General features: G+C 57.0%; 7 protein-coding genes across 10 annotated transcripts; 5 read left to right on the forward strand and 2 right to left on the reverse strand.

The window, feature by feature from the left end:
* Positions 1-16,506: 16,506 nt before the first annotated feature.
* Positions 16,507-18,941, reverse strand: LY6H (lymphocyte antigen 6 family member H). The gene is made up of 4 exons (XM_005888627.3): positions 18,792-18,941; positions 18,186-18,313; positions 17,341-17,460; positions 16,507-17,044 (listed from the first exon to the last, which is right to left on the reverse strand). Exons 2-4 carry the CDS (start codon positions 18,250-18,252, stop codon positions 16,809-16,811), a joined length of 423 nt encoding a protein of 140 aa, XP_005888689.1. The 5' UTR covers positions 18,253-18,313; positions 18,792-18,941; the 3' UTR covers positions 16,507-16,808.
* Positions 18,942-29,136: 10,195 nt separating this feature from the next.
* Positions 29,137-31,760, forward strand: GPIHBP1 (glycosylphosphatidylinositol anchored high density lipoprotein binding protein 1). Of its 3 annotated transcripts, none has more exons than XM_070382847.1 (5): positions 29,137-29,274; positions 29,807-29,917; positions 30,458-30,574; positions 31,192-31,302; positions 31,406-31,760. In XM_070382847.1, the coding sequence occupies exons 2-5, from the start codon at positions 29,866-29,868 to the stop codon at positions 31,639-31,641; spliced, it is 516 nt and encodes a 171-aa protein (XP_070238948.1). In that variant the 5' UTR covers positions 29,137-29,274; positions 29,807-29,865; the 3' UTR covers positions 31,642-31,760. The 3 variants fall into 3 exon arrangements, with proteins under 3 accessions (XP_070238948.1, XP_014337303.1, XP_070238949.1); XM_014481817.2 differs by having other exon boundaries at positions 29,259-29,395; XM_070382848.1 differs by lacking the exon at positions 29,137-29,274 and adding an exon at positions 29,378-29,491.
* A 6,117-nt stretch (positions 31,761-37,877) lies between these two features.
* ZFP41 (ZFP41 zinc finger protein) lies at positions 37,878-42,344 on the forward strand. The gene is given in 3 exon segments (XM_014481807.2): positions 37,878-38,010; positions 41,715-42,063; positions 42,065-42,344. Coding segments are annotated over 3 exon segments (762 nt in total).
* A 616-nt stretch (positions 42,345-42,960) lies between these two features.
* Positions 42,961-55,786, forward strand: GLI4 (GLI family zinc finger 4). 2 transcript variants are annotated; one of them, XM_070382528.1, is made up of 5 exons: positions 42,961-43,095; positions 44,481-44,587; positions 50,886-51,054; positions 53,778-53,888; positions 54,619-55,786. In XM_070382528.1, the coding sequence occupies exons 2-5, from the start codon at positions 44,489-44,491 to the stop codon at positions 55,539-55,541; spliced, it is 1,302 nt and encodes a 433-aa protein (XP_070238629.1). In that variant the 5' UTR covers positions 42,961-43,095; positions 44,481-44,488; the 3' UTR covers positions 55,542-55,786. The 2 variants fall into 2 exon arrangements, with proteins under 2 accessions (XP_070238629.1, XP_070238631.1); XM_070382530.1 differs by lacking the exons at positions 42,961-43,095; positions 44,481-44,587 and adding an exon at positions 49,476-49,555.
* A 3,442-nt stretch (positions 55,787-59,228) lies between these two features.
* Positions 59,229-70,155, forward strand: ZNF696 (zinc finger protein 696). The gene is given in 8 exon segments (XM_070382800.1): positions 59,229-59,271; positions 59,477-60,032; positions 60,182-60,308; positions 63,796-63,847; positions 64,028-64,557; positions 65,883-65,982; positions 68,525-68,774; positions 68,776-70,155. Coding segments are annotated over 8 exon segments (2,481 nt in total). The 3' UTR covers positions 69,599-70,155.
* A 5,802-nt stretch (positions 70,156-75,957) lies between these two features.
* Positions 75,958-90,037, reverse strand: TOP1MT (DNA topoisomerase I mitochondrial). The gene is given in 20 exon segments (XM_070382801.1): positions 75,958-76,057; positions 76,440-76,589; positions 77,971-78,065; positions 78,488-78,605; positions 79,081-79,205; positions 79,424-79,455; positions 79,458-79,490; positions 80,939-80,943; positions 81,177-81,350; positions 81,552-81,686; positions 81,947-82,102; positions 82,888-82,980; positions 82,982-83,073; positions 83,527-83,575; positions 83,577-83,636; positions 84,422-84,532; positions 87,598-87,723; positions 88,931-89,332; positions 89,532-89,717; positions 89,913-90,037. Coding segments are annotated over 20 exon segments (2,367 nt in total).
* Positions 90,038-110,407: 20,370 nt separating this feature from the next.
* RHPN1 (rhophilin Rho GTPase binding protein 1) lies at positions 110,408-119,492 on the forward strand. The gene is made up of 15 exons (XM_070382540.1): positions 110,408-110,482; positions 113,329-113,444; positions 114,462-114,590; positions 114,986-115,061; positions 115,607-115,684; positions 115,968-116,092; positions 116,184-116,350; positions 116,537-116,730; positions 117,063-117,219; positions 117,300-117,404; positions 117,632-117,826; positions 118,127-118,203; positions 118,410-118,556; positions 118,640-118,805; positions 119,136-119,492. Exons 1-15 carry the CDS (start codon positions 110,423-110,425, stop codon positions 119,303-119,305), a joined length of 1,962 nt encoding a protein of 653 aa, XP_070238641.1. The 5' UTR covers positions 110,408-110,422; the 3' UTR covers positions 119,306-119,492.
* The last annotated feature ends 18,647 nt before the right edge of the window (positions 119,493-138,139 follow it).

Below are 138,139 nucleotides of genomic sequence, written 5' to 3' on the forward strand. Positions count from 1 at the left end.
CCCCTGTTGAGATAACCTGGGTGATTTCTGTCTCCCCACTGGCACCGGCCCAGCCACTAAACAGACGACTCATTGGGGTGTTTGAATTTAGGGGGAAAATCACTTTCCTCATCCAGGAATCATGTGATTTCTGGTTACAAAGCAGCCGGGGGAAAAATCTGAATGTGAAACTGGCCCTGAGCAGAACCAAACCTCAGGACTCTCAGGGGACACAGCCCGGCAGTGTTCTCAACAGACCACACCGCGCTCAGGCGATATTAGAGCGGCTGCGTCTAAGGCGGAAGAGGCCTTTGCTGAAACCATAACTGGGACTGGGACTCCACGGCTGCCTGAAGCGCTGGTTTGGAGCCCCTGGGAGAGCCCTCCAGCTAGATTCCTCCCCCCGGCAGAACCCTCGAGCTGGACCCCCCAGAGAGAGCCCTCCAGCTGAACCCTGGGGACCCTGACATCATCCCTCACTACTTTGCCAGCAGCCACAGCTCAGTTGCTCAGTCACCCCACAGTTCCGTGCGCCAGGGGTCTCCTGCATCAGAGGTTGGGTAGATTGGACTGGGTGCTCTGCTCAATCCTCAGGGACTGAAATCAAGATGTGGGCCAAGCTGGTCTATTCTCTGATGCCCAGGGGCCTCATCAGGTTGGGGACAGAACTCTTTATCTTGGGGCTTAGGCCCACCTTCCCTTGTTGGGCCACTTGAGACCCATTCCTTTTGGGTGCATCTGTCTCCCTGACACCCCTTCTGCAGGGCTCATGAGGTTCAATGGACTCCTGCACACCTGTGCACCTTGGGGTGAGCGCCATGTCTGCAAATCCCTTCAGGGCATGGAGCCCAGTGCTTGCTTGGGTCACTGGGACAGGAATCCAACTCAGACTCCTGCTGACTTATGCACTCTGCCTCACAGCATCACATGGACCATCTGAGTGTGAAGGAAGCAGCGTGCCTTGGTCCCTTGATTCCTAGACCAGCTGGAGCTGTTCAGCGCACCATCCATGACTGCAGCTGCCATCTGCTTTCCCCCCGATGACCTGCGGAGATAGCACCAGCAATGCTGGGGGCCAGCACTGAGCAGCCTGGCCCGGTTCTTTTTGGCCGGGCCTGCTGAGCCCCTGCCTGTTGTGGGGGGGCAGTGGCTGCCCCCCTGCAGTGTCAGAGCTTGGTTTCTCCCCTGGACATGCCCAGTGTGGATGGGAGGGCACTCGAAGCCTGGGCAAGCCCCCCATCCCCACTCTCCCCGACACCTCAGGTGCACTGGGAGATCCACTGCAGCCTCCCACATGGCCAGGCTGCATGGGAGTCTGCAAAAAGTGCCCTGGGAGTCCACCCTCAGGGACACGCCACATGGACTCCCACACTCAGTGACGGAAACATGTGCACTAGCCTGGATGGGACTGGCCCCTCCCTGCCGCAAGTTCAGGGCTGTTAGGATTGGTCTTGGGTTACTGAGTCAGGCAGAAGTAATGTTCCTGGAAGCTCAGCATCATGAAGAAAAGGACCTGCTGTCCATAGTAGGGACACCAGAGGGCAAGCCCTTGCAGGAGACTGGCCTCTGGCTGGAAACTGGCTTGGGAGGCCAGTAAGGGCCAGGGAACGAGCTAGTCAAGAGGTCACGCTGCCAACAAACAAGAGGTCATGCTGCCAACAACCGGGGGGTAGGGGGCACCTCCCCCCACCCAGGAGGGCTCTATGCATTCCCATCGCTGTATCACTGTGGCACCTGGTGCCTTTAGACGGCAATGGCGAGCAGCAGTGGAGATGCAGACATGGAGAACAGGCTTATGGACAAGGGTCGGGGGGAGGAAGGAGAGGAGGGGATGAATGGAGAGAGTAGCATGGAAGCATAGACACTACCATCTGCAAGACAGACAGCCAGTGCGGATTTGCTGTGTGACTCAGGGAACTCGAACTGGGGGTCCTTAACAACTTAGAGGGGTGGGAAAGGGTGAGAGGTGGGAGGGAGGGTCAAAGACAAAGGGGACATGGACACCTATGGCTAATTCATGTTGATGTATGGCAAAAATCAAACTAATATTTTAAAACAATTATCTTTCAATTAACAATAAATAAAAAAATTTTAAAGGTCAGTGGCCAGGCAGGGTTGGGTAGGGGTATTTACTGGACATCACTGGTCAGTGTGGGCTCTGTTATTCTCTGATGACCTGAGAAGAATATATAAAGGAAAGCCTACTCTACCACTGCTGAACCAGCTGGGCTGAACATTCCTGCCTGCCGTGGGGAATCAAGTGAAGGGCCCAGGCTAGAAGGACCCTGTGCACACACAGCATCAGTGTGGAGCTGGGACCCTGTGCACACACACACCAATAGTGTGGAGCTGGGACCCTGTGCACACAGCATGGGTGTGGACCTGGGACCCTGTGCACACACAGCATCATGAAGAGCTGGGACACTGTCCACACACACACCATTAGTGCAGAGCTGGGACCCTGTGCACACACAGAGCATCAGTGTGGAGCTGGGACCCTGTGCGCACACACAGCATTAGTGTGGAGCTGAGACTCTATACACACACACAGCATCAGTGCAGAGCTGGGACCCTGTGCACACACACACAGCATCAATGTGGAACTGGGACCCTGTGCACAAACAGAGCATCAGTGCAGAGCGGGACCCTATGCACACACTGAGTATCAGGGAGGAGCTGGGACCCTGTGCACACACACAGCATCAGTGCAGAGCTGGGACCCTGTACACACACACAGCATCAGTGTAGAGCTGGGACCCTGTGCACACACAGCATCAGTGTGAAGCATGGACTCTGTGCACACACAGCATCAGTGCAGAGCTGGAACCCTGTGCACACATACAGCATCAATGCAGAGCTGGAATCCTGTGCACACACATCATCAGAGCATAGCTGAGACCCCGTACACACACAGTATCAGTGCAGAGCTGTGACCCTGTGCACACAGAGCATCAGTGCTGAGCTAGGGCTCTTCTCCACTAAACACGCTGTTTCTGTCTGGACATTTTGATCATCTTTGGGCTACTTTTAGGGCTTCCCGGATTGCTCTGTATTAAAGAATCCTCCTGCAATGCAGGAGACACAGGAGACAGGTTCGGTCCCTGGGTCAAGAAGATCCCCGGTGGAGGAAATGGCAACCCGCCCCAGTATTCTTGCCTGGAAAAAATCCCATGGACAGAGGAGCCTGGCGGCTATAGTCCATGGAGTCTCAGAGTTTGCAACTAATAAGAAAACCAAGCAGTCGGAAAGAAACTATCATTCAGCTGCTCAAAGTCCCAACCCAGGGGAGGCTCCAAGGACTAACAGAACCCTCCGCCCCAGTTCTTAAACCCAACATTTGAAGCAAATATTTCAAGGGACCCTCCTAGGCTCCAAGCATGGTGATGCCCATTAATCACAGAGGTCCTGTTCTATGGAGTCAGTGAGAACACAGAGTTGGCAAGTACACAGCCACTGTTTCCAGGGAAACACAGGGCCACCTTTCCACCAGCCCATCAACACATGAATATCTACAAAATACATACCTGATTAGCGGTTAATTTTCAAAATAGATACAGAACTCATACAGCTGAAAGACAAAAAACAAGTAATCCAGTTTTAAAATGGACAGAGGACAGATGGCTAACAGATCTGTGAAAAGACGCTCAGCATCACTAACCGTCAGGGAAATGCAAATCAAAACCACAATGAGATATCGCCTCTCACCTGTCAGAATCAGTTCAGTTACTCAGTCATGTCTGACTCTTTGCGACCCCATGGACTGCAGCACGCCAGGCCTCCCTGTCCATCACCAACTCCTGGAGTTTACTCAAACTCATTTCCATTGAGTTGGTGATGCCATCCAACCATCTCATCCTCTGTTGTCCCCTTCTCCTCCTGCCTTCAATCTTTCCCAGCATCAGGGTCTTTTCAAATGAGTCAGTTCTTCACATCAGGTGGCCAAAGTATTGGAGTTTCAGCTTCAACATCAGTCCTTCCAATGAACACTCAGGACTGATCTCCTTTAGAATGGACTGGTTGGATCTCCTTGCAGTCCAAGGGACTCTCAAGAGTCTTCTCCAACACCACAGTTAAAGAGCATCAGTTCTTCGGCACTCAGCTTTCTTTATAGTCCAACTGTCACATCCATACGTAACTACTGGAAAAACCCTAGCCTTAACTCTTCGGACCTTTGTTGGCAAAGTAACGTCTCTGCTTTTTAACATGCTCTCTAGGTTGGCCATGATGTTCCTTCCAAGGAGTAAGTGTCTTTTAATTTCATGACTGCAGTCACCATCTGCAGTGATTTTGGAGCCCAAGAAAATAAAGTCTGTCACTGTTTCCCCATCTATGTGCCTTGAAGTGATGGGACAAGATGCCATGATCTTAGTTTCCTGAATGTTGAGCTTTAAGTCAACTTTTTCACTCTCCTCTTTCACTTTCATCAAGAGGCTCTTTAGTTCTTCTTCACTTTCTGCCATAAGGGTGGTGTCATCTGTATATCTGAGGTTATTGATATTTCTCCCTGCAATCTTGATTCCAGCTTGTGCTTCATCCAGCCCAGTGTTTCTCATGATGTACTTTGCATATAAATTAAATAAGCAAAATAGCTATTGTCAAAAAGAGCAAATAACAAGTGTTGACTGAGATGCAGAGAAAATGGAACCCCTGTGCATTCTTGGTGGGAAATAACTTGGTGCAGCCACTGGGGAAAACAGTATGGAGTTTCCTCAAAAAATTAAAAATAGAACTACCGTATGATACAGAAATTTCAAAGGAAACAAATATCTCTATATCAAAGAGATATCTGCACCCCACGTCCATAGCAGCGAGATTTACAATAGCCAAGTCATGGAAGCAACCTAGCATCTGTCAACAGACAAATAAATAGAAAAGATATGACAACATGGATGGACGCTGAGGGCTTCGTGCAAAGGGAAATGTCAGGCAGAGAAAGACAAATACTGTATGATCCCACTCACATGTGGAGCCGAAAGCACCGAACTCATAGATACAGGGAACAGACTGGTGGCTGCCAGAGGCAAGTCATGGAAGGTGGAGGAATGGATGAAGGTAGCCCAAAGGTAGAAGCTTCCGGTTATAAGATAAGGAATTCCTGGGTTACGACACGCAGCACAATGTCTGGAGTTAACATTGCATCGTGTATTTGAAAGTTGCCAAGAAAGTACAGCTTAACATTTCTCAACATTAGGAAAAAATAATTTGTAACTATGTGAGGTGATGGATATTAACTAAACTTACCATGGTCACCAGTTCACAATGTATAGACATATCAAATCATTGTGTTATACACCATAAATTCAATGCTATCTGTCTGTCATATCTCAGTGAAACTGGGAAAAAAACATAGCCTTGATTTATGTGTGTTCCTGTTTAAAGACACCATATTTAATATATAATGTTGATTCATGAGCCCTGAACTCATGGTCATCAGCACTGGGGCTCACACCTGAACAGCACACGTGTTCTCTGTGCGGCACACCCTTGCTTCTTATGCTCAGGACACTAGACGGCGCTTCAGTTCCATGCCTGGGGGCCGCTTTAAACGGCATGATCACCAACAAAAAGCACAAAAATCCCAAAGCAACCTGCCACCAGACAGACCAGGAAACAAGGAAGCAGAGCCTCCTCTTTTCAGATGCAGTCAGAGACAGGCGTGTTGGTGACTCAAGTCTTCTACTGCTCTCCGTACATCTTCAAACATCTGAGGAAGCATGGCGGCTGTTGATTGAGCTACAAACAGATGTTAGCTAGTAGGCAAATTCACAAATACAGGATCTGAGTAAGAGGATCAACTGTAAGTAAATCTCAATGGGCACGAACGGTGGTCTCTTGGTACCCAGAGAGCTTTTCATGAACACCAAGCACCAGGCACCAAAGGAGCTAAGAGGATTGCTGTTTGGAATAACCAAAATCTAACAAAAGGTTAGATTCATTGGAAGGACTGATGCTGAAGCTCAAACTCCAATTCTTTGGCCACCTGATGCGAAGAACTGACTCACTGGAAAAGACCCTGATGCTGGGAAAGATTGAAGGCAGGAGAAGAAGGGGATGACAGAGGATGAGACGGTTGGATGGCATCACCAGTTTGAACTCGATGGGCACGAGTTTGAGCAAGCTCCAGGAATTGGTGATGGACAGGGAGGCCTGGTATGCTGCAGTCCATGGGGTCACAAAGAGTTGGACATGACTGAACGACTGAACAGAACAAAAGGTTAGGAAGAAGTACCAAAATTAAAATCCTAATTTCTGATCATTTAATTTGCGGCCCTTCTTTCTGGTCTAGTCATAAGCCCGCGGTCTCATCAGCTGTCCCCAGCTGAGACTTATCCTGAATCAAGACATCCACCCATCGTTTTCATGTCCAGCTCCAAAGCACTTCTCCCTTCCTCCCCCAAGTCACCCCTGCCACCCCTGACCCCTGGTCAGCACCTGCTCTCATGGGCTCCCTGGGGCTCCCTCCACCGTGTTTGCCCCTCCACTGCACCCTTCCCTCCAGAGTCTGAGTGGGTTGGTCCAGGAGGGAGGCAGTGGGCTCTGTGTGAAGGCTGCTCTGTTGCATCACAGAAACATAAGGCAGCATAAAGCTCACTTAGCAGTTTCAACACCAGGGTGTCTCAAGGACACATTCCCTTCAGCCACCAAGTGCTTCAAGCCACAGAAACCTGAACTGTCTGCAGACCCCCGGAGCCCACGGCTGCTCCCAACAGCCACCTGCCACCCTGATGCCGGTCCTCCCGGTCCCCACAGGCAGGTGCACAGCCCCCGGGTTAGCAGGAGCAGCTTGATCCTAGGTGAGAAGCTGAGGGCTGCCTGGGAGTGCAAGGGACACAGCACAGAACGGGTGCACTGGGTCCCCAAAGGAACCTCAGAGTGCGCCCTCATTTGGAAACTAGGTCTTTGCAGGGGCAATTAGGATAAGAATGGAGGTGAGAACACGCTGGCTGATAGAGAGAAGATGTGCATGCTAAGTCACTTCATTCATGTCCGACTCTTTTCAACCCCATGGACTATATAGCCCGACAGGCTCCTCTGTCTGTGGGATTCTCCAGGCAAGAAAACTGGAGTGGATTGCCATGCCCTCCTCCAGGGGATCTTCCAACCCAAAGATCGAACCCATGTCTCCTGTGCCTCCTGCACTGCAGGCAGATTCTTTACCCACTGAGCCACCTGGGAAGCCCAGATAGATGATAGGTGATTGATAGATAATAGATAGATAAGTGACAGATAGATGATGATGATGGTAAATAGATAGAAAATAATGATGATAAAGATGGCTAGATATTTGATAGATGATATAAAGTGTTATTGTCTATAAAACAATGTTTTCTATCACATCTGAATAAAATAATGGTACAAAGGAATGTATGTGCGAGCATCAGCTTTCTGTGATATAGTGCCAACATGCATCCATGTTGGTTTGTGACACTCACTCATTCATAGCAGCTGCTGTATCATATCCCTTCCTGTGACCTGTGACCCCATCACACCTCGTCCACCCACTCTCCTGTGGGTGGGCATTTGGGCTGCTCCAGGATTTCTGCTCCTGTGAATGGTATGACCATACACATCCTCCTGGTACACACACTGACACTTCACTGCGTGATGTGCCAGAAGGAAATGGCTTGGCTATGGTAGGCAGAATATTCAGCTCCAAGAATACAACAGGCTGCGTTCCGCAGTGGCCATTCCAGAGTGTCTCCAACCTGCGAGGTATGAGAGGCCCAGGTGGTGTACGTGGGCTTCCTTGGGGCATTGTCAGACTGAGAGTCTGTTAATCCGAGGCTAGGACTCTGCATCTGAGACTCAAATCTGCCTGGCAACGGTGGAAGCAGGACCTCTGCCTGTATGCAGGTGCCTTGACACCCATGCATGTCTTTGAAGGTCTCAGGACTCTCCTTGGCCTAGTAAACCTCCACAAAGTAGAAACGGAACACTCGACTTGAGCAGGAGGGCTCTGCCAAAAGACTCCAGGGATTTGAGGCATGGTAACCATGGCGACTACTGCAGGGAACACTGGGGGACATTCACCAAACAGCCACTTGATTTCTGATTAGCTAATCTCAGTCTCCTTCCCAGCTGTGCTCCCTCAGATGGACCAGCCCTCCCCCTGGGGCCTCCCTGGATCAAGACCCCATGTCACCTCAGGAAGGCAATGTCTTTCTGTCCATCTTGAAGTCTGTCTGTCTTGTTGCCTAGCTGGGCCACATGCTGCCCAGGGCCCTGTGCTCTGTGGGGAGGGAGCAGCGAGCCCTGGGCTTTCCTCTCAGCCCAGGGAGATCCAGGCAGTGGGTTGGTGGGCATGCTGACCCTGGGCTGCAGCCCAAGGAGGACTCGCTCCACCAGGTACAGCTGCTCCCCAGCGTGTTCAAGAAGCCCTCTTCTCATCATGTGTGATTCTTAACATATCTGACTACTACTCTTCATCCCTCACTCACTCATTTTTATTTTACTCATTCATTCAGCAAAATCGTGCGTGCTTGCCTGCTAAGTTGCTTCAGTCGTGCCCAACTCTTTGCAACCCTATGGACTGTAGCCCACCATGCTCCTCTGTCCATGGCTGGCTTTCAAAGTCAGTCCCAGCTGGTGGTGAGGAAGATCCAGACCCGCTCTAGGGCCCTCATCGCCCCCCTCCTCCCTTGGTCAGTTCATTGTGGCAGATCCTCTGCATGTCTTAGGGACAAATGCATAAACCAACAGAGAGAATGGATGAGTGAAGGGCTCTCGGAATGTATGAACTCTGCCATTGACTGCAGAGTTCGGCTGGTGGGAGTTGGGCTGGCTCCATCCTTCAGGCAGGAGAGACGACCACACTTGTCAGTGACAAAGGTCCAGGAAGGCCAGCCCTGGTGCTGGTTCCCCAGAGACGCTTGCTGGTGACATATCAAGGCATTGAGACAGGAGCGCACGGAGGGACAGCCTCCGCCTGCGTGAGCTGAGGCGCAGGGCAAGCTAGGGGCTAGGCTCAGTTCACCACAGGGGGTTAGGCGCAGTGCTCCATGGGAAGGAGCAGAAGCCCCTCCCGACTGGGGGCTAGGCGCAGTGCTCCATGGGAAGGAGCAGAGACCCCTCCCCACTGGAAAGACCGGCGGGCTCCTCCTCAGGGCAACAGAGAGGTGTGAAAAGGCAGGGAGAAAAGGGCCCTGGTTTTGCATAAAGACACCCTGGGGACTTCCCTGGTGGCCCAATGGTCGAGGATCTGCACTTTCAATGCAGGGGACATGGAATCAATCCCTGGTGGAGGAACTAAGATCCCACATGTCTCGGGGCAGCTGAGCCCTCACAGGCCAAGTACGGAGCCTGCGCTCTAGCGCCCACGTGCCCATGCACCACAGCAAGCCCACACGCCTGAACGAAGACCCAACACAGCCCAAAAAAGGCACCTTGGGTGGACCCAGAGGAGCACAGGGCAGACAATTCTCGCCTGTGTCACTGACTGAATATATTAGCTATGGAGGAGACCCTCACCTAATTCTCAGGACTTCGGGCCCAGTGCCCCATGCTGCCCCTCCGGGAAGGGTAAGAAAGCCCCTGGCACCCTCCGCAGGGGCAGGGCCCAGACTGTCTCACCTGTCTTACTCCCAGCTCTATCCCCGAGGCCTACAGCGTAGCACCTGGGTCCAAAAAAGTAGTGTAATGAATAAAAAAGCACATGAAACCTCAACTCGCCCTCCAAGCTCCTCTGGTGGGCACCCACAGCTTATCATGGGGTGAGGGTGGTGCAGATTCCTGGGGCACTTGACATCAGGATTTCTGGGCACAGGGCCTGAGCTTCTGTGTTGGAACCCTCACCTGAAGGAATCCTGCTGGAGTTTGAAAACTGGTGCACGGAGCACCAGGGGAGGCTTCTCGCATCCACCTTGCTTCCTTACCTGCCTGGGTGGTGGGGCTGGAGGCGAGGGGGCAGGCACTACTGTCCTCCCACCAGGAGAAGCAGGAAGAGCTGGGGGCTCTGCCCAGCTCAGCTCTATTCACCGATGCTTGCCAACACCTGATGCATGCAGAGCTGCATCGCCAGCTGTCCCGTGGGGCCCCGGGAGGGAGGAGGAGACAGGGGCACCCAGGTGGAGGTGTTGGAGGGCTTGGGGAGAAACAAGATCCCAACGGGATCAGAGGCTCCTCAGGGGGCTGGGAGCATAGGCGGGAAGGTGTACCAGGAAGTACACTGCCTAAGAGCCTGAAGTCTGGAAGGGGCTTCGACGGAAGAGAGGAGGGATCAGGCAAGCCTTGAGCCCTGAGGGAACTGAGGGGGCCGTTCACTGTCCCACACCCCCACACTTCCACCACCAGCATTCTGCCAGCAGGGACAGGAGGGCCGGAAGCCTGACTTCTAGGCTCAGCCCCTCCTCCACTTACAACTCTCCAGCGAGCTGAGTGTGTCCGCACCTCACAGACACAGAAGCCGGCTCAGAAGGGAAACAGAACTTGGCCAAAATCACACAGCAAGAAGGTGTCAGAAGAGACACCTGGGTCCAGGCATTTCCTGCAGATTCAGTGACATCAGCATCTTACCTCTTCCAGGTCTGCTTCCTAGGTGTCAAGTGGGCATAGGAAGACCTATACTTGGGCCGCTATCAAGTGCACGTGGGGAGGAGATGGACAGATGCTCTGAGGGACAGACCCAGCGGGCAGGGAGTGGGAGGGTGGCTCAGAGCACCAGCCACCCTGCAGCTCCCCTGGGCCAGCGCCAAAGACACCCCCCAGCCCCATCGAGAGGGCACTGGGAAAATGGACCCCCAGGAGCAGACTGCTCCGGAGCACGGGTGGTGGGAAATTGCCCGTCTGTTCCACGAGGCTGCCAAAATCCTGAGCTCACCTCCAACAAAGGTATCCCAAGGCAAAGTAGTCACCAGTCTCAATCATGACTCTGGTTCAACCATCACACAACACAACTGCTGGTGATTTGAAGCCAGCAGAGGTTTAAAAGGACACTATGCCATGACCACTGGGGTTTGTTTGTGCCACAAGGACCATCAGGACATGGAACGAGAGAACCCACTGTATTAACTACCAATTAAATGAGGGAACGCAAGGTGATAACAACAGATGGTGAAGGGTATTTCTTTTCAACTCATCAGACATTCCTAATAAAGAAATCTATTGAAATATGAGTAAATAAAGGTCTAAACTGAATAAAGACAGATTATCAAATCCAAAAGCAAACATCAACTCAGGGTGCAACAGGGAAGATCTTCCATTAACACAGAGGCCCTGGATCACTGCCACTATTCAACTATGCTTTGCAGTCCCCAGCTAATGCAATAGAAACCAAAATTAGATAAGCAAGGAAAATATTGGGAAAACACAGCCAAATAGTCTTCATTTGTAGATTATCTGATTGCATGTATGTATCATGCCTTGGAAGTTTAAGAGATTCTGATAATAGAATTTAGGGAGATATGCATTGGAAAGTAAGTCTCTTTCACTTCCCCTGGTTGCCTGACACCCTCTGCACCAACTTGATAGTCCCTGTGTTGTGAACCCCACTTGTCTGTGGTCCAGAAGCCTCATTCTGCAGCCCCCAGCCCCTCAGGAGTCGCTGCATGACCTCGGTTCTTTTGGGGGATGCCTCCAGACAACACCCACAGACAGCTCCACCGGGGCGAGGGGCAATTCCCAGCCCGCCCACTCTGCTGCCGAGAGAGGTTCCCCGCATCCCCCCAGCAGAGTCCCTGCTGAGGCCCTTCCAACCCAGGGGGACTCTGGCCGATACACTAGAGGGTGTGAGCACAGGCCAGCCTCAGGAGAATGAGGGGCAAACTTGAATCTGTAACAATTACTCTCTCAAGACCCGTCTTACCAGGTGGTGGAAACCTACCTGTCTTGGCCCACCTTTCCCTGGGCTGTGCCCAGCGGGGATGGCAGACATGTTGGCTGCAGTGCCCCTCAGCTCGACCCGGCCTCACACAGCCACCAAGGCTCGCACCTCTAGTCTGTGGGCCTCGCCTCTAGCACTCGCCCAGCTGGCAGGCGGGAGCTTGCGTGTGGCCACCTGCTGCCCCCTCACCCGCCCATCTTGCTCCAAGGCCCCGCTCTCAGGAGCTTCTCTCTGTGACCCAGACCACCCTCCACTCCTTCCAAGCCCTTCCACTCAGGGGCACCACTGCCTCACCTTCGAGAGTTTCCCCCAGCGCCGAGCCTGGAAGTGTTTTGAGGGGCTTCTCCCTAAACTCGCTCGGTTTTGACATCTCTCTCTGAGAGGCCCGTGGCGCGGTGGGTGGAGGATTTGGGAAACATGGAGGCCAGCCTTCTGAGGGCTCCTGCGGATCCCTCAACCCCTTCCCTCGTCATCCTGCTGGAGTGGGGGACTAGTGGGGGCTGAGTACTTCTGGAATAAACACCACAAATAAAATGGAAAACATCACCTCACTACATGAAAAATTACCTTAAAGGAAAATGGAGGGGATCAAATCCCACTTCCAACACCCCCAAAACTACAGATTACTCAGCAGTAAATATATCAAGGAAAATACAAGAGCCACATGAAGAAAACGATGCACTTGTATGGAAGGACTGAATACACGGTGAGATACATGGAGTTTCTCAGCGGCAGGACTTCCAACAGTGAAGAATGCTCCCTTCCCCAGCTTCAACCAAAATGAGCGAAAGTCCAGTCAAAACCCCCAGGAGGGTGTGGGACTAGACTCATCTGTAAGAACAAACTGTAAGAAGTGGCAAGAGTCTTTTAAAAGAAGAGAAGGCAGGCTCTTGCCTCACCAATTGTTGAAACTGGGCTGCAGTCAAGCAGCTTGATGGGACCCAAAGCGGGAGGAGGCCCCCAGGTGGGGAGGGGGTCCCCTGCCATTTGGGTGCAGTCCCGAAAAACACACACACATGTAGAAATGCACTCTGTTATCCACGCGGTGCTTAAGTCACCAGGGAAAGACGGCTTATTCAAAAAATGGCATTGAGCAAAATGACATGTGTTTGGGGGAAGTCCCTGCCTCCTGCCACACTCTAAACTCCAGAACTAGATATCCGAATGTGGACGCCACATCTGTAACAATATTACAAGAAAACACGGAGATTATTTTCCTCAGGAAAGGGTAGAAGATGTGTTCATAAAACCCGAAACCCAGAAACCATAAAACAGCAATTAGATCCGGCCACACGAAACTCGAGATACATACGTACAATGAAGACATCAAAAACAAAGATGCAAGGAAATATTTGCAAAACACACACCATGGCAAAGACTGTTTCCTTGACACACACACGAGTCTGACAAGTCACAGGAAAAGACAAAGTCTCAATAGTAGGAGGGGTTATTGCACAATCACAGAAGAAACACAGGGGTTGACAAACGCTTAGGACATCCAGCCTCACTCGTAACTTCTTTTCAATATTTACTTACTTGGCTGAACCCAGTCTTAGCTGTGGCAGGTGGAATCTTTTTAGTTGTGGCATGCCAGCTCTTAATGTGGGATCTAACTCCCTGACCAAGGGTCAAAACCAGGCAGTGGCAGCGTGGAGTCTTAGCCACTGGGCCACCAGGGAAGTCCCACTAATGCCTTCTTAAGTGGTGCTCAGAGTAAGGTTCATAAAAGTCCTAAAGTTGAATAACACCTCTGTGAGGGATGCGGATGGAGTTGGTGTGACTATGACTTAACATGGCCCTTTCTGAGGCACGTATTTCATTGTTAGGTCGTTGTCCTCTCCAGCTCAGCTGTCCTCGTCTCGGAATCAATGTGACAGAAATAATCGCCTGACCCCGTAAGGATACGGGGACTAGCACAGTCATGGCAGTGCGTGCATGCTCAGTCACTTCAGTCGTGTCTAACTCTTTGCAACCCTTTGGACAGTAGCCCACCAGGCTCCTCTGTCCTTGGGATTCTCCAGGCAAGAATCCTGGAGTGGGTTGCCACGCCCTCCTCCAGGGGATCTTCCCAACCCAGGTATCAAACCAGCATCTCCTGCACTGAAAGTGGATTCTTTACCCACTGAGCCACCAGAGAACCCTGGTCACTGCAGTACTACTGGTGAAAACCACTGAGGGGACGGACCCCTGTGCCCTCCACAAGGGGAGGCCGAATGGGTCCTGGCTCGTTGGTCTAGGGGATACTCAGCCGCTGACACTGAAAGAGAAAGGTCCATCTAGACCTCCTGACCCAGGAAGGTGTCCTTGATGAACTGTCCAGAAGAGGAGTCCGTGGCACCCTGGCGAGAGACTCAATTCCTAGATAGGTTGATAAGAAGGCCAGGGTCCCCGAGAAGGAGAAGGGGATCTGGAGCCCTCGAGGAGAAAAGGGTCTGGGGCTCTCAAGGAGGAAGGGAGAACTTTTTTTTTGCTTTGTTTAGTCATATAACAAAGTATCTTGCTCAAGGACATGTTTCTCCTTAACAAGAACCTTCTGACTAACCTTGCAATCTTAAGACTTATATTGTGGGAGTGGGTCTGGTAAGACCTTTCTATTGTTAGTTCTAATCTTGTTAATTTAAGATGTTTGTTGTGGGAGTGGATCTGGTGAAAGTATATAGTGTGTTAGTCACTCAGTTGTGTGACCCCATGGACTGTAGCCTGCGAGGCTCCTTGGTCCATGGAATTCTCCAGGCAAGAGTACTGGAGTGGGTTGCTATTTCCTTCTCCAAAAGTATATGAGGCCTTGATAAGACTAGTGAGTTTGGGCACTCTCCGTCCCCCTTCTGATGTCTATGTCAGAAGCTTTGTCTGTCCCTTTTTAAACTTTAATAAAACTCTGCTACACAAAAGCTCTTGAGTGATCAAGCCTGGTCTCTGGTCCTGAAGCTAAATCTTCTACTTCGGAAATCACAAATTCGACATCATTCACCATAAGCTATCACTGGCTGATCAACACGTGTGTGCGCGTGCCCCAGGGCCAAGCTGGCACACTGGCTGCAGGCTTCGATCCTTCCGAGATCCTTCCCCACAAAGGTGGGGGCTACTGAGAAGCCCTCAGAGGTCGGGGCACAAGCTCAGGTTCGGTTGCGTGGAAACAGGAGCTGAGATGTCGAGGCCAGGTTGTCTGGGCCGCAGTGCCCTCCTTCTAAGCCCCCTGTCTACTCGGAATTGCGCATCTTCAATAAAAGACTTGGGAGAACTTTACGCCTTTTTGTGTTTTAAACACTTGCCTCAAATAACAAATCCAGCAAAGACTAGGTAGAGGTTGGTTTGAACCCATGCCCCTGGGGTGGTCAGTCCACATCCTCCCAGCAACTCCAGGCGTCCCATTGCTCCAGATCGCCTGGCTCCAGCTCCCAGCCTCCCCCAAATCCCCAAGGTTCTCTGCCTGCTTCCCCTGAGCCAGCCACGTCTGCCAGGTCACCCGCCAGCAGCACCCAGTCCCGAGGGTCCCAAAAGCAGCAGACGCACTCAGTGGGTAGCACACTTTACTAAGGTTTGGGGGAGGGGTACATCGCAGAGCAGCAGAGCAAACTTAAAACGGAGTGGGAGACATCCTCCGACAAGCCCCTCGGCCCTCTCCACCAGCGGGAAGTTGACACCGACCAGTATCCACCGACCCTACTCGCCCCCCGTTCACTCCCCCGGGACCTCCAGACCCCTCTCCGTCATGCTTGCAGAGAAGCCCAGGGAGGAAGGCCAGGGCCAGCCCTGGGGAGAGACCATTCATTCATCACTATCATTTATTCCAGGTGGTGCAGGACCCAGGAGTGGTCACGGCTGGGTCAGCCACAGAAGGATGAGGAGGAACTGGCCAAGGACCAAACCCCAGAGAGCCTGGAGGGGCTGCGGAGCCTCACGTGGTGAGCCTGGGCCACAAGATAACTCACGTGGCCAAGGGGTGCAGAGGCTGGCTGGACTCAGGGGTGCAGGGACGAACAGAGGGCCCACTGCTAGAGCAAAAAAGGCCGGGGAAAGCCGCACTCTCGGGTCAACCTCCAGGGGCCCTCCCTGCCTCCTCCCACCCGAAGCACCCTGTCCCTCTGTGCCATCCCGCAGACCCGGTTCGGGGACTGGCCTTCCATACCCTACCTGCGATGGCACCCGACTCAGCGTGGGGATGTGAGTGTGCCTAGTTCTGTGGCAGACTCCTGGCACGTGAGCCTGAAACGGCCCGACGGCTCTTGGGGAGTGGACCACCCCCAGCGGGAAAGGGCACGTGGAGACCTGCACACGGGGCGGTGTCTGCATGTTCTCGTCTGCACACACACCTGGACCTGTGCGGTTTGCCTGAGCTGGGGCACACCGATTCAGGAGCTGCTGTGCCACCAATGTGTCAGCGTGGGTGCACGTGGGGAGCATGAGCGTGGTGTGGTGGGTAGTGTGCCCTCAGTGGGTATGGGTGTGGGTCTGGTGTGTCCATCTCCCTAGTGTGTGCATACACTGTTGCAAGGCCTCACCCTCAGGCCCACCCTGTGACCTTGCTCAGCCCAGCACTCACCGCCCCTCAGGCTGTTCCCAAACCTTTCCAGGCCTACAGTCCCCTGGCAACCCCCAGAGGACCCGCGCCACCCTCCCTGCGCCCGCTCACCTGCACTTTCTCTGCCAGGAACCCCTCCCTCCCCAAAATCCCCACCCAGGCTCAGACCCGGGTCTCCAGGCTCAGAAGTGATTTTATTTCTCCGCAGATATCCTCACAGCCAGGCTGTTGGGCTGGGCCCGGCTTCCCCTCAGGGACCCAGGGGCCCAGCCTCCTGCCGGATGCCTGATCCCTGGAGATGTCCTGTGGCTGCAACTTGGAGCTGGTGGGGAGACAGGGAGGTCTCACAGCTGGGGCGGGTGGGAGCCACAGGCTGCGGATCGGAGCCAAGGCTGCCCCCAGTGCCAGCCAGGCCAGGCTGGGGAGGGGGCAGCCACGGGCTCAGGTGTGGGGGGACAAGCTCGGAAGCCCTGCGGTGGGGAGGGGGCCTCAGGGTCCAGCCCAGAGGAGGGCGGGCCCCAGGCTGAGCAGGAGCCCCCCAGCCAGGGCCCAGGGGCTGCGCCCTGCCTGTGCCACCCCATTGCACAAATCCTTCTCACAGCAGTCCACGTCCACTTTCAAGATCCCAGAGTTAATGAAGCCCATCAGATAGTCTGAGAAAAAGTGCCGCTTCACAAAATCACAGGACGAGGCACACATCTTGTTCACGGAGTGATCCTTCCTGCCTGGGGATGAAGACAGGGAGCCTGGGATTGGAGCCCCACAAGCCTCTCGGCCTCGTGTCCAGGACCCAGCCCAGGGACCCTCCAGGTCAGCTCAGGACCCCAGAACAACACAACTGAGGCTTCAACCCACCCATGCTGTCCCCCAGCTCCGCGGAAAGAGTCAGAGAGAGTCAGGTACCTGCTGACTGTCACACAGCAGGGTAGGGTCATGCCCCCAGACACACGCCATTGTCTGAGGCCAGAGGGACTCCGATGACACCACCGACCCCCACCCCCGAGCCTGGAGCCTGACTTACTGCTGCTGGGATCTGTGATCCAGACAGTGGCACACACCGTGTCTGATGGATGGCACTGCTTCGGGGTGCAGTGGCTGGAGTTGGTGGTCAGCGTGCAGTCCTGGCACCACAGGCCGTGAGCTGGGCAGGGCACGGGGACGAGAATGACTACAGGAACTGGGGTTCGAGCCAGCCAGCCCCCTGCATCCTCCCCACCTGCCTCGTTGCAGGTCTTAGGAGAGCCGCGTGGCTGTAGGAGGCCAGGCACCCCCTGACCAGGAGTGACCAGGCCTAACTGGCACCTGGAGGACAGGCTGGGAAAAACCTGTTTGCCTTTGGGCAGGTTGGGGTGAGGGTGCTGCCGCTGGGACTCCGGAAGCCCCTCTGCACCCCCAGGTCCCACACATACGCACAGTGCACATGCACAGAGTCACACGCATCACACCTGTGGTGCCCTCCTGCACACCCCTCCCCATGGCTCACATCCCCCAGAATCCAGTTGGTTCCATCGAGGAAGATCAGACAGGACTTGACGGGGAGCCAGAGGGGCTCTAAGAAGAGCGCATAGGGGAACTCCGGCGCCAAGCCAAGGCATCCGTGGGGGCCAGCTGCAGGACCAAGGCCCAAGAGGTAGAGCACCCCTGCCCTGGGAGCCAGGAGAGACCCACGTGGCTGTAACCGGGGCAGCCCGAGCAGGGGGGTCACACTGCGAGGGCCGGGCTGGGGTCGCAGAGGTGTGGGAGGGGGTGTGGGCTTGATGGGCATCATAGGAGAATGGCCGCCCCACACTTGGTTCTCTCCGGAGCTGTTTCGCACAGACTCTCAGATGACCTGGACTCCCCCCCGCCAGCGGCCCCCAGACTTACCGGGGGACGAGCACAGCAGAGCGGCCAGCAGCACCAGGCCGAGGCCCTTCATGGCTGCAGGCAACATGCTCCAGGCGGGCCTCGGGAAGGCGCGGGGGCTGCGGGCGGGGGTCGTCTGGGACACCGGCCTGGCAGGGGGAAGCCTTGATCAGGAAGGAGACCAAGCCCCCGGCCCAGGTCGAAGGGCCCTCCCCTTTTCTGGCATCCTAAGGCAACCTCCCCCCAGGAATCCAGAGCCTGGGGTCGCCGGGGAGCTCCAAAGCCCCGCCCCCAGCCCATCAGCGAGAGCATCCACCATCGCTGCACCCCCTCCAGGGAGAAGAGGCCTGCCCTCTCGCTGGGGGACAGCCCGAAATGCCCCCTTCTGGCGCTCGCACCTGTGGGATGAGGGGTGGGGAGGTGGGGGTGGTCGGGAGGCGCGTCTTGTCCCTGGGGAGCCGTAGGTGTGTCCGGAGAGGAAAGGGCATGACGAGGTGCGAGTGGACAGTATCTGCCGGCGGGGCAGGGGCGCGCGCTACCCCCATCCCCACCTCTGGGCCGGGGCCCGGGGCCAGGAACCCGGCGCTGCCTCTTCCCCTGTCTCCTCACGCGAGCCTTGGCTCTCACCGCGGGTCTAGGCGTGGAGCGCGGGCCTCGGGTCGGGGCGCACTCACATCCCTGGGGTGCCGCGACTCCGGGCCTCCGGGCGGCGGGGGCGGCGCGGGGAGCAGTGCCCTTCGGTCTCCCTGCGGACGGGAACCCGGGTGCAGCCGTGTCTTTCGGGGAACGCAGCCGCAGACACGGACCCCGCGCGAGGGGCGGGGCAGAGCCGGGGCGGGGGCCGCGCGGGGGGCGGGGGCGGCTGGAGTCTCGCGGATGGGGGCGCCTGGGACTCAGGGCCCCTCAGGGTCACCGTCCCGGGCCGTACTGGGCCCCCTGGCCAGCAGGCACCCCGCTGCCCCGCCCGCGCGAGCGCGCGCGCGCGCCCTCCCCGCTCCCGATCTCTTCACCCGTGCGCTGCCCCCACCTCCCCCTCCCCCAACCCAGGCGCTGGCAGGTCCCTTCCCCCTCAGCCTGAGATCCCCTTGGAATTTCTCGGAAGAACGTTTACTGCGAAAAGAAGCGAAAGGCACAAAGACTCAGAGAGGGAGGGAGGGAGGGCGAGTGCCGCAGGTACTAGCCCAGGCCCCTGTTCGCGGCCCTTGGGCCCTCCCTTCACCGACCCCATCACGATCCCGATCCCGATGGTTCAAGGTTATTCTCCGCGCCGTCCCCCTCCCCCACCGCCTCCACGACGACCTCACGAGCAGCCGCAGACCCAGGGACTGCTGCCTCCAACCACACCCACACTCAGAGGGCAAGTCCCAAACCCTGGTCTTGGCATTCAAGGCCCTCTGCCGCCTGCTCTGGTCAGTTTCTCAGCTTTGTCTCTTGCCTTCTGCTCCCATCACGCCTGTCGCGCTGTGCTTTGCACCTGCTGTCCCTCGTGCTTGAGACCAGTCTCTGCCGGGCACTGCCGTCCGCTGGGCGAGGAGCAAGTGCTAAAGTCGTTCCTTCAGTCCCGCCCTCATCTGTCAGACAAATGTTTATGCAGACAGCCTGGGACCACACTCAGATGTGTGACTGCAGGCACATCGCCTGCCCCCTGAGCCTCAGGTCCTTGTCTATAAAATGTAACCATGAAAGCGTGTGAGGGCTGCACCAAACCCACAGGGAGAGAGATCACTGGGCACCCAGCCCAGGGCAAGTGCTAGCGAGAGGGCAGGCAAGCAGGGGACACCTGGGCAGACTGACAGGGGCTACTGAGTACACTGGATAAGAAGTAAAGAGAGAGGCCTGGGGTGTGGACAAAGCCTCTCTGGCGGAGCCCGTGATCCCGCAGGAGGAGGGTTTGCAAGCTCCAAGATAGAGAGAGCAGGAGTGTTTGGGGGAGGGCTGGGGGGATGGCTCAGGCCACAATATGGAAAAGGGTTAGATTTTGTCCCAAAACCTATGCAGCTGGGCAAAGGCTTGAGTCCAGGACATCCTTGTGAGAATTAACCCATGCATTTCAGATTTAACACAAGGCCTTACCCAAGGGGTTGGGTGCAGGGCAGATATCCTGGGTGCCCTCCCACAAGTCCGGCCTCTACACCTTTGGGTCAGTTGGATACTGACTCTGTCCGGGTATGCGGTGACTGTGGGATGGCACTTGGTGGCAGTCCCTGCTGATCACAGCCAACCTGCTCCTGGCTTGGGAATCTCTGCCAAAGTTCTGTCAGAGACTTGGTAGATCCCTGCCAGACCTAAGGCAAGGCCACCCACCCCCAGCACCTGGGACTGGTAGTGTGGGGGGAAGGCTCTAAGAGCCCCCAGGGACCCTGGGGGATGCTTGCCCTGGTGTATCTCCTTCCTTTTTCTTTTTTCCTTGCCATCCTATTTAGCTTGTGGGATCTTAGCTTCCCAACCAGGAATCAAACCCAGGCCCTTGGCAGTCAGAGTGAGAGTCTTAACCACTGTACGTCCAGGGAGTCATTCCCTCCCCACTGAGCATGGCTGGACTCACTTCTAGCTAAGAGGGGGTGAGACCAGCGGGATGTCACTTCTGAAATCAGATTATTGAGACCGTAGCTTCTGATGTGGGCTCTGCCTCCCGTCATCTCTCAGATTACTCATCCTGCTGGCAGCCCTGTGCAGAGGCACCGAAGCCTGCCAACAATCACGCAAAGGACCATGGAAGTGGAACCCCCACAACCACTGGAGCACTGAGATGAGACCACAGCCCCAGCCAACAGCAGCTTCGTGAGAGAATGTGAGCCCGAGGTCCAGCACTTGAGTTCCTGCCCCTTGGACACTTCAAGAGCATGAATGGTGTTGTTTTAAGTGCCTACGTTTGGGGGTAGTTTGTTATGCAACAAAAGATAGCAGGTGAGTAGGTTCTGGATTGAGTATGATGGGGGCAGATGCCAGATACCCAAAGAGTAATGCCCAAGGAGTCTGGGCCCCCACCCCCACCCACCCAGGGAATGCAGATCCAGGCCTGTTTGTTCCTCCGAGAGCAAAGACCCTGCTCTCCCCATGCTGGGCTTGGTTGCCAGGGAGACAGATATTCCTAAGCCGGTTTCCAAGCTACTCTGCCTTCCTCCCAATACACATGGGATGGGGTCACCCTATCAGGATTTTTGCAAACAAGAATAAAAATCAGTCATGATGGGCAGAAGAAAGGGCAGAGTGTCCATGTGTGGCCCTGGCCCTTGCAGTCTGGACAGCCCCTGCATGGAGCTGTCCTTAACCTTCCTCCTCTGCACCTGACCTGGCCCAGATGCCTAGATGCTGGTGCTGGGACCTGGCCCTGGCTGGAGACACTCTGACAAGTACCCACAGCCTGTGGGGTGACCATGTGGCAGTTGCCCAAGTCTCATGCTCTACTGAGGGTCGGGATGATTGGTGGCCAGCTGCCCCCACAGCACAGCCGCCTCGGGTAGTCAGAACCATGGACAGCGTAAGAGGTGGGGGACGGGGGAGTTCAATGCCGGCTGCCTTGCCTCTAGAGTCTGGAAGCCAACAGAAGCAGAGCACTGGCCTCTGGGTCAGACCCTGGCAGGAGAGGCAAGGCTGGAGTCATGCTTGAGCTGTGCTGCAGGGCTTCCTGCCTTGTATTTTGGGCTGACACCATCAGAATCCCTCCCAGCTGTCCAAGGTTGTGGGTCTGACCGTGGCCCCACCACCCTGCCTCATGGAGAGGGCCTGTCAAGGGTAGACAGGGACATTTATTCACATACTGAAGACTTTAAGAAAGGCTGCTGAGCTCAAGGAGAAAGTCCTTGATCCTCAGGATCCCCAGAATAGTGGGGAACGGCCAAGAAGGTAAGTGCTGGGCTGAATGGTGGCCCCCCAAATGATTCCCAGAATCTGTGAAGTTGACCCTGATTGGCAAATGGGACTTTAAGGATGAGATCAAGTTAAGGCTCTCAAGATGAGGCCATCCTAGATTTGGCAGGCAGGGGCCAGATCCAGTGTCTGGTGTCCTTAAAAGGTAGAGACACAGAGAGAGGCCATGTAATGGAGGCTGAGACCTCAGGGACACAGCCACATCCAGGGATGCTCGGAGCCCCCAGAGACTGGAAGGGGCAGGAAGGGTCCTCCCCTGGAGCCTGTTGGTTGTTTTAAGCCACAAGTTAGAGATTTGTTGAAGCAGCAGCAGGAAAGAGTACAGAGTGCAAGAGGCGCTGGAGAGAAAGGTGCCCCTCACCCAGCCCCAGCCGGCCACCCACCTGGAGAAGCTGGAAGGGCCTCCTGTGCTCTGAGGCCCCGGGGACACCACAGGCCCCACCCCGCACCCAAGCCCCTCAGGCAGTGCGCAGGGCCCTGAACCACGGCTGCACAGCCTGCCTCAATGCCACCCCCTCCCCCAAGCTGAGGACCTGGGCAGTCCTGCCACCCCAGAGTCTCGACTTCCTCATCACACGTGGGGAGAGGCACACCCCTCCCCAGAGAAGTGAGAGAGCTGGCCCCTCCCTCTCACGTCCTAGACTCTGGGTCCCATGAGGACAACAGGGAGACGCCATCCAAGGTGGTCATTCCTTACCTGGGGTGATCACACTCACGTAGACTCTGGGCAGGCTTGGAGAAGAAGCAGAGCTGGGGCTTGGCCTAGGACCACCTGCCACACTCCATCCTGACACCATGGGCTCCCCCAGGCCCTCCTCCCCACTCCCCCAGAGGTCTAACCTCGCCCCTCTCCCACCACCTCCTTCCCCATCAAACTGCTGGCAAAAACCTTGTACCTAAAGTTCTGCCACACAGCTGCCGGGCGTGCAGGTGGGACGCCCCCGACGGGACATGGGCCCCACTGCCCCTGCTGTGTGCCAGAAGCAACCCCCGAAGACCCTCCCCCATGGCCCCGGGAGGGGCTCCTGCTCGGCCTGGGCCACTTCCAGGTTTCTCGCGGAGGCACGCCCCTGCCACCAAGTTTGACCCCTCATCCCAAGCTCATCAGCGTCTTCCCTTTCTTCCTGGAGCCTTAGGCCCAAGCTTGCGCGTCAGGCGGGGCGGCGCGGTCCTGTGCAGACGTGAGGTTTTGCACAGTGTCAAACCCCTCCCAGCGCCCCCACCCAATCCCCCCTCTAGCACACAGCCCCTGCCTCGCCCACGTAACCTCTCCCCAGTTCAGGACACAAAGAGCTTCTTCATTCCTTTCTGCAGCTACAGAGAATCCCTGCATAATTACTTTCAGAGTTAACAAGTCTGCGAGGAAAACGGCTCCCTGCTGCGATGGAATTAAATGTCCTGCAGAAGGTGCCCCTCATGGGTGCATTATCCCAAGGGGGCGCCAGCAGCAAGGCTTGCAGCCTCAGGCCGGGTGGGCGTGGCCTGGCGGGGCGGGGCAGTGGGCGGAATTGGAGGTGGGCGGGACCAGCAGCCTCCGCCCAGGTCTGGGTGCGCCCTGGGAGTGCCCGCGTGCAGAGAACCAGGGATCAGCAGAGGTGTTAGAGGTCTCAGCTTCTAGCACGTGGAGCTGTCCCCACGGCGCCCTCCGAGAGCTGCACAAGGAAGGAGATGAGAGAAAATGTGGGTGGAAAATTAAGGCAAAGGGGTGTTTTCAGGGGCTTTTTATTTTCTTAATGAGAGACGCCTGAGTGTGTTTACCTGCAGGAAGAGAGGAACCAGTCCAAAAATTAAACGTGGTATCACCGTACAATCCAGCAATCACGCTTCTGGGCACAGACCCCAAGGAATTGGGAGCATGGACTGAGAAAGATGTCAGCACACCCGTGGCCACTGCAGCATTATTCACAGTGCCTAAAACACGTTGGCACCCTAGGTGCCCTCGGAAGATAAAGGCTAATCATGATGCGGTGTATACATACACCAGAATATTATTCAGCCCTACAAGGCAGGGAAATTCTGACACATGCTACCACGTGGGTGAAACGTGAGGACATTAGGCAGGGGAGAGGGAAGGGGAGTGAGTGTTTAATGGAAGCAGAGTTTCGCTTTTGCAGAAGGAGGGTGGTGATAGCTATACAACGTGAATGTCCTTCATGGCACTGAGTTGTGCATTTAAAAATGGTTACATGGCAGTTTGTCTCAGTGTTTATTTTTATTTATTTATTCACTCATTTGACGGCATCAGGTCTTAGTTGTGGCAGGCTGGATCTCTGATCTTCATTGCGGCGTGCAGGATTGCCGGTTATGGGCATGCAGGATCTTTTTTTTTTTCCCCCGTTTTGGCACACAGGGTCTTAGTTGCAGCATGCAAACTCTCAGTTGCAGCATGTGACATCTAGTTTCCTGAACAAGCACCAAACCCAAGCCCCCTGCATGGGGAGCATGGAGTCAGTGGAAGTGGCTACCAGTGGATGTCCCAACATGGCAAATTTTACATTATGTGTATTTTACCAATTAAAAATATGAGGGATGATCCACCTCCCAGAGTAATGGAAATAAAAACAAAAATAAACAAATGGGACCTAATTAAACTTAAAAGCTTTTGCACAACGAAGGAAACTATAAGCAAGGTGAAAAGACAGCCTTCAGAATGGGAGAAAATAATAGCAAACGAAGCAACCGACAAAGAATTAATCTCAAAAATATATAAGCAGCTCATGCAGCTCAACCCCAGAAAAATAAACGACTCAATCAAAAAATGGGCCATAGAACTAAACAGACATTTCTCCAAAGAAGACATACAGATGGCTAACAAACCTATGAAAAGATGCTCAACATCACTCATTATCAGAGAAATGCAAATCAAAACCACAATGAGGTACCATCTCATGCCAGTCAGAATGGCTGCTATCAAAAAGTCTACAAATGCTGGAGAGGGTGAGGAGAAAAGGGAACCCTCTTACACTGTTGGTGGGAATGCAAACTAGTACAGCCACTATGGAGAACAGTGTGGAACTTCCTTAAAAAACTGGAAATAGAACTGCCATATGACCCAGCAATCCCACTGCTGGGCATAGACACCAAGGAAACAAGAATTGAAAGAGACATGTGTACCCCAGTGTTCATTGCAGCACTGTTTACAATAGCCAGGACATGGAAGCAACCTAGATGTCCATTGGCAGACGAATGGATAAGAAAGCTGTGGTACATATACACAATGGAATATTACTCAGCTATTAAAAAGAACTCTTTTGAATCAGTTCTAATGAGGTGGATGAAACTGGAGCCTATTATACAGAGTGAAGTAAGTCAGAAAGAAAAACACCAATACAGTATACTAACGCATATATATGGGATTTAGAAAGATGGTAACGATGACCCTATATGTGAGACAGCAAAAGAGACACAGATGTAAAGAACAGTCTTTTGGACTCTGTGGGAGAAGGCGAAGGTGGGATGATCTGAGAGAATAGCATTGAAACATGTATATTACTATCTGTGAAATAGATCACCAGTCCAGGTTCGATGCATGAGACAGGGTGCTCAGGGCCAGTGAACTGGGATGACCCTGAGAGATGGGATGGGGAGGGAGGTGGGAGGAGGGCTCAGGATGGGGAACACATATACACCCATGGCTGATTGACATCAACGTATGGCAGAAACCACTACGATATTGTAAAGTAATTAGCCTCCAGTTAAAATAAATAAATTAACTTACAAAAAAACATGAGGGAAAATAAAGGAAGAAACAAGAGACAGAAGAGAGGGGAGCTGGAAGCACAGGAGAGCAGAAGAATGCCTGGGGCGGGGAAGCTGGAGTGCCGGGGAGGCCACAGCAGAGGAAGGGGCATCCAGAGGGTGGGTGACACTGGGCAGAGGGTGGGCAGGGCGCCAGTCTGGATGTGGCAACCTCGTGGCCCTTGCCCTGAGAGGCCTGGCTTCTCATAGAAACGTGGGGCAGGGAATCTGAAGGTGCAGGGGCAGGGGGCTCCACCACAGGCAGCCCTGAAGCAGGTGCTGCACACTAGGGATCCCTGGTGGGGCTGGGGCGGGGCAATGGGAGGTGAGACTCTCCGGGCTCAGTGTGGATGGGCTGAATGTCCAAGGGTTAGAGAAAATTGACCTGGGGTGTGGACGTGTGGAGGCGGGAGGGGGCAGGATGAACAAATGGAGGGTGGGCGCCTGCAGTCAACAGGGGGCTCCTCCACCCCAGTGCGTCTCCTCACAGGGTCCTGAGGTATAGCAAGTGGGTCCCCTAAGACCGCCCGGAGCCTGCTCCCTCTGACCGGCCCACCCCTGCTCGCCTGTTTCTTGATAATGGATTTCAGGAGAGAGAGAGGCTTGGCCCCCATCAGAAACCCTGGGAGCTGCCTCATTGGCCAGTCACTGTGGGGCCATCGGAAGCAGAGAGAGAATCCATAAGAGACCTCTCGTGGCCCCTGCCTACCCAGGAGGAGGGTCTGGACTCTGATCTAGAAGGAAGGCAGTCTCTCTGCTCCCAGAGAGCGCAGGAAGGAGCCCAGAGCAGGGAGTGGGGCATGAGGGCCAGCGCATCTGCAGCCTAAAGGCCCCCCTCCCCCATGGCTGTGTGCTGCCAGCAGGGCAGATGCCTTTCCTGCCCCCAGGACCCCAGACCTCAGCCCCTCAGTTAGAAACACTGAACATCTTTTCCCTGGTCTGGGTCCGATTCACACTGGTGACCCCAGAGGCCTGGGGTAGGGGCTCATAGCCCAGGACAGGTCCACACAGCTCCCCAGAGAGAGCAGGGCCCATGCCCACCCCCTCTACCTGGGCAGGAGTGGTGTGGATGGCCAGTGTGCCCTGTCCATAACTGGCACCAAGGTCTGATTCACTCAGCCAGAGGGAGGCCAGGACTGGCTGGGAGGGGACCCAGACCAGCAGTGCCCACAGGGCCATTCTCGGGAGCCTGCCCGACTGAGCAGGGCAGAGCAGGCAAGGCCAGGCCCACATCAGGAATGGGTCTTTGGACTGGAAGCTGGGCCCCAGGCTGCCTGGGAAGAGCGCCTGTGCGTGTGGGCAAGGCTGAGGCAGAAAGCACTGACATCCAAGGGCAGAGGCTCTAAAGTGGGCCTCAGGCACCCACGGGGCCTCCAGCCCTCAGCCTTGGCCCTGGGAGTTTGAGGGAGGCATGACTCCACCCCAGGGGTCTTCAGGGAGGCCCTTGTCCCTGGAGCCTGGGGTCAGAGAGTGCCAGGAGGGGTCGATTTTGTGGCCAGAATGCTTGAAGACAGCTGGGTGGGGACGGAGCCAGCATATACTCACTCTGACCTGAGGACTAGGGGCCTCGACCACTCCTGTGGGGCCCCAGCCCTGGCCAGGCCTGGCCGTGACTGCGTCTGCGTAGGCAGGGTGAGCCCCCGTTGCCTCTCCTGGGATGGAAAGAGGGAGCAGGGCAGGGCTTGGGGGGCACCCTAGGATGGGGGTGGTGAGGAGAGGGCAGAGTTCAACCCTGGCAGTAATTCCTAGTCAGCAAAGTAGTGATGGTAACACTACACACCCCTAGAGTTGTTGACGACCAACAAAATGGTATTTAATTGTAACTGGTGAATTAAATGATGCTATTTATTATTTGCATCTGGGCCAAGGAGGAGCTGGGCCTGTCTGGGGGGTCAGGCGGTAGGTGGAGACCCCCTGCTCCCTAACACTGCTGGGAACCCCCATGGGGCCCTGCCTGGGAGCAGCTCTTGGGAGCCCAGGTCAGAGCACCTGCAGGAGGAAGGCAGTGTGCAGGGTCAGCACGCGGGGCGACCACGGACACAGGCCTGAGGAATGCAGAGGGCAGGTCCTGGGCCATGAGCACAGAGGATGACCCTAGCTGGAGAGAGATTTTGGTCTCCAGATGGGGCGGGCTGGGGACAGCTGACAATCAGAGACCAGAGGCCAGGCAGCTCCCCGCAGAAGCCGAGGCTGTTCAAGCAGCCCAGTGACCACGGGAGAGGACGTGCACTGGTTCAGAGGAGCGGGTGGGAGGATGATGCTTGGTGGCTGAGACTGCAGAGGAATGCCATCCCAGCCGGCCCTGGGGGCACTCTGCCGGGCACTGTCCTACATGCCAGCAGGCACTGGCTCTTGATGGCCATGACCGCTTTGAGAGCGCGGAAGCCCACAGAGTCAGAGGAAAGAGGCCTGGGCTCAGGCTCAGGTGGTTTCGCCCAAGAGCCAGCTCTCAATCTCTGCTCCAAGTGCTCCTGAGGATGTCCCACCCACAGGGAGATTCAGGCTGGGCAAGTTCAGGGAGAAGCCCCGGTGAACAACGGGGGTGGGCTCGCAGCCCTGACTCTAGGCCTCAGTCTAGCCTCCTGCCCTGCCCCACCTTTCGTTGGCCTCCAGGAAGGGTCTCCTCAGTGCCCACCCTGCAGCCCACAGAGGAGGAAGTGGGCAGCCCCCTCCCACAGTGCAGCACTGGCAGGAAAAGGCAGGCTCCCAGCGGTCCCGGAGGCCGGCTCCGGAGGGCAGGGGGCTAACACGAGGGATGGAGAGAGAAGGAGGTATTGGTGGCGCAAGACCTCTCTGAGAGTGTGACACGTGCAGATGGGACCGTGGGGTAGTTAGACATTAGCCGCAGGGAGGTGACAGGCGAAAAGACAAGAGGGAGTGGATCAAGCTAAGCCCCAACCATCTGAGGACCACCCCTCGACCTCACCCAGAATGGGCAAAACTATGATCTGGCAGTGGGCAGTTTACCCTGATAGAGAGACAGCACAGAGACACAAGAGAATGACCACGGCTGCCATGGCTGCCTGCGCCCAGACTAGACAGGCATACAACCTCTAGTAAACCCAGCTCATTATACCAACATTAATAAAGTCTACAGGTGGTTTCGTGCTCCACTGGGTGGACTGTTCTTAGCAAATCTAGGGCAAGGGCGTGTGCCATAATGAACTTGTTAGAGAACTCGCGACAGGCAAGCCAAGAGCCATCAGCCTGTCACTCACCCACGATCGCACCGCCTCCTCCCCCATCACTCCCTAACCCTAAGGCCTGCCTCCTCAGCCAACAACTCCGTATCAACACCCTGAAGCCAGTGCAGAAGCTCTTCCTCTGAGAGTGTTTATCAATCCTTTATCTTCCTGTACTTAAGCAGGAAGCAGTAGTTTGCAAATATGTGCTTGCTATCACAAGGACTCAGATGTCTGGTCCGGTCTCCCGTTGACCTCCTGGGTTGAAGCTCTCTGTCTGACACAGGGCATGCCACCCCGGGGCAGGATGGCCTCAGGACGTCAGCAGGGACTGCGTTCCAGGGAGAGGAGGCAGCGGGGCGGAGGCCCTGAGGCGCCCCGGAGGGCAGCGGCAGCCCACGCAGTGCTGCTGGGAGAGGGAGGCCTAGCAGGAGGACCACAGTTGGGTTTTACTCTGAAATGCTCTTAACAAGGCCCCTGGAGATGACGCAGCTGACTCCTGGTTGACGGTGCCGCTCAGCTGTCTGCAGCTGGAGGGTACACGAGGCCAGGCTCCCATGGCTGCAGCCCGGACCTGGTCTCAGGGTCGAGACAAGGGGTGGGCGCTGGCCAGCCTGCACTGCAGGGCTGAGGCTGCAAGGCCAGGGCAGAACCGCTCAGGTGGACAGGACGGCCCACCGGCCGCCACAGTGACTTCCCCTCCCCCGCCACTGGAGCCAGGGAGGGAAATGACGGTCCCTGGCCCGGTGCCTGGCCTGGGGGCCAGCGTGAGGCCCATTGTTTGAGGCTGGAGCTGGGGGGCCCGGGGCCTTGGGAAGCCCCCGGCAAGGCCCTTTGTTCCACTTCCCACAGATTCAGAGCCCCGGTGAGGCCCTGGTGAGCAGACGTGGCAGAGGTGGCAGCCCCGTAGGATGAAGGCACTGGCGGCTGTCCTGCTGGCTCTGCTGTGGTGCCGGCTGCAAGGTGCGTGGGACGAGGGGTGGCCCTGCAGCAAGAGGGACCCCCGTCCAGGCTGCAGACCCTCAGGGTCACCCAGCCCAGGGGCAAGATGTGGCTTGGGGAGGAGGACGGGTAGCACCTGCAGCCTGAGGCCAGAGGGAGGTGGGTGGGCTGTGCTGGGTCCCCACGGGTCCCCAAACCTCCAGCCCCGGCCCCAGCCAGAAGCCAGGGCGCGGGCGACCCTCCCCACACAACGCCACCCGGTCTCAGCCTCTCAGGCTTCGGGGTGCCCGCCATCTGGGGGCCGGAGTAGGGGGCTGTGAAGGGCCAGCGCCCAACCCCTAGTGTTGTTGGCAAGGATGCCACCAGGCCGCACGCCTGTCAGGAGGTGGGGCTGGGGCTCGGAGACCCAGGCAGCGACCTCACCACCTTGGGAGGGCCAGGGAGGTCAGAGGGACTGGGAAGGGGGTGCTGGACCGAGGGGAGGGGGCGCGGCACTGGGCCCCAAGCCTGTGTCCTCTGTGCCTGGGTAGTGGAGGTTTACAGGTGTCCCTGCGCGGCCAGGGAGAGGGCGGGCGCAGGAGGACGAGGATGACGACCCGGACGCTGGGCGCGAAGGCTACGACGATGAGGACGAGGAGGAAGAGGAGGCCGGCGTGCCTGCGGGCAGCAGGGGCTCAGGTACCTGCCCACCCCGCCCCAGCATGGGGGCGCTCGGCTCTGTTTCTCAGCACTCGCATGGGTGCCTCGAGGCTGACAGTGAGGAACCCACAGGCAGAGGCCTCCGCTGCGAGGTCCATGCCCTCAAGGTGGGGGAAGGGGGAGGAGGGGCCCTTGGCACTCAGCACACCCTCATTTCTCACCCTGGCAGTGACCCCCAACTGCCGTCCGGAGGAGGGGGCTAGAGAAGGAGCCAGTCCTGGGAGGGGCAGTGGTGCTGGGGCAGAGAGGTTAAATAGGAGTTCACCAAGCAGACAGGGGCACAGCAGAGCCCCAGGATGGAGAGACCGGCGACTCAAAGGCCCTGGGTGTGGAGTCCAGTTCAGAAGTACACAACTGTCCCGGTGAGGCAGGGCAGCGGGGGGCGAGGCGGGAGATAAGGGGGCCAGTCCTGATGTGGGGGCACAGAGGGCTCCAGCAGGGCAGGGTTTGAGGGGGTCAGCTGAGAGTGGGAGAGGCGGACCGGAATTGGGAAGAGACCTCCAAGGGGAAGAGGCTGGGAAGCGGCAGGCGTGGGTGAGCTGGGGGCGCTCTGGGGGCTGTGCCCCTTGCATAGCTGAGCCCACCCGGCCCCCCAGGGCCGCAGTGCTACACGTGCCAGTCCCTGCACAAGGGGGAGAGCTGCGAGCAGGTGCAGAGCTGCGTGCTCCCCGGGACATGCAAAGCCATCGTCTCCTCCTGGAACACTGGTGAGGGGCCACCCGGGGGTGGTGGGACGGCGTCACCCACGCCTGTGAGGGGCCCCATCCCTGCCGTGTCCCATCCCACCGGACCCGCTCTCTCCCCCCACAGAGTCAGGTCCCCAGACCACCTACTCGGGATGGTGTGCAGACACATGTCAAGCCATCAGCAGGACGGTGGACGGATCTCTGACGACCATATCCTGCTGCCAGTCCAGCCTGTGCAACACCCCACCCTGGCAAGACCCCCAGGGGAGGGGGGCAGGCGGCCCCCAGGGGAGCCCTGCGACTGTGGCCGCCACCGTCCTGCTCAGCCTCCTGGCCAGCCTTCAGGAGATGGGGCTCTGAGTGGGGCGCTCCCTCCTCGCGCCCAGCATGGCCTGCACCCTGGCTGGCCAGCACTCTGTCCGCTGTCTCCTGTCCCCTCCCCCAGACCATGGAGAATAAACTGGAAGCACCTGTGATGACCCCGCGGCACTGGTTCCTCAGCCACAGCAGCCCTTCCTCGGTTTCCCCTTCCAGCATCCTGGCCTCCTCTCCCTGCCTGTGCATGGAGGATGGCCAGCACGTGGGCCTTAAGTCCAGGCCTCAGAGGCTCACAGGGTGGGTCCACACAACTCCCCGCCCCCAGCAGAGAAAACACTCACTGCATGCCAGCGGGGAGCCCACCCCAATTTGCTCCCCAACTTCTTGCCAAAAAAAAAACCTACATCCATCCATGAGAGGGGAGGCCCTTGTAGGGAGGAGACTTGGGGAGGAAGATTTCCTTGGCCTACAGGAGGAAAGGCCCCCACCCAGGGCGGCTTGGGGTGAATGGAATTAATGAGGGGCTGGAAGACAAAGAGAAAAGAGAGGGAGGCAGGTGGTGTATGGCTCAGATGGGACTTTGCAGCCAAGCATTCAGCTTGGGGCGGGGACGGGGCAGGAGGAGGGGGCAGTCAGGGAGAAGCGAGGGGGCAGGGCAGGAGCCCCACGGCTTCCCCAGCCTTTGCTCCAGCTGGACGGGTGTCGCTGGCTACTGGGCGCTCGGCCTCCGTGACTGGTTCCGGGACGGAGCCAAGTCCCGGAGTGGGAAAGAGAGGGCTGGGCTTCAGTTTCCCCGTCAGAGTGGTATGGAACAAGGCACAGAGGGCCCTGGTGCCCACCAGCTGAACTCCCCCTGGGCTGGGAAGCCCAGCCCTCCATCTCGCCTGCCCCGTGTCCCTGCAGGCAGAGCAGCCTCCCACCGTATGTTTCCCCTTTCCTCACCAAGGGAAACCTCTTAGTAAGGAAACGCCACCATCCTGGCACACGACAGTCCACCCGACGGAGACGACACATCTGCCCAGGGTCACGCAGTTGGTGGTGGCAGGTCCGGGACCCAGCCCGGGGCTTCTGGTCAACAGTGGCCACCTTCCCGGGGGGCCATAGGCCGGTGGACAATGGAGCCAGGGCACCTGAGCCAGAGGTTGCAAGCAGCTGGATGGCGGCCAAGACCCAGCTGGATCCCCAGGCCGAGTCCAGTCTGAGGTGCCAGTGGACAGTCACAGCCAGGGCCTTGTCACAGGGCTCGGCGCTCAAGGCCAGTCCCTGGAAGGAGAAGCCAGAGGCCCCGGGAGGCTGTGTGGTCAGCCCCTCCTTCCCATCCGGCCCAGAAGCACCTCTGCGCCTTCCCAGGAGGCTGGCGGGGAACACATCCATCCGGATCAGAGGCCCTGCTCCCCATGGCTGCCAAAGCAAATGACCACAAACCACACACATGAGTTATCTTATGGTCCAGAGGTCAGGAGTGGCAGGGCTGTGTCCGCCTTGGAGGCCAGGACAGTCCATTTTGTGTGTCAGCACGCCTGGACTAAGGGATGCCCGTGCAGCTGGCAAAACGTTATTCCTGATGTTTCTGTGAGGGTGTTTCCAGAACACTTGACATGTGAATGGTGGGCCTGAGAAAGATCACTGCCCCAGGTGAGTGGGCATCACCCAGGCCATCCAAGGCCCAGACGGAACAAAAGGCAGGAAGGACCAGCTCCCTCTTCTGGAGCTGGGATGCCCATCCTCTGCTGCCTGCCAATGTTGGAACCCCTGCTTCTCGGGCCTTTAGGGCTCAGAGGGAACGACACCACCACGCCCCCACTCTCCTCCTTCCAGATAGTGGACTGGGGGCTTCTCGGCCTCCAAGACAGTGTGAACCAATTCCTCTGTGTGTGTCTGTGTCCTGACCTGCTCTGCTAATAAGGACACCAGTCAGCGTGGGTTAGGGCTACTCTCATGACCTCACGTACCTTAGTTCAGTTCAGTCACTCAGTCGTGTCTGACTCTTTGTGACCCCATGGGACCACAGCACACCAGGCCTCCCTGTCCATCACCAACTCCCGGAGTTCACTCAAACTCATGTCCATTGAGTCGGTGATGCCATCCAGCCATCCCATCCTCTGTCAGCCCCTTCTCCTGCTTTCAATCTTTCCCAGCATCAGGGTCTTTTCAAATGAGTCAGTTCTTCACATCAGGTGGCCAAAGTATTGGTGTTTCAGCTTCAGCATCAGTCCTTCCAATGAATATTCAGGACTGATTTCCTTTAGGATGGACTGGTTGGATCTCCTTGCAGTCCAAGGGACTCAAGAGTCTTCTCCAACACCACAGTTCAAAAGAATCAATTCTTCGGCACTCAGCTGTCTTTATAGTCCAACTCTCCCATCCATACATGACTACTGGAAAAACCATAGCTTTGACTAGACAGACCTTTGTTGGCAAAGTAATGTTTCTGCTTTTTTAATATGCTGTCTAGGTTGGTCATAACTTTTCTTCCAAGGAGCAAGTGTCTTTTAATTTCATGGCTGTAGTCACCATCTGCAGTGATTTTGGAGCCCCCCAAAATAAACTCTGTCACTGTTTCCATTGTTTCCCCATCTATTTGCCATGAAGAGATGGGATTGGATGCCATGATCTTAGTTTTCTGAATGTTGAGTACCTAAATCACCTTTAAAAACCCCCATCTCCAAACACAGGCCCATCCTGAGGTCCTGATGTTAGGACTTCAGCTCATGAATCTCGGGGCACAGTTCAGCCCATCATAAGGGGCTAAGACAGGGCTCTGTTGGGGGCACAGAGCGTGGTTAATATCCTGAATTGAATTTAAAGGAAGTGCTTGCCAGGGTGGTGGAGATGGCGAGGAGGGGCAGGGGCCTGGCTTGGCCCAGGGGGACCTGCAGGCAGACAGGAGCTGGGATGGCTGGAGCTTGGTTCAAAAAGCCAAGACTTGACTTCTGAGCATCAGGCCCCATGTGTGGCCTTCACGTGCATGGCTGGTGGCCAGGCAGGGTCGCCCGCTCCTGCTGGCTCCCTCAGTACTCTGCCCATCTGGTCCTAAGGTTGCCTCTGTTCCCCACAAGCCCCGTAGCAACAGCAGCCAAGCTCGAAGCACCAGGTCCTTCCCACACATCTTCTTCATAAATGCAAACAGGCCTCTGCCAGCCTGCAAACCCCATCCCCTGGGCCTTCTCCACCCCCTCTCCAGCTGCTGCACCAACCCCACTGGAAACCACCCCCTGGGTTCCCCTCAGGTCCTGTGTCCCCACCCAGCCCTGGAGTTGGCAGCAAGCTCAGGGAGAATGCTGTATTCCCTTCTTTGCTGGGCTCACCTGAGTTACCAGCTGGACAAGGGGCTCGGGGGTCCTGTCCCAGCAGGCAGATCCCCCCCTGGTCACCCCACCCCACACCGGTTCCATTCATTTGGTGTTTTTCTCCGGACTTCCTCAGCACAGGAAACAGGTGGCCATGGTCACGTTTCCTGTTCTTGTTCTCGACCACGAAAACTGGGTGAGGATGAAGCAGTGACTCCAAAGCAGGACATTCCTGAGGACAGAGATTCCCGGCCATCGGCCTTGGACAGACCGAGCGGCGCCCTCCAGGGACCGCCAGGGTTTGCAGAAGCTGATGGACTCAGGCACTGGTCAGAGGTGGGAGTTGAGCGAGGCTGCCGACTCTGTGGCACCCAGTCCCACCAGGAACTCTCCGGAACAGAGGGGAGTCAGAGCCTGGAAGGCATCTGGCCTGAGAGCAGGGGGGCGGGGACATGGGGATACGGAATGGCATTTCAGTATCAAGAATGCTGACCAGAGCAGAGCAAAACTGCCCTCACCTGTGGGACCAGGGCGGCTCTGGGTTCCCACAGGTGGAGAACTGGGGTGGGGGCTATACTGGAGTAACGTGGGAAAAGAAGCCCCTCGGGGTACCCCCTTACTCAGCTTCATAATCCTCTCAGAAAGAAAGCCAGGATACTTGGTGGAGGTGGAGGCAGGCGGGATCTCAGCCCCACAGAGCGGGTGTCCTGGAGAGGAGCAGTCCTGTGAAGTCCCAACCTCAGGACATCCTGGGCGAGAAACCCTTGAAGAAAGCGGCAGCTGCTGGGACACCCCCAGGGCCAGGCTGTGATCCACCAGCTGCAGACACAGCCCTCCTCCGCCCAGGGTGCACACATACCGAAGGACATGCGGGAATGCCTGGCTTCCCTTGCCAGGCCCTCTCCCCGTCCAGGCTCAGGTAATGCCCAAGGGATTTACCTCCTAGTAGGTCTGTAAGTGCATGAATATCAGGAAAGTTACATAATTGGAAAATGGATATAGTTACCACCCACCGCTTGCCATCAGCCGTAAGCCTGAGGGGGCGGATGTTAGCTTTCCTAAGTAAATTTGTGTGAAGCGTAGTAGAGGAAACACCCACAGTTCAGTAATCTGTGTCTCTAGGAAGAACCATCGTAAAAGTCGCCCAACTCCTCCGGTCCAGTGCATGCCCGCAACACTCTGGATTTACCTCCGAGCCACGATAGCTCCAATTTCCTGAACTGCAATTCCTTGGGCTATTCCCAAAGAAACTTGCTTTTGCTGGTAAAAGACCTGGCTACCACTATATTATTGAACATAATATAGTAGCAACAAAGACTGTAGCAACAAAGAGGGAGCAGAGTTGAATTTGGTCTTGAGTATGTTGAGACTGCAGTACTTGAAGCTCCTGCAAGGATAAAGTCTAAGGGACAGATGCACAACAGGAGCCAGAGCCAGAGACACGTAAGAGAAGGCAGCATCTAGGGGCATCAGGGCCAAGTGCCCATTCACTGAATTGCTATAATGAGAGCCCCACCACCTGCCAGGCTACTGGAAGAACACATCAGGAAACAGAGAAAGCAAAGCAGCCCACCCCCAGAAGACTTCATTTTCTGGTGTGGGAAGGGAAGATGAACATAATAAACACAACAGGAAATTCCATAGCCTGTTGGAAAGCTGAAAGTGCTATGGAAAAAAAAAAAAGTAGGGAAGGGTGGGTACCAAGAAGTGGAGGAAGAGGCAGAATGCTGTGGTATTACAAAATGTGATCACCAACGGTGCCAGTGGTGTCCGGGACGTGCTCCTAACCAGTGAACTACAGCAGAGGTGATGGGAGGTTAGGTACCACGAGACTTCACCCCAGCAGACTGGGGCCAGAGGCTTTCTGCTGGCCCTGAAGGAGCACAGAGAGGGCCACGTGGCAGGGAACTGTGGGTGATCTGCAAGACCAAAGGTCAGCCTCCCGACAGCCCAGAAGAAGCTGGCCCTCAGTCACACAGCCACCAAGAAAGGAAGCCTGCCAACAGCCACACGAGTGTGGAAGCAGATCCTCACCTCACGCTGAGAACCCTGACTGCGGCCTTCGGAGGCTGAGCAGAGGACCAGCTAAGCCTCGCCTGGACTCCTGTCCCACGGTGATATAACAAACGGTGGATAGAAAAAGTGCTATAACCGTGATAGAGGAAACCGTGGCACAACAAAGGAACCCTGATACAACAAACAGGTACTGTTTTGAGCTGCTAAGCTTGTGATAACCAGAAAACTAACACACCCAGGGTGGTCAGAGGTCAGGGGTCCCCTCTAGGAGGTGAGCTCTCCGCAGGCGGTAAGTGGGAATGAGCCAAGCAGACAGCTGGGGACAAGTGTTCCAGGCAGAGGGAGTGGCCAGTGCGGCTGAACGGAGGCCACAGCAGGCCTGCTGCTTCTGTGGAACTCAAACAGGTGGCGGGGGTGGGGGGCACGAGTGAGGGAGGGGGTGCAGAGGGGAGCGAGGAGGGCTGGGGTGAGTGATGGGGGCAGGAGCGTAAGGGAGGGAGTGCGCCGGTCAGTGGGGCGAGACTGGGTGGGCGGCCGAGGTAAGGGGGCGTGTGCTGCGACGCGAGTGAGTGGGAGGAGCTCGGGTCGGGGGCGGAGTCACCCGTGGCGCACCACCGAGAGGCTGGGGCCTCGCCGCCTAGAACGGCACCGGAAACGCCGGCCTGGGAGCAGGTTCTTCCTGCGGGTACCGAGTGTGGGCGAGGGGAGATAAACTGAAATGAGGGGAAACCAACTGCGGGGCCCGAGCCCTGCAGGGCGCACCACCGAGAGGCCCGCGACTTCACTTCCTAGAACGGCGCAGGAAGGGGCGGGGCCAGCGGCGGGCCTTTCCGGCCGGCGCAGAGGCGCGGCTGCTCGACTGAGAAGATTCCTGGTGCTCGTTGCTGGCACCTGGGGGTGCGGCTCGCCTTGGTGAGGACGCGTCCCTTCCGGCCCAGGGACCCTGCGAGGAGCGCACCCGCGCCCATCTCCATGCGGGAACTCACTGGGTCCCTCTGGCGTCGTGTGGACTCCCCACCCAGGGCATCGGCCACCGCGCTCTCGGCTCCCTGGTTCCGCGGGGACAAGGGCGAGGTGCGCAAGGACCAACTCCGTGCGAATCGAGGTGAAGGAGACCTCGGCCCTGCACCCGCGGCTGGCGAGGCTGTCAGGGCCCCTCTTCTCGGCTTCGACACCGCTGCGGGCCTTCTGACAGGCCCAGGGCCTGCACACTGCTTGGGTGCATGTTTGCCCTTGGATCTCAAAACCCACTAGTAATCCCATCTCTCACTGAGACCCTGGCTTCTGAGGGCGAATGAGGTTACCAGGGAGTCCTGCTGCAGCTAGATACCCAAAGTTTCATGTTACAGGCGGCCTGGCCCAGAGAGTGAAGGAGCTACACTGAAGTGACAGAGCACGTACCTTTAGGTCAGGGCTGTGGTCTGCTCTGGCAAGGTAGATTGCGTTTCCTGCGTGGCTATAGCAGTTACCAGGCCTACAGATCTGTGAAATGAGAAGACCAAAACAATGACCTCAGATCGGTTCCACTTCTAACAATTATTTTATTGCTTGGTGTGCACAGGGCTTAGAGAAGTGAATATGTCCAGTCTCTGCCATTAAGCACCTGTTTGAGTTAGGCTGACATAATGATGATGTAGAATGTTTTGGGAGCAGCAGAATGTGCAGTCTCCAGCCAAGTAACTAGGGATTCCAGAATGAAAAAGAAGGATCCTTGCCCTCAGCTCATCAGGAGACTGCACGTCAGTGACAAGCCACGGATGGAGTGACAAGAACAGTCCTTGGAGCCCAGCCAGCAGATGTCAGGCTCAGTGGGTCCAAGGACCACTCCTCTCCATCGAGTGGGTCAGCATAGAGCCAAGATGAGTTTACATCTGCCCTGGAGAGCCATGGGCTAGAGGGTTGATGGCACTTTCCTACTGGTCTTGGTTTTCATCTGTTTCCTACTGAAACTAGACCTCAGCTCAAACTGCAGCCTGGCTGACTGGGGCTCTGATCCTCTGCCTTAGATCTACCTGCCTCCCCAGCAGAGATGCCCCCATATTTGTATGCTTCCCTCAGCCTAGATGACCTTCTGCCATCCTCAGTTCTGGCTCCCACCTAATGCTAAGAACACCCTCCTCCCAGAAGCAACTCCAAGAGAGCCTTCAGAGAGTGACACTGGCCTGAATCTGAGTCTAGTGTATGTAAACATTTTCATTTAGAAGAAACCAGACTCTCAAACTCTTGTCAAGATGGGAAAACTGTCCATTCATTTTATGTGTTGCCTCTGTGCACGGGAGAGTGGATGAAGACTTAGTATCTGCTTTGATTTAAAGGAAATGCAAAGGATTTATCCCTCAAGACATACTTCACTTGAAATGTTACCATCTAGAGCACCACATTTTGGGGTGAGACAGCTTGGCAGAATGTGGACCTCCCAGGAGATCAGGTGACCGCACAGGCCATGGGAGGTCTCTCAAGGGTGACTCAAGGACTCAGAACAGGATCTGCTTTCTTGGGAAAGTGCTTTCTCCTATCTTATGAAGACTTCTTTGGCCTGTGGTTAAAGAGCCTCAAGTTTGTCAAGCTTTATCCTAGAAGTCCATTTGTTAGCACTGAGGGAAGAGACAGGTTAAGGAAGCTCAGAAATAATACAGAAAAGGAATAGGTGAAGCTTCTTAACCAATGAAACATGAGCCATGCTGGTAATGCTTCTACAGGTACCTGGGCCTGATCTGTCACTGGGACTGACTGATTTCTGTTTGAATTTTGTGGTGATATTAGAATGCTTTTAGATGGAATTAGGGACAGAGACTGTCAAATTTTTTAGATAATGCACTCAAGAGCCTAGCGGATGGTTCCCTGGGGCTTTGGCCCTCAGTGGACAGTCAGCTCCAGTTAAGGCCACAAGGAGAATGAAATCCTGGTAAGGAGACAGGGCATGAGGTCAGGGAGGCTTCTCTCAGAAGAACCCTCAGAGCAGAGCTCTTAGTGAGTGAGGGGCCAGCACCAGTTCTCAGGACCTGTTTGTGGGCAGCCAGGTGCTGAGGCAGGAAGGACTGGGAATGTGTGGTGAACCTAAGGGTGCTTGGGAAGGGGCAGGGCAGCAGTGTGAGGGGAACCACGGGGGATTTGGCAGGGATGTGATGGGATTCACTGGCTGCTGGAGGACTCAGGAGGGCCAGGGTGAGGGTGGGAGCGAGTTTTATACAGGTGATGGGCAGTTAGAGGAAGCACAAGCTGGAATCAAGATTGCCAGGAGAAATAGCAATAACCTCATATATGCGGGTGATACCACCCTTATGGCAGAAAGTGAAGAACTAAAGAGCCTCTTGATGAAAGTGAAAGAGGAGAGTGAAAAAGTGGGCTTAAAGTTCAACACTCAGAAAACTAAGTTCATGGCATCTGATCCCATCCCTTCATGGCAAATAGATGGGGAAACAATGGCTGACTTTATTTTGGGGGGCTCCAAAATCACTGCAGATGGTGATTGCAGCCATGAAATTAAAAGACGCTTACTCCTTGGAAGGAAAGTTATGACCAACCTAGAGAGCATATTAAAAAGCAGAGACGTTACTTTGTCAACAAAGGTCCATCTAGTCAAGACTATGGTTTTTCCAGTGGTCATGTATAGATGTGAGAGTTGGACTATAAAGAAAGCTGAGCGCCAAAGAATTGATGCTTTTGAACTGTAGTGTTGGAGAAGACTCTTGAGAGTCCCTTGGACTGCAAGGAGATCCAACTAGTCCATCCTAAAGGAGATCAGTCCTGGGTGTTCATTGGAAGGACTGAAACTCCAATACTTTGGCCACCTGATGTGAAGAGCTGACTCATTTGAAAAGACCCTTATGCTGGGAAAGATTGAGGGCAGAAGGAGAAGGGGACAACAGAGGATGAGATGGTTGGATGGCATCACCAACTCAATGGACATGGGTTTGGGTAGACTCCAGCAGTTGGTGATGGACAGGGAGGCCTGGTGTGCTGTGGTTCATGGAGTCGCAAACAGTTAGACACGACTGAGCGACTGAACTGAACTGAACTGATGGGCGATACCTTCTGTGAGAGTCGCACGTGGCTCTCATGGCCTGTAGCTCTAGAAGCACGTAGTCTGGTCCCAAATACAAGAAGTGGAGAAGGAGCAAATAAAGGGCAGGGAAACTCCACAATTGGGGGCCACACAGCAGTTATTGGTCCATGGTGCACATGAATCCTGCTGGATGCAGGTGTGGAGATGCCACCCCTGGCAGAGGAATAAGAATTCTTTGGTTAGGGACTTCCCTGGTGGTCCAGTGGCTACGGTGCCACCTTCCCAATGCAGGGGGCCCGGGTTCAATCCCTGCTTAGGGAGCTAGATCCTGCATGCCACAACTAAGACCTGGCAGAGCCAAAGAAATACATAAAAAAAAAAATTCCTTGGTGACCAACTAAGTAAATGATGACATTTACCCAGATGAGGAAAACTGGGAAGAGTGAGATTGGGGTGGGGGTGTTCTGGGAAATCAATTCTTTGGTCATGTCCAGCCTGAAACTTACGAGATGTCCGGGTGGCATACACCAGCAAGAAAGGAAGAGGGCCATGTCTGCATGCCTCTGCCACCCTTTCCCTGCCCATCTGTCACTTTGTAACTCAGTTCCTCCCAGACATTCACTTAATCTAACAGTTCATGGTCTTGTTTCTCTCCAGCCTCAGAAGAGTTGCTGGCACTCTTCTGTTCCAGAACTTCAGTTCCAAGCTTGGAAAAATAAAGTCCTTTCTGAAGAAGTGAATTTACAAGGGAATTTGTAGGCTGGAGGATTTTGCCCCTGGCCATTCTCCTTGACCCTTGCCAGCTTCCAGGGGGCCTTCCTCTACCCTGGAAACAAGGATAGAGAAGCCCACAGGCAAGAAAAATAAGACCCGCACCCCAGAGGCAGAAGTGCACGTGCAGAAGGACACTGCCAAGGAAGAGAAGGCATCTGGGAAAGAACAGCCAAACCAGAGCCCCACTTTGGCCCAAAAGCACAGGAAGGAAGCCCGCCTCAGTCCTGAGAATGAGGAGCACACGTTTGAGGCCTTTGATGCTTCATTTAAAGATGACTTTGAAGGAGTTCCCATGTTTACTCCCTTCCAGAGGAAGAAGCCCTACAAATGTAGCAAATGTGGGTGCATCTTTAAGCACAAGACGGATCATGTTCGTCACCAGAGTCCACACTGGAGAGAAGCCCTTCCAGTGTGCCCAGTGCGGGAAGATATTCAGGGACAGCTCTGACGTGACAAAGCACTGGAGGATTCACCCCAGAGAAAAGCCCTTTAAATGTAGTGAGTGTGGCAAAGCCTTTAACTGCAGTTCCAATCTCCTGAACCATCAGAAAACCCATACTGGAGAGAAGCCATACAGATGTAAGGAGTGTGGAAAGACCTTTGCCTATAGCTCATGTCTCATTCGCCATCAGAAACATCACCCACGGAAGAAGCATTGAACGTGGGGAAGCCACCCACCAGACTCGGAACTTTGTGCCTGTGAGAACATCCTAGCAGGCCTGCCTGGGGGTCCTCTTCCTCTGGAGTCTGAGCGGGCTGGGGGGGTCCTGCCCTCACCAGAAGACCCACCCAAACCAGGTCAGCAAACACCCAAGCCATACAGAGAATCTCCAGGTTGAGACATCATGATAACAAGCATGCAAACTGCTGTCCAGAGGGCAGGCTTGGACCCGAGCACAGCCCAGCACCTCCCACTGCCGCCTCGCCTGTGGCACCCTTGCTGGCCTCAGCCCTCCCACCGGCTCCTTTGAAGACTGGTCTGCAGACCCTTTGCCCCCTGTGTCCCGAGTCCATCTCCATGAAGCCTGGCAGGAGGCCCGTGTCCCTGGGCTGGACAGCAGTGCTTCTGCAGTGAGCACTGGGAACCCCACTGTGCCCCCCACCTCAGCTGGCTGTGCCAGCAGTGATGTGCTTTGTCCCGTGCCTTCCCTCCTCTGCTGGAGCACCATTCCTTGACCTTGGCCCCCATCCCCAGGAACTGGACTCCCTGTGTGTCCTCCCGGCTTAACCACCATCCCAGCTGGGCAGCCTGGCTTTCCAGGTGGACCACTCGGGACATTAAATGCTGCCACCATGGGCGCTTCCTGCCCTGGCCATGTCGGCCCCAGGATGTTGATGGCAGCTTGGATCCAGCTTTTGCCTGCATTGCAGCTTTTCAGACACAAGACAGAAGGCCAGCTCTCCGTTCAGGTGAGTTCCACTTCTCCCAGCCTGGCTCCCAGTTCTGTCCCACGTCTTGCACATCCATGTGCTTGCCTGCCTTTGGCTTCCCTCCAAGAGTGGTCTGGCTGGGCCTCCGTGCTCTCCTGGCTGCGAGTGTGGCTTGCCCCAGAATTTTGGCACAGTATAAGAGGGAGGAGGGGCCAGAGGGATGAGGGGCCTGTCATCCAGGAAGTAATACGGCTTTTTATCAGTAAAACGTTGACACCTACATTTTCAGCTGTTTGGACCCAGAAAACTAATAATGACCCTGGTCTTGGGGCCTCCTCCATCAGAAGACAGGAGAGAGTGCTCCCAGTGCAAACGTCTCTCCAGGTTAAGACTCTTGTTCTTTCTAAAAGCTACAGCATTACAACAGCTCTACCTGCACAAGGCACGTCCACTGCACAGCTCAGTGGGCCCTCCTCCTGTACCAGCAGCCCGGCCCCAGGTGTGACCAGGCATAACCTGGCACTGTGATCCTGCTCACACAGTCCCAGATGTGATGTGGCAGAATTGTTCAAACAGGTGCCGGGAGGCTGGCTTAGGGAAAACACACCTGGGATCCTGGTGGGAAAGACTGCTGTAAAGGATGCTACTGGGACATTTGGCAAACCTTGGGTCTAGACTGTCCACCAGTCGGGGAGGGGGGACATCACGTCCAAGCTCCCTGATTTGATGGCCTGCAGCCATCTCAGACAATGTCTTTGTCGTGAAAGATGTCTGCTGTGGTCTTCAGGGCCACAGAACAAGGTCACAGTGTCTGCAGTTTGTTCTCAAAAGGTGAGCAAAGAAGCAATAACAATACCCAGACACTGAGTGAGTGACCACACAGGCTGGCAAACCTTCTCTTAAGGGATGGGTAATAACTGTTCTTGGCTTTGTAGCCATAAGATCTCTGTCACAACTCAGCTTAGCCATGACATGCAACAGCAGTCAGAGCATGGAAACAAACAAGCACGACTCTGTGCCAATAAAGCTTTGTTTTACCAAAGCAGGCGGTGGGCCGGATTTGGCTGATTCTAGATGAAAGGATATGTGACGTGTCCTGGGGGTGTCTGCATCCACTTCAGTTTGGTTTGTTTTTTATTTATTATGGTTTATAATCATGATGAGTATATTGTTTATATGTATATATAAAGTATTGTTGTATAACACGTATTAATACCATAGATAGAAATACATTACATGTACTGTAGAAAAATTAGCACTCTCTGTGTTAGTATGTCTCCCATGTTATTACCAATGGGAAGCATTTTTTGTGGCTACCTAATGATCTGTTAAACAAAAAGCCAACTTAACCATTTCCTAACATGTAGGCTGTTTCTAGGTTAGGTCACTATATACAATGTGGTAAATATCTTTTCCACATTTAGGGCCAACGATGGGTTGCCAGAAATGGACTGATGGATGGAGATCATGCTGGCAAATACCTTCCTCCAGGTTGTGCCCCAGAAGTGCTCCAGCAGCTCACAGACAGCAGGTGAGTTTTAATGTCTCCAGTTTGTTAGAAGAGAAGAAACACTCTAATCTGATGTCTTTGATTTCCAGAGAGGAGGCAGATGCAAAGAGCATGGTCTGTCGAGTGAGGGTTGCTGACGCACCCTCGTGCCTTGGAGACGTGGGACCTCGGCTGGTCCTCATCTCCTTGTGCCTCCAGTCCCCAGAGGTGACATCGGGGCACTGACGGTGCTCAGCCTGGTCACTGCCTGTGTGTGACCTCAGTGCCACGCTGACCCCCAGTTTAGCCACTGTCAGCTCTAGTCACATGTTAGTGTTCTTAGTGGGGGGACATTGGCCCACAGGCATGAGAGGTGGCCGTGCAAGCAGACAGCCTTCAGTGCCTCTCCCAGGAAAACGAGAGAGACACGAGAAAACAATCACGCAGCCCATCTACAATCAGCCACCGGCTCTTCTGCTGCCTGGTGTTTGGTGCAAACTGATGGTCTCATTTCTCATTTCTTCTGAGTTAACCATTACGACACTACACCGCCTCCAAGCACTGAACCCCACACCCTTCAGATATCAATCTGTTTTGATGGTTTTGTTGGCTATTGCTCTTCAAATGAAACTCAAATTCCAGAAAAAGAAAACCTTCTAAGTAACCTGAGTCAAAGAAAAAACCATAATGGAAGTTATAAAATACTTAAACCTGAATGATAATGAAAATACAGGTTGCCGTAGAGTAATAAAAATAAAAACAAAAATAAACAGATGGAACCTAATCAAACAAAAGTTCTTGCACAAGGAAAGGAAACCATAAAACAAAAAGACAAGCTACAGAATAGGAGAAAATATTTGCAAATGATTAAACTGACAAGGAATTAATGTCCAAAATATACCGACAGCTCATGTCGCTCAGTATCAAAAAAACAACCCAATCAAAAAATGGCAGATCTAAATAGACATTTCTCCAAAGAAGACATAAAGATGGCCAACAAACATATGAAAAGAAGCTCAACATCACTAATTATTAGAGAAATGCAAATTCAAACTGCAGTGAGGTATCACCTCACACTGGGTCAGAATGGCCATCATCAGAAAGTGCAAATAATAAATGCTGGAGAGGGTGTGAAGCAAAGAGAGCTCTCCTACATTGCTGGTGGAAATGGAAACTGGTGCAGCCACTGTGGAGGACAGTATGCTGCTAAGTCACTTCAGTCGTGTCCGACTCTGTGTGACCCCATAGACGGCAGCCCACCAGGCTCCCCCATCCCTGGGATTCTCCAGGCAAGAACACTGGAGTGGGTTGCCATTTCCTTCTCCAGTGCGGGAAAGTGAAAAGTGAAAGTGAAGTCGCTCAGTCGTGTCCGACTCTTCAAGACCCCATGGACGGCAGCCTACCAGGCTCCTCTGCCCATGGGATTTTCCAGGCAAGAGTACTGGAGTGGGGTGCCATTGCCTTCTCCGGGAGGACAGTATGGAGGTTCCTTAAAAAATTCAAATTAGAGATACCATATGATCCAGCAATCCCACTCCTGGGCATATATCTGGAGAAAACCATAATTCACTGAGCAGAGGAGTGGATAAGAAGCTGTGGCCCATTCACACAACAAAATACCATCCATCCATAGAAGGAGCTGAGCACCGCCCCCCGCTACAACATGGGTGAGATCCAGAAGCATTATGTTTAGTGTAGGGGCCAGGCACGGAAGGACAAACACTGTATGATTCCACTTATATGAGTTCCACTTCACTATGTGTATTCATATAAATGAATTGCCCTGGAGCGGGCACATGCATAGGAAGTGGAGTAGCAGTCACCAGGTTGGAGGAGGGCCCTGAGGGTTTGGCAGGAACAGCTTCTGTGAGGTAGTGGTGACACGTTCACAACACTGGGAATATTTAATGCCACTGAATTACTTACAATTGGTTAAAATAATAAATATTATGTACTTTTTTACCACAACAAAAAAAGGCTGTTGAATTTGATAGGCTAATAACAAGATGCAGCTTTCTAAAGCTGTCATCCATTTTAGCAACAAAAATGGCATTTTCTGGCAAGTGGAAGATGTGCTGACCCACTGACCCGGAAACATCACTTGCTGACACGCCGTAGCGGAACTCTGGGACACGGGCTAGAGAGACACCTACGGCAGTACTTACACTGAAGCGGGTAGACGTGCATCAGCGTCTGCGGGTCTCAGACACAGCACTGCGCAAAGACAGGAGAACACGCAGTGTGATTTCAGTCACTAGCTTGTGCAAAGCCAAGAAAACAGCATGTCGTTTGGACATGCACATGGGGAGAAACAAGAGTCGTTCCCCAGCCGCAGGGCTCGGTGTTTGGTGGCCTGTGCTTCCTGGGGTGGGTGGAAGCCGGGCAGGGTGTGGTCCACCCCCATAATTTCATCATAGCACATACACCCTAAGAAACAGTCATTTGTTTCCTCGCAATCCTGTTGCCAACCAGGGTGGGGTCCCCCGCGCTCCAGAGCAGCGTGGTCCTGTGACACCTTCCAAAGCTGAAACGGCAGAAAGCAAAGAGGCAGTTACCTCGTTAGAACACATCTCACTCAGAGTGCACGAGACAAATCAAGATGACGCCCCCAGACATGGTTAGCAGCCCTGGCACCTTACTGCTGAGCCTGGGTCCAAAGGAAGGAGCTTGGCGCGCCCGCTCTTAGCTGCCTTGGGAGCAGCTGCTGTAGAACAAAGGCTGAGCAAGCTTTTTTTTCACTGTTTGCCTTTATTTTATCAAAGCTAAAATCCTCTGGGTTTGTTGCAAACCAGGTACCAAAAAGCAAAGTGATGTAAAGCGAACTTTCAAAACGCAGCGGGGACCTCTTTGCCTGGGAACAGAGCTGGGCCATGTCATTGCTTGATGCCTGCCCCACAGACCCTGTGATCGCTCCATCAGGGACCGGTTCTGACGTGCTCATCTGTCCTCCCCTCTGGGTCCTACCCACTTTGCCTTGTTAGAGCGGAGGTCCTCACGAGGGGTGATTTTGCCCTCAGAAGGGGATGCTGGCAATACCTGGGGACACTTTGGTTGTCACAGGCAAGGGGAGGAGTTCTGGCGGTTGGTGGGTGGGAGGCAGGGAAGCTGCTCAGAGCCCAGGATGCTGAGCGTGGGGACCCTCAACTCAGGAAGGGCTGAAGAGTCTCGAGGCCAGAGACAGAAAGTAAGAGCTGTCTGCTGGAGGTGTCAGAAGCTGGAGATCTGGAAGGGAGGCAGCCTTCAGCAGAAGCTTGTGCACTTGAGTGCAGAGAAGCCGATTCAGGCTGAGAGGCTGGCAGGGCCCAGGCGCCCCAGACCGTGGGGCAGAGGTGGGCAGGAAAATGGTGACTGGCTGAGAGTAATTAGATCCCCTCAGGTCTCCCCAGCCTTGTAGGAAACAGAAGCCTGCCTCCATCCCTCTGAAACAACGAGCAGGACAGAATGAAGAAGAGGACGGGTGAAAGTCCAGCCCACGGCCACTTCTGTCCACCATCAGGGAGGACACACTCGAGGGTGGTGTGCACACTCATCACCAGCCCCCCTTCCCCAGCCATCTCCCCATCTCTGGAAGCAGCCACCAGCCACACTCTAGCCAGAACCCCAAGGTGTCCTCACGCCCACATCCCAACCAGCAGCAGGTACGGTCAGTTCTGTCCCCCACACGCCCTCCCCCAGCCTCTCTCCACCTTGCCCATCTCTTCCTTCTCTCCTGCCTCCCCACTGCCCTGAACTGATCTTAAAGGCACTCTTCACTCCCTGCTCAAGACGGTTTGCTGGCTCCTGGTACAAGGAGAATGAAATCCAGGCTCCAAATTGACTTTAAGACCACTGTCCAGCTTGTTTTGGAGGCAGGGACCTGTCCTGTTCCACACTGTACCCCTGAGCCTGTGTCTCAGGACCTGGTACCAGGTCAGGCAGAGGAGGGCAGGGGGTAACCTTCCAGAACCTACAGGGCTGGGACTCACCTCGAGTCTGGGGCAGGAATCAGCTGCTCAGGCACCTTTTCTCCAGCTCCAAGTGTGCTTCAGCCTCTTTCTCAGTTCTCATCCTAGTCTCACCACCCACCAAGAAAGGTCCCTCCCCACACACTTGGTCCTTCACATGTCCCTGGTTATCCGGTTTCCCTGCTGCCATGGCAGCCACCTGGGACCAGATGTCCCCTCCTCCCTGATGAGATCCTCAGGCCTGGGGCTGTGGCTCCTCTCTTGCTGTCTTCTGTCCTGTACCTGCCCAGACTCAGAAGTAGTCATGGGGAAGTAATTCCGCTGGACATCCATCCCTGGTGGATAGGTTCGTGGAATCCTCCTCCAGCTGTTGCTTTTCCCAACGAGAGAGTGAGTCCACTTCTCTTTCTGGTTGTAAGATCTGGGCTGAGAAAGAGACTTAGTGAACATCAGGAAATTCAGGAAGAATTCCATGAAAAGGTTGTGGGAAAATTTGTAACACTCTTCAGGACCTAAAGTTTGGGAACACACTTCAATGGCAGGGTAGTTTAGGGGGCATTTGAGACACCCCAAAAAGAGAGGAGGACTGTCTTCAGCAAGTTCCCTAGCAAATGATGGCCGTCCATGCTAGGGAAGGAGATTCCCCCGAGGATGCTTTGGGTGGAACTTTTCTTCTTGCGGAGGGGAGCACTCCAGTGGCTGTAAGAACTGTGCTTGTAGAATATGTGTGAGCCATCCCTGCCAGGCGCGCGCTGCTCTGGAAGCGTGTGCAACCGGGGACCGAGAGCTCAGCAGACGAACCTGGGGCGACTGACCTCGACAGGCTGCGGGATCCTGTGATCAAAGGCCACAGATACTTGTGGGGCAGGTCCACCGGCCTCTGGCCGGCGCCGCACGGGTTAAGGAACTCCCCGCCCCCCGCGGCGCCCCGCCCACCGCCCCGCGAGGTCACCGAGGCAGTGGTCCTCCCAGCACCCAGAGCGTCCCGGAAGTGCGCGCGGCCGGGCGGGGCGGGACGCGGGTGCACTTCCGGCCGGCGCCGGGGCGGCCACCTCCCGCTCGGAAGGTGAGTGGGTACCGGGCAGCGGTGGTGCAGGCTGCCGAGGCGCCTAGCCCCACTCGCGCTCGCGCGTCGTCCCCGCGGGCTGGGCCCGGCCCCTGCAGCCGCCACGACCTTGGCCTCGACCGGGGCTGGGGGCGCGGGTGGGGGCCGCAGCGGGCACACTGTCCCCGAACGGTCGCGGGTGCCCGTTTGCGGGGCGCCTCCCCATCCTCCCGGAACCCCAGGGACAGGAGCTGTGGCAACCACATTCTGCAGACGGGAAGGAGGCTCAGAGCCGCCTCTGGCCCGAGGTCGGTGGCAGGACGCAGCCCGGGCTGCCTGCTCTCTGCTGCCAGGCGCGCGGAGTTCGGGCCCTTTCCCGCGGGGCACAGGCTCCAAGCTGGGGAAGAGGGAGTAGACAGGGTTCGTCCCCGGGCCAGTGCCGTTTGTGTCCCCTCCGCCTTCAGCCTGTCACAGCAGCGTGGAGGTGGAGGGTTTGCGTCCATGTGTGACTGCCACCTCCCCTCAGACAGCCAGGGTAGGGGTGGCCGTGCATTTGCCCGGCTAAGTCCCCCGGATATTAACTAAGTGATTTGATGGGTCTTAGCGGGGGTGAGAACCTGCACCCAGGTTCAGGACTGCAGCCCCACGTGTGGCAGTTTACCTAGCTGCCGGTGACCCTTGCCATCATTAGGGGCTGAGGTCTGGTGGGGGCTGACCCCGAGGAGCCCTGTGGCGGCTGCCTCCCCGCCTCCTTGAAGCAGGTACCGTCTGCACCATTCCTGGATGTACGTTAACTTTGGCTTTTCCCCTGCCCCTTTTGCACCCCCAAATAAGACCTTCTACTTCATTAAAGTGTGAAAGAAAAACTCTCCCCTTGGTCGAAGCTGTTGTTGCAAACCAGATTAAAGGAGGGTGTTTTTGCCCGAGAGGAGACTGAGAGCACCGGGGTGTGCTGGGGCCAGGTCTGCAGCCTCTGAGGGCTCTGTGGAGGGTTTTCCTCTCTGAAAGAGTCTCCTGGAGAGTTAACCTGGAATGTTCATGCTCCAGCAGGCAGGGTTCAGTTTTTGTCTTCCCCAGAGCCAACGGCCCCTAGCCATGACAGGTTTTTCTGGAAGAACAGCCTGCTTCTCTCGCTGGGCAAGGCTTTGCGTTGGGAAAACATTCTGTTCTTGTAGGTGTGCTGGTGCTGTGCGCCTGGTGGAACTAACAGTTCCAGCACTCTGGGCCCCACAGTTTGCCTCTTGGAATTCCTTACCCAGGGAGGGAGGCTCCGCCTGTGGCTGATGGCCACCCCCTACCCCCAGCACATCCCTCTGACCCCCTCATCCTGCCATGGTTTTCATTTTCCCAGGTCCCCGGTGTGCACTCCTTCAGCAGGCCTTGGGGGAAGATGGCGGCCCTGGGGGACGGTCAGGAGCCCCCTCATGTCCTGTCCCCGGTCAGTTTCGAGTCACCCGGGACACCTGGAGCCCACCACCATGAAGCCCAACTTCACCTCCACCTCCACGGTCATCAACATGGTACTTGCCTCCCTGCACCATCACTGCGGGCAGGCAGCTTGCTGGGCACTGGGGCTCCTGCACCCTGGTACCTGGGTTGGGACTCGGGCAGTGGTGGTTGAGCTTTGGGCTGAGCTGTGTGAGCAGTAGCTCCCTAGGGGACAGTCCCCTGGACTGTGTTTGTTTAGGGCATCAGGGCTGCAGAAAAAGCAGCCTTGATGGCCAGGCCTGTGTGACAGAAGCAAGTCACTTTGTCTCTCTCTCCCAGCCATTGCTCCCATGCCAGGGAAATAGTGTCTAGAGATCTGGGCAAGCTGGTTTGGGTGGGGACCCCTGTGCGGATGGAGCCACCAACCTTGCTGCAGCCCCCAGCAGGATCTGGGGGTGTCCAGGTGTGGAAATAGCCAACAGCTGGTTGGGGAGGACGCCCCACCCCTGTGGCGTGTGGTGCCCCGGGGCCCTGCTCACACTCAGTCATCAGAGTCCAGGGCTTCCTTCCGTGCCCCACGTTCCACAGGAGGCCTGGCCTCACACCTCTTGCAGTGGAGGACACAGATGCTGGTGGCAGCTGGATGGGAGCCCAGATGTGTCCCATCACTCTCAGGGCAAGTCTGAGCCTGTGCCACTGTCCTGCAGAGCTGGCACTGTGCCCAGGGTTCTCACTCTTGGCAGGTCCTGGCATTATAGCAGGTGATGTTATGGCAGCTGAGAAGGGCTGAGCAGCGGCTGGGCTGGGTGCCGGCTGTGCGCTTAGGGCTCTGTGTGGGGACAGAGGAGGCCGGGGGTGGGCACTGAGCACACGGGGACAGTGAGGCCCACGGAGGTCATGGGGGCAGCCTGACGTCGCACACAGCTGAGATAGCGGGCCAGTCGAGGACGAGCAGGAACTCCCAGCGTGCCCTGTGATGGGCCAGGCTAGGGCGTGTGCAGTGGGTGTGGAGCTTGGCGCTGCCCTCAAGGAGCCCAGACCCCGCCCCCTGGGCACACAGTGGTTTCAGGGCCCCCACGCTGCCCCTGGGGGCCTGCACTTCACCTCCAGCTCCTCATGTCACCCTCACACCAGCCTGGCGAGTAGGACCTCCTGTCGACACATCTCTGATGGGGACCTGGAAGCCCAGACCTGAGCCAGTGGAGACCAGCAGAATCCAGACCCCACAGCCTGGCTGAAGCGCTTGCCCTTGACGCCCCTGTGGGCCCAGCGCGCCACGGCTCCTCCCTGGGGCGGCAGACCAGCAGGACACAGGACTCGGGAGGGGCTGCCCTGAAGATAAGAAGGCTGGTCCCCAAGCCCCTGCAGAGCAGGGCTGCCCCTGACTTGATCTCGCCCAGCCATGGGCAGCACGGGCCCAGAGGCTGGTCTTGGGTGCTCTGAGCCATGTCCAGGTGCCCTGAGGTGCCTGAGGGTTGCCCGATAGGAGGGAGTGGGGCTTCACCCCTCCCCACTGCATCCAGGCTGTTTTCCAGGGCAGAGAGAACCCCTCAGACTTTCGAGCCTTTCCTCTGCTGCTGAGGCTTCACTCTTCAGGGGTCCACAGAGGCCTCTGCAGGAAAGCCCCAGCATCTCAGGAACCTGCCCAGGGCCCTCCAGCCAGCGAGGCTAGGACTTCTGGAGCCCCAGCCTCCTGATTCCCGGGTCCAAGTTGGTGAGATGGGCCAGAAAGAGAGTTCGGGAGATCCACCCTGGCAGGCCTGGGGTCCCTCAGACACAGCCAGGCCTGAGCCCAGTGACCCACCCCCACCTCAAGGACCATTTCTGAACCTGCAGCTGAGCAGAGTGCTGGACACCAGGCAGGACCAGAGGGTGTCCTTAGAAGGGGAGCCCTGGTCAACTCGAGGAGGGCAGGGAGCAGCATGGACCGAGGGGACGGGGCCTGGTCCCTGGCAGGGATGCTGGGTGGGGGGTGCAGGTGTGGGGCAGGGCTCAGCCCCTCTTCACTTGCAGCTCCCAGAGACTAAAGCGGAACCACGCTGCACTGGGCTGGGCGGCGGGCCTGGCGCAGCCCCTCAGGGACTAGTGCCCTGCAGATGGGGGGCTGGACCCCTGGGGTCCGCAGGCTGGAGGAGGGAGGGGCCCCTGGCCAGGAGGCAGTCTTCCCAGAGGTGCTCCTGGCTGGCGCCTGAGACTGAATTCTAGGTACCCAGTGGCCAACCACCTCCCCCCCCGCCCCCCGCCCCCGACTGCTCCTCTCCTGCAAGTGTGTCCAGGCCCAACAACACACTTCTGGGCTGTTTTACGCAGAAAACTTTGAGCCAAAAAATCACCCACTGCCTTCCCCCTGGAGCACCGGCCACATCAGCACACTGTTCACTTGAGCCTCAGGCCTGGGGCCCTGGCCAGGGTCAACCAGGCCTGTCCCTGTTGCTAGTTGAGGGTGGCCTGCCTTCAGGCCAAGCTGTAAGCCTTCCATCACAACCACCCTGGAGGTGCCCAGCATAGGGGGACACAGCACTGAGCTCTGAGAGGCCGTGTCAGGATGTGGCCGTATGAGCAGGCTGTCCACCTAGCAGGCCGGGCCTGGCCAGCCCCGGACTTCACGTCGTTGAGTGACAGCGGATGAAGGTTGAGTGACAGCAGCCCAGAGCAGCCAGCGCTCCAGGCCCAGCCCCTGCCTCCCCACTGCAGGGCAGCCATGTGGTGTCTCGGGGCCCCTCACACACCCGTCTCTTGAACACTCCAACCCTTTGTGGCTCTCAGGAGCCTCCAGAGGAGGGGGAAATGAGCCCCAGCCCCCTGTGACCCCCAGGCTTCCCCAGCAGCAGCCCTGAGGTGCCCTCCCAGCCCCCACAGGAGCCGTCAGACCTGGACTTCCAAGAGGTGACAGAGGTCCAGATCTGCAGAGACACCTGCTGGTCAGGTGAGTGAGCAGGCCGAACCAGGGCCCTGCCCGCAACACAGCTATCTGCAGCTGCTGCCCACCAGGCTCCTGGCTATGCCCACCACACAGCCAGGCCCCCAGGCCCTTCTTGTCCCTGGCTCGGAGCGCGCTTCTGTGCCCCACAGCCCGTCCCCACTGATGCCCATCCTGTTGCCTCCGCTGTCTTGACTGTGAGTGCTGCCCAGGCCCCTGTAGCCCCAGCCTGTCCAGGTAGTGTCTGCCCCAGCACCACTGGCACCCCAGGCCAGCACTTGGGGAGTTGTCCTGGCCCCCCTTTGCCCAGTGTACTTCCCCCCACCTCCTCTAGCCCCCTAAATCAAGCTCTGGCCACATCCCCTTCTCCCCAAGGCCTGGATCTGGCTTCACCCATCCAGGCGCTTAGCCCCTCATTTCTCTGCTGCCCCACCCTACCCCACCTCTCCCCCAGAGAAGCCCTTGTGGTGTCTCCCGGGGGTCCCTGAAGTAGCTCAGGGGCCGCAGGGGCCTGGACAGGCGCCTCCTCGGAGAGGACGTGGCAGGCGCTGGCATCCCGGACCAGCAGCTTCGGGAGCAGGGGCTTTTCTGCTTGGCTCCAAGTTTGAACCTCCTGTCCGCCCCACCCCCGAGCAACCCACGACGTCCCGTCCACTCCCACCCTGGCGCAGGCACCCGGGATGGGACGGGGTCCAGTGAGGGACGGCCTCTGAGAGCCCTCCGCCTCTCGTTTCAGGTTCTGAGTCGGAGCCGGAGCAGGCCCCGTTGTCTCCCAGCCCGCACGGTCCTGAAGACGAGGTGCACCAGGCCGGAGGCGTGCTGAGGACCCTGCTGAGGAGCCTTCCCCGCAGACCTGGGGGTGGGGACCGCTTTGGGCAGGAGCCCAGCCTGGAGCGGTCAGCAGGCCAGACACCGAGGGCTGGGCCCCGTTCCCAGAAGAGAGACACCTGGCTCGGGTCGCAGGGGGCCTCCGGGACGGAGGGCAGCCCGGGACGCACGGCCGAGCTGGCGGGCGGCCTGAGCCGGGGCTCGGGGCTCGGGACCCAGCAGGGCGGCCCACGGGGCGGGAAGCCGCACAGGTGCGAGGCCTGCGGCAAGAGCTTCAAGTACAACTCGCTCCTGCTGAAGCACCAGCGCATCCACACGGGCGAGAAGCCCTACGCCTGCCACGAGTGCGACAAGCGCTTCCGCGGCTGGTCGGGCTTCATCCAACACCACCGCATCCACACGGGCGAGAAGCCCTACGAGTGCGGCCAGTGCGGCCGCGCCTTCAGCCACAGCTCGCACTTCACACAGCACCTGCGCGTCCACAACGGGGAGAAGCCGTACGAGTGCGGCGAGTGCGGCCAGGCCTTCAGCCAGAGCTCCAACCTGGTGCGGCATCAGCGGCTGCACACGGGCGAGAAGCCGTATGCCTGCAGCCAGTGCGGCAAGGCCTTCATCTGGAGCTCGGTGCTCATCGAGCACCAGCGCATCCACACGGGTGAGAAACCCTATGAGTGCCCCGACTGTGGCAAGGCCTTCCGCGGCCGCTCGCACTTCTTCCGGCACCTGCGGACCCACACGGGCGAGAAGCCCTTCGCCTGTGGCGCCTGCGGCAAGGCCTTCGGCCAGAGTTCCCAGCTCATCCAGCACCAGAGGGTCCACTACCGGGAGTAGAGAGCGCTGGGGACAGGCGGCAGCAGCCTGGGGTCGAGGCGGCATTCTCGTGAAGGGCTCCTGCCTGCGCGCCCTCCTGGTTGGCACAGCCAGCATCACATGCCCTGTCCTGAATAAATTCTTTGTACTTGATGGAGATGAGAGGAGGCCCAGGAGCTGACTTCATCACCATCTTGGGCTCTGCGCAGGGTGTGGTGCAGATTGCATGTGCATGTGGGTCAGTAAATAACAAAAATGGACCTAAACCTGGAGACTTCAGTTGGATACAGGGGGTTTTTATTTTTACACGATTAGAAGCAGTGTACCATGATGGCTATGAAAATCGACTGGAATTTAAAGCCCAACTCTACATTTAACTGTAAGGTTAGACAAGTTAATCTCCAAATTTTTCTAATTAGGAAAAAAAGATATTAGTTAGGGCTCTCCAGAGAAGCAGAGGCAGTTGGAGAGACGGGTAGGTTAGGAATCCACTCGTGAGGTTACGGAGGCTGAGACACCCCAAGACCTGCAGGGGGCTGCTGGAGACCCAGGAGCGTCGATGGGGTAGCTCCAGTCTGCAAGCCAGCAGGCCCGGGACCCAGGAAAATTCAGTGTTTCAGTCCAAAGGCAGAATGAGACTGACACCCCAGTTCAACAGTCAGGCAGGAGTTCACTGTTCCTTGGCCTTTTTGTCCTATGCAGTCTCAGCTGACCGGCTGCGACCCATGCATGTGACGGTGAGGAACCCAAGCACTTTACTCAGTCTACTGACTCAGATGGCCATCTTGCCCAGAATAATGTTTGACCATATATCTGGACACCCTGTGGCTCAGTCCAGTTGACACATAAAATCAAACATCATTAGCAAGGATAAGATCATACTTGATGTTGTAGAGTTGGCCTCATTCCTCCTGGGATGAGAGAATGAGGCCTCATTCTCTCTGGGATGCAGACCAGAGCTCAAAGGAGCCCCAGACCTATTTGCTTCTATTTTACCCACTAGAGGGTAAGGGAAACATCCCAGAGAAGGGTTCTGCTGGGGTCTTAGGCCACTTGCTGTCCATCCCTGGGCTAGGGGCTCTAACCAGGGAGATGGGCTCAGAGATTGCCATTCAGCCTGATTCAAAGTCATACCCATGGCTGGTGGCAGGATGCTGGGATGAGCAGACAGAACCACAAGTTCCTCTGCCCACATTTTCAATACCGTTATTGTCCACGTGCTTGTCTTTGTCAGTTGCAATGCATCATTCCATATGGGACTACCTCAGTATCTTCATAAGTCTGAACTGGACGAGGGGTTAGGCCGGACCCAGACTCCTGAAAAAGGAGCATCTCCAAGGCTGGGGTCAGAGCTTGCTGAAAAACAGATTCCCAGACCCCACATCAGGGAAGACAGATTCAGTAGATCCGGGGTGGGGCCAGGGAATCTGGATTTAGCTCCAACACCCCCAGTGATGTTGATAGTGTGCCAGGCTTGGGGGCCTATGGGCTCACCCAGCCCCTCAAAGCAGGTGTTTCTGCATGGACGATGGTCCCAGCCCTACTCAGACACCATCTGGAAGGGGGCCCGGCACTTCTGGACTGCCTGGCTGAGACCGCGGTCTGCCCTCCAGCACCAGCCGTCCCAGTCCTGCCCTCTGGGCCTGTCATAGCCTGGCTGTACTCAGTGGAGGAAGAGCCCTCAGGATTTGAAGGTGGTGGTCACGCTAGGGGCCGTCTCCTCGCCCCTGCAGTTTTTTCCTAAGTGCTGGGTTCCTTCAACTGGTCGCAGGGATCGTGGACATGCCTCAGCAGCGGACAGTAACGTTCTCACCTCAGACCAAGCCAGCATGCGCCATTCCTCCCCTGGGCCACCCCAACAACCCAGAATTCGCCTCCGCCTCCCACCCCCTCCACCAGAGTCTTCTGAGTCATGAGTCGGGTGGTGTCCCTTGCTTGCTTTCCAGAGTCTCTCCTACCGCGCTCAGGGCCTTACGCGCCGGGCCTCCTTGCCCTTTCCCTCCCTGGCTGTCTCTGCCTCACCGCCCGCTTCTCCGAGGTCCCACGGCCAGTTGCTATCCAGCACCTCGGACAGCTCCAGGGAAGCGCGCCGGTCCGAGCGTAGGTGCACCGCCCCGAGGCTCTCAGGCTCAGCCCAGTGGCTCCTGGGGTCTCCTCTCCACGGACTCCTGCCCCGGGCAGGCCCCCTGCGGGCCCCCCATCTCGAGCTTCCGAGAGCTCCGGGAAGTGCTCGCGGCGCCGGGCGGGACTTGCTGTGGGCGCGGCGTTCGCTCGCTTCCGGCTCCCGCAGCCGCGGGGAGGAGGCGGGGTGGCTCCGCGCTGCGGGTCCCTCGGCCCTGCGGCCCGGCTGGCGGTGGACGCGGTGTCACGGCCGGCCCCCTCGGGCCTTCCTCCCACAGTCCGCACGACCCCTGACCGCAGAGCTACGTCCGTGCGCCAAGAGGGCGTCCCCCGCCCGCTGGGCCCAGGGACCCGACGGCCGCAGGCCAGGTTCCCAAATCATGCTTCTTCCACCTCATTTTCGGGAGTCCGCTGGAAGAGTTGACAATCCCGGGAAAGGCCGGGTTTCGCTTTGGAAGAAGTTCGTCTGGGTGTGTGCGGGCGGAGCTCGTGAAGTCCGGACCGCTGTGCCCCTGAGGGGAGCCCCCGGCCCCGGGCACGGCCCCATCCGCGCCCCTGGGGTGTGTTTCCCTGAGACCTCTCCAGGGATCAGCACGACGTCCTCGTCTCGCCGACGCCAGCGCTGTCACCCGCTGTGACCTCACCTGCCACTCCGTCTGCCAAGGGCACCAGGCCAGGCTCTCCTCTTCCGGAGGAGGGGACCCAGGGACACGGTACTCCCCTCTCGAGCCCCGGGCTGTGTCCCTTTGGCCACGGTCCTGACCTGGGCATCTGTTATTCAGTGTGCGGCCCAATTCCCTCCCCGCTGCCCTGCTGCCTCGCCCCAAGGATCAGCCAGATTCTGGGTCTCAGGGGAAACTGAAGGCTAGTCCTCAAAGAGGACAGGTTTTAACAGATTTTTTAAATTTTTGTTTTAATTTTAAAGATTTATTTGAGCAAAAATCATTTGGAATCAAGCAGCTCCAGACCGGAAGTGGTTAGGAGGGCTCCCAGATTTCTTTTTTTTAACGACACTGCCGGTTGGGGGCGGGGGGGTGGGGGGGAGAGGGGGTGGAGACAGGTAGTGAGTTGGAGATCGACTTGTACACACTGTTATATTTGAAATGGATAAACAGCAAAGACCTACTGAATAGCACAGGGAATTCTGCTCAATGTTATGTGGCAGCCCAGATGGGAGGGGAGTTTGGGGGAAAGCTAATACATGTATATGTATGGCTAAGTCGCTTTGCTGTCCACCTGAAACTATCACATTGTTAATAGGCTATACCCCAATACAAAATAAAATGTTGAAAAACATTTTTTAAAAAGAAAGATGAAAAAATAATAACATTTTGGGAGTTTGTTCCCTTCTCACACACTTCCTTTCCCTGACCTTGATCCCTGCGTAACCTCATCCAAGACACGGGGTTTAATTCCCTTGTTCCCTGAATTAAAGAGATGAAGCGCCTTCCCCAGGTCTCTGCATGCTCCGGTTCAGAGGCTGCTGTCATCTGCTGCCTCCCCTTCTGGCTTCAGCTCAGAGTGAGGAGGAGATTCCAGGGCAGGAAATCCCGGAAGAGGCAGAACCCCAGTCTGTCCAGGGGACAAATGCCTCAAGTCTCCGGTGGTGGGGCCAAGGACCTGCCGGACTGTGCAGAAGCCATCAGGGTTCCCAGCTGGCAGGGCTGCCACAAGAGACCTGCCCGCACCAGGCGATTCCTGGGGAGGAGAGGAACCAAGACCTTGAGATGGGAAGCAAAGCCAGCCTCACCGCCAGCCTGTGACCCCCCAGGGAGACCACACAAGAGAGAGGTTGGGCGCGGTGAGCCCGGCTGTTTGAGCCACTCCAAATCTAGCAGGCGTGGGGAGCCCCAGCCTGGGAACCAGCTCTCCACCAGCCTGTGGGACTCAAGGCCTCCCCGCACTGGCCAAGGCCTGGAGCGGCAGAAGCTTCCCGTTAGGGGAGAAGCCTCACCAGTGCGTGCAGGAGAGTTTTCGGATAGACATCGGACTAGAGGATCCACACTGGCAGGAAGCCATCTCGTGTAGCCAGCGCGGGAAAGCCTTTGTGCACAGCTCCCAGGTCACGCAGCCCCCGCGGTTCCACAGCAGAGAGAAGCCGGTTACGTGTCCGCGGTGCAGCCCTTCCTTCAGCCAGAGCTCCAGCCTCACTCAGCACCAGCGGGGCCACCCCGGGGAGGAGCCGTATGCCTGCCAGGAGTGCGCGGCGCCTTCAGCATTAGCGCCTTCCTCAGCGAGCATCCTCACCGGGGAAAAGCCCTCTGAGTGCAGCCGCACCTTCAGGGCCCTGTCGGACTTCTTCCGGCACCAGAGGGTCCACACTGCGGAGAAGTTTTTCGCTGTGCTAAGTGAGCAGGGCCTTCCTCTGAGCTCGCACCTGAGCCAGGGCAGGTAGGTTCATGACGCAGAGTGAACCAAGACAGCCAGTGGGGGTGGGGGGGTGGCGGCGACAGGGTGGGGGGTTGCCTCTGCTGCACCGAGCTGACCCTGCACGGGAGGGCTCTGGGGACACTGCGGACGCCTGCGGTGCTTTGGTGCAGGCGTGCAGAGAGCAGCGCTCAGGCGCGCCCTGAAGCTGGCTCCGGCACCTGCACCCCAGTTAAGACGCCTGTGCTGGCTCCCTCGCCCGCAGCCCTGCCGGGCCTTCACTGCCCCCTGGGCCGCCCGGTAACAGTGCGAACAGAGTTCCACTGGCTCCCCCTGGCAAGCGGGACGGGACGTTGCGGCAAGGCGGCAGCGCCCTTTCACTCGCCGGGAGATCTGACAAATATGCTGTTGAAACGAGCTCCGTGGTCCCCCTGATGGCAGCCCTGAGAAAGGCCTAGACCAGAGGTCGGGCAATGGGGAAGAGCACTGCAGTACACACCCTTCAAGCGCCCAGTGGGCTTTGCATATGTGCGGACGACGAACTCTTTTCTTTACCCAAAATTTGCCGGCGCCGACGGTGCGGGGGGTGCGGAGGGGTGAGCCGCGAGGGGCGGGGACGCCGAATCGAACTCTAGCTGGAGCAACTCTTCACTGTATTTTGAGGTTTGTACTGTGTTTTCAGCCTCGTGGGTCCTTTTTGGTCATGGGGCTGGTCGAATAATGCAGGGCGTAGTCCCTGGCTTGGAGAACATAGTTGAGAAGTGGCGGCCGTGTCGGGAAGGTCATGTTTTCAGATAAGGCCCCTTGTCTGTCTCTTGGTGTCTGGTGGGAACGAAGGTTCTGGTGTGGGAGATAGGATTTGCGTGGTTGGAGTATTTCTTTTGGGAACAGTGGTCCTCCAAAATATTGCAGGTTTTCCCTTAGGATGTGTCTTGAATGCTATTTCTAGTTTTTAGGTCATCCTATTGAGATGTTTTCGTTTTTACGTGTGCTTTATGATTTGTAAAATGTTACACATAAATAGTGCAGTGCAGGATTGGGCATGTATTCAGTGTTTACTGATGCAGGAAATGCCTCAGACACAGGCTCCTGAGGATGGGCTGGTGGGAGACAGATGCAGGGAGCCCCGTTTGTTGGAGATTCTGGGAGAGTGTCCAGAGGGGCCCCCGGGGACAACAGGGAGTCCAGGGCTGGAAGAGTCTCGGGCTGCAGGTACTTTGGATCCCGGCGATGGTCCAGCTTCTGCCCTTTGGGCCACGTGGCTTATGTCTGTATTCTGCCCTCTGCCCTTGCATTCTGAAGCTGTTTCTGAGCCCAAAAAGACAACGTCTAGGCAGTTGGTGGGGCTTCAAACTACCTGTTCCCTCCCCTCCTGGCCTTTTTGCTGCCCAGCTGCCCGTCAGAAAGCCTGTCCACTGTACTTGGCTCCTTCATCCCTCCCCCCGCACCATGGCAGGTCTGCAGGCTCCAGCACTCTGGGCAGTAAGAGGGAGCTGGAAAAGCCAGCGGGCTTCATTAACCTCTGTGTCCTGCACCTGCAGTGACCAGCAGCAGCGTTCCAGTAGTGCCTGTTCCACTGACTGGGCCCTGGAAGGCGGAAGGCGCAGAGCAAAGGTGCTGACCAGGTTTCTGTCTCTCTCGGTTGTTAATGTCAGAAGAGGTGATGGACCCAGGGCAGGGCTCTCCAAGGAGAGTGTGGCTGAGGGCAGGCAGGAGAGGGATTTGCACTGTTCCCCAGGGGATGTGAGTGGAGGAATAGACCCATGTGTGGTTGGGGCCACAGGCCAGGCTGAGTTCAACTCTCCCTGCCTTGGGCTGGCCCAGCCCTGGCAGCACTGAAGCCCCCCCACTCCTCTGGGCACTGGCCAGCTCTCTGGGGCCCAGAGCCTAGACATGGAAACCAGGTGGACCCCCTACCCACTCACAGAGCAAGTGACACTGGCTTGGGTAGCATGTGGGGTCAGGGGGTTGCTACTGGAACCCCAGGACTCTGGGTTTTCTGGTGGTCAGGTTTTCTGTCCCCTGCCCACCTCTCATCTCTGCAGGCCCTTGTGGCATCGGGCTCCGACTGCTCAGGTCTGACATCATCTCAGCCCGGGCTGCAGAGGACACAGCCCTATATCCCCACAGCTGCTGCACAAACCCTAGAGAGTCAGGTCACAGGCCCATCCTGGGGAAGCTGGTGGTATTGGTTCCAGAATGATCTAAGAAAGAAAGGGCAGGGGCACGCCCCAGAAAGAAGGGGTCCCAAGCAGAAGCAAACAACAGGCCCCCTAGATGCACCCCTGATCCTGCTGGAGAAGAAAAGCCAGTGCACATCCCACGAGGAAGCCATCGCTAGAGCCCGAATGAGAAAGCTCGTTCTGGCACCTGGTTGTGGAAGCGACAGATACATGATGGGACCCCGTGGGGACGTCTGGAGGAGGATACCCTCTACCATCTGCGTCCTGGGACGTCAGCGTTGGCCTCTTTGGCGCCATCAGAAGGCAGACTCAGCGTGCAGTTTATGGTCTTCTTTGGGGCTTGCAGGGGAGACAGGCTTAATCCATTTCTACAAGCTCATCAACAAGCTCTGTTTGTCAGGACTTCACTTTTTTGATAAAACTTGACAAAGCACATTTTCCCTATTATATAAACAGAATATATTGTAGAGAATATGGGAAATGCAGAAAAGTAGAAAGAAATCACACTAGTTCACATCACATGGCAGAACCATACCTTTTAACTTTTTATATCTATAAAATTCTTTTTTCCCAACATCTTTTTAGGATGGATTGCATCCATTATGCCTCTTAGCTCCATAACCCTTTAGTGTGTGTTCCCTACACTCAGGGATGTTCTCTTACAGACCCACAGTGCAGGCACTAAGTCCGGGTAACTGGACACCAACACAACGCCCAGCCAAGTGGGGCCTCTCATCCTGTCCATGGTATATTCCCTTCAACCCAGCATCCAGCGGGGTCACATCTAGTCTCTGGTTGCCATGTGTCCTTAGGAATCTTCAGTGTGGAGCAGTTCCTCAGCCTTTCTTTTCTCCCCAGAGATGGTTTATTAGTTGCAGGGGAAACATGGTGTCCACAGTCAGAAAACCAGACAGGAGGGACCATGTGATCAAAATGATCTCTAGCCAGTGATGAGCTGGTGGACACCATGTCGCTACATGTGACACCCAGAGGACACATTGTTGCAGGATTCCAGCAGGAGAGGCATGACCTGTGTCCAGTGATGAGGGAGGGGAAGGGAATGGGCCAAAGCTCAGAGCGAGGCAGCAGCAAGCCAGGCAAGGTCAAGGACTGGTGACTGGTTTCACAGCTAGGGGAGCTGGAGGAAGAAGCACAACTGGAGAGGGGGTGAAGGCTGGGGGCCAGCGTTGGGCTGAGGGAGGGAAGGCCTGCTGTCAGCCGCCCACTGGGCCTGTGTGCTGAGTGGGCTGAGAGCGTGGGTGGCTGCCAGAACAGAGCAGAGGGGCAGTGCCAGGGGCCTGGGTAATTTCAAAGGCTCTGTGTGCTGTGGGGGTCCCAGAAGGTGTTAGGATGGGGTTGCTGAGGAGCAATACAGGAGCATCTAAAGGAAAGTGCCTGGAGCATGGAGAGACAGCCCAGTGCCGCGCTGGGCACAGGACATTCGCCACCCAGGCCCAAACCCGTGTCTGAGGCTGACGCTGGAAAGGTTTCTTGGCCGGGGTTCAACACAAGACCCTGTGTTGATCCATTCTGCACACAGGCCCACCGCATAGCCTATGGGGTTCAGAGAACAACCGCCCTCCAGACCTGAATCCTGCCCACAGGCTCTTGAGCCCGCAGGGGAGACCCCAGTCCTGGCCAGCACCTCCCCTCAGCGTAGGAGAGACGCCAGGAACGGACCGGCCAGGCTGTGACCCGGCTCGTGCAACCAGAGGAAACCGTGAGATAGCAAAGCCCTCAAGTGTGTGGTCGCTGCGGACCAGCGGGGAGGGACCAGCCTGGGACACAGGGCAGGAGGGAGGAGGGGGTCCACCTGCCAGGACCAGCCGCCCTGAGACTCCGGCGTCCTGCCCTCCGGCGTCCTGCCCTCGGCGGATCTCCGTGGGGAGGGCGGCCCAGGGGTCTCTCCGCCTCTGCCTGCCTCTTCCCCCGGGCGCTCCCCGCTTTCTCCACGAGCGCCGGTCTCCTCCGTCGGTGCCTTCGCCCACTGCGCAGTCAGCAAGGTCGCCATCCCGAGTGACGACCCCGGCCTCGGGCCCGGACCCGGTGGAGGCCACGGGGCCGGCGGGGAGGGCTGGCGCGGGAAGGGGAGGGCCCGGGAGGCCTCCCGGAGGTCTGCGGAGGGAAGCCCAGCAGGGGCGGGAGCGGTGAATGTGAAAGTGTACAGACAACCGCCGAGGGTCGTGCACGCGAGGCTAGGGAGCCCGGCCCGGACTCGCGCAGGCAGGTCAACGCCCCCCGCGGCTCCAGCTGCTGCCCGCGTCCCCCAGGGCAGCCGAGTGCCGGTCCTCCGGCGCCTAGAGCGTCACCGGAACTGCCTCTGCCACCTGGGAGGGCGCTTCTTCCCGCGAGCGGAGGGGCTCCGGGTGAGTGCGGGCGAGCCTGGGGCTCGGCGGGGAGAGCGCGGGGTGCGGACGCCCGGCCGCGCAGGGGCAGGAGACCGAGACAGGCCCGGGGGGCCGGGCCCCGGGATCCTTGTCTGTCCCCGGCTGTGCTTGTGAGAGGGCTCACGTCCCGGAGGAGACCGGAGGCGGCGGGCGGCTGTAACCTCGTCGGGGCCAGAGAGAGCCTCCCCCTCCCAGGGTGACGCCCCGGGACAGCCTCGTCCGTCCCCTGAAGTGGACAGTCTGCCTGTAACGCCTTTGTAAATTGTTGAATTACCAGCAGTGCAGTGCGCCTTGTCCTTTCCCAATGCTGCATGAAGGTGCTTGTTTCCCTAATTGTCTCAGTGCTCCTAAGGAGCCACTGCTTTTAAGCCTTTGCTACTTTTAGACTGAAACATATTTTAAATTTCATTTTTAATTGCCTACCACGTGGAACAATGTGGGACCTGTGTTTAAAATATATATATATTGGCTGCTTGTTTATTTTCTTCTCTGGTTACCTGCTCGTAACTTTTACTAGTTTTTCATGCTTTCTTATGTATATATAATGAGATATCTTGAGGCTATGAATCCTTATCTGTGTTGCAGGTATCTCTCCCGTTTGTTTGTTTGTTAATCTGTTTTTTATTCCAAATGTCCCGTGTTGTTAAGTCTGTTAGACTTCATCTTTGGTGTCACGCTTAGCAAAAGCATTCCTCAATTCAAAATTACACCATGCAGATCACTTTTTATTTTTTTGGTTTCATGTTTTTATATTCAGATCTTTTATCAAGAAAAAATTTAAATACAAAGAAATGTCTCCAGACATTTATGCAGGTGTGCGTGCTAGGTCTCTTTGCAACCCCATGGACCATAGCCTGCCGGGTTCCTCTGTCCATGGGATTCTCCAGGCAAGAATACTGGAGTGGGTTGCCATGCCCTCCTCCAGAGGAACTTCTCCAAGGATGGAACATGCGTCTTTTATGTCTCCTACCCTGGCAGATGGGTTCTTTACTGCTAGCACCACCTGGAAAGCCCAAGGACTGCTTAAAGGCGCTGGTTCGTCCCTCGTGGATCTGAGACCACAGCAGGCAGCTGACAGGTGCTGCCTCATCGGTCTGGGCTCCTCATCTGCTGGGAGGCTGGGGTGAGGGGAGCTAGCGTGGCCTAGACAGAGTTCCCACTAGTTTCTGGGGTGTCTGCTTATTCAGGACCTTGGTTTATAGTGAAGTGGTTCCTCCAGGGCAGGCTCTGAACCTCCCTTCACTGAAGGAGCTTTGACTTCCCCCCTGTCATTTTCTCCCCTTTTTCCTCTTTCTCCCTGGCAGGGGTCCCACTGTGGGCATTTCTGCAGGAAGCAGCAAACAGAGCCCGGCCTGGATCTCCAGACCACCACGGAGAGGGCTGCCCTGATGGACACATGCACAGGTGAGGGGGGTGGGGCGGCCCGGCCCAGAGGGCTGTCCTGGACTAAGGGATGTGGGGACAGCTTAGGAGTTGGAGCTTCCCCATCGATCTGCCTGGCGGCTGTGGAGATGTCACTGGACTCTGGCAGCTTCTGACACTCACAGTGCCCCACGTTCATGCCTTTGGGCTCCCTGCACCCCACCTCCTTTGCCTTCCAGGCCACTTTTTTTTCCATAATATTCGCTCGTTCAGCTGCACCGGGTCTTAGTTGTAGCGCACGCGATCTTTTAGTTGCTGTGTGTGAACTCTCAGTTGCGGCAGGCGGAGTCTAGTTCCCTGACCAGGAGTCGAACCCGAGCCTCCTGCATTGGGTGTGTGGAGTCTTTTCTCCTAGCCACACTCTGCAGCACGCTCTCTCTCTGGAACCCCAACCTGGATACCTCTGAGAACAAGAATTTTGTTTTTCAAATTGTAGTTGACTTACAATGTTGTTAGTTTCAGGTGTACAGCAGAGTGATTCACTTATATGTATATTCTTTCTCATGTTTTTTTCCATTATATGTTATTGTAAGATATTGAATATAATTCCATGTGTTATACAGGAGGACCTTGTTTATCCATTGGGTTGCCCAAATAATTTGGGTTTTTGGTAAGATGTTACAGAAAAACTTGAATAAACTACTTGGCCAATCCCAGGTTTTTTTGTTTATATTGACTTCCTCTTTTTTTTTTTTTTTACCAATATTTTATATATAATAGTTTGTATCTGCTAATTCTAAACTCCTAATTTATGCCTACCCCCTTTGCTCCTTCTCCCTTTCCCCTTTGGTAATCATAAATTTGGTTTTGGTCTGTGAGTCTGTTTTGTAAATAAGTTCATTTGTATCAGTTTTTTGGATTCCACGTATAAGTGATATCATGTATCTGTCTCTGACTCACTTCCCCAGCAAGATAGCATCTAGGTCCATCCAGGTGCGGCAGATGGCATCATCTCCTGCTTTGTGGTTGAGTACTACTGCGCGGCAGACGGCGTCATCTCCTGCTTTGTGGTTGAGTACTATTGCATTGTCCGTGTGCACCACACCTGTCATCTGTCGATGGACACTTAGGTTGTTTGCATGTCTTGATTGTGAACCCAGTGCTGCTGTGAACACTGGGTTGCGTGTATCCTTTTGAGTTTTCCCCAGATATATGTCAGAAGTGGGATTTCTGGATCATATGGTAATTCTGTTTTTGGTTTTTAAAGGAACCTCCATACTGTTTTCCATAATGTCTGCACCGGTTTACATTCCCACCAACAGTGTATGAGCCCCTTTCTCTACCCCTCTCCAGCATGTTATTTGTAAACTTTTTAGTGATGGTCATTTTGACCAGTGTAAGGTCTTTCCTGTTGTTTTGGTTTGTATTTCTCTAATAATTACCAGTGTTGAGCATCTTTTCATGTGCCTGTTGGGCATCTGTGTGTCTTCTTTGGAGAAATGTCTATTTAGGTCTTCGGCCCATTTTTTGATTGAGCTGGTTTTTTGTAAATGAGTTGGATGAGCTGTTGTTATATTTTGTAAGTCCTTGTCAGTCACAACACTTGCAAATATTTTCTCCCATTTCTGTAGCTTGTTTTGATTATGGTTTCCTTTGCTGTGCAGAAGTTTGCAAGTTTGATTAGGTCCCATTTGTTTTTGCTTTCATTTCTTCTGCTTTGGGAGACTGACGTAACGAAACATTGCTATGGTTTATGTCAGAATGTTTTGCCTGTGGTCTCCTCTAGGAGTTTTACGGTATCACATCTTATATCTAAGCCTTTAGGCCATTTTGAGTTTATTTTCGTGTATGGTGTTAGAGAATGTTCTAAACTTCGCTGATTTACATGCAGCTGTCCAGCTTTCTCAGCACCACCCTACGGGTGCTCTGGGATGGAGGCTTCTCTGCTGGAGGTGGCCTGTGGCTCTGGGGCATTGAGCAGCCTCCCTGGCTTTCCCCACTTGGTACCAGTGTGACCAAAAGTGGGGTCGAGCTGCTCACCACCTCAAAAGCCAATAGAGGCAAGGGTGACAGAAAGGAAAATTTGCTTTATTTTGGATGCCAGCAACCTTGAGTTGGGAGGTGGGGGCAGTCAAGGCCACAGTGTTGTCTCAGGGAGTCCAGGATCTGAGAAAGAGGCTGGATCCCAGCATGTGCCATCCGCACTGCTTACCCCTGCATCCCCGGACCTCTGCTTTGTTTCCTCCTGCTCTGCTGCCAACTGCTCTCTGGGCTTCAGTCCATATGGCCAAACCAGGGAGTTACCAGAGCCTGACTGAGGGTCTGTCCCCAGGCCTGAGACCGGGCAGACTGAGATTAGAGGCTTGGGCTTTTCTGGAGTCTCAGGAAAGGACACTGACCACCCTCCCCCGGTCCCTCATCCATCCTGAGACAACAGGGGTTAGAGGTGGAGAACTGGGCAAGATGAGGACAGGCAGGATAACAGGCTTGCTGTCAGCTCTGTCAGCACACAGCTCTCCAGCACCACCTCTGTGTCCTTAGCTGAGTTCTCTTCTGAGTTGTGTATCTCTGCCCTCTTTTCCAGCTTTCCAGGCATCGAAAGGAAGCCACCAGGCTTCCTGCTGTGCAGCTTCAGCAGCTGAGCACAGGGCTCAGAGTGCAGAGCTGATGCCTCGGCAGGTGGCCCTGAAAGAAGGGGGCCATGGAGAGGCCACGCCAGGACTGTTACAGGGTCCTTCCCAGACACTGGGGCTTCCAGACCCTTGTGGGAATGAGGAAGCTGCAGAGAGACCCAGAGGTTCCCCTCGGAGACATGAGGTTCATGGAGGACAGAGTGTCCAGGTCAGAGGTCACTCTGAACACAGCGTCTGCAGTTGATGGGAGAGGCCCCTGGAAAGGGCGGCCTTACCGATGCAGCACCTGTGACAGGAGCTTCAAATGCTATTCAGACGTGGTGAAGCACCAGAGCATTCACTCTGGGGAGAAGCCCTACGAGTGCAGTGACTGCGGGAAAGCCTTCATCCACAGCTCCCATGTCGTCAGGCACCAGCGCATTCACAATGGGGAGAAGCCTTACCTCTGTAAGGAGTGTGGGAAAGCCTTCAGCCAGAGCTTCAACCTCATCAGACACCAGAGGATCCACACAGGAGAGAGGCCGTATGAATGTGCTGAGTGCGGCAAGTGCTTCAGTCAGAGGTCAGACGCTGTGAAGCACCAGAGGATCCACACAGGGGAGCGGCTCTATGGGTGCAGCGAGTGTGGGAAAACCTTCATCCATAGCTCAAACGTCGTCCGGCACCGAAGGATCCACCACAGAGAGAACCCCTACGAATGCAGAGAGTGTGGGAAAGCCTTCAGCCAGAGCTCCAACCTCATTCAGCACCAGCGAGTCCACACGGGGGAGAAGCCCTATGCCTGCCAGGAGTGCGGGCGCGCCTTCAGCCGCAGCTCCTTCCTCAGTGAGCACCGGCGCATCCACACTGGGGAGAAGCCCTATGAGTGCGGCGAGTGCGGCCGCTCCTTCAGGGCCCTGTCGGGCTTCTTCCGGCACCAGAGGATCCACACTGGGGAGAAGCCCTTCCGCTGTGCGCAGTGTGGCAGGGCCTTCCGCCTGAGCTTTCACCTTATCCAGCACCAGCGAGTTCATGGCACAGATTGAACCTGCTGTGGTGTGAACGTAGAGTAAAAGTTGAGTAAACAAGGCTGGAGGGTGGGTAGCACGCCCTTCAGTCTTTGCCAGCACCCCGAGGCTCGTGCGCTGTGCTCCGCGGGCCACAGGAAGATAACACTGTTTTGTGGTCTGTGAGCTGCCCGTGGACACCCGAAGTCTACCACTGCCTCCGGGAGCAGCGGAAAGGAAAGAGGCTAGGGAAGGAGACTTGATGCTGACATGTGCCTCTGAAGTTGCTGTACTTCATTTTCACAGCACTGGGGTTTCCTGGAGTATACTTTACATGTGGTGCAATGCCCAGCTCTTAAGTGTTTGGTTATATAACAAATACAACCTGTTCTAACCTTTATGACTACCACACTATCAAGATGCTGACTATTTCCATCAACCCAGAAAGACTCCTCGGGCCCCTCATCCTTAAAAGCAACCAACAATGTTGTTTTTTCACTATAGTTTTGCTTGTTCTGAAATGTTACGTAAATAGTGATATAATTTATACTCTTTATGTATTTTTCCCTGTGCTTAAGTTTTGAGGTTTATCCGTACATCAGAAGTTTGTTTTTGTTTTTTTTGCGTTCATAGCACTTTTGAAAAGTGGTCACTGTTGATGATCTAATACCTCAGATGTCACGATACGGCAGCTTTACAGACACCTGTAAATGTTACTCGCCAGATAGGAAGGGAGAGGTGTCTTTGTTGGGGATGCTACTCTGAGTATCATAAAACTCTGCCATAACAAACTGAGTGAGGTCATGTTACTAAAAGCTGACTGTAATGTAACCTGGCCACAAGTCCTGGGGGTCCAGCTGCAGGACCCAAATCTGTAGTGGCCAGGCTGTGGTTTGTTGCCCCTTCAACAAACCCATGAAGTTCCCTTCATGGGAACTGTCTGCTCTAGATTAACTCCTGACTGAATTATGTGGGTCCTGTAGCTGGCTGGGATTTCCAAAACAGTGGTTCAACTCGAGGGCTTCTGTTGGTACCTGTTTGTTTTATGGTGTCCGCTCAGGTGACAGGGCTGTGGAGCCTGTAGGGGCAGAGGTGCTCTCAGAGTGGATTCAGTGGCTCCACAGCACTGGGTTGCCGGCTCCTGGGCCAAAGTGAGGTGGAAAGCCGAGCCTGGGACTCCCATGCAGAGCCAAGACCCGGGTTTGTGCTACCTCCCAGTTATAACAGCGCTCTAGAGGAAAGCTTGCCCTGCTTAGACTCTGGTGGCCCTGGATCATGAAGTCAAAGCAATGAATTTAAAGAAGTCACCAAGCACACAGGACAGCATCTCACTGACTGAGGGTTAGCAAAACCAGCAAAGAACAGATACAGACCACAAAGAACTGCAGATTATTGAAACTACCAGATAATGCAGGCGAGAGAACAGTTATGTGTGAATGTTTAAAGAAAATAAGACCTCTTCCTGCTAAAACCTGGAACAAGACAAGGATGCCCACTGTCACCATTTCTATTGTACATAGTACTGGAAGTCCTAGCCACAGCAGTCAGACAAGAAAAAGAAAACATATTGCAACTGGAAGATAAGAAGGAAAATTACCATTATATGCAGATGACATGATACTGTATATGCAAAGCCCTGAAGAGTCCACACAGAAACACTAGAACTGATAAAGTGAACAGAGTGACAGGATACAAAGTTAACATACAGAAACCTGTTGCATTTCTTTACACTAACAATGAAATACTGGAAAGGTGTTCATGTATTGTTGAAGCCTGGCTTGGAGAATTTTCAGCTTTACTTTGCTATTGTGTGAGATGAGGGCAATTGTGCGGTAGTTTGAGCCCCAGCAAGACGCTGGCAGACGCTAGAGCAGTGGCTGCGCAGCTGGAGCGACTGTGAGGAGATATTCCACATCCAAGGGCACAGGAGAAGCCCCAGCAAGATGGTAGGAGAGGCGAAATCGTGTCTAGAATCAAACCCCATACCCGCCAGAGATGCTCAGAAGGCTCAAACAAACCTTGTACACACCAGGACCCAGCGACCCCACAGAGACTGAGCCAGAACTGTTTGAGTGTCTCCTGAGGAGTTCTGGGTCAGCAGTGGGCTGCCACGGGGGCAGGGGCTCTGGGTGCAGCATACCTGGGTGTGGCATAAGCCCTCTTGAAAGAGGTCCCCATTAACCCCACCATAGAGCCGCTGGAATTTACACAGGACTGGGGAAACAGACTCTTAGAGGGCACCGTCAGAACCTTCTGCACCAGGACCCAGGAGAAAGGAGCAGTGACCCCAAAGAGACTGACTCAGACTTGCCCATGAGTGTCCAGGAGTCTCCGGCGGAGGCGGGGGTCAGTAGTGGCCTGCTTCAGGGTTGGGGGCACTGAGTATAACTGTGTGCATGGGACCTTTTGAACGAGGTCGCCATTATCTTTCTTACCCCCACCATAGTTTGGCCTCAGGTCATATAACAGGGAGGAAGCACAGGGCCAACCCATCAACAGAAAATCAGATTAAAGATTTACTGAGCATGGCCCCGCCCACCAAAACAAGACCCAGTTTCCCCCCTCAGTCAGTCTCTCCCATCAGGAAGCTTCCATTAAAGGAGAGAATGTTTAAATTGTTATCTAAATCCTGGAAGTTCCAGCCATTCTCAAGACATTCTCAATGTTTAAGCCCAAGTAGACAACAGCCAGGGGCTTGCCAGGTGGCGTGATGGTGAAGAGTGCACCTGCCAGCAGGAGATGTGGGTTCAGTCCCTGGGTGGGAAGATCCCCTGGAGAAGGAAATGGCAACCCACTCCAGTATTCTTGCCTGAAGAATTCCATGGACAGAGGAGCCAGGCGAGGTACTGTCTGCCATGGGGTCGCAAAGAGTCAGACACGACTGAGTAGCTGAGCACGAAGACAATGGCCAGCATGTCGTGCCAGCCTGCAGCTGACACTGGAGGGCCCAACCACTTGGATGGGCTTCCACGACTTCCGGTGGCCCCATGCAACCATCACAGTAACGCGACTCTGCACTTTAAACAAGTTCACAGACTCAGGGAATGTAACAACATGAAGCAGAGTGAACAGAGAGAGACCCACACCTGGACACAAACACAATGAAAGCACAGACCAACAAGATGAAGACCTCGAGGAGCCAGAGAAAGACTCAGTCACACCATCAGCCCACTGCTCAGGACAACAAGAAGAGGCAGGAGACAGCGGGCCATGTCCTCAGAGCACTGAGAGAACACCTGTCCTAGAACTGGCTCCCAGCAGAACTACTTCTTTTAGATAAGGTGAAAACATGTATAAGGTGAGTAAAAACTCTGAGTTCATTATTAAGCAGTTTTCACTGGAAGGACTTCTAACTAAAGTTCCTACTAGAGAAAGAAGAACAATGATTTCCAAATGATGGCCTTCAATACCAGATGAATGGCTGATGTGACTGAAGAGCCACACTGTGTGAGGACGCACGCTGGGCCCTTCACAAGAGCACAGGGGCCAAAGGGACCCTCAGGCCCTAAAAGCCTCCTCTGTTGGGAAGAGCTGTAACACACTCCTCGAACACGACTGCAGTGACTTAGCAGCAGCAGCAGCAGCAGAGTAGTTTAATGTAATTACTAAATATAAACAGTGTATATGTTTCCAATTAAAGAAAAAATGCAACTTAAAATCAATAAAAACTTACTATATCAACTGAAAAATAGAAGAAAGATCTGAAGATAAAACTGATTGATCAGAGCAAGATGGCAGAAACCACCCAAAAAGGTTCATAATCACAGTAAACCTGACAAGACCAACGTCCAGTTGAAACAGGAAGGTTGGTGGGAGGAGCCTGTAACCCAGAACAGCAGCACCTGTGAAGACAACATAGGCAGAGGCAGGGGTCCACCGAGGGGCCTCTGGAGGTGAGATGCCCACCCATTTGCTGTGTGAAATGCCGGAGGGGCTCTGGGGCTGGAGACAGCAGGTCTGCAGGGTTCTCATTGGAGAACAGGAACCATCTCGGACAAAAGACAAAGTCCTGCCGTCAGCACCAACCTCACGGGCAACCGCACTCAGCTGCTCCAGAGGCCGCAAGGCCCCTGTGCTCAGAACACCTGCCTCGTCTCCACGGGTGGACGACCAGCACCAGTGACCGAGGAGGTTCTCAATGTGCATACAAATTCAAAGCAAAGAGAAGGGACCTTTTGCAAACACAAAGGAAACAGAGAGTGCAAGACGTGTAGAAAAGGTGAGCAAAGCGGGAGTCAGTACTCCTAAGGAGATAAGCAAGGAACTGTGTCCACTGAAAGAGAACAGCATGGGGCTGCCCTGGAGGTCCAGTGGTGAGGACTCCACTGCAGGGGGCACAGGTTTGATTCCTGGCCAGGGAACTAAGATCTTACATCTCATGCAGTATAGTCCCCACCAAAAGAGAACAGAATAGTATTTTTAAAGGAACAGTTTAAAAGAAAACAAATCTTAGAAACTACATATGGTAACCAAAATTAAAAACAAAGAAGATTGAGAGGTTGAGAGATAAAGTTGAGAAAATCTTTTTAAAGGAATAAAAAGACAAGGAGCTGGACAAGATAGAAAGATTATAACTAACAGGAGTCCTGGAGGCCGGGCTTCCCAGGTGGCCAGTGGTAAAGAATCTGCCATACGCAGAAGACGTGGGTTCAATCCCTGGGTCAGGAAGATCCCATGGAGAAGGAAATGGCAGCCCATTCCAGTGTTCTTGCCTGGAAAATTCCAGGGACAGAAGAGCCTGGCAAGCTACAGTCTGCCATGGGTTGCAAACGGTCAGACACGACTGAGTGACTGAGCATGCAGGAATGGGGACGGTAGGAGAAACCAAAACAGTGGGAATGAAGTTATCAGGGAAACAATCTTAACTTTTTCCTCAGAACCGAGAGACACGAAACACCAAGGCGATAGCAGCTCCCAGTGCTCGCCACAAGCAGCAAAGGAAGACACACGGAGGTTCCGCGTGGAGAGAAGACAGCATCGCGAGCAGACTGCACGGAGCCTCTGCAGTGCCTGGAGGCCAGGGACAGCCGTGCAGTGCTCCGACAGCCGCAACCGGAGGCGCTTCCCCACCTGCAGGCTCACACACGTAGTCGGGAGTCCAGGACGCGGCCACAGTATCTCCCAACAGGCAGACTCATGCCCTTTTTCTCACTGCTGTTGATGAAGTTATTTGCAGGAGGCTACAAAAACAAGATCCCAGACATGGGGGCGGGGAGGGGAGATGGGAAGCGGGGGGAGTAGGGGTCCGGGGTTGGGGGTCCAGGAGATGGAACTTATTAGGGCTTCCCTGAGAGCTTAGTTGGTAAAGAATCTGCCTGCAATGCAGGAGGCCCTGGTTCAATTCCTGGGCCGGGAAGATCACTAGAAAAGGGATAGGCTACCCACTCCAGGATTCTTGGGCTTCCCTGGTGGCTCACCTGGTAAAGAATCCGCCTGCAAAGTGGGAGACCTGGGTTCGATCCCTAGGTTGGGAAGATCCTCTGGAGAAGGGAAAGGCTGTCCACTCCAGTATTCTAGCCTGAAGAATTCCACGGACTGTATAGTCCACAGGGTTGCAAAGTCAGACACTACAGAGCGACTTTCACTTTTCAGGAGACGGGAAGGGGTGGGGGTAGCCCAGGAAATGGAAACCACTGCAGACAGAGGCCAGGGCAGGGAAAGCACCAGGGACAAGGAGGAGCTCCAGACCTGGAACTGAGTTCTCCCTCCAGCCTGCAGCCAGGATCCCTGCTTTCCTCCCACACAGGATGCCCCGACAGCACCGGAAGCCCCAGCCACAGGCTCCTCTGAGCTTCAGTGGGCCTGGGTGCAGAGGAGGGGGCCTCTTGAGACAGAGACCTATGAGCTACAAAGAAAAGCACCTGCCCCACCTGGAATTTTAAGACGACCTGCCTGCAGCTCCCAGAGCCTCAGGCAGACAGCGGACCAGCCTTGGCAGGATGCCCCACAGGTCACGCACCCCTGGGCCCCACGGACCCAGATCTCCCCCAACTCTGCCGAGACCAGGCCCTGAGGGCACAGACTCCGTGCCTCCAGCTGTGGGGACCTCGGCTGCTCATTCAGGGGCACGTGGACCCACCCACCCACCAGGAAGAGACAGGCAGGGCCGGCACTCGGCCACCCTCCTGTCCATTCAGGTGAAGAGGTGCAGGGGATGGGGGGTGTCCCTACCCAGTGCTGGGACAGAGTGTGGGAGTGGGGGGGGACAGGCCACACGTGGGACAGCCAGGCCAGGGGCACCTGCCAGGACAGGGGACGCTTCAGAGCAGAGGGCTGGGCATCCGCCACCTCCTGTGTGATGACGCAGAAAACACTTCATTGTACAGAACTCCCCAGTAGGCTTTAATGGTGAAAAAAACCCACAAAGTCAGTCCCAGCAAGGCAGGGGAGGTACTCCTTTAGAACTCAAAGTCTTCACCCACCATGTCAAGTGCCCAGGTGAGCTTCTCCCTCTGGGTCTTGTAGACCTTCTCCACAGGCACCTCAGACTTCTTACACCTGCCCAGAGGAGAGGGGTTCTCGGGGGCCGGGCACAGAGGCCAGGGCGCCAGGCTACCTGACCTGCTTCTGGCACGGCCATCGGGGGCTGAGGGACAGGGGCCAGTGTCCCTGGGGCAGCCCAGGTGGCCTCCGAGCACGGCACCTGGGAAACGCCCATGGGGCACACGGGCGACCCCGCCACCACACCCCTGTGGGTGGGGCAGCTCAGGGTCCTTCCACAGCCCCAGAGCCCTCAGGCAGAGAGGACCAATGGCCAGGTTTGGCATCAGACACACGAGCCAGCCAGGTCCAGTCACAGGAAAGACCTGTGCTGACCCCAGGGCCCTGGGGACTGAACTGGGGCCACTCAGGGGTCCAGTCCCTCCTCCAGGTCACGCACCAGGTGACACCAATCCGGGGGTCTAGGCAGATGAGCTCGGAGGTGCCCAGGGCCACCTGCTTACTCCCCTTCTTGTCTGTGGCCTGCGTGCTCACTCTCAGCAGCTGCTCCTCCAGCTTCTCCAGCAGCCGCCCCCTCTTCTCCAGGGAGCTAGTAGAAGCAGGAGGGGCCGGCCCCCGCGCTGGCATCGCCCCGCTCTGCTCAGGGCCCGGCAAGCCCAGTGTTGGGGGAGGGCTCGCTGTCCCCCACAGCCCTCCACCGTCTCCAGGGTGAGCTCCACGGGACCGGGACTCAGGGACGCCCACCCCGGGACGGAGTGGGGACCCTCCATCCAGGCCTGACGGCACAGGAAGTGAAGTACGAAGCACACGGAAAAGGGGGCAGAGGACAGGATCAAGTGTCTGTGAGGCTCAGCGCTTACTCCCAGCACCTTAGAGAAAGGCTGACGCATCGAAGCAGGATGCAGCTCTCCACCCCACAGGCCCGTCCTGAGCCGTCCATGCGGTGCCCCGCAGACGGTGCGGGGCAGACACCCAACACCCACACGCACTTCAGCCCCGGGCCTTGTCCCAGGGACCCAGGCCCAATCCACCCGGACCCGTGCGGAAGGACCGTGTGTGGGGAACACCCCCACCAAGGCCCGGGCGGCCCCATCAGATGCTGCCGTGGGACCCAAGACGGCGCCTGTCCCAGGCTGTGGACGGGGTGGGCTGCAGGCCCAGACACGCTATGTGGCAGCTGCCAGAGGCCAAGAGGCAGCTGCTGATGCCACCGAGAGGGCTGGCAGGCGGGGGTAGGGGCGCCGGGTACACGAGTGTCATGGAAGACACGCAGTCCGCCAGCAGCTGCCCGAAGAGCCTCGCTTTCCACTGAACAGAACACCCTCGGACCCAACGGCTGGCGTTCTCACTTGCACCCTGTGACTGCAAGCGCCCGTGCGCACCTGAGGACACCTTCGTGCTATAAAGCAGCCACGGTGGCAGGGAAAAGGGGCACCACCAGAAACGGGTGCAGATGGGAACCACGGGCGGCAGGGCCCGGCAGAGTGGGTCGGCTCCTGGGGGATACCACCAGGCTCCGACCCAACAGGGACACGGGCAAAGCCACCACCCAGTGATTTAAAACTGCCCACAAAGAACGGCCTGAGCCCAGAGGCCTTCACTGGTGAACTCTACCGAGTAGCTAAAGAAGAATTAACTCCAGCAACTCTTCACAAATGGTCACAGACGAACGGACAGCAGAGAAGGGACAACTTCCCAAGCCCCTCCAAGACTGGTGCCTCCCCAACACTGGGCCAGGGGCTGGGGGCCGTCTGAGGTGGCTGCACCTCAGAACCCTGTGAACGAGCCTCTGAAGGACAGGACCACGCGGCCTGGCGCTTCTCCCCCGCACTTCTGGGCTGCTCTACCTCTGGGCACAAGTGTAGTGTGTGCTAGATCACCAAGTATGACCGGAAAAGACAACCAGAGAACTGGGAAGGGAAGAGAAGGTTCAGCCCGACTCAGGTGGGCTGGGCCCTCCAGACACTCGCCTCTGGGACCTGCCGTCCCCTCGGGATGTGTGGTCAGTCCGCGCCTCCTGCAGCTCTGTCTTGGCCTCAGCCACCTGCTGCTCCTTCACCTCTATCTGCAGGGGAACAGGGGCCCGGTCAGGGCCACTCTTGCCCCACCTGGTCCACCCCAGAGACCAGCGTCCATAGCCTGTCGGCCCCACGCCCTGAAAGGGTGCCCATCTGCCCAGTTAGGGTGCCAGAGCACTGGCCCTGATCAGTTACTCTGTGGCCAGGGGACAGGGTGAGGCCAAGGTGCCCCAGACACACAGCCTTCTCCCCCAGACCCGGCCCCTGCTCCACTGACCTCCTTCCTGGACCAGAGGCCCTTCCACACCACTAGGCCGCACAGGCAGCATCTGGCCCCCTCACCCCGAGCCAGCTCTCCCCTACTGGCAGCCCTGAGTGTCCTGAGCACCTCCGAGGGCCACACAGCCCCAGGGAAGATGGGTGAATGCACGGCCACCCTCAGAGGCCCTCCGTGGTGCCCCCCGCACACCGGGGACTGAAGCATCTGCGTTGACTTCTCAAAGGTCTTGTGCGTTGTACACTGATGGTTGCAGAGAAAGTCTACAGCCCGGTTTGCTCAGTTTTAAGACAGAAGTTTCGCAGCTACGCTGTCTTCAGCTGGAAAACGGGGGTCAGGAAGTAGCAGCCAGGACCACCCAAGTAAGCGTGTGCCCAGGAAGCCCACCCCCCGTGAGGGCCTTGCAGGTGGGACTCAGGAGAAGGACCTGGGCCCAAGGCCTCACGGCAGGGGCCTCGCCAGACCCCACCTCCACGAGAGTTGGGATGAGGGGCCCAGAGAGGCCACAGCACTTGGATGGTGGGGCAGCAGGGGCGGAGGCAGCAGGAAGAGGGTTCCCACACCCCAGGGGGCCGTGCAGAGCCGGGGGTTGCCTCAAGCCTGACTCAGCAGGGGAGCGGATGGGAGACCGGGCAGGGGCCGTGGGGGGCTCGGTCTGGGGCCCCTGACCCATTCCCTCAGGCTAAGCGAGCTACACTCCACCCCGGTCACTGACCACATGGCTCTCCTACCAGCCCAGCAGCCAGGCACCAGCACACGAGCAGGCGCCCTGTCCCCACACAGACAGCCGCTCTCCTCGGGGCAGCGCTTGCAGCTGCCCCTGCAGCATGACGCTGGTGTTGTAGGTCCGGAACACCCTGGCCGTCAGGCCATCCGTCGGGTCCTGCAGGTGCCTATTCAGGCTGGCAGTCTGAAGGTGGCGGGGAGGGTGGGGCTCAGCACGTGGCTTCCTTGGGGACAGTCTCACAGCGCTCCTCCCAGGCCCTGCCCCCGGCTCCTGGGTGGGACAGAACCGCCAGTGAGATGGAGGGCCCTCGGCCTTTGTGTGCAAGAGAAGGTGCCAGCCAGTGCTCACGCTCGCCCCCCTCGTCAGACCAGCCATTGGGTCACCCCGTCGGCACCGCTTACGGTCAGCCTGTCAAAGAGCTAGTCCCGGGGCCTTTGTTGTCCATGAACAGCTGCAGGTTCCTGTACACTTGCAGCGAAGGAAAGACGCTGTTACCGAGGTGCCCTCGTCCCCAGGCAGGAAGGAGCCTCCTGAGGATGAGCAGAGTCAAATGAGGGCCCCAGATGGACGTCTGCACGACGGGTCCCGGCTTCTCCTGGAGCAGGCAGAGCCATGTGGGGTCACATGCCGTGTGTCACGGCTGCCCTAGCCAGGCCGGCGCCACCCCCGTCCCCGCACGTCCACAGGCGGCCCCACATCCACAGTCACACTCGTCTGACGACGCAGGGCACCCAGGGACATCCACAGCCCCTTGGCCCCATCCCCTGCACCCTTGCTTCCCTCCCTGTCCTTCTGAGCGAGCGTGAACACCCTCCTCCTGTGTCTCCAGCCAGCCCCGCACTGCGTGTGTCCCACGGGGCTGGACACCCGGCAGCAAGCTCCCGAGTGACCAGGACGGCCCACGTCCCCCAACCCGGTCAGTGCCTGAGCAGAGGGCCCAGCCCTCGCCCTCTGCCCCGTGTATATGCATGAAGGCACGGCCACCGGGAAGGGCCTCACCGCTCACAGCCTGACTCCAGCCTCCAGACCCATTTACAAGGAGGTTTCACCAGAGCAGCTCCGTGGAGACACGACAGCAGCGACGGCTTCTGTCACCGAGGCCCCAGTCCCCGGACAGCACTCCCTGTCCTCCCACTGATGCACGCCCGAGCTGACTTCAGATGCCCGGCACCCACTCCTGAGGGGGCGTTCCTCTGTGGCCTCAAGAGTCTCCCCAGATTCCCTGCTCTGTGCTCAGGCAGCCCGTCTGCACGTGAGGCGCGTGCAAGGTACAAGTGAGGCACGCGTGAGGTGCGCGGTCAGTGTCAGGTCTGCTCTTGCTGAGACGTGGGCCCACCCAGACAGAGGCTGATGCCGTACGGCTTGCCACTTCAGAAGGGGTGGGAATTCTGACTTCCCTTCAGACATGTGTGTACACCAGCAACTTACCACTCCCAGCTGGACCCATCGCTCCATCAGCAGGGGCATGGCGCTGAGCTCACAGGCTCAACCCCTGAACCCTGTCATTCACAGAGGGGACCCCGGAGACACTGCCAGTGACCACACCCAGCCACGTGCCCAACAACCACAAGACGTTTCCCAGATGTGCTGGGAAAAGTGTGTGTGCTGGACTGAGCAGTGTCCCCTCAAAATTCACGTGCTTCTCAGAACCCCAGAACGTGAGGTTTTGGGAAACAGGGTCTCTGCAGGTGCACTTAGTTAAGACAAAGTCACAGTGGGGTGGGGTGGGGTGGGCCCTAAACCCCCAGGGCCCCGTCCTCACGTAAGGAGACAGACGTGGTGATGACGGAGCAGACGCTGCAGTGACGCAGCCTTGAGTCCAGGTGGACGGGCACCTCCAGACACCAGGGGAGCCGGGAAGGACCCTGCGCAGAGCTGCAGAGGGCACATGGCCCCGCCAGCAGCCTACTCTTGACCCGGCCTCTCACACACCGCCCTCGCCCCCAGGACAGCAGCAGTGGCGGGCCCAATCCAGGCCGCAGGCCTTCCTGTGACTCTAGAGGCTCCGCTGGCTCAGCCGGGGCTGGCCTGCAAGGCAGACCCTGCCGCCAAGCCTGACCGGCCAGGCTAGCGGCCACTGGAGGAGAGCACCCAGACGGAGCAGCGAACTCACCCCGGCACACCACCCACCACCCTCACCAGGCACTCACCAGCTTTTCCACCAGCACTCTGTTGTAGGAGCGGATCGAATCCTTCCCCAGGAAGTCAAACTCCACGACATCCGGGGAGCCGCTGGCCTCTGGGTACAGCTGGAAGTGCTCCACGCGGAGGGAGCAGCAGCCACCAAGTCCGCCGCCCTCCTCCCCATTCCCGGTCTGCAGCGCCAGCCGGGCGGACCCCCATCAGGGCATGGCGCATATGCCCTTGGGGACACACGCACAGACAGGCACACGCCCGCCCCTCCCCCGGCCCAGGGCACCGACTCAGAACACAGAAGGCCCACTGTCCACCCCCGTCCATCTAACCCAGCCTTTGCCACCAACCAGAGCACCGTAAGGAGCCCGGGGGAGGCTCAGGACCCCCCGCACCTTGTCGATGAAGTAAAGGGCCACAGCGCGCTGTCTGGTCCTCATCTCTGGAGATGTCCCGGCGGTCCAGTACTGGGAACAGATCTTGCCCACAGCGCCTTTCAAGCGCCAAGCTGCCTCGTACTTCCCCCAGTCTCTCCCCCCAAAAAGGAGCAAGGAGCCCCCTTCAAACAGGGAACTGCTGGCTCTCCTCCTGGGCCCCCTCTTAACCTGCTCCACTCAGGGCAGGCAAGCAGACTCCAAACTCAGTTAAAGACGGCATAAACTTAAATTCCTTATTTTTTAAGACCAATGGCCACTGGACACACTGTGATTCCAAAACTGGCCAGTTAACGCCTACGATCTCAGGGACTCCCTGCCTAAGTGGCCCGGCTAGGCCAGGGAAAGCAAGGTCACACCCGGCGCACCTTCAGCTTGGAGCCGGGGTTCAGCGTGACGTACTTGATGAAGTTCTGCACGTTCTCCATCCATGCTGCCAGCCACATGACTGTGCAGTTGCACCCGACGTCCTTCCACTGGGGGCCAGCTGGGGGCTCAGGTACTGTGGAGTCCCTGCAGAAGGAGAGCGACCCAAATCCAACGATCAGGACCCCGACACACCAGCCAGACGCCCTCTTCTCCAACGGCCGTGGGTACCGCCAGTGCTAAGTCCGTCTCAGAGCCATCTCGTTGCCCAAGCCGCTCCCTTGTGCCACCACCCCTGGCCCTCAGCTCCTGCCCATGACAGGCTCCTTCAGAGCTGCCCCGGGGGTGAATCCCGTGTGTTGCGAGCCATGGCAGCTGCAAAGGTCACAGGTGGCCCTGCACGCCCGACAGGCCTGGGCTCCCAGGGTGCACCTGCCGGCCCAGCTCGGCTGTGACCCCCTGCAGTGGAAGGACAGGAGCTCCTGCGTGCCTGTCACCACTTGAACCACGGAAAACCGTTCAAAGTACATAGATGTGTGCTCCCAGTGGGGTAAAATCTCAAGCGTGGGGTAGGGTGACGAGGGCTGGTTCAGCAAACAGCACCCAGGCTGCTGTGGACACGTTCCTCTGCAGGGAAGGCGCCCTCCAGTCCACCCCACAGAGCCTGGAGTGACGGTGGGACACCCTGTGTCGGGCCCCTTCCCAGGTGAGAAAGTGAGAGTTGCTCAGTCCTGTCTGACTCTTTGTGACCCCACGGACTATTCAGTCCCTGGAATTCTCCAGGCTAGAATACTGGAGTGGGTAGCCTTTCTGTTCTCCAGGGGATCTTCCCAACCCAGGAATCAAACCAGGGGCTCCTGCATTACAGGATTCTTTACCAGCTGAGCCACCAGGGAAGCCCCCTCCCAGGTGAGGGGCGGGGCCACGGGCACCTGCTGCAGTTGATGACTACGTCCTCCGGCAGGACCCTCCTCTTCAGCCTCTCCATCTTGGGGTAGTCGCCCCGGCCTCGGACTGACCAGGGGCTCCGTCTTGAAACTGCCAGTCTTCTCGCGGTGCCCATCTAAGATAGAGCAGCCAAACTCTTGCTGAAGTTTTTCCTCCTCTTCTTTGAGCTTCTGCATTAATAAAACACCATGTCGGCCTTAGTGGTGAAGAGACAGGACGCTTGCCACGTGAGCAGAACTAGTCAGAGCCCCTTCACCGCTGCAGCAGCCTGCGCAGCCCAGCGAGGAAGCAGGCCCAGCACAGGGCGCGGCCATGACGGTCCGCTGTCACCACGAGTGGGAAGTACGGGCCCGCTGGTCCTTACGGCAGGGTCGCTGCTCCACGTGCTCCAGGTGGACACAGCACTTCTTAAATACGTCCAGGTTAGGGGCACATAACTCAAAATCAGCTGAGAATAACAGAGCGGAATCAAAGTCCCCTTCACCACTCTCTCTTGGGGCTCATCTAGAAAAATCCCTCAGGAGCGGTTTTTGTGAGAGATGGGGTCGTTTTCTGCACCACCAGCTGCCTCCCACACGAGACCCCAGAAGCCCAAGCCAGACTGAGCCCTGGGGCAGTCTGACCTGCTTCTCCTCCCTGGACAGGGCCTTCTGGGAAGCAGTCTTGTCCACAGAGTCTGTGGATCTCCGTGAAGTCACACCTGTCCAGGTGCTTGATGACCCTCCCTCTTCTGCTGTCATTTCCTACACGAAACCATATACTCCCATCATCTAACGCAGGCAAGGGTCACACAGGCAGCGGGGACCCTCCCCCTCTGCGGCGGGGGTCCCACTCCACAGGGAATGGTGATGTCCCAGAAGCAGGAGGAACAGACACCAAGGCCACCCTGACCGGCAGCCTCTGCAACTGTCCCCCAAGAGAGCCCCTTCAGGTAGCTGCCCAGGCGTGTAGGCAGTGAGCTGAGGTGCCAGAGCTTCCTCCCAGTGGCCCTGAGTTGGGCCATGTGTCTGCATCCGAAGAACGGTCCCCACCAGCTACCGTGTGGACTGCACGGCACTAACGGGCCCTTCACTCACTGTGAGTGTAGGCGGCCTGCCACCCCACAAGTGGTGGGAACACGCACGTGCTTGGCAGCCCCTAATTCAGCCACACACACACACACACAGCCCGTGGCCCAGCCATCCGCTAGGCACCTGTGGAGAAGGGGGTGCATGGCCCCAGAGCGCCCTGTGAAGCACCCAGGTGCCCAGCAGCCAGAAAAGGCACACAAGTGGCCCCAGGGCCTGGCCTGGAGCAGCCGGAAGGGCCCGGGTGCAGAGTCCACAGGCAAAGCCAAGGCGGGTGCAGGTGTGCACAGACCCACCCAGCACCTTGTCTTCAAAGAGCTTCCCAGCGGGCAGAAATGCCCCTCCGGGCCCCCCACAACCTCCCTTTCCCAAGCCTGGCTCTGCCTGCCCCTGCAGGGGCAGCAGAGAGGGGAAGGCGGGCCAGCGTCTGGTAGCCCAAGACCAGGGCCACGCAGGGCATACCTTCCGCCAGTCACTGAAGAAGTTGTTTTGGAAGACTTCTTTTGTATACTCATGATCCAACTTTTTCCCATAAAACGTAGCAACCTCCTCTGCTGCTAAGCTCACATTAAGGGCTTCCCTGCAGATGTGGGAAGATACGTGGATGCAGGGGGCTGGCCCTCACCCTGCTGCGCACAGCGTCCTGCCCTTTAAATCACTCTTTGTTACACACATTGTGCTGTATCAGGTTATACACTCGCCAAGACCAAGGAGCTCTGATTTTTTAAATTCCGAAGCACACGCTCAATTTAAGAGGACGATCACACCTGAGCATCCTGGAGCACGTGCCAGGCCCCTGCAGAAGGCAGCCACAGGTGCTACATTTGTCCTGCTTTAATGATTTACTGAGAAGCGAAAAGCAGAGGAGAAAAGGAAAGATATAAGCATCTGAATGCAGAGTTCCAAAGAATAGCAAGGAGAGAAAAGAAAGCCTTCCTCAGTGATCAATGCAAAGAAATAGAGGAAAACAACAGAATGGGAAAGACTAGAGATCTCTTCAAGAAAATCAGAGATACCAAGGGAACATTTCATGCAAAGATGGGCTCTATAAAGGACAGAAATGGTATGGACCTAACAGAAGCAGAAGATATTAAGAAGAGGTGGCAAGGATACACAGGAGAACTACAAAAAAGAGCTTCACAACCCAGATAATCACAATGGTGTGATGACTCACCTAGAACCAGACATCCTGGAATGTGAAGTCAAGTGGGCCTTAGAAAGCATCACTACGAACAAAGCTAGTGGAGGTGATGGAATTCCAGTTAAGCTATTTCAAATCCTGAAAGATGATGCTGTGAAAGTGCTGCACTCAATATGCCAGCAAATTTGGAAAACTCAGCAGTGGCCACAGGACTGGAAAAGGTCAGTTTTCATTCCAATCCCAAAGAAAGGCAGTGCCAAAGAATGCTCAAACTACCGCACAATTGCACTCATCTCACACGCTAGTAAAGTAATGCTCAAAATTCTCCGAGCCAGGCTTCAGCAATACGTGAACTGTGAATTTCCAGATGTTCAAGCTGGTTTTAGAAAAGGCAGAGGAACAAGAGGTCAAATTGCCAACATCTGCTGGATCCTCAAAAAAGCAAGAGAGTTCCAGAAAAATATCTATTTCTGCTTTATTGACTATGCCAAAGCCTTTGACTGTGTGGATCACAATAAACTGTGGAAAATTCTGAAAGAGATGGGAATGCCAGACCACCTGACCTGCCTCTTGAGAAACCTATATGCAGGTCAGGAAGCAACAGTTAGAACTGGACATGGAACAACAGACTGGTTCCAAATAGGAAAAGGAGTACATCAAGGCTGTATATTGTCACCCTGCTTATTTAATTTATATGCAGAGTACATCATGAGAAATGCTGGGCTGGAAGAAGCACAAGCTGGAATCAAGATTGCTTGGAGAAATATCAATAACCTCAGATATGCAGATGACACCACCCTTATGGCAGAAAGTGAAGAGGAACTAAAAAGCCTCTTGATGAAGGAGAGAGAAAAAGCTAGCTTAAAGCTCAACATTCAGAAAACGAAGATCATGGCATCCGGTGCCATCTCTTCATGGCAATAGATGGGGAAACAATGGAAACAGTGACAGACTTTATTTTTGGGGGCTCCAAAATCACTACAGATGGTGACTGCAGCCATGAAATTAAAAGACGCTTACTCCTTGGAAGGAAAGTTATGACCAACCTAGATAGCATATTGAAAAGCAGGGACATTACTTTGCCAACAAAGGTCCATCTAGTCAAGGCTGTGGTTTTTCCAGTGGTCATCTATGGACTGTGAAGAAAGCTGAGCGCCAAAGAATTGATGCTTTTGAATTGTGGTGTTGGAGAAGACTCTTGAGAGTCCCTTGGACTGCAAGGAGATCCAACCAGTCCATCCTAAAGGAGATCAGTCCTGGGTGTTCATTGGAAGGACTGATGCTAAAGCTGAAACTCCAGTACTTTGGCCACCTCATGCAAAGAATTGACTCATTGGGAAAGACCCTGATGCTGGGAGGGATTGGGGCAGGAGGAGAAGGGGACGACAGAGGATGAGATGGCTGGATGGCATCACCGACTCAATGGATGTGAGTCTGAGTGAACTCTGGCAGTTGGTGATGGACAGGGAGGCCTGGTGTGCTGTGATTCATGGGGTCACAAAGAGTCGGACACGACTGAGCGACCGAACCGAATTGAATGATTTACTTTGCTGCTACGCTCACGTCGAAGTTTCCAGATCAACAACACCTGCAGTGTGAGGATGCACATCACCACTTAACAGAAGCAAAACTAAAGGCTCCAGAGCAGACGTGTGATTAACTGTAGCAGCTGCAACCTTTAAACACCGTCCCGTTTGCCCAGTGACTTCCAACATTTTACTCTGAGCGCCAGCACTAGGGACAGCTCAGTGGAGAAGGGGGTCCAGCTCAGGAGCATGACGGCCGGAGCAGGGAGGGCCTTCACCACGGAGTTCTCTCCGCCGTTGTGCGTTTGAGAACTTTTATCACAGAACGTTGGAAAAATAAATTCAAATACACTTTAGTTTGATGGTAAGAAGGAGGCAGTCATGATAAAAGAACACAGTTCTTCCCCAAACTAGCTTCTGAAGAAAAGGTGAAGAAGACAGAACCAGGCCCAAGGGGCTCAGTTACTGCCCTGCTAGCATCCCCCTCCCCACAGCTGGGCCGCCCAGGTGCCCTTAAGGGGCAGAGCTGGTTCTGACAGCCATGGAACCTAGTCTAGCTCTGGAAAACAGATTCTAAACCGTAACCTACATCAACGGCGGTGTTGCAGGGGTCAAGGAAAAGAGGTGGCTGCGTGTGTATACTGGCTGAGCGCCCCCCAGGGACAGGTTCCTGCAACCCAGCAGGAACCCGGGGGTCACCACGGGTCACCAGGCCCCCAAACAGGCAAGTGATGCAAAAGCCCCAGCGAAAGAGCAGAGGGCACCAGAGGCCTCCCTGGGGCGGTGCCTTGCAGGAGCCGGGAAAGCCTGCCAGCAACCAGGTGTGAACCACAGACTTGGAAGTGGCCTAGCCTGGCTCCAGGTACACGGGTCAGCCTGGACCCAGGTGGGAGAGCCACCGACAGAGCAGGCCTAGGTGGCCAGTTACCGGATGCTGAAGGCGGCCCTACCCACGGCCACTTGAGCCGCTGGGGCGGTCCTCACCGAACTCCCTCAGGAAGGGGCTCTTAGGGGGCCGCGAACCACGGCCCTCTGTGCTCCAGCTGCGTCCACTTCACGCCGCCCGGGCTCTTCTCCTCTTCCCTCCTGGAGGACACGCTAGAACATTCCCACACTCACACTGCGCACAGGCCCTCCTCGCAGCCCCGTAGACTCCACCCCCGGCTGAATCAGGCCAGGGGCCAGGTCTCCCTGCTGGGGGCGGGGCGCCGGGATGGACCCTGCCCGGCCTCAGGCCACGCCCCTCTTTAAACAACCCACCGCATCTCCCAGGCCCAAAGGGAGGAGTCCCGGGGGACTCCTCCTACTTGCGCAACTTCTTGTCCAACCTTCTTGTCCAACCTACTTGTCCAACCTGCTTGCGCAAAGTTGACAACCGCAACTCGAAGCTTTTTCTTGGAATGCATCTATTGAGGGTGCTCCAGCGAAAGGACCACTACAACCCTGCTAGGCTTCACACTCGGGCCTCATCCCTCTGTTCCCCGGACGCTCCCTCCCCGCCCCCAGCAGGGCCCGAGCCCCCAGAGGCAGACTCTTTACTGGCTGCGGTGGGAATGTGCTGACAGCACTTGAGTCACAGCAGGGGCCACGTGGATTACACTCAGTGAGACTACCCTGGAAGCACTAGGTTAACAGAGCTCCAATAGGAGCTCCTGAGCGCAGCGCCATGCAGGCGTGAACCCACCCTGCTCTCTGGAAAGGTGGCATTTCATGCAGAGGAGAAGCCCACCGCCCTCGCTGTACTCCACACCCCCTCACAACTCAGCCCCCGTGTGTCCACAGGGCCTCTGCCCACATCCCCCAGGAAAGAGCCCGGGAGCACCGCGGGCAGAAGGAAGCCTCAGCTCGGAGCACAACGGCCACTAGGGGGACTGATCGCACGTTCTGTGCCCACGATCAGAATGAATGGACTGAAGCTCCTGGAAACCAAGAAACTGGGAGTCCAGTGCGACGAGAGGCCCGTGTCGGAGCACACCCAGCAGGTTCAAAACCACACTACGGTGCTGAGGCCACGCACAGCTACATGAGCAACAGATCTTACCAAAGCTGAACGGAGGAAGAAACCGCCAAATGGGGGCCCCCCGGGGAGCAGGGGTGAGAAGGGGGGGCTGCACCCCCCAGGCACGTCCGGAAACATCACGCGCTGCACCTGAGGCCTAAGGTCACCTTCGGGGGAACCCAGGACCACGCGCGCCCTCCGCTGCGCTCCCGCCCCGCCCAGCAGCAGAGGTCAGGGGTCTGGGAGGAACCGGGACGCGCCCTCCCTGCGCCTTCGCCCGTGGTCTTCGCTCACCTCACAGGCTCGGCGGCCGACCCTCTCTGCCAGGGCTGAAGGCCTTGGGGGACGTCGGGACGCACCCTGCTCTTCAGGGGCCGTGTGCAAAAGCCCCGGCCCGCCCCCGCGGCGGAGCCGCGCCTGCCGAGCACAGGGCAGCCTGGCCCTGGGAGGCGTTCTTCCTCCGCAGGGCGTCTTCCCGGCCCCACGGCGGGCCCAGACAGGGAAATGCGGCCCCCACGCGGTCCCTTGTCCCCGCCTTGCTCCTCCGCCCTGAGCTCTCGGGACAGCCTCCCGACGCCGCGGACAGGCCCCGGATTCAAGTCGTCCCGCCGACCCCTCCGTCCCCAGACCGTGGCCGACAGCCGCAGGATGCGCACGCGGCCCCGCGACCCGCGCGCAGTTCCTCCCCACAGTGGCCTGGGAACAGCAAGGGGCCGCACTCATTAGGGGCTGCAGGAACACCCAGGGGCAGGGCTTCAGCGCGTGCCCAGCAGCTCCCGAGGGCTCCTGGTAGGTCCTCGGTAATCACACGCTCGCCTGCACACCGGGCCAGACATGGAGGAGGGGCACCTCCATGCTGTCGGAGGGCCCTACAGGTGAAGCTGGGTCAGGGCACCCTGCAAACACCAGCGCCACCTCCCAGGCGTTCCCGCCCGGCCCCACACTGCGGACCAGCCCCTCGCTGTCACCCCGTGCTCCTGAGCCCGCCCTCCTGTACCACTGTCCCTGGATTTGACCCCGGCTCCCGCCCTGGGCAGGACGGTCCAGCGACAAGCCCTCTGGGGCCGCCCGGTCCGGGGAGCTGCCAGCACAGGGCAGAGGTCCACCACTTGTCAACCGCGTCAACCTCCTGCATCTGTAAGATGGGGCTTAGGGACTGCGGGAGGTGGACACGCGCAGTTGTCAGCGTGCACCCAGAACACACGCAGCAGGCCCAGGCACGCCTGCCAGTGCCCCCGCCCAAGGGGCAGCCGGGCTTCCACAGAGACAAGCCTACCCCCACATCCCTAGTAACCCCACCCGTGCCACCAGCCCCTCAGTCCCCACGGACATCCAGTGGCTGAAGCACTGGTGCAGAGCTGCACAGCTGCAAGGGCTGGTTCTCAGCACCCAGGCGGCCATGGTGGGGGTCACCCCAGTTTTGGAATGAGCCACGCACCGCTGACTGAACACGCACTAGGACAGCAGCAGCTGGTGCTCCTTAAGGCCACCTTCTGCCAGTGTGCTTAGAGGCCTTGCATATTTCTCTTACAATCTTTCTCAAATCAAGTACATGTTGCACCTTCAGAATACTGAAGCCACTGTGTTTTCAAATCCAGACTGCAATTCTGTAAATGGAAATGTGGCAAGACAAGAATTGTAAGAAATCTAAAAGGAAGCAGTAAAAAACATCTGACAAAAAGTCCAACACCTTTTCATGATAAAAGTAAAAAAAAAAAAAAATTCAAGAAACTAGGTTGGAGGGAACCTCCACCTGAGAGCAGCCAGACACCCCACGGCTATGTGACACTCCAAGGTGCCTCGGCCCCAAGATCAGAACCAGACCTGCTATTCAACACAGTCCTGGAGGCTCTAGCCAGAGCACACACGCAGGAAAGTGACTAAAATATATCAAAGTTTGAGAGGAAGAAGTAAACTGTCTTTATTTGCAGGTGGCAGGATCTTGTGTATAGAAAACCAATAAGATTCTACGAAAAAAAAGTTATTAGAGCTAGTAAGTTAATTCAACAAAGTTATGAGGTACAAGATCAATACACGAAAATCAATTTTCTTTCTTTATACCTGTAGTGAATAACTTAAGAAGAAAAGTACAAAACAACTCTATTTACAGTAGCACAAAAAAAGGAAAATGCCCAGAAGTAAATTTAACCAAATATGTAAACGATTTGTACATTTTAAACTATAAAACATACTGAAAGAAATTAAAGAAGATGTAAGTAAACCAAAAGTCATCATATTTGTGGACCGGAAGACTTCATTTTGCTAAGATGTTAATATTCCCCAAAGTGATCCACAGATAAAACCTAATCCCCCATCAAAAGATTGGCTTCTTTGCAGAAATTGGCAACGAATCGTGCAATTCATGTAGAAATACAAGCTAACCAGAATAGCCAAAACAATCTCGAAAGAGAAGAACAAAGTTAGAGGACTTACATTCCAACTTAAAAACTTACAATAAAGCATCAGTAATTAAGGCAGCATGGTGTTGGCATAAAAATAAACATACAGATCGATGCAGTAGAACTGAGAATCAAAAATAAACCCATACACCTGTGGCCAGTTGATCTTCCACAGAGTGCCACGACCGTCCAATAGGAAAAGAAGTCTTTTCAACAAGTGCTACTGAGCATGCAAAAAACAAAGGGGGACACAATCCTTGCAAGTTAAAATGGATTAAAGACCTAGAGCTAGAACGATAAAACCCTAAGGGGGGAAAAAACAACAGGTTGTGAACCTTCATAACCCTGGATTAGTTAATGGTTTTTAAATGTATCAAAAGTACAAACAAACAGAGATAAGACAACTAAAGTGAACTCAAAATTTAAAAACTTCTGTGCCTCAAAGGACACCATCAATAATATAAGAAGAGAATCCACAGAAAGGGAGAAAAAGTTTGCAAATCATGTCACTGATGAGTCTAGTGTTCGGAATACGTAAAAAACTCTTACATCTAAACCGGAAAAAGATAAACAGCCCAGCTAAAATCAGAGGCAGAAACAACCAGATACTTCTCCAAAGAGACACCAATGGTCAGTAAGCATGAGAGATGCTCAACATCCTTACCCAGCAGGGAAATGCAAAGCAAACACCCACCCACGTCATAAGCCTTCACCTGTCCCTTCACAGTAGCAATTCCACAAACAGTAACCCTGTTTCCAATACAAGGGAAACAAGACTCAGAGAATCTTAACTTTCCCAGAATCACTCCGTTGGATGCAGCAGATACTCACCCCAAGACCAGCAGCCCCACTTCACAAGGCATGAAACTGCCCAGCAAAAATGTGACACAAGCCACACACGGATTTTAAATCGTTTAAAACTGATTTGATTTTTTGTAATATAGTTAATTTCAACCAAAATATCTTAAATATTGTCATTATAACATACAATGACTTCCCTGGTGGCTCAGACGGTAAAACATTTGCCTACAATGCGGGAGACCTGGGTTCGATCCCTGGGTGGGGAAGATCCTCTGGAGAAGGAAATGGCAACCCACTTCAGTACTCTTGCCTGGAAAATCCCATGGACGGAGGAGCCTGGTAGGCTACAGCCCATGGGGTCGCAAAGAGTCGGACACGACTGAACGACTTCACACACACATAACGTATAATAAACATAAAAAAATAGTGAGTTCACATTCTTTTTCCTACTATTGAAATCACCACGTCTCCACTGGGGCCAGCTACATCCCGGATGCTCACAGCCATGTGCGGCGGGCGGCCACGGGTGGGACAGCTCAGGTAATGGCTGACAGTCCCACGTCTGCTCCTCTGCTCAGTGGCTGCGTGACCGTGAGCAAGTTACTCTACCTCTCTGTACCTTGGGGTCCTCATCTGAAAAGTGGAAATAGTACCTACCTCATCAGGACTGGATAAAAGCAATGCAGACCCAGAACAAGCGCTTCATGGGGGCCGGTTCTCACCAGCATCACGTGAGACCTGCACATCAAAGCTCTCCGGTCCCCACTGCAGCATTCTGGGGTACCCACCACAGGCGCACAGCTGGCAGAAAAGGCGAGCGCTGACAGCGTGACCTCTTCCTCCGGCTCCCAAGAGCCTGAAAGAGGCCTGGAGGCGCTGGGGGAACTGGGGCTCCTGGGTCGTGACAGGTTGGGGGCGGTGACCGACGGCGGGGCGCGGCGGCGAGCGGCGGGGCGCGGGGCAGGAGTACCATCTCCACCTGCCTGCTCCTCCTGCCCCCGCCCTGCGGTGGCTTCCCCGGGCCTGTTCTTGCTGCTGCCTCCGCACGTCGCCCGGACTGGTTCCTCCTCGCGGCCTCTGCGCTGCTCCAGACCGCGCCGTCGCTTCTGTCGCTTCTGCTGCTGCACTTCCTCCCCCAGGGGGCGGTGTCCGCGCTCAGAGGCCCCCCCCAGCTCTGCACTCCCGCGTCTCCCTTCCTCTCCTTCCGTGGCCCCTGCCCCACCTGTGTTCTCTTTCCTTCTTCTGTCTTTTCTGGAAACTACACTCTCTGATGCAGCCTCGCTGCCAGCACCCCATCGTTTCATCCTCTTCTTTAACCTCTTCAGCCCCCATCTTTCCCCCGCTTGATCTCACCTGGCAGCCCCTTGCTCCCCACCAACTCTACCCCACTGTCGGTATCGGCCAGCGTCCCCGCAGGGGACAGTCCTCTGGCCCCCGTCCGCGCGTCTGCCCGGCAGCACGTGGCGCCCGTGTCCCTGTCGCCCGCCCGAGCCCACGCCCCACTGCTGCAGCCACCCCCACCCCCACCCCCCCAGCCCCCCTGCTCCTCGTTCCTCAAGCCCTTTCCACCTTTTCTCTTCTGATTTTCTTCTTTTATTTTCCTTCCATTTACTTTCTACCTTCGCCCCATCCTTTCCCCGCTTGTGTCCACTCGCTCCGCATCTCCCTCTTCCAGGGTGCGGGGCTGCAGGACCTTCTCATCCTGGCCCCTGGCCGTGCTCTGCAGAGCCCCATCTTCAGAGGACACCCGGAGAGCACCAAGGGTCAACTTCCTCTCGCGCCCGGGGCTTTGTGGTCGCCTCAGAACCTTGTGCAAGAGAGAGCACACAGAGTGGGCTGCGCTGCCGGCCAGCGCCCTGCCCTTCCCCACAGGGCTGCCAGCAGAGGGCACCCCACCCAGGCCATGTCCCCGCTGCCCTTGAAGCAAGCTCAGCAGATGACGTGTGTCTCAGCCCTGGTGACCCTCGTCAGGAGTGGGCCCAGGGCAGCGCACGGCCCCATCTGCCAACCACGAGACCAGAGAGCACCCAGGCTCCACAGACTCATCTCATACACATTCCTATTAGCAAGGCGGACAAGTCAGACAGTGAGGTCATTCACTGTCTTCTACTTTCTGGCCACACTGCAGGAGACCACACACCACAGACGGAAGCTGTACCCCCTGAAGTGGAACCGCAGAGTCCTAACCACTGGACCTTCAGTGAAGTCCCCACTGTCTTCCTACACTTGCAAGACTGAACACCCAAGCACGATTACTTAGAAAGTTGATCATGATGTAACACCTGAAGATGTCACCTGGCCTTTTTTCCTGGACAGCTTTTCACGATATTTGTCTTCACTGGCTTGCTGATCTCTGCAGATCTAGAATACAAAACTAGACATAAATACATAGATCCGCTGCTCACTTAGAAAGCCCACCACTTTGAAAACAGTGGAAAGATTCAAAATAACAGGGAGTACAGAGTCTCCAGTCTTTTCAGTGGACTTTTCTCTGTTTTTCACAATGGGCTTGGAACTACAAGCATATTCACACCTGCAGGCGGGGGGCTGAATGAGCACGACGGCAGTCTGACATGGACAAGCCGCTGGAAGCCGTGACCACCCCTGGCACACCTCTGGCCAACAGGAGACCTGCTGGAGCTGCAGAGGGAGCAGCTGGCGGGCCGCCTTGCCCCTCACCGGGCCCACCTCTGCCCCAGTCAATACTGACTGCCAGGGAACCATCAGCTTAGAAGAGCGATCCTTCAAGAGTAACCTTTAGGCAGCACCTTCAGGAACAAAACCCAAACTAAACGGAGCGACTAGATATAATGGGCAGAGGCAGGGCGCCCCCTCGGCTGCCATGCAAACACCCCCACAGAGCATGCCCTGTGGGGAACAGGGACAAGGCTGGGAGGTACAGCCGTCCCACTACCAGCTGACCGACCACCCAACTCAGCCCACACCCACAAGGATGGCTACTCCAGGAGACGGTGAAGGACAGGGGAGCCTGGCTTGTGGCAGTCCATGGGGCTGCACAGAGTCGGACACGATTTAGTGACTGAAGAACAACAAAAAGAATGGCTACTACAAAAAAGATGGAAAATGACGATCACTGGCAGGGACGCGGAGAACTCAAGCTCCTCGTATGTTGCTGGTGGGATGTTAAACTGTGCGGTCACCTGGGAAACAGCGTGGCAGCTCCTGAGCCAGGCAAGCAACTCCCACGAGACCAGCAACTGTCCTCGAGGTGTTCAAAGCACTGCGTGTGAGGTCGCAGCAGCAGTATTCACAACAGCTCAGAGGTGGAAACAACCCAAAACACCCACCAGCGGATGACTGGATACTCAAGAGGCAGTATGTTCAAACGGAAAAATATTTTCAGCCATAAGAATGGAGTACTGATACACAGGCTACACTGTGGATGAATCTCGAAAATACATTAAATGAAAAAAGCCAGACACAAAAGGACCACTACAGTACGGCCCACTTGTACAAAATACTCGGAACAAGGAAGTCCGTAGAAACAAAAGGCCGATTAGACGTGGTCCGGGGCTGGGCGAAGAGGGCAAAGAGTGGTGTGGGGTTTCCCTTGGAAGTGATGCAGAAATTCTGGAGTTAGTGCTGATGGTTGCCCAAGACTGTGAGTGTGCCAAGTGCCGCTGGGTTGTACACTCTGAAATGGTTAAAATGAATTCTACCTTAAATGAGTGTTATCACGATAAAAACAAACACAATAGGGAAGTTTCTGAAATTTTCTGACGTTTTCCAGGAGAGAAAAAGGAAAGCTGGAAGAGAACACCAGGCACGGAAGAAGCCCTGCCTCTGCCCACAGCACGGGGCTGCGCCTTTATGTCTGCCCAGACAAGCAGGTCCCTAAAACTTCAGCAGCAGGTGGCCACTGGTAATGCCATACCGCAACGTGGACGTGCGTGGGCTGCAGAGCCTGCTCAGAGTGCGCCCAGGGCTCCCAGTGAGCCGGAGAGCCAGGGACACAGGCAGGGAAAGAGGGCAGGGGGCGCGAGGCAGCAACAGCAGCCAGAGAGGGAGCGGCCCACCGCCACCCCAGCCCAGCACACCTGACAGGACCCAAGCCAACCACTTCTGTACTTGGAGGCCAGGCGCTTCATTCCAAACTGGAAATACTATTAGAACAACAGAGCTCGAACTGCCTGATTTCAAAGCTTAGACTCCTTTCACCACGAACTGAAACGCAAATCCTGTCATCAGGCCACGCAGTTGTTCCCAGCACCAAAGTTTCCAAAAGCAAACCTACCCTGGTTTTTTCCATCAGGTTTTTTTTCTTGGTTTTACTGGACAAAGGGAGCTATTTACACTGCCCTCTGAGACAAGAAAGCGGCAGAAAAGAGGATGTAAAGAAAGGTCAGTGACAACTGTATGCCTAATGCCTTTTAAACTGTTTTTGGTTCTATTCTTTGAAACACAATTTGGTTACATTGATTGTTAGCTTGTTTACAATTATTTCTGATGAGATTCTTTATTTAAAAGGAAAACCCTGAAAAGGAGGACCAAGGGCAACTGAGAGGGCCAGTCTTCAGGTCTGTGGCCTGACGTGTGGGCTCTCACAGAACAAGCAGGAGACTGCTTCCCTGCGGCAGCTCGTTACCAGTCACTCTGTGGTTCTACTGCATTCTCAACTTCTGCCCACGTGAAAGCGAAGACTGGATTAAAACCAGGGAGGGCAGGTCCCAAGCCCACCGCTAAGGCCAGACTCAGGACAGAGGTGACGTCACTGCCCCTCCCACCATATGCTCACCTCCTGCACAGAGGAAAGGGACACAGAACAAAGCTTACCCAGTATCTTTGGAAACGGAGAAGGTATTTTCTTCTTTCAGGTACTGCTGTGAGTCATAAAAGACAGAGCTTTCCTGAGAACAATTTCATGTTGCAGTAAATGGTTAGAACTGTTAAAACATAAAGCGACCACCACCAGTGTGTCCTACAGGTGGCCCCTGGAAAGACCAGACATGATCCTCAGGAAGTGAGCAAGTCAGATCCAGGCCTTTGAGACACCCCTGGCCAGCGACTTCCTCAGAACTCAGTAAGCAGGTGGCAGCCACGCCAAAGGGTTCTCAGGAGGAATAACCGACAACCCCCGACCAGGCCCGATCCCAAGGACCAGGCATGACGCAGAAGGCAGCCTTCTGAAATTAGAAGTCAAGGTATTTCACAAGAACACGAAGTGCATATTTTAAAAACTATCAAGATGACATGGAAATGAAGAAAGGCTTGTGGGTTAAAAAAAAAAGAATATAACTTACTGAAGACTGTAAGTTTAAAAATGGAACATTTAACAGCAAATGAACGATTCAAAACTGGTCTTTCCCACATCTCCTGATTTTTTGACTTGGCTCCTTCACTTTCTGTTTCTTTGGGTTTTCTAGGTTCATCTGGTCAGTATTCTCCCTATTCTTTTAATGAAAAAAAAAATGTAATGTGAATCCCAAGGGAGGAAATGCAAAGCCAACACTGAAATGATGACTCCGGCTGGAAGAAACACAAACTTCACAAGAGAGTGACAGGCTTGCCCTTCTGTCTTTCTCCCCAGCCCGACAGTCTCCTTGCTTGGTACCACCTGGGCCTTGTGTGTGTACACAGGCTGCTCCCATCCTATTTTCCATTAGTCCAGGGATCGGGTCAGTTAGACTAGGCTGTTTCAAGAGCTGAGCCAGCTCATTAACAAAAATCACAATTCACTGAGCAAAGGCCACGTCTGCCCAGAAGCATTCAGTTACCTCCTGCTGCTGCTAAGTCGCTTCAGTCGTGTCCGACTCTGTGCGACCCCATAGATGGCAGCCCACCAGGCTCCCCCGTCCCTGGGATTCTCCAGGCAAGAACACTGGAGTGGGTTGCCATTTCCTCCTCCAGTGCATGAAAGTGAAAAGTGAAAGTGAAGTCGCTCAGTCGTGTCTGACTCTTAGCGACCTCCTGAGGGCAACCTTATCCTTCACCAAGAAAGGCTTCAAACCGGATACTGGACTGTCTCCCATCATGGCTTCTTTATCTGTAATTGTCTGTCTGCAACTGTAAGAAAACACAGTGGAGATGCCTCACAGAGGAGCCCAGGTGGGCAGCAGGTCAGTCGGTGAGGGGGTGAGCCTGGGCCCACGTGCAGGGGCAGCCTATTGTCCGTCATACCTGTGGCCGGTGGTCCCACTGGCCGCGTCTACCTCTAAAACACAGCAAGAGCTAAATCACGTCCACCCACAGCCAAGAGAAGAGCCAGGCCCTCTGCTCAGGACGCCTCTCTGAATCTCCCCCGGGACCGACAGGCACACCAGCAGGTGCTCGGTGTCCTGACGCCATTACCAGGGAAACGGTCTCTAGGCAGAGTTTCAGTTAACAAGTCCTGAGCGTTTCCCTGCGTTTTACGTGTCATTATCTTTATATTTTTAAACCTCACAATTGACCATCTTGAAGGCAAGCATAACTCCACTGGAAACAGCCCGTTTGCCAATTCTGCGTGAGTACTTACGGCCTTAGAGGCACCAGCCAAAAGGAAGAGGAAAAAAATGCTGTTAACTCGGGGTGTTTGTTACAAGATGAATGCCAGTAGGCAACAAAGAGAACGAAGGCAGCTGAGAACTCAGGAATGCGGCGGGTGGCTCCAGGACCTGGACGACCCAGGGGCGAAGGCGGAGACTCGAGTCCAGGGCGCCCCCCTGCCCCAGAGGATGTGCCCCGAGCAGCAGCCTGGGCCCATTCCCAGCGCGGCCGCTCGGGCTCAGGGCCCTGCAGGCTCATGCACAGAAGGGGGATCAGAAGGAAAGTCCCCCTCCGGGCCCCACTTGCCACGTGCTCACTGGGCCAGGACAGTGGGGGCAACAAGGAGCAGCCCAGGGCCAAGGCCTCATAGGAGGTCTTCGCCCAAGTGTGTGTGAGTGTGAACACGTGTATGTGAATGTGCATGTGCACCTGCAGGCTGGGTTTGGGGAAGGGCTGGTGGGCGTGGATGTGATGGTGCAGACACCGGGTTGGCGAGGTGCTGTCAGGTTAGGGAAGATAACCACCCCCTCCCACTGCACTTAGAGCGTTGAATGGACCTCAGTGGGCAAGACAGCTTGTGGGGCAGGGAATCCTGCGGGCAACGCTGTGCCTGGTCCCTTGGGAGACAGCGGTGAGGTCAGCCAGCTCAGGGTGATGAAGCTGGGGATGAGAGGAGTTGAGGATGGCACTCAGGGCTCCAGGTTTCATGTCTGCATGGATGGGGTGTCCTGTGACCCTAAAACCCCATCACAGGTAAACCACCTAAAAACATACCTTAGGTGAAAACAGAGGAGGCCGTTACAAACATGCTCCTTATTTTACAATTTGGTTGTTGTTTTATAACTCCTGGTGCCTTTGTTTGACGTTATTAAAGATTCCATTTTCCTACTCTCTTAACAAATGGGCGTTAGGTAAATAGCTGTTTTCCTGCTTTGGTGAATAATGGCCAGACGGAAGTCTTCCGTCGTCTCTACGACCTCTCGCTGCCAGCCAAGTGTGTGCGGGGCAAGTTTTGCATAAAGATGGCATCTAATCTACAATTGCGCCTGGATTTGCTAGAGCCTCACGGAGGCTGAACTCATTTTATTCTGAACGCCACAGGAGCGATAACCAAAAAAGGATACCATGAAGGCGACATCTATCATATGCTTCTTAAAAAACCCCATTGTCAGCATCAGTGACAATGGCATTACCGCTCAGTCACTGAGATTAAAAATTAGTCATACGTGGAAAATAGAAACAGGTTTTCAGGGAGAAGGAAGCTTTGGTTCCACTGAATTATGCCCCTTTTTTGCTTGGTAAATAAATGATGCATATTTTCTGATGATATATATTTTCGAGGGAACCTACGTCTAGGTGGTCCAGGATTTGGCATAAGAGCCTTGTTGTCAGTTGACTGAGCGGGAGGCGGCAAATACATTTCATAAATTGTATCCCAGACAGCCTGACAACAGGGTGTTCAGTTGTGACGTCAGAGTTACCTCCACCCAGAAACTGAGTCTTTCTGGATCAGGTCGCAAAGGAATGAGTCTTTGGGATGAAGGGTGTTTTCCTTCTCCTAGGTGCCACAGTCTATCAGAGGCACAGTCCATCTGCAAAGCACACTCAGCTGCCCCCTCACCCATTTAAACCCTGGCTAAACCCAGGTGTCCGGGCAGCCACACGCCAGCGGGGGCCCCCCTGCCAGGAATCCCCACTCCCTGTCCTTAGCTGTCCCCCTCCTCCCCTGCTGTGACCTCCAGCACCCCTCCCCGGCCCACTCTCAGCGAGGACCTTGCTTCCTATGTCACCAACACGCAGCAGCAGCCGGCAGGGAGCGTCTGCATCCCCCACCCACGTGCGCCCTGCCTGTGACCCGGGCTCTGCCTCCTCCTGTACCTGCGGCTGTGCCTCCTGTACTTCCTCCTATGCCTGCAGCTCCCTCCGTTAAAGGCCAGCCAGCCCCTCAGCTCTCCCCGGACCCCACAGCCACGTGTCCCACCAGTTCTCTGCGCCCCCAGAGCAGAACTCGCCACATGTGCTCACTTCCTGTCCTCTGGCTCACTTTTGATTCTCTCAGAGCAGCCTTTTGCCCCCACACCCTGCTGACAGGCCCTGGCAAGGTCTCCAACGCCCTCCACCACCTTTCCTGGCCGTGTCCCGTGGGCTGTCGGCGGCGTGGGACAAGGCCACGCTCATGGGCGCTCCTTGGAGCCCGCCCCTCCCGCCCCATCCCTCTGGGTGGCTTGTGGCCCAGCCCTGCTGCCCCAGCCGCTCCTCCTCTCCCTGGCGCTGCCATGAATGGCCGTGCCACCTGTCCATAACTGTCCCAGCACAGGCAGCCCTGCCTGCAGCCTGCCCCAACCTGGCCTCCACTCCTCCAGAGCACAAGGTGGTCCTTCGGCCACAGGATCCACCAAGAGGACTGTGGGGAGGCCTCAGCGGGGAAAGACCTGCAGGCACCTCCAGCCATCTGCCCGGGATCAGACCAGTAACCGCCATGCTCTGGGAGTCCTCACCTTGCAGTGTTGTAAGGATGAAACCAGTTCCCCAGAGGGGCCAGAAAAATGTCTGTGGAGCCAGGCCACAATTCCAGACTACAAGGACCTTCCTTAGACCACATCCTCCTAAAGAACCATTTCCCCAGAAGCACCTTCCTTGCTCAAAGAGACCTCTCCTTCCCACCCCACATGCACCACGTGTCCTGGAGGGAGAGAGCGCAGACGTGGCCAAGGACAGTGTGCTGGGCACTCGGGGGCCCGGGCCAGGTGCCCCAAAGAAGAAGACTTTTCAGGAGCTCTCTCTGCTCCCAAGAGACTTTTATAGGTGCCCTCTGCTCACTTTCCCCCCCAAAAAATGACTCTCAATTTGCCTTCAAATAAGAATAAATACGTGTGTCTGTTCCCTGAGCCTTTGACAGCCCTGAGCTGGCCCCAGGACTTGGGAAGGATTGATGGCCCCGCCTCACTGGGAAGCCGGGTGCATCTTTTACTAAAGGTGGTTTCCCAATGATGAATGGCTTTCTCAGGAATACAAAATTGTTGATTGTATTTACAAACAATTCCTTTTTCACATCCCGTTGATTCTTCTCCAGCGTCAGTCCCTCGGTGACGCCCTCACAGTGATGCATCGGTGGCTATTACCACCATTGATTAAGGCTTCCTGTGGTCCTGCGGTGCCTGGTATGCCATTTGTCACAGACAAGTGGCTCGACACACACAGCAGTATATCATGCTCCCTTCGGGCTTTACGGTTATTTATTCTTCAATTTATGTTGCATACCCTCTAAGTAGAGGCACACACCAAAACTCCAAAATCTTAGCATGCCACAACAGTGAGCAAGTATGTGAGTAATGGAATTCTTTGCCAATCCTGGGCCTCCGGAGCCTGACTCCTCTGCCCCTCATTCTGAAAAAAATGCAAATGTAAATAAACAGTGTCAGCACCGTCCTAATTGAGACTTGGGACCAGAGAGAAAGTCAATGAAAGTGCCACAACTTTTCACCAAGTCACCTGACATTTAGCAACAAACTGAAAGCTCCCAGACCCAAATCCTGCAGTGCCTCATCAATCAAAGTAACCCGATCCAGACCAGATGGGAATTTTCTAGAATCAGCTGCTCTCTCTGGGTTTCTCTGTCCCACCTCCTCCTCCTAGTACATTTTTGGCTCCCTTGGGCATTCCCCATGGAGCAGGATGTGTGTGGAGAAGGTGCTGGATGCCGTGAGGGTCCTGGCTCCTCCAGCTGCATGGCCGCTGGGTCTTGGGCCAGCCGGTGACTCTCCAGATGGGCTCTCAGAACAGAGCCCACCTTTCTTCCAATTCAAAGATGGTTCACATTGAAAGCCCATCTGGTTTGCATGTGCAAAGTACCGATCCGTGTAAAATTGTGAGCCAGAGCCCATCAGGACTTGTACTGCCATGGAGAAAAATTAATTTTCTCACAGTTCTGGAGGCAAAGTCCAAGATCGAGGAGCCAGCCAATTCAGCTCCTGTGAAGACTGACTCTCTTCCTGGTTTGCAGACGGCCACCTTCTCACTGTGTCCTCATGTGGCTGAGAAAGCAAACTCTGGTCTCTCTCTCTTGTTATTTTCTTTGGTCCCACCATACAGCTTGTGGAATCTTAGTTCCCCAACCAGGGACCAAACCTGGGCCCTTGGCAGTGAAAAGTGGAGAGTCCTAACTATGGGCCCGCCAGGGAACCCCCTGGTATCGCTCTTTTTATAAACACACTAATCGCATTGTGGGGTCCACACCCTCAGGTCAGTTCAGTTCAGTTGCTCAGTCACGTCTGACTCTTTGAAACACCGTAGACTGTAGCACACCAGGCTTCCCTGTCCATCACCAACTCCAGGAGCTTGCTCAAACTCATGGTCATCAAGTCAGTGATGTCATCCAAACATCTCATCCACGGTCGCCCCCCTTGTCCTCCTGCCTTCAATCTTTCCTAGCATCAGGGTCTTTTCCAATGTCAGTTCATTGCATCAGGTGGCCAAAGTATTGGAGTTTCAGCTTCAACATCAGTCCTTCCAATGAACACCCAGGACTGATCTCCTTTAGGATGGACTGGTTGGACCTCCTTGCAGTCCAAGGGATTCTCAAGAGTCTTCTCCAACACCACAGTTCAAAAGCATCAATTCTTTGACACTCAGCTTTCTTTATGGTCCAACTCTCACATCCATACATGACTCCTGGAAAAACCATAGCTTTGACTAGACGACCTTTGTTGGCAAAGTAATGTCTCTGCTTTTTAATATGCTGTCTGGGTTGGTCATAGCTTTTCTTCCAAGGACCAAGTGTCTTTTAAAAATTTCATGGCTGCACTCACCATCCGCAGTGATTTTGGAGCCCAAAAAATAAAGTCTGACACTGTTTCCATTGTTTCCCCATCTATTTGCCATGAAGTGATGGGACCAGATGCCGTGATCTTAGTTTTCTGAATGTTGAGCCTCAAGCCAACTTTTTCAGTCTCCTCTTTCACTTTCATCAAGAGGCTCTTTAGTTCTTCACTTTCTGCCATAAGGGTGGTGTCATCTGCATATCTGAGGTTACTGATATTTCTCCTGGCAATCTTGATTCCAGCTTGTACTTCATCCAGCCCAGCGTTTCTCATGATGTCCTCTGCATATAAGTTAAATAAGCAGGGTGACGACATACAGCTTTGATGTACATCTAACGCTAATCACTCCCACAGGCCCCACCTCCAAATCCTATCACTCTAGGATTACGGCTTCAACACAGGACTTTGGAAAGGGGGTAAAATTCAGCCCATAACATAGTTAGCTTAACATTAGCTACCTTACCAAATTATCTAATTAGTCCTAACAGAGGTTTTTTTTGGTTAAATTTCTTGCACGGAGGTTTCCGCCTTCTGGGGCTGACTGGCTGCCCCTTCCAGGTGGATTCTGTAACAACAGGGGTGGGGCAGGCAGACAACAGCAGGTTCTGACACTCAGCTGTGTGGGTAGAGCCATGAAGGGCTTCCTGCCCTCTCCTCGGTAGCCGTGATCCTCTGACCTTTGTAAGCCGTTCCATGTCTCTCCGTTTTCCACAGGCCGGGATCCTCTGAGGAGCGGGAAGGGAGGGGTGGGGGGTGGGCCGGGGTTGGGGGGGGGTGGGTCTGCTCTCAGATGGATTTGCTGCAGGACTGTCGAGTCTAATGCCCCTTCTAGCAGTTTGTTCTAGACAGAATGTGGTCCACTGGAGAAGGGAATAGCAAACCACTTCAGTATCCTTGCCTTAAGAACCCCTTGAACAGTATGAAAAGGCAAAAAGATAGGACACTGAAAGATAAACTCCCCAGGTCGGTAGGTGCCCATTATGCTACTGGAGATCAGTGGAGAAATAACTCCACAAAGAATGAAGGGATGGAGCCAAAGCAAAAACAACACCCAGTTGTGGATGGGACTGGTGACAGAAGCAAGGTCCGATGCTGTAAAGAGCAATATTGCATAGGAACCTGGAATGTCAGGTCCACGAATCAAGGCAAATTGGAAGTGGTCAAACAGGAGATGGCAAGAGTGAACGTCGACATTCTAGGAATCAGCAAACTAAAATGGACTGGAATGGGTGAATTTAACTCAGATGACCATTATATCTACTACTGCAGGCAGGAATCCCTTAGAAGAAATGGAGTAGCCATCATGGTGAACAAAAGAGTCCGAAATACAGTACTTGGATGCAATCTCAAAAACGACAGAATGATCTCTGTTCGTTTCCAAGGCAAACCATTCAATATCACAGTGATCCAAGTCTATGCCCCAACCAGTAATGCTGAAGAAACTGAAGTTGAACGTTTCTATGAAGACCTACAAGACCTTCTAGAACTAACACCCAAAAAAGGTGTCCTTTTCATTATAGGGGACTGGAATGCAAAAGTAGGAAGTCAAGAAACACCTGGAGTAACAGGCAAATTTGGCCTTGGAGTACAGAATGAAGCAGGGCAAAGGCTAATAGAGTTTTGCCAAGAAAATGCACTGGTCATAGCAAACACCCTCTTCCAACAACACAAGAGAAGACCCTACACATGGACATCACCAGATGGTCGACACTGAAATCAGATTGATTATATTCTTTGCAGCCAAAGAAGGAGAAGCTCTACAGAGTCAGCAAAAAGAAGACCAGGAGCTGACTATGGCTCAGATCGTGAACTCCTTATCGCCAAATTCAGACTGAAATTGAAGAAAGTGGAGAAAACCACTAGACCATTCACTTGTGACCTAAATCAAATCCCTTATGACTATACAGTGGAAGTGAGAAATAGATTTAAGGGACTAGATCTGATATAGAGAGTGCCTGATGAACTATGGACGGAGGTTCGTGACATTGTACAGGAGACAGGGATCAAGACCATCCCCAAGAAAAAGAAAGGCAAAAAAGCAAAACGGCTGTCTGGGGAGGCCTTACAAATAGCTGTGAAAAGAAGAGAAGCAAAAAGCAAAGGAGAAAAGGAAAGATATACCCATTTGAATGCAGAGTTCCAAAGAATAGCAAGGAGAGATAAGAAAGCCTTCCTCAGTGATCAATGCAAAGACATAGAGGAAAACAACAGAATGGGAAAGACTAGAGATCTCTTCAAGAAAATTAGAGATACCAAGGAAACATTTCATGCAAAGATGGGCTCAATAAAGGACAGAAATGGTAGGGACTTAACAGAAGCATTCTGAAAGAGATGGGCATACTAGACCACCTGACCTGCCTCTTGAGAAACCTATATACAGGTCAGGAAGCAACAGTTAGAACTGGACATGGAACAACAGACTAGTTCCAAATAGGAAAAGGAGTACGTCAAGGCTGTATATTGTCACCCTGCTTATTTAACTTCTATGCAGAGTACATCATGAGAAACGCTGGGCTGGGAGAAGCACAAGCTGGAATCAAGATTGCTCAGAGAAATATCAATCACCTCAGATATGCAGATGACACCACCCTTATGGCAGAAAGTGAAAAGGAACTAAAAAGCCTCTTGATGAAAGTGAAAGTGGAGAGTGAAAAACTTCAGTTAAAGCTCAACATTCAGAAAACTAAGATTATGGCATCTGATTCCATCCCTTCATGGCAAATAGATGGGGAAACAGTGGCTGACTTTATTTTGGGGGCTCCAAAATCACTGCAGATGGTGATTGCAGCCATGAAATTAAAAGACGCTTACTCCTTGGAAGGAAAGTTATGACCAACCTAGATAGCATATTCAAAAGCAGAGACGTTACATTGTCAACAAAGGTCCATCTAGTCAAAGCTATGGTTTTTCCAGTGGTCACGTATGGACATGAGAGTTGGACTACAAAGAAAGCTGAGCACTGAAGAATTGATGCTTTTGAACTGTGGTGTTGGAGAAGACTCTTGAGAGTCCCTTGGACTGCAAGGAGATCCAACCAGTCCTTTCTAAAGGAGATCAGTCCTGGGTATTCATTGGAAGGACTGATGTTGAAGCTGAAACTCCAATACTTTGGCCACCTGACGCAAAGAGCTGACTCATTTGAAAAGACCCTGATGCTGGGAAAGATTGAGGGCAGGAGGAGAAGGGGACGATAGAGGATGAGATGGTTGGATGGCATCACCGACTCGATAGACATGGATCTGGGTGGGCTCGGGAGTTGGTGATGGACTGGAGGCCTGGCGTGCTGTGATTCATGGGGTCGCAAAGAGTCGGACACGACTGAGCGACTGAACTGAACATTGGTCTATCCTTGTTTCCCCCCTTTTCTGGGGTCAGCTTTGATCACATTTGGGAACAGAATCATCCATCTTCTCCAGACCAGTTTACCGTCATAATGTTTTCTCACGGTTTGTAGTATCTCCCTGTGTGTTGGTAATTGGTCTCTTTTCCTTTCTTGATGTGGTGTGTTTGTGCTTTTGTGGGGATCCAAACCCATCCTTGGAGAAGGCAGTGGCACCCCACTCCAGTACTCTTGCCTGGAGAATCCCATGGACGGAGGAGCCTGGTAGGCTGTAGTCCATGGGGTCGTGAAGAGTCAGACACGACTGAACGACTTCACTTTCCCTTTTCACTTTCATGCATTGGAGAAGGAAATGGCAACCCACTCCAATGTTCTTGCCTGGAGGATCCCAGGGACGGGGGAGCCTGGTGGGCTGCCGTCTCTGGGGTCGCACAGAGTCGGACACAACTGAAGCGACTTAGCAGCAGCAAACCCATCCTGGTTGTACTGACAGGCAGAACCCCAGTTATTTTGGGACAGCACACAAGGACAGTGCATCGCAGCCTCCCACAGAGACACACAAGGCCATGTGACAACGTTCTGGGGGAACTGGGGGGACATCTTGTTTTCCTCCTGATGCTTCTTCCTCCCTGGAAACCGGAAATAAGCCCAGAGGAAGTAACCTCATCTCCACTGCGAGGCTCATGGTCTGTGGTGGACACCCCTGCAGATGCACCCTCTGCCACCACCCACCTGTGAATGGTGACCTGGGGGAAAATAATAAACATCTCACTCCCCAGGGCTAAGCAATGCACCCAATCTTATGCAGTCAGAGGCAGAGCCTAGCCGATAAAAATCTACCCCCCCACCATCGGGCCCTTTGGGGATTAATCAACTTTTTTCCTTCAAACACTCAGTTTCTTTGCTATGTAACTGATGTCAGCTTTAAATGTTTTGCTATTTCCTCCTCCATTTTTTTAATTTGGTTAACTTATTTCACATATATATGATACCTATATAGTAATAAAGTCACGTAAAGTTACAGAATTTCCTTTTGTTCTATAAATTTTATATAATGTTATTTACTTTCTAGTTATTTTTTAGGTAACATGCAGTTTGTGTTCTTTCTTCTAATTCACGCCTTATTTAGAAGTATCTCTTCATTTCCAATAGTTTCCTTTTATTTTGGATGTTTTTTGTTGTCAATTACTAGACATCCATTCTTCAAAACACAAGTTTTGGGGTTACTTTGTTATAGAAGGTTTGGAGTTTTACCAGCCTCAGGTCTCTAAGACCTGCTGAACCAAGAAGGAACCTCCTCCGGCGCCCCACTGCCTCCCCAGGGGTGACCGCTTGTAACTCTGAGCTGCAGATTTGGTGTTGAATCCCACAGTTCCGAAGAACATGCATCTGCAACTAGAGGTTTTTATTTCTTTATTTATCTATTTATTTATTTTTGGCTATGCTGGGTCTCCGTTGCTTTGTCCAGGCTTTCTCTAGTTGTGCTCAGTTCAGTTCAGTCGCTCAGTCGTGTCCGACTCTTTCGACCCCATGAATTGCAGCATGCCAGGCCTCCCTGTCCATCACCAACTCCCGGAGTTCACTCAGACTCACGTCCATCGAGTCAGTGATGCCATCCAGCCATCTCATCCTCTGTCGTCCCCTTCTCCTCCTGCCCCCAATCCCTCCCAGCATCAGAGCCTTTTCCAATGAGTCAACTCTTCGCATGAGGTGGCCAAAGTACTGGAGTTTCAGCTTTAGCATCATTCCTTCCAAAGAAATCCCAGGGCTGATCTCCTTCAGAATGGACTGGTTGGATCTCCTTGCAGTCCAAGGGACTCTCAAGAGTCTTCTCCAACACCACAGTTCAAAAGCATCAATTCTTCAGCGCTCAGCCTTCTTCACAGTCCAACTCTCACATCCATACATGACCACAGGAAAAACCATAGCCTTGACTAGACGGACCTTTGTTGGCAAAGTAATGTCTCTGCTTTTGAATATGCTATCTAGGCTGGTCATAACTTTCCTTCCAAGGAGCAAGCGTCTTTTAATTTCATGGCTGCAGTCACCATCTGCAGTGATTTTGGAGCCAAAAAAATTAAGTCTGACACTATTTCCACTGTTTCCCCATCTATTTTCCATGAAGTGATGGGACCAGATGCCATGATCTTTGTTTTCTGAATGTTGTGCTAGTGGGGGTTATTCTTCCTTGCCGTACACATGTTTCTCCTTGAAGTGACTCTTCTTGTAATGGAACACAGGCTCTGGATCACGTGGGCTTCAGTAGTTGTGGTGCTTAGTTGCTTCATGGTATGTGGAATCTTCCCGGAACAGGGATCAAACCTGTGTCCTCCGCATAGGCAGATGGGTTCCTATCCACTGCACCACCAGGGAAGTCCCGGACCACATGCTTCTGCATCTGGAACTCTGCTTTCTAACTGAGGCCTTATCTACTGACTTCCCCCTCAGCAGGATGAAGCTTCAGCTTCTCTCACCCACTTCTTAACCCTTCCCCTCTCCCCTCCTCCTAACAGAAACTCCTTATGGTGGTCCTATGGTCAAGCTGCCAGGACAACCTGAAATACACAGCTAAGTCAGGTCATATCCTGTGTTACATTTTATTTTCCTCAGAGTTAACAATTACCTTATTTTGTTGTTACTACTGTTTCAGATGGCCAGGGTTGGCCAAGAAGCTTAGCTTACCGGATTTAGCTCTGGGGAAAGACAGGATCTGGCCTGGCCATCTGGGGAGGGGCCCAGGGCTCTGCACCGAGGCATGGCAGGGACCGTGGGGAGATGGTTACAATGGACAAGGCTGGAACTTTATCAGAACTTGATGAAGATGCGCTATGGCTACTGCTTATGCTCTGGTGTTCCTGCCCCTGGTGTTCGGTGAGGTGAGCCCCACATTAAATCTGAGTGCGTTCCAAAGTTGCCATAACTGCTGCTGCTAAGTCGCTTCAGTCGTGTCCGACTCTGTGCAACCCCATAGACGGCAGCCCACCAGGCTCCCCCGTCTCTGGGATTCTCCAGGTAAGAACACTGGAGTGGGTTGCCATTTCCTTCTCCAATGCATGGAAGTGAAAAGTTAAAGTGAAGTCGCTCAGTCGTGTCTGACTCTTCGCGACCCCACAGACTGCTGCCCACCAGGCTCCTCCATCCACGGGATTTTCCAGGCAAGAGTACTGGAGTAGGGTGCCATCACCTTCTCCCTGCCATAACTAGAGAAATTATGAAGGGCCTGGGGTAACCCTGCAGGGAGAGCAGGTTAGGGAGAGTTTGGTTCTGGAGGCAGGCCGGTCCCGGGAGGTAAGTCAGTTCTAGATGTAAGTGGTGCAAGTAAGATGATTCTGGAAGCAGGTTGCCAAGGGGGGTTCTGGAGTGTGGGCTCCAGAGGCGGGTTCCCGAGGAAGGTTCTGGAAGCGGGTTCTGGAAGTGTGACAATGGACGGCACCGCACTGGGGCCACCAGGCCAGAGCCTGGGTCCCCGAGTGGAGACAGAAAAGCGGACCTTAAAGGCTGCACGGGCGCTCGTGCCAGGAAAACCGTTAACAAGCCATTGCGGGTGTTTTCGGATTAGCCCCGAGGGGGCCCCGCCGCCCGGCGGGTGGAACCCCGGCTGCCCCTGGGCCCTGCGCTGCGCCTTGTTTTTCCCTTTTCCGCCGGCCGGCGGTTGCCAGGGGCGACCGCATTCCCCGGGGGCTCCGCGGGCGCGAGTGGGCAGGGCCTGGCTTCGAGAACCACCTCCCTCATGCTCTGGTTGGCCAGCGCTGCTGTCCGTCGGAGTCGCCGCGGCCGCCGATTGGGCAGCAGGAAGTTTCGCACGCTCGGCGGCCTGCGCCCCGCCCCTCCTGCCGGCGGGACCGCCACCCCCAGGAGAGGGCAGTGCCGGGTCCGAGCACCCGGGGTCCCTGCGCCGGCGACGGCCTCCAGGCGGGCGCGGCCCGAGCAGCGGGCGGCGATGGTCCCCGAGGACAGATCGGACGGCCCGGGAGCCGGCGAGGAGAGCGCCCGGCTGCAAGCGGCCGGCACCGTCCGCAAGGTGGGAGTGCCCGACGGCCGGGGGGCGCCGGGAGTTGGGTTCCCAGACCCGGCCGCTCCTGTTGCCCGCTGCAGCCGGCGAGCGCTGGGCTGCGGGATCGGCGCTGGTTTCTCCCGTCCGAGCGCGCCGCTGGACTCCGGGGCGAAACGTCGCGTATCGCACGCCCCTCAGAGGCAAGGTGGGCTTAACGCTGAGGAACTGGGGACCCGTGCGGAGCCAGAGCCCGGCCTCTGGGCTCCTGTCTAGTGCGTTTGGGGGACCCCTCCTGCGTCGACCGGAACAGGTCGGAGCGCAAGTGCAGCTCGTGGTTTTCTCTAACACTCCAGGACCCCCTTCTCTGGCAGGTGCTGGGCTCTGGTCAATGACAGCCCGTGGCCTTCGTGTTTGTCCCTGGCATCCGTCATTCCTCCTGTCCTAGCTGTTCTGTCTCTCCTAGGGCTATTCAGCTGTGCCCTGGCCACCCAGCTCTGTGTCTGATGGAACTTTTAGCAACAGGTGGCTGATGCACCCGGGTACAGGAAATGGCTGGAGGATTTCCCAGCAGGGTGGTTTGTCCCTCCTCACTTCCCCGCACCTCTGCCCCCTCCTGAAACCCCTGATCCTGCGGGGGCCTGTGGACTGTGGACTATTTCCAGGAGGACTGAAAAGCTGTACAAGGGAGGAGGGTGGAGACATTTGAGTCTGTGTCTGAGGAGGAGACGTGCTCTGGCTGCCTCACCTTGCAGCCTAGGAGCCTGGTCGTTCCCTGGGAGTCACTGAAAGGCTTCCCAGTGTTTATGCCAGGACTTGGGCATCCACATACACACGAGTTTTCAGTCCGGTACCACCAAGCATAGCTGCACCTGCACCAGGGAGGGTGTGAGGCCTGGCCCCACCAACCATCTTCCAGTCTGTTACCAGACCTGCGCTGGCCTAGTTGCCTGCACACTTAGCCAGTTCTGGCCACTGCCCCTGCCATTTCCTCCTGGGCTTCTGGGGGACCCATTAGACCGGTGCTGCCAGGGCTGCAGCAGGGAGGGTGTGGGAGAGGCTCGCTGCTCTTCTCCATCAGGTGGGGGTTCTTCCACACATGCGCGAGCTGGCAGACCCCTTCACCCGGTGTGGAAATGGGGGTGAGCACCACCCATCACTGCACATTGGGCCACAGTTGCGCTTCCCACCAAGTCATGCAGCCAGCCTGTGTCCTAGAGGGCGCGCTGGGGTCACGAGGCCATGAGGGGTGCTGGCTGCAGGCCTCAGAGGGGACTATGGTCTCCTGCCTTCAAGCACATCTCTCCGGGGGCACTTGACATCGGACACCCGATGAGCTGTGTTGACAGACAGTCCCGCGGGGCTGGCAGCCTCTCCCCAGTACATGGAGCGCCCCTCCCCAGGCAGACAGCCTTGCTGCTCACTCAGAACCTTAGGCTGGAGCTGTGCAGTTGGACCTTCAGAGGGAGAGGAGTAGAGCTTTGGCTGTAGCATGCCCCCTGCTCCGGATTCTCAGGTCTCCTGGAAGGGAGACTGCCCGTGTCCTCTTCTCATTCCCTTCTGCACCAAGTGGGTACGGGAGGTACCATGGGGAAGAGGTGAAGGCCAGTGGGAAGACACTCAACCAGCAGAGCGGAGAGAGGAGAGCCGTGTTTTGTCTTCTTCCTGCCTGATGCCGCCTTGACACCAGCCCCCTTTCCATCTACAGACGAGGACCTGCCCAGAGTCCCCCAGCAGGCAGTTATCCAAGGTGGTTGCTCTCTCTCTCCCATTGTTCAATGGGGACAAGTCCCCTCTTCCCAGTTACCTCAGGCCCACTTAGAAGTCCCAGAAGAATGCTTCCTCCTGCAGGAAGTCTTCCCTGATTGATCTCTCCTGAGAACACTGGAATGTGGAGGAAATGTTGGGCCATAATCCAAGGTGGCCATGTGCCATGAGTCTTGTTTGTGCAAGAGAGTAAGGCCTTCTTTAGGGTGCCTCCTGCATGAGGCTGGGATAAGCTATAGCCCCCAGAAGGCGGGGACTGCTCTTTCTGTGGCAGTGCGGACATACTTCCTCAGATTTGTGCAAGACAGCAGCCACTGCAGAGAGGCTGCATTAGCCCTGCACGTCTGTGCCTTCAGGGTGGGGTCCTGGGAGGCACTGTGTCTTATTCCCTGTTCTGTTCCAGGGCCAGGAGACCACTTGAGCCTGAGGACATGGTCCAGGGAAGAACATTCTGAGAAGTCCTTCCCAACTCTCAGGCTGGTGACCGACCAGGCCGGGAGGTCCCTAAATGGCCACAGCTGCACCAGTCCCACTGGGGCCCTGAAAGCCCCTCCCCTGACAGAGGAAACCTCTCACCCTCTCAACCTGCCGCAGGGGTCTCTGCCTGGGGCCCGTGTGCAGGGCAGAACCGCACTGAGACACCTCAGATGGGGCTGTCAGAAGGCCTGGCCTGCTGCCTGTGAGCGGAGTGACCCTTGGGGCCTGTGGTTTGGGCATTTGCCACAATAAGTGGCCAACTGGGATGGAGCCCGGCCACAGTGAGTGTGGCCCAGAGGAGACCCAGCACCCTGCAGGCAGGCTGCTCTCCATCAGTGCCCTGGCAGGAGCTGGCTGGGCATCCCCTCCACCTAAACGTGCGCAGTCTGGCGTTTGTGTGGGCGGGATGGGTCGTGGGGGTTACAGAAGGAATTCAGAAGTGCAGGAGGATGCTGGGAGCAATTGGCCATCTCCCGGCGGGGCTCCAGCCGGGCTGCTGAGCCCCAGAGAGGCACCCTATGGGCCCAGCGTCTTCCCAGGGCAGTCCAGCCCTGTCCCCGCCCACCATGTCCTTGCTGGCCTGGCCCCAGTGACCTGTGGCCTCTCTGCAGGGCTGTGACCTCTCGACAGATTCCCTGCATGGCCGCCTGCAGAGCCGCAGGGCCCGGATCCACCAGCAGATCGACAGGGAGCTGAGGATGCGGACAGGCGCCGAGAACCTGTACAGGTGGGCGCTGGCTGCCCAGGACACCCGCCCAGGGCTGGACCCCCAGGCAAGCAGGGCCATGTTCCCAGAGTCCCCCGTGAGGCAGGCTCACCCGGGCAGGGCAGCGACACAGCGGGTGCCTGGTATTTTGGTCCACGTGTGAGTCCGTGACCAGGCCTCCTGTTCAGGCTCCTGAGAGGCAGGGCTGGACTTCGCACCCGGGTCTGGGGTAGCCATGGTGCCCAGCTGGGACGCTCACAGGTGACTCGGGCCCCCACCTCGGTGGCCCTCACTGGCAGGGTCAGCTCAGGGCCAGCCGGATTCTGTGCTAGGCTGGAGAGGATATCCCCACCCAGATGGACATAGCAGCTGCACTTTTTAGGCTGAGCTGTGGCAAGTGACAGGTGTCCCAGGGTTGAGGACCTGAGAATGAGTCCTTGAGACAGGAATTCATCTCTACCTTGGAGCCTGTGTGCTCACACCTTCACACCCACCTGTTCTCCGGGTGCTGATCTGAGGCCCGGGGAGGGGGCCCTGCCTGCCCGAGCCACCACCAGTGAGCGCAAAGCCAGCTGCAGGCCAGGGCTCCGCCAGGCCCTCCTTTACCTTAGCAGCCCTGCCTCCCTGTCCACCCCATGCCTTCCTGGGCAGCCGCCGGTCCCTCTGGCAGGCACAGAGGGAGTCCAACCCCATCTCTCCAGGGAAGTTGCCTTCCAGTCTCCAGAGGACAGGCATGAGCCGTGTCCTGGGGGAGTGAGAGGTGGTGGGGGGACTCACACCCTGGAAGTTCTGGGTCCGAGCACATGTACTCGGGCCAGAGTCATGACACATGTACGGACAGGAAACCGCATGGCCCACAGGGAGCTTCAGAGAGGAGGGGGTCATCTGGTGGGCCCTGGACCCCACCACTGCCCCCCAGGGTGGCTGGGCCCCTTGGCACATCACTGTGGAATGGGCTCCAGAGCTTGGGCTGCGATGAAGGCCTGGGGCATGGGTCCCCTGGCAGCACTAGGGCTTCACCTCAGCCTCCTCCTCTAGAGCCACCAGCAACGCCCGCGTCAGGGAGACTGTGGCCCTGGAACTGAGCGACGTCAACTCCAGCCTGCAGCTGCTGAAGGAGGAGCTGGCGGGGCTCGACAGCAGCGGGGACACGGGCCAGCCTGAGAGGTGTGTGTGTGAGTGTGTGCAAGGACGTGGACTGGCCCCAGAGGCGCGTGTGCATGCAAGTGTGTGTGGGGACATGGACTGGCTCCAGAGGCACGTGTGCATGTGAGTACGTGTGGGGGGACACGGACTGGCCCCAAAGGCGTGTGTGCATGTGAGTGTGTGTGGGGACACGGACTGGCCCCAGAGGCGTGTGTGTGTGTCAGCGTGAGGGAGAACACCACCAGCGCCTGTGTGTGCAGGGCCGGCATCCAGGCAGGGCCTGAGGGATGTGGCATGGCATTCCAGAATCGGGGGGAGTGCGTCCAGTGTAGCAGGCGTGGTAGTGGGTGACCCCAGGGCCACCGAGGACAGCAGAGTCCAGCCCTAGGGTCTGGACTCGTTGCTTCTGGTTCTAGCGAAGGCGTCACTGCCCCCATGATTCCCCTGGGGCTGAAGGAGACCAAGCCCCTGGACTGGGCTCCCCCCCTGAAGGTAAGTGGCAGCCTGGGCTTGGCTCTCAGGGGCTTCCTGGTCAGCAGTCTCACTGAGGTGAGGACTCAGAGGGAAGAAGGGTCTGACCCGGAGCCACCTGGCCTCCACAGCCAGAGGGGATTTTGATCGGGTGGGCTTTGCAGAACGCACCCTGGGACAGATGTCGGCAAAACTGGAGGTCCCAGGACAGCTGCCGGGTCCCTGACTCCTGCTCTGAGGGTTCTGCTGGCTGGGGGCTGCCCCCTCTAGTCAGAGCCTGTGCTGAGAAAACCCTCAGGTTCTGGGGGACCTTGTGGGGGCTCCCAAGCCCCTGCAGCCAGGCCAGCGGGAAGGTGCCTCATCCTCTGCCTCAGGAGTCTGCTGGCAGGTGGCAGGTAGTACTTGGCTCATGGGAGTTAATAAGGGTAAGGGGTTCCAGTAGAGACATCCCCGAGTCCCTGGGCCCCGCATCTGTGGTGGGGGTCCCCTCACTATGGGGCTTCAGCCATGTCGGGCTGGGAGGCTCCAGGGAAGTCCCACGCCCACCCTCCCCCCCACCACCTCAGGAGCTGATCTGCAGGCACTTTGGGGAGGATGGAGCTTCCTACGAGGCTGAGATCAGGGAGCTGGAGGACCTGCGGCAGGTGGGTGTCAGCACCCCCAGCCCCCACGTGAGGCTGCTGGCCTTTGGGAATGGCTGCTCTGTGCCCGTGCCCACCCCGGGGACCCTGCCCCGCCTCCCACCCCAGCGCCCTGCAGTCCCCTGGAGTGGCACGTGTGGGCCGCAGCAACTCCCGGGAGGGCACGTGTGACTATGTTCACCCGCAGACCCTGGGGCGCCCCCTGGAGCTGTGACATCCCAGGGGCTGCCGCGTGTGCCCTGGGGCGGGCGGGGGCGGTAGGACCCAGCTGACTTCCGTCTGGCAGGCCACGCGGACCCCCAGCCGGAGCAAGGCCGGCCTGGAGCTGCTCACGGCCTATTACAACCAGCTCTGCTTCCTGGAGGCGCGCTTTGTCACCCCTGCCCGGGGCCTCGGGCCGCTCTTCCACTGGTAGGGGCTGGGGCGGGCCGGAGCCCCGGGGGCGTTCCTGAGGCCCCCAGCTTCTTGTGGGAACTCTTCCCAGCCTGACCCAACCCTGCAGGTACGACTCACTGACAGGGCTTCCAGCCCAGCAGCGGGCCCTGGCCTTCGAGAAGGGAAGCGTGCTGTTCAACATCGGTGCCCTGCACGCCCAGATCGGGGCTCGCCAGAACCGCTCTTGCCCCGAGGGCATCGGCCGTGCGGTGGAGGCCTTTCAGAGGGCTGCCGGTGAGGCTGCCAGACCTCACAGCTGTGCCTTTGCAGTCCTTACTTTCAGGCTCGAGGGCCAGAGTCGGGGTAGGGGGCACAGGCGTGGTGGCCCCCTAGCCCGAGGGGCTCGGCACACACAGGCCCTCTGTGAGGGGCTTAGGGCGAGGGCTGGGCAGCCCCCCCTGAGCCCCATCTTCCCCGCAGGGGCCTTCAGCCTCCTGAGGGAGAACTTCTCCCATGCACCCAGCCCGGACATGAGCCCCGCCTCGCTCTCCATGCTGGAGCAGCTCATGCGCGCCCAGGCCCAGGAGTGTGTCTTCGAGGGCCTCTTGCTGCAGGCCCCCAGGGCCGCCCACGACTGCCTAGCCCAGCTGCGCCTTGCCCAGGAGGCGGCCCAGGTGAGGGTGGGGGGCGGCTGTCCCGGGGGACTGGCCAGGCTTCGGCTCTTCGGGTGCCCGCTGAGCTGAGGGGCAGGCCGGGGCCGGGAGGGGCGGCTGCGGGGAAGCCAGCTGTCCTCGGGGGCACTGTTCAGGGTCCCGGGGCCCTGAGTCCCCACGTCTGGAGTGATGCCAATCAGGGCAGGGACTGGGGGCCCCGACCCCTGACCTCGTCTCGACGTGGGGCAGGGCCACTGGGAGTTTGGTGGAGGAGGGGCCCCAGGGTGGGCAGAGGCCGGGGCCCAGGCCACGGGGCTCGCGGCAGCCCCCTCCGTCCTCCCGTGTGCCAGCAGGTGGCGGCCGAGTACCGGCTGGTGCATCGGACCATGGCCCAGCCTCCCGTCCGGGGCTACGCGCCCTTCCCCTGGATCACCCTGGTGCACGTGAAGGCGGAGCACTTCCACGCCCTGGCCCACTACCACGCGGCCCTGGGCCTGTGTGACGGCGCCTGTGAGTGCCCCGCCCCATGTGCCCGCGTGCCATGCTGCCAGGGGCCTGTGTGGCGGCTCACCGCCCTCTCTGACCTCCAGCGGTGGCCGAGTCGGAGCTCCCTGTCCTCGAGAAGGTGTTCCTGTCCTCGGCTGAGGCCCGGGGCCCGGCGCTGCCCCAGGAGCGCGAGGAACGCAGCAAGCTGGGTGAGGCCCTAGGCCCCTGCCCCCGTGAGCGCCCCACTCCAGCCGTCACTCCCCATGGGGCGCCAACAGTGCGGGGGGCTTCCTGGGCAGGGCAGGCACCCGTGGGAGGCAGCTCTTCCCTGGCGGACCCAGGATGAACCTGGAAGCCCTGACCTGCCCTCCTCCAGCTGCATGTGGGGTGGGGGCCTGGAGGGGCCCCAGCAGCATGAGACAGCTTGGTCCCACAGGCAAGGCCCACCTGAGGCGGGCCCTCCTGGGGCAGGAGGCGGCGCTGCAGCTGCACGCCGTGTGCCGGGCCCTGCGCCGGGAGGACCTGCTGCAGGCCGTGCTGGCCCGGGCACTGCAGCGCTCTCTGGCCAAGTACTCGGAGCTCGACCTGGAGGACGACTTCCATGAGGCCACCGAGGCCCCTGACATCCAGCGTGAGCACCGGCCGGGCCCCGGGGTGGGTGTGTCTTGGCCCCAGCGCCGGTGCCAGGCAGAGGCCCCTGCAATCAAGGTCCATGGGCCACACAGAGAGCCCTCAGAGCGAGCCGCTATGACAGCTCCTTGCTGCTCCGTGCCTGCCCCGTCCCCCCAGGGACGTCAGACGCCAAAGCCACCAGGCTCCTCCTGCTGGTGGTGCCCAGAGGGGCCGGAGTGCATGGTTGCACTTCGGGCCACCACCCTGGGACCCTGAGCCTTGGACTCAGCCCTGCCTCCCTTCACCTTCATCCTTTCAGCTAAGACGCAGCAGAGGCCAGAGGGCAAGACACCCAGCTTCTCCCGGGTGAAGGTAGCTGATATCTTCCACCGGCTGGTGAGCACCTTCCCAGGCCTCCGCCTCCTCAGCTCTTTCCTAGCACTCAGGCAGGTCCTCGAGGGGGGCCCCACCCTGCCCAGCCCCACTGCTGACCCACCAGTCTCTGTCACCAAATGGAGAGATGAGGGCAAGAGTGCTCCAGGCCGGGGGGCTCCTCCAAGTACAGCAGCCCAGCCCGGCCTCTGACCTCTGACCCCCCCCAGGGGCCCCTGTCCGTCTTCTCAGCCAAGAACCACTGGCGGCTGGTGGGGCCTGTTCACCTGTCTCGAGGAGAGGGAGGCTTCGGCTTCACGCTGCGGGGAGACTCGCCTGTTCTCATTGCTGCAGTCGTTCCGGGGGGCCGGGCTGCGGTAAGGCCCCCTCACCGGAGGCAGGGAAGGTGGGACCACCCAGAGGTGGAGGGGTGCTGTGGGACTCCCCCCGTCTGCTGCAGGAGGCTGGCCTGAAGGAGGGTGACTACATCGTGTCGGTGAACGGGCAGCCGTGCAGGTGGTGGAAGCACGCGGAGGTGGTGGCCCAGCTGAAGGGCGTGGGTGACGAGGGCGTGAGCCTGCAGGTGGTCACGCTGCTGCCTGCTGCCGAGCTGCCCGTCTCGGTGAGCCCCAGGGCCTTGGGAGGGTCTCCCTAACTCCTTGTCCTGCCCCAGCCTTGGCCTTTGGCCAGGCCCCAAATACCCACAGATGCTACGAGGGTGCTGGGACGGTCCTCCACGAGGCCCAGCCCGCCCCTCAGCTGCTCTGGGCAGAAGCTGCCTCTGGAGCGCTGCCCCCCAGCAGGGCAAACCCATGGGGGCCCTGCCCCATGGCCATCCTCACATGGACCCCCCACCCCCTGAATCCCCACCATTTCGTCCCCTGGCACTCACCAGCTGGCCACAAGCAGGCCAGGCCAGGGGAGCTGACCCACATCCATTTCCATGGTGAACACAGGGGGACCGCGGCCAGCCCTTGGGGGGCTTCTGAGGAGCCAGAAGGAGTGTGGCCAGGAGACACCAGTGCCCTCACGAGGCAGCCCGAGGCCCAGGCCCCTCCTCGGCTGGAACCGCAAGGCCAACAGGGGCAAGACTGGAAGGAGGCTGTCCCCAGCCCCACAGCCCTGAGCTGCTTGCTGCCCTTATCCTCTGGGTTGCCCAGGGTGGTGGTGAGGGGCCGGCTCCCCCCACACAAGGGCCCCAGCACAGGCTCCAGCTGGCTGGGAGCGAGGACCCCCGTGCAGACCTTCCTGATCCAGGACCAGGAGCTTCAGCCAGTCAGCTGCCCCACCCAGTGCCCAGAGCTGCCCATTAAAGACGATGTCTGATGAGATGTGTCTGAGCCAGTGCCGGGGGCCAGGGGCAGCACCCACACGAGATGTGTCACAGTTACTCTGAGCACTGAGTCCCACGTGCCAGGAGACTGTCTCTGAGCTGCCCTGTCCTCCTGTGTCCCGACTGCCCACTAGAGGGCAGCTGCCTGGGTGGAGGTGTCCATGGACTCCTCTCGGACGGGAAGGAGCTGTCACGGGAGAAGGGGGCAGGCTAGGGGGATGTGTGGCAGCGGCCCCTGCAGCTCAGATGCCCGCTGCCCCTGTGCTGGGCTCCTGAGGCCCCTGGCTGAGCTCTCCCATCCCTTTCCTCCCAGCATGCCACCCCCTGTCCACACCCTCCCTCAGGACCACCGCCCCACCCCAGCTTCTCTTTGGCCCGCAGTGACCCCTGGTGAGCACCCCCCCCACTGGTCCACCTGGTGCCCCACAGGCTGGAGAAGGACCAGCTTCCCTCCTGCCCTGCCCCTCCCTCTACAAGCAGCCCAGGTGTCCACAGCATGGCCTCTCACCCGAATGGTGTCCCAGCAGAGCCCAACTACTGCATGCCTTCTGCTGTCCCTCCATGCAAAGAGCGGGACTCCCTCCCTGCTTCCGTACCTCCTGTCCCCTTCCGACCCCGTGTGCATCGAGGGCCTCTGACCCCAGCCCAGTTCCTGCAGTCCAGTCCTTTCCGGAGCTGCCTGCCTCACTGCAGGCCAGGCCCTACCCCCATGTCCCCTCCAGCCAAGCTCCGTACCGCCCCTGCCTTGTCTCCGCCCCACCCCATCCCTCCAGGCTCTCCTCCCCCTGCCCCCGCCCCACAGTCGAGCCTGGGCGTCCGAGGCCGCTGCTCCGGCTTGAGGGGTGTCTATGGGGCCGTCTCAGCCTCCTTGCTCCCAGGCCTAGCACAGAGGGGTACCCCCAGCTCACCCTTGCTCCCTTGTACTTCTCCCCAGCCCCTTCGGCACCAAACTGGGCTTCTCGGACCGTAACCTTCAGGGACCACCCCCCCTCTCCAGCCACGCATACTGGGAACAGCCCCAGAGACCACTACGGCCACACTGCCTCAGGCCCCGCGGTGGTGTGGCTCAGGGCCTGGCCCCAAAGGAAGGGGTGGAAGGTGGGAGAGGTTGCCGTCTGCAGTTCTCGCAGGAATGGGGGGGGGGGGGGGCAGTCCTGTGGCCACCAGGGGGCAGCCACAGCCCGCTCACGAGACTACAGGAGGCGGGGTCTCTGGGCCATGCAGGGTTAGGGAAGGGCAGGCAGCAGACCCCAGAGAGAAGGAAGCTCCCCTGTTGACCAAGGTCCAGCCCCTCTCAGCACATCAGGCCTGTCTCCTCCGTGGGGTCCCCAAGCAGGAGCAGCCCTTAGGGACCTGGCCCCTGCTCTCTTCCACCTTCATCAGCATAACTGGGGCTGGGGGGGAGTGGGGGCCGTTGGCGGGGGTGAGTGTGTGAGGGTGGGTGAGTGGGTGTGATGAGGGTGCACAGTGTTCGGAGTGGGAGGGCAGAGCTCCCCCCAGCTGCCCGAGCCGGCAGACAGGACATCCAGGTGCGTCCCTCCTTGACCACCTGCCCCTCCCAGGAGAATGCCCCTCTCAGCAGAACCCGCCAAGGTCACCTCAGCTCGTATTAATTTGATTAATAAAACTGTGCATCAAGGAAGCCATTACACGCTAATCAGGGACGACAGGACTGGCAGGTCCTGTCCAGAACTCGGCAGCATCCCTGCTCCAGCAGCCGACCTGGACCCAGGAGGGGCTGGAGCCGGGAGAGAGCCGCCACCTGCTTCTCCCCCAGGCTGGTGGGGAGGGCCCGTCCCAAGGCCCACACCCTCCCAGGCTTCCCAGGCAGCCTGGCTCCGGGACCTCGGGCAAGCCAGGGCCTTTGCTCCCCTGGGTCAGGGGTGGCTGGGCATCGACCTCTCCAGGAAGCAAGGAAGTCTCTTTCCAGATGGGAAAGTAGGCGTTGAGCGAGGGGAACAAACCAGACGTTGCCCCCAAGGAAGGTGGGGGCTCCGCCCGCACCCTTCCAACATCCTGTGTCCACCCTCACCCAGCACCCTGGGGTGGCCCGGCCCATCTGGTCTCCCTGGCACCTCCCTGGTGTCCCCAGACGGCTGAACCAGCAGCTGGTGGAGTCCTGGGCTGGCTCCAGGAGGCCTCGGGGATGAGGTCATGGACACGACTCTGGGCCTGGCAAAGCCCCCAGTGGTCATCTGTGGGCCGACCCCCACCCAGAGGGCAATACTGCAGCCCCTTGGGGCCAGGACTCAGAACAAAAGGCTAGTCTGGCACCCAAGGGTGAGCATCACCACATGCCTGCCTCTCAGACAGCAGCCTGTGGTCATGTCAATGCATGGCCTGGCCTGGCCCAGGAGAGAAGCCCATGGCTTCTCCAAGTGTGCTGGGGGCTGTCCAGGCTGTGCAGGCTGTGCCCCGAGAGCCCCCGGGTCCTCTACCCTGATGGGCTGGCTTGTGGGATCCACACACGAGTGGGTGTGTGTGTGAGGAGGCGTGTGCCTGCCTGACTGTCCACTCTGCTCTGACGTGTCCAGGGTGCGGTCTCTTCCTATCCACCTGCCCCCACCAGCCTCACTCTGCGCTTGGCCTGTTGTCTCTGCCTCCTCGATTCTGGTTTGGGATGTACTCAGCCTTCCTCAGACACGGCCATGTCTCAGGGCCCGGCGTTAGCCCCCACTCTCTGGTCCAGCCACATCACGGTTGTCGCTGTGCCCCAGAAGGGCTGTGGGCCACGGATGGGCACCACGCCCGCTCCTCCACACCAGCAGCAGCAGGACACTCCCCTGTCCCCGTGCCCAGCGCAGAGAGGGCCCATGGAGGACATGGAGAGCAGGGGCTGGGGGAGGGGCTGGGCAGTGAGCACACGGATGTCTCCCGCGTGTGCTGTGCCCGCGACCGTGCCCCTTCCTCGGCCCGGCCGGGCAGGGACGTCTCACTTTCCAGGGCGGTCCTCCCCTGCGCGGGGAGGTCGAGGTGAGCGTGCGCTGCGATCATTTTGCTTTGCCAACAGAAAACCGCCGAGAGGGGAAAAGGCAAACTCCGTTTCGCTTGGGTCAGCAGTGAGCCATTACAGATTAATGCGCGGAGAGGCAGGCGGACGGACGGGAGCCCCAAGGCGGAGGCAGCAGCGAGGGAGGGGGAGGGGCAGGGATCAGAGGCGGGGCCAGGCGGCGGACCACAGCAGGGCCAACGGCTTGGGGCCCTTCCTGGCTTCCCTCTCCCCGCCAGGTTCACTCTCCCTGGGCTCCTGCCTCAGCTTCCACCTGCCTCTGATCCCCCTAGAGGCAGGGCTGACCCAGGAGCCTCCAAAACAGGGCCCAGATCAGTGCCACACACCAGCCAGAATCCCGCTAACCGTGGCCACCTGGGGGTTTGTGCCCTTCACCCCACTGGACGCTGGCCCCTGGGCTGAGCCACAGGAGGCAGCACTCAGGGATCCAGGGCCAGTCTGAGAGGTGCTGTCACCCAAGCTCACAGTCACCGGCGGCGCGGGCAGGACGGGCCAGGGCCCCAGGGATCCGGAAGTGGGATGTGGGAGGCGCAAAGCGGGAGAAGCAGCACTTCCGCCCCTGAGCTCCTGGTGGGGCTCGGCCCCCAAGGCCCTGAGGAGGAGGCTGGGGGTTACAGGGCTGCTGGTCATGGAGGCCGGGAGGTAGTGCTGGAGCGCTGGGGCATCCCGAGCCCAGGACGCGGGGGGTACAGTGTGTTGCCAGCACCCCAAGCCGGAGCCTTTGCCGGAGAGGCTGAACTTGCTGCCTGGCTGCAGGGGACTCAGTGGTGGCCCCAGACATGCAGCCACCCAGAACTGTGACTGAGCCCCGGTTTAGGAAAAGGACCTTTGCTGGTGCGACCACTTAACGGTCTTGGGATAAGACCATCCTGACTACTGGGATGGGCCCTAAATCCACCAACGCGTTTCGCAGTAAGGGACAGAAGGGGCGAGGTCATGTGAGGACGGGCCAGTGACTGGAGTGGTGAGGCCGCTACCCAAGGACACCCGGAGACACCAGAAGGCGAAAGGGAGCACAAATGGTCCTCTCTGGCCTCCGAGCATGCACGGCCCTGCTGCTCTGCTAACCCTTCAGTCTCAGACTTTTGGCCTCCAGACCTGGGAGAGAACAAGTTTCTAGCACTCTAAGCCTCCAAGTTCATGGAAATACAATAAGCCAAACTTCCTCAAGGCCCCGAGTTTCTGGACCTCAGTTTATCCTTCCGTAGCGGACGTGACCCTACAGGGCTCAGGCGCTGGTTTAGAGTGGTGGGCTCAGCTCCATCGTTCATGAGAAACAACCCCCCACCCTGTTTGGGAAAGCCCGCCTCAACCCCAGATTCTGAAGCGTGTGGCTGGGGCACTCAGCCACAACGGCCTGAACATGTGCATTTCCAGACTTCCAGCCAGAGACTGACCAACTCAATGAGGCAGCCGCAGACACCCCTGACCCTGCCCCTCTCCCCGGGCCTCGGCGTCCTGGGGGTGCGGAGCCTTCTGTGCTGGCCCCCAGGGGCTGTGTGCCTTCGGGGTGTCTCACAATCTCTCAGATGGTCTGTGGGCTCAGCCCCAGGTGGAGGGGAGGCTGTTCTAGCTGTGGCCAGCGAGCTGAGGCCCCAGGACCATGGGGTGGCTCAGAGCCTGCGTGGAGCAGTGGCCGAGCCCCTGGCTGTGTGTGTTGTGGGGCTGAGGCCTGGGGGGCTCCCAGGCTTGGCCAGAAGCCCCACCCCACACACACACCCTGGCCAGGCAGCCTAGCAAGCTCTGCCCCGCACCAGGGTCTGTGCATTCAGGAGTCCTGTGGGCGGGTCCACCTCACCGAGCTCCTGTGGGGACGGTGCACCCAGGTGTGGTCACTGCAGGTGAACTTGGGAGTCCTCACTGGGGACGTCCGAGGAGTCGGAGTGCAGACCCGGCCCAGGGTCCGTGTGGCTCTAGCGGGGACACTCCCCCACTCACCCCCACGAACCTCCGTCTCCCAGCCCCAGGGGGTGAGGGCTTCCCCGGGCAGTGCGCCCCCACCTGCAGAGTGTTGCTGGGCCTCCTCCACTTCCCTACCTGTGAGCTCAGAGCCCTGCTGCAGGGGGCCGGGGGCCAGCCTCGGTCCTGGAGGGGACACGCCCACTGGGACCCCTCTGCTCAGGAGGTCGATTGTGTCAGCCGGGCCAGCACGTGCTCACACACACAGCCACCCCCTGCCAGGCCCTGAGGACCCCAGGCTGGGTCCAGGCCCACAGGGAGTGCAGGAAGACGCACCGGGCCTGGAGGGCGCGGTCACCCCGGAAATGCAGGAGGGCCCTCCTCACTCCAGGGACCCCCTCCAGGCTCCTGGGCTCTCACAGGCCTCTGCCACTTGCTGCCGCTCCCCTCCCCTCCTGCCAGGACCCGCCTTCACCACCGCCACCTGCCCGTCTTGCCCCACAGCTGGGGCCAGCGCTCAGACCAGCAGCAGCTCCGCCTCTGTCTCACCAGCACCAAGGGCTCCGCTGGCCAGCGCAGCACCGCCTCCCCACCCGTCCCCATGGCCACCAGCACCTCACCCCCACTGTCACCAGCATCCACGTCAGCACCCCCCACGTGGCCTCCGTCAGCACCCCTGACCAGCAGCACCGTCACCTCCATGGCTTCATGCCCCCACTGGGGGAGGGCACGACCTCGGGGTTGCACCCTGCTCCCAGAAGGCCCCTGGAGGCCCGGACCCTGAGGACTAGGATTCCCAATTCCGGGAGGACATCTGTGAGGCCTTTGGAGCTGGGTGTGGTGGGGTGGGACTCCAGGAGGCAAGCAGGTCAGGTAGGTCGGCTCAAGGAGACCCACTGGGCTTGGGCTGTCGGGGAATGAGGGGCGTGTCCCTGGAGGCTGGGCATGGTCTGGGGCTGGAGGGGAGGGCTGTGAGCAGGCCCGGGAGGGCTACCTGAAGCCTGGCAGAGGGTGGTTGGGCGGGAGGGGTTCGGGACAGCTTGGAGACCCCACAAGAAGATGCGAGGGGGAGAATCTCAAGGAGGAGGAGGGAGGGGAGCCCGGAGCACTGTCAGGGAGCAGAGAGAGGAGCGGCTGAGCCGGGGAAGAAGAGAAGGTTCAGCTCTTCCCCACCCCCAGGCCAGCCCTGCTCAGACTGGGTGGCTGCATCTGCAGGCCTTGCAGACCCTGAGGTCTCTGGAGGATGGAACTGGGATGAGTCCAGGAGGGGCAGGGCCCTGCTGGTCAGCGGCACAGACCAGGCTGGGGGCGGCCCTCCCAGGCCGGGTAGGAAGAGAATGGACAGAGGCCTGGGCAGGCCGCACCCGACGTCAGCCCCTGGGGTCAGAGCTCTAGCCTTGCCTTGACCAGGAGGAAGGCCTCTGCGGGCCTCCCTTCTGGGAGCGGGCCTCCTGCCTCACTGCCCCCTGTCTCTCACACACCGCCTCTGCTCTCTCCTCCGCAGCCTGGGGCCTGCGGGTGGGGGGCGGTGCCTGAGGCCCATGCCCACCCAGGTAGGGGCCCCGCAGGGTGCCTCCCTGGGCCCAGGCCTAATGCAGTATTTACCGCCCCCAGGCTCCACGCTCCCCTCCCCCTCGGCCCCTGGACGGGTGAGCCAGACGTGCATTAAGACAAGAGTGACTTATCGAGCTGTCAGTGGGAGCGTTTTAAGACAGAATTATAGGGGAGAGGAAAAAGATTTTTACCAAATTAATGAAAAATCAATCTGGCCTCAAAAATCCATTAGCCTTCATAATGCGCCGTTACAGGCGGAGCCGCACAATCCGATAGCAGCCGTTAAATACTGCAGCCCCCTCCCCCACTCATCACCCCTCGGTGCTTACTTCTGAGAATGACACCTGCTGCCCCGCCCCCCAGGCGTCCAGCCTCAGCCAGTCCAAGGCTCCCACCCAGAGCCCCTCGGAGGCCCGCACCCTGGACCACTGTCCAACTGAGCAGGCCCAAGGGTCCCCCAACAAGACCCAGGGCTCCCCGGGGATTGAGCGAGGTGGCAGTATGGTGAAGAGGGGGCAGACGGGATGGGGAGGCTGGCTGGGGGTGTGGGTGACGTCAGTGTCCACACAACTGGCCACACGGGCAGAGGCAGGCTGTGGTGGGCCAGGGCTCAGCGCGTGTGGCCGTGAGGGTCAGTGTCACCCGCGACGCTGTTGCCGGCTGCTGAGACGGGCTGGTGCTGTGCGGGTGAGGAGGCCCCGCCAGCCCGGGCGCTGCGCTGTTGACCCCTGGGGTGGGCATGCTAGGCCCAGGAGGACAGGGTGGGCCCGCTCCTGGGAGCTGCGTCCTACGGAGGCAGGTGGCGTGCCTGGACCTCCTCTCTCAGTGGGCTCTGTCACTGCATGGAGGCCACAGGGCCCAGGGCTTGGGGGCAGCAGGAGGCTTCTGGCTGACCCCAGACCCAGGTGTGACCAAGGGGCCTCCTTCCCCAGCAAGAGAAGGTGGCCAGTGGCGGGAGGTCTGCCATGCCCACCAGGGGCCTGCACTGGGCCAGGAGGCCAGATTGATTGACTTTCCATTAAATTGGCAAATCTCTCTCGATTTCTCCCCTCTCTCCTGGAACCCTGCCTTGAAACGCGGCTGGTCTGACAGCCGCATCCGTCAGCAGCCTGGTTCCCTCTGACCCTCCCAGGAGGCGCAGTCAGCACCCTCCTTTCACCGTGTCCCTGGAGGGGTACCCTCAGGCCTGACCTCAGTCGGGCAGGACCCCCGGGAAAGCCCAGGGCCCAGAGGGCAACCCCCTCCCCTGGTCCTTTTCCTCGGGGCCCCCCGCCCAGGTGCTCTAGTGACGGCCACACCCCCCTGCCCTGTGCTCCCCGTCTCTGCCCCCGCCCCACCCAGATCGTGTCTTACAGTCTTTGCTGGAGCCTCAACTCTGAGCTGTCACCCTCCTGTGTCCTCCTGGGGCTCTGCTCACCTCACTTGTTCACCATCCATTCATTCGCATGCTCTTGACCATCCTGGGGGCTCGCCCTGCCAGTCCCCGCTGCCCAGACGGGGCTCAGGCCTGGTCCCTGCCCCCGAGGTGTGAGTGGGGAGGCCAGGCAGGTGAGCAGAGGGCCCATAGGGTGGGGCAGGAGGCCAAGCTGGGGGGACAGAGGGGTCTGGCCACCAGGAGGGTTTGGGGCAGAAGTGGTGCTGGCTGGGGCCTCTCAGTGGGTATGGAGGAGAACGGCACGTGGTCAGCTGGGCAGGGGGAGCCCAGGGTGGGGGTAGCTGGAGAAACCCCTCGGGCCCTGCACCCACCCCTTTGCCCCTGGGGCTCGCTACTGGAATGGGTCACACTCAGGGGTCCTCCCACCATGGGGAGCCCCAGCCCAGGGGGGTGACCGCCCGGGGACCTGAGCAGAGGGGCGGCGGGCAGAACCAGTCCCCCAGCCCTGCGGCGCCCCAGCCCCTCACCCACCAGCTGGAGCCAGACAGTCAGACGGGCAGTGGCGGGCTGTGGTCTCGTGGATCAAATCCCAATTCATTAGCGGTGCAGGTCCGGGCGGGAGGGCTGGTGTGGGCAGGGGGCCGAGACCACGTCTGCGGTTTTCCAGGTGGCCTGGCCGCCTGGCTCCAGAGGCTCCCAGACCCCATCAAGCGAGCCTGTTCCCAATAATCAATCGGGGGTGGCGCTTGCCAACATGAATCCCTCAGACCGCGGGAGGCCCAAGGTGACTCGAGCCTGGCCTGGCCTCTGCGGGGTGCGTGGGGCGGCAAGGGCTGGGTGCTCTGTCCTGCGGTTCCCTCTCTGTCTTGGGCGCCCTGGTCAGGGGCTCTGCTCCCTTTTTCGCCCCCTCCCCTACCTCTGGTCCCTTGGGTGCCACCTCCTGCTCTGGTTCTTGCGATCACACCCCTCCCTCGCCAGTGGGGCACCATCAGTTCTCAGGCCTGTGCCTTCTCATACCTGAGCAGGTCTGGTGGCCCAGGACCAGCCAATGCAGGAGGGGGCCAGGCCCCCCAGGTCACAGGGCCCTGCGGAACAGGTTGGCAGTGTGCCTGCTAGGGTTCAGAAGTCACAGCCGAGTTTCCACTTGGCCCAGTATCAGGAGTGTCTGGTACCCCCACCAGGGTCAGCCCACTGGCCAGGTCTCAGCTCTGCCCATTGGTATGATGCCAAGGTAGCCTCAAGGATGCCCTAGCCTCAAGGATGCCCCGGCCTCAGGGTGGGCCCAGCAGAGCGTGGTGGGCACGAGGCAGGCGGCGAGTCTGCACCTGCATGCCCCCCATAACCCTGCACCCAGCCACACCTCCCCAGGGCCCGGCCCAGCCAGCATCCTCTGATCAATGGCCAGGCAGGACCTGACATCCCCAAGCAGGGGCTGGATCTGCTGACCCAGGCCGGCCGGCCCCATCCTGTCCAGTCAGTCGATAGCGGAACATCCCGTGCTGTGCTGCTCTCAGCACCCCAGGGACCCTTGGCCCTCAGAGACCCTCAGCAGGATGCCAGCCGGGACTACAGCCACAGCGGGCAGGTCCTGGGAGTTAGGTCGTTGGGTGGGCTGTCAGCTGCAGGCTCCTGGGCCTCTCCACCCCACCCGTCTCCCTGGTGGCCTCCAGGGCCCAACAGGGTGGCCCCCTCAAGCCACCTGGGGTTCTCTGCCAGGCCTTGCCCCCAGGCCTCCTGCAGGGCTGACCTCCCGCCTCTGAGGCATTGCCTTGTGGGGAGAAGAGCCTGACAAGAACTTAAACTCCCGCCAGGGCACTGGGAGGAATTCCTGGGCCAGACCACTCAGTTTAAAGAGCTTTCTTATTTTTAGCCGGACCACGTGGCATGTGGGACCGAAGATCCAACTCACGCCCCCTGCATTGGAAGAGTGGCGTCTCAACCACTGGGCCACCAGGGAAGTCCTAGAGGAGCTCCTAGGAGACACAACTGTCTCAGGGGTGGGGACCGTAGAAGGACGAGTCCCCGTCACCGAGCTGCTCACGACAGGGCCAGTGAGCGGCCCCCAGCACTCAGCTGGGGCCCTGCCTGCTCAGATGGCCGCCTCCTCTGTCCTCGAGATCAGGCCTGAGCTCCCCACACGGCTCGCACACCACGTCCTGCACTTGCGTGAGCAGCTCACCCATCAGGCGGAGCTTCCTGCCCTTAGAACAGGGGCTCCAGGAGGAGATTAGATTAGCCAGCCTGGGGGCAAGCCTGGACCATCAAGGGGCTGCCAGCCGGTGAGGACTGGGTCGCGGCTGGGGCCGTGGGGTGGTCGGTCAGAGGCTGTGTGGGGTGGGCAACCTCAGACAGCAGCCCAGGGCCCCTCAACCAGCAGGACCGCCGCCTTCGGCCCTTTGATCCACAGCTCCCCGGGTGCCCTAGTGACCTTTTCACTGCAGCGCTGGCCCTCCAAGCCCTGGACCCCGACACAGGTGTTCAGGTTCGTGGGGCTGAGCCTGAGCTTCTGTTTTAGTGCCCAGAGAGGTTCCGAGACCTGTCCAGTGTCACACAGCATTTGGGCAGTCAGTGGACCTAGACACTCACCTCTGGGCCTGTTCAGGCAGCTGGTTAGGATCTGACTGGGAGCCCCAAAGGGCAGGCCCACCTTCTGTCTGCCACCACACCCCCTGCCGTGGGCAACCCCCACTTCAGTGCAGAGTGGAGGCGGGAAGAGGCAGGGCAAGGCCCCTTTGCTCTCCGCCCTGGAGGGAGGCCACACCCAACGGCCCCCCGTGGCTGACTTGGCATGGGGACTTGGGTTTACCTGTTCTTGGAGCCGGAGTTTATGGATATTCCTGAAGCGGAAGGTCCATCAATTATCCTCGGAACATGGCCGTTTCTCTACTGGGAGAACATGCAGTTTTCTACACCTCAGAAGAGACGCCGGGGTGGATCGATCGCTAAGCGAGTACCATCTAAATCCTCTTTGGGCTGGCGGCCTTGCAGGCAACTGGCCCCCTCCCCATGGGACCCCCGCACTGCCAGGTCAGCAGCCCCCGCCTCCCGCTGCTCACTCGACAGGGCAACAGCCGTGACCCCTGACATGGCCAGTCTCAAGTGCCCCCCCTCCCTCGGCCTGAGGACCCCCACCTGTCCCGTGGACACAAGCCTGCGGGTGACACGGGGATCCAGTGAGGAGCACCTCGGGGGTCGGGTCTGCCCAGTCCCCGCCAGGGATCCAGGTGGTCTCATGCCTGGGGGAGCTGCCCCTGCCCTGCCCAGAAGAGGGTGGGTTAACTGCAGAGTTGAAAAACTCCAGTTCAGTTCAGTTGCTCAGTCGTGTCCGACTCTTTGCGACCGCATGGACTGCAGCACGCCAAGTCCATCACCAATGACCATCTAAAAGTTGGCCTTTTAGATGGCCTTTTCATCATGACTGCAGTAACCAGTGTCAACAAGAAAATGCCCGTCCCCCAGCAGACCCTCCTCTGCCCCCACCCCCAGCCCCGCTTCCTGCAGCCCCAGCATGGGTCTCAGCCTCCACCACGGGGACAGTGGGTAGTCTCCTGAGCCTGGGCCTGTCCTGGGGGAGCTGCACTCCCAGCCTGGCCTGGAACATCACCCGTCCCCCTCCTCCACCCCACTTGTATCCCCCAGGCTCCCTCGGCCACTGCCACCCCACCCAGGACATCCTCAGAGGAGGGCCTGCTGGGCCCAGGAATAGAAGGAAGAGGTGAGGCACACAGACCTCTTAGTACGGACTCCGTGGCCAGGTGCCGGGCGTGGGTGTTGAGGGCATGGGACATGGTGCACTTAGATTTTTTCAAATCACATTAAAATATATTTCACATAAATTTCTCCATCTGAGCCATTTTTACGAGCACAGTTCAGTGGCATTAAGCACATCTACCTTGTTTTACAATCTGTACCACCATCCGGCTCCAGAACTTTCTCACCTTCCCAAACCGAGACTCTCCCGGCCTAAAAGGCCACACAGGGCCAGATGCCGCCCAGCGAGGGGCAGGCCTCACCCTGGGAGGGTGGGGAAAGCCACGGGGACCCCTTGGGTGGAGGCTGCAATGGAGGCGGCGCGGGGGAGGGGAGGCGGCACGGTAACTACAGACCTGCAGCAAACTGGTATCTCCAGGTGGCCGGAGGCCCAGAGGGTTTTTACCCTCCCTGAAGCCCTCGGTTGGCCGGCCGCAGCACTGAGCTCAGCATCCCCGTGTGAGGCTGGGAGGGGCCTCAGCACTCAGCTCCCACCCCCTCCTTCCCCCCAGGGCCACCGGAAGAGCTGTCAGAGACTTCGAGGCCTGTCCTGTGGGTCTTCAGACACCAGTTCCCAGCCCTGCCTGCCAGGCCGGAACTGCCCGGCCCTTGGGGGCACTGCGGGGGGCAGGGCCAGATCGGAAGCTCCCCCAGCCTCCTCGATCGTATTTGTCAAGGGGCCCATTAGCTGCTGACAGCCGCTTCCCCGGCTGCCCGTCTCAGGGCGGGGCCACGGCCCCCAGACCCCCATCAATCACTGACCCTTGGGTCTGCAGCCCCCACTGCCTTGGCCTGGGCTGAGGGCCCTCAATAGGACTGTTCGTCCGGGAAGGACAGGGCAGCTTGTGCAGAGGCGGCAGCTCCCAAGCCAGGAGGGGCAGCATCAATGGCTGCCCCCGCCCCTCAGCCCTGTGCTGGCTGGTGGACAGAGCACATGCCCCGCCCTTGGGGAGCCAGGGTCAGGCTGGCCGCAACCCCACCCCTCATGGCCCACCCTCCACAGGGGGCCCGAGGCTGACCCTGCTGGGTCTCCAGGCCTGTTTTTGCCCATCAGCCAGGCTAGAGGGTGCATGGGAGCTAGTCAGAGCCCAGGAGGGTGCAGCCACGGGTCCTGTTGGGCTGACAGGCCGGCGTGGACGCCGCGGGAGCAAAGAGCCACCGGAAACGTCTGGCCACTGGCTCCTCCTGTGGAGTCTGGGTGCGGGCCTGTGTGCAGGTGATGGCCTGGCCGGCCCAGCAGCTGCCTCCAGTTCGGGCCTGCCCGGCAGGCTGTGGTTTATTTATATGACGAGGTTTATTTATTTATAGGGCTCCCCCTGGGCGGTGCCCAGCCGTGGACTGGGAGCTCCAGGCGGCTGCAAGGCCCTGAGCCCCAAGTTCCTCAAGGCCCGGCTGCAGAGGGCCCACAGCAAAGCTGGCCGATGTCCGCCCCCACCGGGAAGCGGTCTTCGAGTGGGTGGGGAAGCAGGGGCCACAGGGTGAGGGTCACTGAGGGGTGCTGGGCCACGACAATGACAGCAGCTCTCCAGCGCCACGTTTCTGGAGCACCACGCCCTGACCGCTGGCAGCTGCTGGGTGCCCTCCCGGTCATGACTGCAGGAGGCTGGTGGAGATGAGTGGGCCTGGGGGTGGGGCGGCCTGGACCCTGCCGGGCCCTGCGGTCACAAGACTTCCCTCCTGCCTGTCCAGAGGCTCCCCTTCCCTCCAGAGTCTTCAGGTAAAGCACAGGACCCCACCAGCATACACACTTTACAGAGGCTATGAATACTCTTTGGTATAAGTATTTCCCAAATCAGGAAGGGATATACTTATACTCAAATGAAGTTGTTGATCTGAAATCTGACTATGGCCAGGCCTCTTGGGATTTTATTTGCTGAATCTGGCTGCCCTCCAAACACTGGACGGCAGCTGCCCAGACACCCTGAGGGGAGAAGCAGCCCCACCCTGCAGAAGGGCCGCAGAAGGGCCCCAGGGCTGCCGGGCCAGACCTGCCCTGCCTGCCTCCTCACATTTCAGCCTCCCATCTGCCCTGTGCCCGCCCCCTGCACCGTGCCTGGATTAATTTGGGAAGGATAATGTTTATATTAACCGTTCATTTATCGACGTCTGCTTGCTAGGTCAATAGCCAAATTTATTGTCTCACAAGATGGGCCTTATTGAGCCGTGTATGCCCCTCCCCCAGCCCTGGGTGGACAGACGCTGTTGATATGCAGATGGCTGACCTTGGGCCTGCCCATCTCTGCTGGGGGCTTAGGGTCTCCCGGGAGAGGCTGCAGAACCAGAGGAGCGCACCCCTAGACCCCACCATCGTTGTGGCCCGTTCAGCAGTCAAACCTTCCTCCTGGGCGGTGGTGGAACTGCCAACAGGCCACGGCTGGGACCCAGGCGGGGGGAGGTCAGAAGCTCAAGGAGATGGGGGACAAGCCCACTGGGCACCTGCTGGGTGATGAGGAGGTGGGCAGGAGACGGCTGAAGGCCTCAGTGCACAGTCATGCGTGGCGGCTCGAGGTGGAGCCTGTGCGGTAGGGTGGGGCAGCCAGGGCAGGGAGGAAGCAGAGACGCCAGGGGTGCCTGAGAACTGGCCCCGCCCTGACACCCCTGACACCCGAGTTACAGGGTCATGTAGACGGCTGGGTTGTGTAGACGACTGGTGAGGACCCCTGCGTCAGCACGGAGGTCCTGTGCAGACTGGGGCGTGTGCAGGCCATGCCCACTGCTGGTTGAAGGGGAGACCAGGCCCCCAGGGGCCCTAAGCTTCCCCACATTCCAGGCTTGCCCCGGTCCCAGGGGTCAGGGTGGGCGCTTTTCCTCCTGTCTGTAGGGTCCTGTGGGGCTAGACGGGAGTCTTCCAGTCGGGGAAGCTGCCAGCGCCAGGGTCCTGAGCAGGAGTGGGCAACAGGCTGGGGCCAGGGGCCAGCGGGGGAGGCTGCCCAGGTCAGGGTCAGCAGGGGTGGGGTGAGTGGCAGGCGGTTCTGATGTCTTCTTAAGGAAGACGTGAGAGAAGAGGGGTCTGGTGGCTGGTGGGGAGCAGAGTTGTTGGGGAGCTGCTTTTGCTGGAGGCCCACCCCGCCCTGAGCCCCTCCCAGGTCCCCCCTCCCCCAGCCCTGCGCTGTGATACCAAGGGCTCACTTGTGGGTGGCAGGTGGTCGGTGGGTCCGGGACAGCGTGGTGCTGACCAAGACGCCTCCCTGAGTTAGAGCCTCCAGGGGGACAGGGATGATCAGCTCGTCTGGGGAGCAGGGCCTAGAGGTGGGGAGAGACAGGGGCTGGAAGGATGTATGGGTCCCCTTGGGGCAGGTGGGCCCCAGCCCCTCAGAGACCCCAGCCCTCCATGCCTTCACGCCAGGCCCCACATCATTTTGCTTTCTTCTTCGATAGCTAGCTAGTTGCTGCTGCTGCTGCTGCTGCTAAGTCACATCAGTCCTGTCCGACTCTGTGCGACCCCATAGACAGCAGCCCACCAGAGTCCCCCATCCCTGGGATTCTCCAGGCAAGAACACTGGAGTGGGTTGCCATTTCCTTCTCCAGTGCATGAAAGTGAAAAGTGAAAGTGAAGTCACTCAGTCGTGTCCAACTCTTAGTGACCCCATGGACTGCAGCCTACCAGGCTCCTCCGTCCATGGGATTTTCCAGGCAAGAGTACTGGAGTGGATTGCCATTGCCTTCTCCGAGCTAGCTAGCTAGACAGGTGTAAATATAGAAATAAAGTTAATAGAGTTGGGAGGGAATTCAGTGGTTAGGAGTTAGGTGCTTTCCCTGCTGTGGTCTGTATTCAACCCCTGGATGGGAAACTAAGCTCTCACACACACAGAATTAATAGACCGCTTTTGAGCTTTTTTTTTTTTGGCTGCATCGCACAGCATGTAGGACCCTAGTTCCTCCACCAGGGATCAAGCCCGTGCCCTCTGCACGCAAGGCAGATTCTTAACCCCTGGACCACCAGGGAAGTCGCTTTGAGCATTTTTTTATATTTATGGAAAAATGAGCAGGAAGTAGAGTTTCTGTGTACCCCCTCATCCCTCCCCACCACACCCCTGGCAAACACGGATCCTTTCACTATCTCTGTAGTTTTGCCTTTTCCAAAACAGTCCTAGAGACTGAATCACACTGTATGTAATTAGATCAGCTCTCTCGTTTAGGGACACGCGTTTAGGGTCCCTCCATGTCTTTTCGTGGCTGACAGTTCTTTTCTTTCTTTCTTCCTTTTTTGTAGCCTTGAAGAAATCTCTCTGTCTTTTTTAAATCGAAGTGTAGTTGATTTACTATAGCAGGTTAGTTTTAGGTACGTGTAAGCAAAGTGATTGTTTTATATACATACACTTTTTCAGATTCATTTCCCTTATAGGAAATGAAGTACAGAATACCGAGCACAGTTCGCTGTGCTATACAGTAGGTTCTTGCAGTGTGTGTATGTTAATCTCAGCCTCCTAATTTATCCCTACTCATTTCTTTTTCCATTAATACTCCATTGCCTGAACGGACCACAGCTTCCCCACTCACCTACTAGAGGACCGCTTGATTACTTTCAAGTTTTGGCAGTTATGAAGGTGCAGGTTCTGTGCAGATGCAAGTTTCCAGCTCATTTTGGGTAAAGACCAAGCAGCAGGATGCCTGGATGCTGTGGTAAGGGTATATTAATTTTGTGAGACACCACGAAGCTGCTTCTAAAGCGGTTGCACCACTCTGCATCACCCCCAGCAATGGATGGGGGGGCGCCATTGCTCCACACGAGTACCCATGGTCGGGTTTCCTCTTTATTTCCAAATAATCCATGAACGTGGCTCTCTTGATTTTCCAGCGTTAGTCCTCCTGGACAGCCTTCCTCCTCAGAACAGGGGGGGTCTCCAGGCCCTTATCCTGCTCTGCCACGTCCTCAACAGTGCCAGCTGTGGTTACAGCGCTCTCTGGCAGGTCCTTACTGCGGCAGTGTAGACCTGTCCACAGGTAACACTGTGAGTCCCCCAGCTTCCTGGAGCCAGTTCCCCCAGCCAGGGCTCCGTGCCCGCGGCGACTCTCAGCAGTGTGACGCTCCCACGGCCTCCCGCAGGCCAATCCTGGACCTTCTGTCTGCAGGGCGTCCCTCGTCCCGGGATGACCTTGCCGCTCCTGTGGCTGCCCCCTGGGCCTCTCTCCTGTGCCAGATTCCCTTCTCTGGGGACCCAGTCTTCCTCCTCACTGGTTTTCTCTCACAGCTGCTGTCTGCTCACTTCCCCAGGAAGTACCCTGAAGGCAAACCTCCGGGGACTTGGCCACCTTAAATTGTCCTGATTCTACACCCCACTGGGCAGCACAGCCAGCCCACACTCCGGCTGGAAGCCAGCTCTGGGGGACGCTCTGTCTTCTGGCTCCTCCCCTTCCGATTTCCTTCGTTGCCCGTGACCTGGGCCACCCCTGCCCTGGTCTCTTCGGATGTTCTCTTTGTCCTAGGGTTGGGGAGTTTCAGACTGATGTTTGGCCTCTTTCCACCAGATGTCATGGTCCAGGAGTGAGACGTCTCATCGCCCACGAGCCCTGACGGGCAGCACGGGACCCCTGCAAGGATCCCACCTCTCAGGACAGAAGAGGGTGCCCCCTCCCCACGCAGCCGTGCCCCCCGCCTGCCCCCACCATCTCGGCCGCCCAGAGCGGGCCGAGGGAGACCGATGAATAGGTGGGCAGCCAACCGGATGCCCAGGCAGGGCAGGGGCTGGGAACCCAATGTCCTGCTTGGCAAGGGGGAAGCTAGGGCAGGCTGGAGGCTGAGGAGATGCCCCCACCCCCGGGCTGAGGTCACCTTCCAATCTCAGCCAGCTGCATTATTCATGTCGCAGCGGAGTGACCTGAAACCCAAGCCCACAGCTCCAGTTCCCTCTTCAGAGCCCAGGGCCTGGCAGGAGGGCCAGGAGGACTGGCCCACTGAGGGGCACCATCACTGGCCACAGCAAGGATGAGGGCAGGGGTGGCTGTGGGTACTGCCCACAAGAACGTGCCCAGGCCCTGTCCTCCCCATTTCCTGGCCTCTCTGCCCTGGCTACAGGTCACCTCCATGTCACCTCCCCAGGAAGCCCTCTCCGACACTGTCCCTCTACCGTCCACAGCCCCTGTGCTCCAGCCATGTGAACCTGGCCCCTGTGAGTTCGGCCCCAAACCCTGAAGGCAAATTCTGGGCAGGTTCTTGGCCCCTTGGGGTCCCCAAGACTCCTAGTGCCGGGTGGGCACTGTGGCCACTTAACCACTCCGGGTCTGGGGCCCCTACAGAACCAAGCTTCTGGGGGACAGGAGCCTGTGGCCCTTCTCAGCCTTTCAGCGCCTCCCTCCCACCAACACTTTGTGATAAATATTACATACTTCACTTTGGTCAAATAGATCTAATTAGGAAAACACTGAGCTGAATTTCATTGCTTTGAGAAAATAAAGCAAATGCAGGCCAGAAAGAAATTCTATTTATTTTAATAAAAATGCATCAGGCCTGGTGGTTTTTAAAAGAAGGCCACACCCTACAGTCCCTCCCAGGTCCCCACAGCAGCCATCTGCCTCTAGGGCAGGCATCCCACCCCCAACCGTCACTCTCAAACCCTCCAGAACCTTCCACAGTCTGAGCCCAGGGACCTCGCCCACTGTGCACGGCAGTCTCTGGGCTGCAGCACGCCCACGCCTGTCCTTCAGTCTCCACCCTGCCTGCCCCATTCTCCCTGAGGACCAAATCACGGTCTCCTCCAGTGCCCGGAGCACCTGGCCCTCTGTGGATCTCCTCCCACCGCCCACCCCTGGTGGTGGCCACCCCCATCCCTGAGCCTGGCCCACCACACTCAGTACTGAGCCCACCCAGGGCAGCCAGGAGGCCAGGGAGCCCCCTTCGGAGCAGGGACCCAGTCAGCTGGCCTGGGCAGCCTCTCCCAGCGGCCCCTCACACACCTCCTGCCTCCATCCCAGGGCGGCTTCAATTATCCACAAGCCAGCCAGTTCCGGGGACCGCCACCTCCTTCCAGAAAGCCTTCCCAGCCCACCGCCCACCCCTTATCCCCAGGGGAGAGGGCAGGAGGCGAGGCCGCTCAGAGCA

Source organism: Bos mutus, chromosome 14 (genome assembly GCF_027580195.1).
Source record: "Bos mutus isolate GX-2022 chromosome 14, NWIPB_WYAK_1.1, whole genome shotgun sequence".
Classification (NCBI taxonomy): Eukaryota; Metazoa; Chordata; class Mammalia; order Artiodactyla; family Bovidae; genus Bos; species Bos mutus.

Coding starts and splice junctions, on each gene's coding strand:
- LY6H (XM_005888627.3), bottom strand. CDS start 18,252: ATGTTGCCTGCAGCCATGAAGGGCCTCGGCCTGGTGCTGCTGGCCGCT. Junction 17,461..18,185: donor TCTGCTGTGCTCGTCCCCCG/GTAAGTCTGGGG, acceptor TGCCCTGCCCAG/CTCACGGCCTGTGGTGCCAG. Junction 17,045..17,340: donor GATCACAGATCCCAGCAGCA/GTAAGTCAGGCT, acceptor CTTCATCCCCAG/GCAGGAAGGATCACTCCGTG.
- GLI4 (XM_070382528.1), top strand. CDS start 44,489: ATGGGTTGCCAGAAATGGACTGATGGATGGAGATCATGCTGGCAAATA. Junction 44,588..50,885: donor CAGCAGCTCACAGACAGCAG/GTGAGTTTTAAT, acceptor TCATTTTCCCAG/GTCCCCGGTGTGCACTCCTT. Junction 53,889..54,618: donor CAGAGACACCTGCTGGTCAG/GTGAGTGAGCAG, acceptor CTCTCGTTTCAG/GTTCTGAGTCGGAGCCGGAG.
- RHPN1 (XM_070382540.1), top strand. CDS start 110,423: ATGGTCCCCGAGGACAGATCGGACGGCCCGGGAGCCGGCGAGGAGAGC. Junction 117,827..118,126: donor CGAGGCCCCTGACATCCAGC/GTGAGCACCGGC, acceptor TCATCCTTTCAG/CTAAGACGCAGCAGAGGCCA. Junction 118,806..119,135: donor CGAGCTGCCCGTCTCGGTGA/GCCCCAGGGCCT, acceptor TGGTGAACACAG/GGGGACCGCGGCCAGCCCTT.
- GPIHBP1 (XM_070382847.1), top strand. CDS start 29,866: ATGAAGGCACTGGCGGCTGTCCTGCTGGCTCTGCTGTGGTGCCGGCTG. Junction 30,575..31,191: donor TGCGGGCAGCAGGGGCTCAG/GTACCTGCCCAC, acceptor CCGGCCCCCCAG/GGCCGCAGTGCTACACGTGC. Junction 31,303..31,405: donor CGTCTCCTCCTGGAACACTG/GTGAGGGGCCAC, acceptor CTCCCCCCACAG/AGTCAGGTCCCCAGACCACC.